Source organism: Hemiscyllium ocellatum, chromosome 25 (genome assembly GCF_020745735.1).
Source record: "Hemiscyllium ocellatum isolate sHemOce1 chromosome 25, sHemOce1.pat.X.cur, whole genome shotgun sequence".
Classification (NCBI taxonomy): Eukaryota; Metazoa; Chordata; class Chondrichthyes; order Orectolobiformes; family Hemiscylliidae; genus Hemiscyllium; species Hemiscyllium ocellatum.
In genome coordinates, this window is record NC_083425.1 from 1,387,814 (window position 1) to 1,531,992 (window position 144,179).

General features: G+C 44.5%; 2 protein-coding genes across 2 annotated transcripts; one reads left to right on the forward strand and one right to left on the reverse strand.

Annotated features, from left to right (window-relative positions):
- Nucleotides 1–31,297: 31,297 nt before the first annotated feature.
- On the reverse strand, nt 31,298–88,899 carry pctp (phosphatidylcholine transfer protein). The gene is made up of 6 exons (XM_060844417.1): nt 88,864–88,899; nt 48,132–48,249; nt 44,469–44,548; nt 40,313–40,478; nt 39,445–39,512; nt 31,298–31,378 (listed from the first exon to the last, which is right to left on the reverse strand). The coding sequence occupies exons 1-6, from the start codon at nt 88,879–88,881 to the stop codon at nt 31,298–31,300; spliced, it is 531 nt and encodes a 176-aa protein (XP_060700400.1). The 5' UTR covers nt 88,882–88,899.
- Nucleotides 87,994–90,223, forward strand: tmem100a (transmembrane protein 100a). Its single transcript, XM_060844418.1, has 2 exons — nt 87,994–88,202; nt 88,889–90,223. The coding sequence occupies exon 2, from the start codon at nt 89,004–89,006 to the stop codon at nt 89,391–89,393; it is 390 nt and encodes a 129-aa protein (XP_060700401.1). The 5' UTR covers nt 87,994–88,202; nt 88,889–89,003; the 3' UTR covers nt 89,394–90,223.
- Nucleotides 90,224–144,179: the final 53,956 nt, after the last annotated feature.

A 144,179-nucleotide genomic window follows, 5' to 3' on the forward strand; every position in this document is an offset into this window, starting at 1 on the left:
GAAGTCTTTATAAGATGGGTACAGGTTCTTTACAGTGACCCTCCCATTGCAGTCATCACCAACGGGGTACGATCAAGTAATTTTAACATTTTGAGGTGCAGCCAGCAGAGCTGTCCCTTCTCGCCACTGTTTTTTATGCTGGGGATTGAACCATTGGTGGAGGGCATTCATGAGGATCCTAATATATCAGCTCCAGAAGTGGGGTCAAAATTACATAAGATTTCATTGTAGCGAACAATGTCCTAATTTTTTTGTCAAATCCAGCAGTTTCAGTGTTTCACCTGGTATAATGCATCTGCACGTTTGGCACCTTTTCAGGGTACATGATTAATCTTGCAAAATCAGAGGCTATGCCTATAGCTGGTCTTATGAAGGTGTTACGTCTTCAGGGTGAATAAACAAGGTGGTTCATGTACTTGGGCATATTCATTACTCCAGTTCTGGATCGGTTGTTCAAGCCAATTTTGTTCAATTATTTGACAAAATCAAACAAGATCTTCAAATGTGCGAGGTGTCTCCGGTCTCGTGGTTGGGTTGGATATCACTAACTAAGATGAATATTGCCCCCTGTTTGCTATAGCTTATAAGGGTACTCCCCTGATTTTCAATGAGTGAACATTCAGGAGACTGAGCGCCTGGTTCAGCTCCTTTATCTGGCATCATAACCGGCCCCCTCATTAAATTAGCTAAACTGCAACTGCCTCACAGACAGGAGGAAGTGGACCTTCCAGACATTAACAGCTACCAACTAAGCTCACTTTTATCCTCTGTGAGTGATTGAGCCTGTGGGGACCCTCTTTCACTATTGAAGCCTCCCAGGCAAGGTGGCCCCTTACCAGTTTGCTGTTTCTGGAAAAAATAAGGACAGTTAGGGAATATTGCCATAACCCAATAGTCATCAATACTGTTAAAGCATGGAGGGCAATTCGGCAGAGGGAAGGCAATATTTGCAAAACATCTTCTTTTACACCTAAAATGAGTTTGCCAGGTTTTCACCCGGGGATGATAGATTCAGGATTCAAACATTGGGCAACTGGGGGTGGGTTTTGCTGGGGGTGGGTTTTGCTGGGCAATTTATTTGAGGGAGACACAATGATGTCCTTCGATCAGTTAGCACGGAAGTATGAGCTATATAACAGGGGAAAAGTTGAAAATGTGTTGCTGGTTAAAGCACAGCAGGTTAGGCAGCATCCAAGGAACAGGAAATTCGACGTTTCGGGCATATTTTGGCTTTCTCAAGTTAGGGATTTTATTCAAAAAAAGACGACATTTTGGATTGATCCTTACAAATCTGACATAGAGACGAGGTTGCTCAGAGCTAAGAGTACACTTTCTGTTAGCACTTTAATCATCAGGTGGGGGGGTGCCCCCTCAGATGAGTTCGATTAACTCCGCAGAGTGTAGGAGAGAGAGCTAGGCATTGAAGTCTCCTCAGAGGCGTGGGAAGATATTTGGGAAACCGCAATAAATATATCAATTTGCAATAGGACCCATGCAGAGATTCTCCACAGGGTCCACTTGGCTCTGGACCATTTGTCAACCTTTACACCAGAAGTATCTTCAGCATGCCCCAAGTGCAAGGTCTGTACGGGTGCCCTTACCCATTGTCTCTTGTCCTGTGGTAGGCTTCAAACATACTGGAGCACTGTGGTGGGTGCAATGAGAGGATTTTGAGTGTAAGGGTGGAGAAGGAACTCTTCTTCTGAGTCTGTCCAGTGTGTTCCCTGCAGACGCGCATAAGAAAAATCTTTTCAATATTCTCACTTTTTGTGCAAGAAAGAATATCTTGCTAGGTTGGGATCCGAAAACCTCCTGGATCTGTCAGGTTTGTGGAAGATTGTTGTGGAGTATATTCCCTCGGATTTTCTCACAAATATGGTACACCACAAAACTGAGAATTGTTATAAGACATGGTAGCCCTTTTTGGAATACCTGGACACAGATTTATCTGCCGCACTAACAAGGGCTTTTTTATAGCCATAACGATGGTGTTTTACGAGTCCAACATCCAGGGAGGAGGAACTATGAACTGCGAGTGTCTTCTTTGGCTGAGTTGAGTTATTATCATTTATTAGTTTGTTATTGGTAATTATTTATTCAGCACCTCAGGGACACCCGGACCAACCAACCCAACCACTCCGTGGCTCAACACTTTAACTCCCCCTCCCATTCCACCAAGGACATGCAGGTCCTTGGACTCCTCCATCACCAGACCATAGCAACACGACGGCTGGAGGAAGAGCGCCTCATCTTCCGCCTGGGAACCCTCCAACCACAAGGGATGAACTCAGATTTCTCCAGTTTCCTCATTTCCCCTCCCCCCACCTTGTCTCAGTCTAATCCCTCAAACTCAGCACTGCCCTCCTAACAGCAATCTTCTTCCCGGCCTCTCCGCCCCCACCCCACTCCGGCCTATCACCCTCACCTTGACCTCCTTCCACCTATCACGTCTCCATCGCCCCTCCCCCAAGTCCCTCTTTCCTGCCTTTTATCTTAGCCTGCTGGACACACTTTCCTCATTGTATAAAAAGTGAGGTCTGCAGATGCTGGAGATCAGAGCTGAAAATGTGTTGCTGGTTAAAGCACAGCAGGTTAGGCAGCATCCAAGGAACTGGAAATTCGACGTTTCGGGCCAGAGCCCTTCATCAGGCACATTCTCCTCATTCCTGATGAAGGGCTCTGGCCCGAAACGTCGAATTTCCTGTTCCTTGGATGCTGCCTGACCTGCTGCACTTTTCCAGCAACACATTTTCAGCTCTGATCTCCAGCATCTGCAGTCCTCACTTTCCCCTCCTATTATTTTATTATATATTTTTCTATATATATATTTATACATTTGTACATGAGGGTGGGTTGAGGTTTTTTTTAAACTGTTTTTTGTGTTTTTTGGTACTGTTTTGTATTTGCTGTAATATTTTAAAAAATATATATTTTTAAAAGAATGCCTGGAGTAGGCGTGTGAATTTGAGACGCTGAGAGACTGTTTGGTAAGAACAAAGAAAGGTTACAGCCCAGGAACAGGCCCTTCGGCCCACCAAGCCTGAGCTGATCCAAATCCACTGTCTAAACCTATCACCCAGTTCCTAAACATCTGTATCCCTCTGCTCCCCACCTAATCATGCATCTGTCCAGACGCATCTTAAATGAATCTACCGTGCCTGCTTCTCCCACCTCTGTGGGCGAAGCGTTCCAGGCACCCACCACCCTCTGTGTGAAGTACTTGCCACATGTATCCCCCTTAAACTTTCCATCTCTCACCTTGAAAGCGTGACCTCTGTTATTGAATCCTTCACCCTGGGAAAAAGCTTATCTCTATCCACCCTGTCTATACCCTTCATGATTCTGTTAGACCTCAATCAGGTCCCCCCTCAATCTCCTTTTTGTCTAATGAAAATAAACCTAACCTACTCAACCTCTCTTCATAGCTAGCACCTTCCATACCAGGCAACATCCTCATAAACCTTCTCTGCACCCTCTCCAAAGCGTCCACATCCTTTTGGTAATGTGGTGACCAGAACAGTACACAGTATTCTAAATGCGGCCGAACCAATGTCTTGTACAATTTTAACATCACCTGCCAGCTCTGATACTCAATACCCCATCCAATGAAGGCAAGTATACCATATGCCTTCTTGACCACACTATCCACCTGTGCAGCAACCTTCAGGGTACAATGGACCTGCACTCCCAGATCTCTCTGATCTTTCCCAAGGCTCTTCCATTTACAGTATAGTTCACTCTAGAATTAGACTTCCCAAAATGCATCACTTCACATTTGCCTGGATTGAACTGCATCTGCCACTTCTCCACCCAACTCTCCAGTCTATCTATATCCTCCTGTATTCTCTGACAGTCCCTTATGCTTTCTGCTACTCCACTAATCTTCGTGTCATCTGCAAACTTGCTGATCAGACCAACAGTGCCCTCTTCCAGATCATTGATGTATATCACAAACAACAGTGGTCCCAGCACTGACCCCTGTGAGACACCACTGGGCGCCTTTCCCCATTTCGAGAAACTCCCTTCAACTACTACCCTCTGTCTCCAGTTGCTCAACCAGTTCTTTATCCTCCTAGCTAGAACACCCTGCACACCATGTGACTTCAGTTTTCCTCGGGAACTGTATCAAAAGCCTGACTAAAATCCATGCATATGACATTTACAGCCCTTCCTTCATCTATCAACTTGGTCACTTCCACAAAGAACTCTACAAAGTTGTTAAGGCATGATCTCCCCCGCACAAAACCACATTGCCTATCACTGAGAAGCCCATTCTTTTCAAATATAAATAGTACCTTCTCCAGCAACTTTCCCGCCACTGACTTCAACTCAGCAGCCTGTAGTTACCTGGAATATCCCTACTACCCTTCTTGTATGTGACATTAATGGCATAGCCATGCAAAAGCACCTACTAGCTGAAGCCCAGTTGGACTTCAAACAAGCACTACAACTAGTTTAGTCATTAGACAATTTGGCAAGTAGAGCACATCAGCTACAGGGTATCCCAATGAAAGTGAACACCCTCGTCAGTCCGACCGTGTTTAGGGAGCACTACTTGAGTGAAGACAATTGCAGAGCCTCATGCAGGGCATATCCTGAGCAGAGTGATTCTCAGTCAGCTCACGGCAAAACCCCAAAAAAGCTGAGCCTTAGCCAAATACTTAAAATGTTTTTCAGGATCTGGGCCAGCAAGTCATGGTAGGTGCGACAGACCTGAGACAGCAATGGAGACCTACAAAGCCTGACTTGAGTAAGAGAACTCATAGGCCGGTACCCAGGAGAGTGTGCACCCTGGAAAGTTTCCCTACGTGCAGGTTGGAGCAGTTATATTGCTTAGCAACATCAAATCAGAACCAATCAAAATTAATGTCTGGTTAAATGGTCACCCACTTCTCAAGAGGTCAATACTGGCACCACTGTATAATGTTTGTAGAATCAGTTATCAACAAGATTGGTTTTGGACTCCAAGCCTTAAATTTGCACAAGATCTCAGCCAGACGGAGGATGTATACTGTTAGAGATTAAGGGTTTGACTTCAGTTCGAGTCTTGTATGAGAAGCAGGTGGTACAGTTACCGCTGACGTAGTAAAAGGCTTGGGCCCCAGCTTGGTGGGGTGGAACTGGGTGAGAAGGATTCACCTTAATTGGCTCAACATTCTTGACTTAGGAAATGGCTGCCTGAGTGAAGTCTTAATGAAATACCCAAAAGTTTTTCAGTCCGGGGACCATCAAAGGAGTCATGGCTGTTGCCCAGGAAGCAATTCCACTATTCTTCAAGCTCGGCCTGCGTCATTTACCTTACATGCAAATGTAGAAGCAAAGGAATCATCGAACCAGTCCAGTTTGTGGAATGGGCAGCACCGGGCTTACCTCCTGTAAAGCCAATGGCTAGGTTCGTCTTTGTGGGAATTTTAAACAAACAGTAAACCTCTTTTCCCACCTGGGTAAATACCCTAACCCTCACACAGAGGATTTGTAGCAAAACTTCTTGGGGTGGGGGGTGTTATTCATGAAGCTGGATATGAGTCATGCTTACCTACAACTGCGACTGGATGAGGGGTCCCAGATATATGCCACAATTAATATCTATAAGGGTTTGAATAAATATACAAGTCTGCCATTTGGGGTATCATTAGACTGCCCCCTTTTACAGTGGAAATTGAAGAACATAGAACATAGAACATAGAAAGATACAGCGCAGTACAGGCCCTTCGGCCCTCGATGTTGCGCCGACCGAATCCTACCTAACCTACACTAGCCCAATAACTTCAAAATGCCTATCCAATGCCCGCTTAAATGACCATAAAGAAGGAGAGTTCACCACTGCTACTGGCAGGGCATTCCATGAACTCACAACCCGCTGTGTAAAGAATCTGCCCCTAACATCTGTCCTATACCTACCACCCCTTAATTTAAAGCTGTGTCCCCTAGTAACACCTGACTCCATTAGCGGTAAAAGGTTCTCAGTGTCGACCCTATCTCAACCCCTTATCATCTTATACACCTCTATCAAATCTCCCCTAAACCTTCTCTTCTCCAATGAGAACAGCCCCAAGTGCCTCAGGTCACCATTTATCTGGATGATGTGCTAATAATTAAGACCAATAAAGAGCACTTAGAGAACTTGGACATAGTCCTTAAACATGTCTCCCAATCAGGCCTATGCCTCAGAAGGGTTCCAGGCACCCCAAGTGACCTATTGAGCTACACCTGTTGGAAAATAAAGTGAGGGTGATTAAAGCTGTTCCGGTTCTAACATCCACACCGGGGCATCGGTCCTTCCTCAAGTTGATGATTTATTATAGAAATTCATACACAATCTTGGCACTGCTACACTTACTGAAAAAAGCTCACACTTGGAAATGGTCTCACAGCCAGAAGTAGCTTTACAAAAAGTTAAAAACCAACTATTGTCACTTAAGGTGCTGGCCCATTACAATCCCAAATGAGAGAGGGGCACTCAGTTACACATTGAATATGTCAGTTGTTTCATAGACTCAATGTTCTAGGTCATTGTAGCTGCCCATTCAAAGTGGTTGGATGTGCATAGAGTTCATGTGGCAAACTCAAAGACGATGACTGAAACGCTGTAAGCAACATTTGTGATGCATGGAATCCCAGAGGTATTGGTCATGAACAATAGGATGTCTTTTACCAGCAGGGATTCCAAGTATTTCCATAAGTCAAATGGCATTCAGCACAGTATCCACTGTCCAATGATCTGATGAAAAGAGAGTTCAAATGTTAAAGAAACAGCCTGCAGCTTCACTCAATACCAAACTATCCCGGTTCCTATTTGATTAGAGGACCACCCCTCACACAACTACAGAAATAGCTCCAGCAAAGTTGTTGATCAGGAGAGGACTCCACACCAGATAAAACCTGATTAGTCCCAGACCTGGGATTGGGGCAGGGACGGCAATAGGAATGCCAATGCCCTCCACATGCTTCCTGGAATTGAGAGAGGCAGCTTACTTTTGGGGGACACAATTTGGTGTCAAAAATACAAAAAATGACGTTGAATGGATACAAATTAAGATTACACAGGGTCAGGTCCTGTGACATACAAAGTTCGGGAAGCTGAAACTGTCCCGAACAAACAAGTAGGTCACAAGGGAGCTGCTACCTCGCAAAGGGGCGGGAGCAAAACATATCTTGCCCCTCAGAACAGCTGGAAAAGTGTCAGAAACTGAGAGTTCTCCCCCTCCATCCAGCATTGAAGAAATCTCAGATTCTGAGATGGATGCAGCCTTGGTACTGCTACCACCTGAAGATGAGGAGGAGACTCTCCCGAGATTCTTCGGGTGCGAGAAATGACCTATGGTCCAGTACATGCCACCCATCTGTGTCAGATTTGGTAAAAACTGGAACTGGGGAATAGACGTCCCAGGAGAAGCTAGAAGAGAAAAAACATTCCTACACCACAGATGTGGTGGGGGAGGGATTTAGTGATTGGATCTCATTGAGGATCTCATTGAGCCCTGGCTGACATATACATATACATATATGTACATATATATATAGGAGTTCTCCAACTCTAGTTTGATTTAATCACTGGCCACTCGGGTGTTTCCTTTCTTCCTGGTGGTGGAAACTGAATAAAGATTCGTGCACCTTGTGTCTCTCACTGTGTCTCACACCTGCACACACACGAGTGCTGGGGAAAAAAGATAAGCACTACTGCAGTTAGACAGTAATGTGGGGGTGAAAGAAAAAAAAAGTACTGGAAAAAAAATAAACAAACAGGAATGTCAGAGATTAAAACAAACAGGAATGTCCGAGGTTCTGTTCACTCTGAGAGCTGGCTCTGAAAGACCTGGATCACTCAGGGATTTTCCACATGTGAATAAAGGGTGATTTGTTGATGGGATATTGGCCTCTGTGGAGATATTTTATATTTTCATGTTTTTCATGCTTTTGTGCAGTGAATAATGCTGTGTAATTCCATTCAAAGCTTATCTATAAAATATTATTTTAGTTATATTAACAATTATAGTTGTTGTCAGAGGTGTGAAATCATTAGTCACGGAGGTAGTGTTTCACAATTTTGATCTCAATGCGTTATGTTGAAAACCAGGCTGTAAGTAACTGATAACATTAGAAAGAAACACAAACCTGGTGATTTGATTTTGATTTTAATTTAGTCCCTGCCCTCCCCTCCACTGTTTGATCACACAGCATTACCCTCTGACGTGAAGGGCACTGCTTGTCACTGGCCACTTGGATGTTTCCTTTCTTCCTGGTGGTGGAAACTGAATGGAGATTTATATACCTGTTGTCTTTCACTGTGTCTCAGACCTACACACACAAAAACGGGTGCTGGGGGGGAAAGGCAATCCTGCAATAACGGTAGTGTGGGGGGGATAAAGCAATCCTGCAATAACGGTAGTGCGGGTGGTTTTTAGAAAATAATCATAAGCAGGAGTTTTGAACAAAATAAAACAAAATAAACTGGAGTTTCCGAGAATCCCATCCCTCTCAGGACTAGCTCTAAGCTAGCTGGTCAGAGCCCATGTGTTGTGCAGATGTAAAAGAAGGGTGGGGGTGGGGTGGGGAGGGGGCTTGCTGACTGGATACTGGTCTCTGTGCAGTTATTTCAGCAGGTCCTTTAATGACGGGATGTGGTTCGGGCTGGCTCACAAAGGCCTGTGTTGAGGCTTCAACTATTCTTCAGATTTATAAATGTTTGAGTAAAAAGCCACATATCCAACGAGAAGCTGAATTGGAACAGACAGTTATATTTGTACATAAGAACATACCAACATACAGTGGAGCAGAGTAGGCCATTTGGTCTGTCAAACCTGCTCCACCATTCAATAAGATCAGAATGACTTGCTTGTATTTCAAATTTCAGGTTCATTATGAACCTAAACCTGTAACCCATTCTAAAGAAAGAATGGCTAAACAGCAATCTAGGCTTAATATATCAATCTTACTCAATATATCATTTCAGTTTCATGACACTGTGATCTTTTGCTATAAATTCTGTGTCTTACAATCCTGCTTCACAACCCCCTGACGGAGGAGCATCATTCCAAAAGCTAGTGCTTCCAAATAAACCTATTGGACTATAACCTGGTGTTGTGTGATTTTTTAACATTAATAAGATCACCATTATTTAAAATTAGAGATGTCCATTCATCAGTTCAGTAACAGCAGGGAAGAAGCTCCTGGGGCATGTGTTCAAGTTTCTGCATCTTCTGCCTGACAGAAGAGGCTGTAGGACAGTGTTACCAGGCTGAGTTGGGTCTTTGATGATGTTGGGTAGCCTTTCCACGACAACAGGATGTGTAAATGGATGGAAAGTTGGCTTCTGGGATGGACTGGGCTGTGCGCACAATCTCCTGTAGTTTTTTTATGGTCCTGGGTAGAGCAGTTGCCCTGATGCACCTGGATAAAATGCTTTCGGTGGTTTGTCTGTAAACGTTGGTGAGCATCCTGAAGGATGTGCTGGATTTCCTGAGCTGCCTGAGGAAGAAGAGGCATTGTTGTGCCTTACTGACCGTCTCATCCATGTGGGAAGTCCAGGACAGGTTGTCGGTTATCGTCACTCCAAGGAACATGATGCTCTTTACCCTCACAACCTCAGGTCCATTGATGTAGCTGGAGGCAAGGTCTCCTCTTTTTTTTCTGAAATCAATGATCAGTTCTTTTGTTTTGCAAACATTGAGAGATTATTCTCATTGCACTATGCCAACATGCCCTCTATCTCCTTTCTGTATTGTGACTCATCGTTGACCTATCCTACCACAGTGGCGTCATCAGCAAACTTGTAAATTGCATTTGTTTGGAATTTGGCTACACAATTGTGGGTGTACAGGGAGTACAGTAGGGGGCTGAGAATGCATCCTTGGGGGGCTCCAGTGTTGCGTGTTACTGTGGAGGAGGTGCAGTTGTCTATCTGCATTGATTGCGGTCTGTGGGTCAGGAAGGTGAGGATCTAGTTGGGGAGCCAAGACCTGGCTCTTGGAATTTTGAGATCATTCTGGAGGGGACAATGAAGTCAGAACTGTAGTCAATGAGCAGGAGTCTGACGTAGGGGTCCTTATTGTCCAGATGTTCCAGGGATGTGCGCAGAGCGAAGGAAACGGCATCCGCTGTGGACGTGTTACGGTGGTAGGCAGGTTCCAGCAGATCAGGTCAGGCTGGGAGATTGGAGTTGAGGTGGGCCATGACCAGCTCTTGAAGCACTTCATGATTGAGGTCAGAGCCACCGGGCAGTAGCCATTAAGGCATTTCGCATGTGCTTTTGTACCAGGATGATGGTGGTCTTCTTGAAGCAGGTGGGACTTTGGCTTGTAGGAGAGAGAGGTTGCCGGTGTTGGGGAATACCTTTGCCAGCTGGTCTGCACAGCATCTCAATGCACAGCAGCAGGACCTCACTGGGCCTGTCACTTTCCTTGGGTTGGCTCTCAGGAAGACCAATCTGACATCTACAGCAGTGACTCCAACTTAAAAAGATTCAATCTGCTTATTGATAGATTATAGGTGGTACGTGTATGGAATGAGCTGCCAGAGGAAGTGGTGGGGGTGAGTACAATTAGATTTAAAAGGCATCTGGATGGGTAGATGAATAGGAAGAGGGATCTGGACCAAATCCTGGCAAATGGGACTAGATTAGTTTAGGATATCTGGTCAGCATGGATGAGTTGGATTGAAGGGTCTGTTTCCATGCTGTACACCTCTATGACTCTGTGTTTACAGGAGAAGCCGAGGCAAGTGAATTTCAACGCAGGAAAATTAGAGGCTGCCCATTTTGAATCAGGAAAGTTTGTAAAGTGGGACTTTCTAAATGGTGGACAACCAGAAACAATGAGCAACAAGATCAGAAATCAAAGTGAATCGATCATTATCTTCTGTTCCCAATTGTGACGTTTTAATCGAAAGTGGTATGTGGCTTCATATCACGAGGACACGAACACAAGACAATCAAGACTCTTGCTGCCCACATCTGGTTGTGAGCACCACCTCAGGAAGGAGGAGACTGATCTTGGAGGGAATGCACCAGAAAGCTACTGGGACTTCATGAGTTTAATTCTGTGTGAGATGAAACAATCTGGGATTGGATCTCTGGAATTTCGAAGGGTAAGGGGTAATTTCATTGAAACTTTCAATGTTTTAAGTGATACAGAAATAGGGGATAAAGAAACTATTTCCGTTACTTGGAGAGTCTAGAATGAGGGGACAGTGTTTAAAAATGGGAGCCAGGTCTCTGAGGAATGAATACTGGAAATATCTTTAGACACAAAGGGTGAGAGATGTTTGAAATTCTCTTCTGCAAACGGTAATTAATTCTGAATAATGTTCATTTAATCTGAAATTGAGAGATTACAGTGAAGCAAGGATAAGGAGGAATATGGAGTAAAGGCAGAAGATATGGGGGTAGGTCACAGATCAGTCACAGTGGATGGACTGGGCTGAAGGGGCTGAATGGTCTCCACCTGTTCCAAAATTCACCTGACCTTTCAATATAAACAAAAATAGTGAAGATTGTTCATGATGTGTAGTCAGTCAGTGAGATAGAATCAGCCCCAAACTTTTTTTTTACAGTGTCTCTGCAAGGATTTGCACCATAACTTTTCAAAGGCTTATTTTGACTTAAAGCAAAGCCAGAAACAGATGTATTGTAAACTAATGACCACAACCCTTTATAAACGATCGGCAAAAGGAAATAAAAACAGCCTTCATTCAGGAAACATCTGTTTGATGCTCTAGTTTTCAAATAGGTCATTAGGTTGATTACAAGTCAATTAGTTAACAAAAAAAAAGTGTGGGAATATTTGGAGGGGGCAGAATGCACAGCCACCAAATGGCAATGAGCTACATCATGCTTTGAGTTCATCTCCTCACATTCCCCAGCTCCCAAGGGAGACACAGCCTGCATTAATTGACCTACATTTCCTTGAGTGGAAATTTAAAGCCATTTTCAACCTTTAAATAAAGAAATTAAAATTTCATTCTGTACGGGAAAAGTCGCTGTATGCTCAGTAGAAGGTTTGAATATTGTGTTTTATTTCAGGGAAGAATGAAGTTTGTAACAGGGTCCACTGTTCTCATAAAAAGTGGAAGATAGGAAAATACTTGTATTTGCCCAAATGCTCTTTGAAAATGAGCCAAGCATATTCCAAGTAACCAGGAGGGGTCAGCCCTATCATTATGCTTCTGCTAGCTTAACTCATTTCAACTAGGGTCACACTTATTTCTACAATTATCCTCTACAATGTCCGAGTAGTGAGGGATTAAAGCAGCCAAGGGTCTGTGCTCTGATACTCTTTCTATCGATAGATACTGTATGACAGTGCAGAGGGTGACAGGTTCGGCCTTGGCTATGATCATCCCACTGTTCCATTTCCTGCCTGTTCTCACTAGTTAGTCTGTCAGATTGAGAATGGCCAGCTGAATATGTTAGCGGAAGGTAAATGGGACCTTCAGCCTGTGGCTAGTGAAAGGTAACTAATTACAAAGAGAAGCAACTGGTTCAAAAAGTATTGACACTCAAGTAGAAATAAGTACCATGCCATGTTGAATTAAATTGGATTTAATTATATCACAAAGAGGAAATGGGTAGGTGTGACTGCTGTTGGTTTTAAAGCTTGTGAAATATTTAGAAGAAAGTATCTGAGGGCTGAGGCAACAATAAATGAAGATTTTTATAAAGTGACTTCAGGTTACAGGAAGTGCATCAGCTCCTCCTTTTGGCTCAGTTTTAAATAAAGTTCTGACCTTCTCTTCCTCATTCTATTTTTTTCCTGTTCCTCCCTCTCTCTCTCTTTCATCTATTTTTAATGCTGATCATCTGCTTGGCTGGAGTTCCAATCTCCAGCTGGGTGTGTGGTGCAGGGACTGAGCAAAGACTTGGGACTTCTCCAGAGAGGAAGCAGCAAAAGAAAAGCCCTGAACGCTTGCACCCATCGTTCCTTCTTATTCCACCATTTCTGGACAGCACAGAACCGTTGTGCTCAACCACTGACAGACCCTCAGGAAAGAAAAAGAAATAACTGACATTTATATGTCAGTAAAACTCTGAAGTGTCTTGAAACCAGGTCTATGCTGAAAAAGAAAAGTCCTGCACTTCTATAGCAACCTTTATGGCCTCAAGACATGTCAAAGTGTTTGATAGTCTATGAAGTACACTTGAAATGTAGTCACTATAGTAATGTATGAACCAAAACGGCATATTTACACAATAAGATTACACAAACAGCACCGTGATCATGACCCCTGATTTTCTGATGTTGATTGACAGCTGGTTCTGTGGGCATGGACACTGGGAAGAACTAACCCGCACTTCTTTGAACAGTACTGGGAAATCTTTAGCCCTGATCCGAAAGGACAAATTTCCTGGTTTCTCAGCCCTGTTGGTGAACTGCTCAAAGTGTGAGTTGGAGTTTTGGTGCAATACTGTTAAATCTCTGTCTCCAAGCCCCCAGCAGGGCCCACTCTGCAGCTTCCTAGTGGGATGAGAATTAGAATTAGATTTTATTGTCTGTGTACTCAAGTAAAGGGATATAGGAGTGTAGTGAAAATGCAGCGCCATCTTGGGTAAAAAGGTATCGAGAACAGAGAACCTAGAACACAGAACATTGCTGCACAGTACAGGCCCTTCAGCCCTCGATGTTGTGCCAGCCACTTTTCCCTACTCTAAGATTAGACTAACCTACATACCCTTCATTGTCCTAACTTGCAGTGTATTTCACACACCCACTATCTGAGTAAAGAACCTACCTCTGACATTTCCCCTAAATGTACCACCAATTATCATAAAATTATGCTCTCTCGTGATAGACATTTCCGCCATGGGAAAAAAGTTTCTGTCTATCCTCTCTATCTATGCTTCTCAACATCTTGATTAGATTAGATTACTTACAGTGTGGAAACAGGCCCTTTGGCCCAACAAGTCCACACCGACCCGCCGAAGTGCAACCCATCCATACCCCTACATATACCCCTTACCTAACACGACGGACAATTTAGCATGGCCAATTCACCTGACCCGCACATCTTTGGACTGTGGGAGGAAACCGGAGCACCCGGAGGAAACCCACGCAGACACGGGGAGAATGTGCAAACTCCACACAGTCAGTGGCCTGAGGCGGGAATTGAACCCAGGTCCCTGGCGCTGTGAGGCAGCAGTGCTAACCACTGTGCCACCGTGCTGCCCTTATACACCTTCTACACCCTTATCAAGTCACCTCTCATCCTAGGGACAAAATCTTAGGTACAAACTAGAAAAATAAGGAAATATGGTTAAAAGTTCAACATTAAAGTCCTTCTTAGTAATAAAGTATAAAAAAGAAAAATAAAGTTCAACATCTTAAGTGCTTATCCGTGTGGGGCTTGTATTTCCCCAAGGGGTTCCATCTCCCCACACCTGGGACCACGGCAGATGCTCGGGGACCTTGGGCTGCCTGCTCTCTTTGCTGCTGCTGTATTAGATGCCAAGGGTTCCCTACTGTCACCGTGCAGGGTTCAATCTCCCCAATGCTGGGTCACTCTGCTGTGTTGAGCTCAGTCTCTTGCTCTCCTCCTGACCCCCGCACTGGCTCAATCTCTCCACCGAAGGTAAGTAGATTAAAAAAAAACAAGCTGTGAAGGAAAAAAAGAGTAAAATCTGATGGAGCAATTGGCTCCAGGCAGGTGCCCGCACGCTGTGCTGTTACTCCATCACCATCTTGAAGATCACAGCAATTAGCAAAATATCCCACTGCAAGTGAAACCTACCTTCCAATGTTATGTACAGTGAAGATGGATTGAGCACCACATCATATCACTGAGAAATATAATGCACAATAATGAGTCAGCTTGAAGTGTAATCAAAAGAGAAAATGCTGAAAAATCTCAGTAAGTCTGGCAGCATCTGTAAGGAGAGAAAAGAGCTGACGTTTCGAGTCTAACTGACCCTTGGTTAAAGCTAAACAAAAGGGGAGAAATAGGGAGGTATTTATACTCGGCTGAGTCAAGGTGAAAATCAACCAGGTAACAGATTCTGGGTCAGTGGTGCTGGAAGAGCACAGCAGGTCCGGCAGCATCCGAGGAGCAGGTAAATCGACGTTTCGGGCAAAAGTCCTTCATCAGGAATAAAGGCAGTGAGCCTGAAGGAGAGTCGTGGCTCCGGAAGCAAACGTAGCAATAAAGAGGTGATAATAAAGGTGCACGGAGAGATTATAGGGAGATTAGGAGCTGTGAATGGCCAAGGCTGAAGCCAGTGCTATGTGACAAAATATGTGGGGGAGGGGTGAAGCAGGGGCAACATGGGAAACAGGGGAGAATGGTAGCGAAGGGGGAAGAGGAGAGGGAAACGGTGATGAGAGAGTGGGGAGCGAGAGAAAGAGTCAAAATCAAGAAATAAGAGGTACAGAAGTGAAAAAAATATATATAAAAAAAAATGAAATAAAATTACGGAGCAGAATGGAAACAGATGGGATAATCATCTGAAGTTGTTGAATTCAGCGTTGAGACCGGCAGGCTGTAACGGGCCTAGTCGGAAGATGAGATGCTGTTCCTCCAGTTTGCGTTGAGCTTCACTGGAACCTTGCAGCAGGACAAGGACAGACATGTGACCATGTGACCATGTGACCAAGGACAGACATGTGACCATGTGACCATGTGACCAAGGACAGACACGTGGCCATGTGACCATGTGGGCATGGGAGCAGGGTTGGGTGGGGAAGTGGCAAGCCACAGGAAGGTCCGGGACCTGATTGCGTACAGACCGAAGGTGCTCAGCAAAGCAATCACCCAGTCGGCGTTTTGTCTCTCCGATATAGAGGAGACCACATTGGGAGCAACGAATGCAATAGACCAAATTGAAAGAGGTACAAGTGAAACGCTGCTTAATCTGAAAGGAGTGTCTGGGGCCTTCTGCGATTGCTTGGGAAGGTGCTGTGCGTGATGGGAAGGTGCTGTGTGTGATGGGAAGGTGCCGTGTGTGACTGGAGAGGTGTTAGGTGTGATGGGAAGGTGTCGTGTGCGATGGGAGAGGTGTTAGATGTGATGGGAAGGTGCCGTGTGCGATGGGAGAGGTGTTAGGTGCGATGGGAAGGTGCCGTGTGTGATGGGAAGGAGCCGTGTGTGATGGGAGAGGTGTTAGGTGTGAGGGGAGAGGTGTTAGGTGTGATGGGAGAGGTGCCATGTGTGATGGGAAGGTGCTGTGTGTGATGGGAGAGGTGTCGTGTGTGATGGGAAGGTGCCGTGTGTGATGGGAAGGTACCGTGTGCGATGGGAGAGGTGTTAGGTGTGATGGGAAGGTGCTGTGTGTGATGGGAAGGTGCCAGGTGTGATGGGAAGGTGCCGGGTGTGATGGGAAGGTGCCGTGTGTGATGGGAAGGTACCGTGTGCGATGGGAGAGGTGTTAGATGTGATGGGAAGGTGCTGTGTGTGATGGGAGAGGTGTTAGGTGTGATGGGAAGGTGCTGTGTGTGATGGGAAGGTACCATGTGCGATGGGAAGGTACCGTGTGTGATGGGAAGGTGCCGTGTGTGATGGGAAGGTACCGTGTGCGATGGGAGAGGTGTTAGGTGTGATGGGAAGGTGCCGTGTGTGATGGGAAGGTACCGTGTGTGATGGGAAGGTGCCGTGTGTGATGGGAAGGTACCGTGTGCGATGGGAGAGGTGTTAGGTGTGATGGGAAGGTGCTGTGTGTGATGGGAAGGTGCCGTGTGTGATGGGAAGGTACCGTGTGCGATGGGAGAGGTGTTAGATGTGATGGGAAGGTGCCGTGTGTGATGGGAGAGGTGTTAGGTGTGATGGGAAGGTGCTGTGTGCGATGGGAAGGTGCCGTGTGCGATGGGAAGGTGCCGTGTGCGATGAAGGTGCCGTGTGTGATGGGAGAGGTGTTAGGTGTGATGGGAAGGTGCTGTGTGCGATGGGAAGGTGCCGTGTGCGATGGGAAGGTGCCGTGTGCGATGAAGGTGCCGTGTGTGATGGGAGAGGTGTTAGGTGTGATGGAGGAGTGGGCTAGGTTGTCCTGGAGGGAACGATCTCTGCGGAATGCAGACAGGGGGAGGGAAGGGAAGATGTGTTTAGTGGTGGCATCGTGTTCGAGTTGGCGAAAATGGCGGAGGATTATTCTTTGCATGTGAAGGCTGGTGGGGTGAAAGGTGAGAACAAGAGGGGCCCTATCCTGGTTCTGGGAGGGGAGCGATGAGGTGAGATGGACCGCACGCTGTCGAGAGCCCTGTCAACAACTGTAGGTGGGAAGCCACGGTTGGAGAAGATGGAGCACATATTAAGAGCCCCACTTTGAAAAGTGGCCTCATTGGAACAAATGTGGCGGAGGCGAAGGAGCTGAGAGAAAGGGATCGAGTCCTTACAGACGTAGGGTGAGAAGAGCTGTAGTCCAGGTAGCTGTGGGAGTTAGAGGGCCTGTAATCGATATTAGTGGATAGACTGTTGCCGGAAATGGAGACAGAATGGTCAAGGAAAGGAAGGCAAGTGTCAGAGATGGACCTGGTGAAGGTGATGGAGGGATGGAAACTGGCAGCGAAGTTTATGAATTTTTCCAGGTCAGGATGAGAGCATGAAGCCGCATCGATGTACCGATAAAGCAGTTGTAGGCCTGGAACAAGAAATGTTCCACATACCCCGTGAAAAGGGATATGGTCTCAGATTCCAGCGATCTGCAGTAACTTGCTTTTATCCAGCTGGAGGTATAGACTGGTTAGATAACCAGCCATTTTCTGCACTGCAAGATTTCACAGATAACAATGTAGTAAATAACCAATTAATATTGTTGAGGAAGGAATAATAAGGGATAGGTAGTAATGAGGAGGCAAGGTGGCTGCAGAAGGATTGTACAGGTGAGGAGAGTGGACAAAGAAGTGACAGATAGAGTACAATGTGGGAATGTGAGAGGTCATGCACTTTGATAAGAGTAGAAACATGAACTATTTTCTAAATGGGGAGAAAATTCAGAAGTCTGAACTACAAAGAAACTTGGGAGTTCTAGTCCAGGATTCTCTCAAGGTAAACTTGCAGGTTGAGTCAGTCGCTAGGAAGGCGAATGCAATGTTGGCATTTATTTTGAAAGAACTTGAATATAAAAGCAGGGATGTTCTTCTGAGGGTCTATAAGACTGGTCAGACCACATGTGGACTATTATGTACAGTTCAGGGCACACTTATCTCAGGAAGGATGTCCTAGCCCAGAAGGGTGTTCAGAGGAGGTTCACAAGAATGGTCTCAGGACTGAAAAGCTTAACTTATGAGGAACATTTGAGCACTCCGAGTCTAGACTTGAAGGATGAAGAGGGATCTAATTGAAACTTACAGAATACTGAATGGCCTGGACAGAGTGGAGGCTGGGAAAATGTTTCCATTGATAGGAGAGACTAGGACCTGAGGGCACAGCCTTAGAGTAAAGAGAAGATGGTTTAGAACAGAGATAAGGAGAAACTTCTTCAGCCAGAGAGTGGGGAATCTATGGGATTCATTACCACAGAAAGCTTGGAGGCCAGGTAACTGTGGAGTATATTTGAGATGGAGATAGATAGGTTCTTGATTGTCAAGAGGATCAAGGGTTACAGGGAGAAAGCAGAGAATGGGGCTAAGAAACCTATCAGCCATGAGTGAATGGCGGAGCAAACTCACCGAACTGAGTAGTCTAATTTCTGCTCCTGTGTCTAATGGTCTTACAAAGGACATCCTTGCTCCACAATTAATAACATCGAAAAATCCTTAATATCAATAAGAACATTAGAGCAGTAATAGTGAGGAACTTTAATTACACAAATATCAATTGGAATAATGTTATGAGTAAATCGTAGGAGGGGGAGGAATTGATAACTTCCCAAAAGAAATTCCTTCATCACAACAGTTTTAATTCAACTCGAAAGGAATCATTGCTGGATGAGGTGATGAGAAATGAGTTGGGCCAAATAAACACGCTGTCTGGGGAAACACTTGGATAAAAATCACCACCATATTTTCTCTACTCCATTACCAATCTAAAGTAGGACTTCCAAATAGAAGATAGTTAACTTCAATGAGATGAGAAGGAATCTAGGAATAATCAGGAAAAGATCATAACAAAGCAAACAGATGATCTTTAATGAGATATTTCAGGCCAACAGACAGAAAGGAAACAAAGGCTCTGTCTCTTGGATGACAAGGGAGATATGGAATCTGATGATTAGGGTAGAGCAGTAATTGCTGGTCCAGTCGCGATGCCCACATCCCCATGAACAAATGTTTAAAAAGACAGTATGATGCATGTCAGGTAGATTCTTCCAATGAGAAGCAGCTCAAATATAATAAACTGAGACAAGAAATGCAGAAAATAAAACTGTAAAAGAAAGAATATGACATTGAAATGGTCATAAACATAAAAGGCATCGACCAGCATGTAAACAGTAAACATGTAGGAAGAGAAAGTGAGGTCTGCAGATGCTGGAGATCAGAGCTGAAAATGTGTTGCTGGAAAAGCGCAGCAGGTCAGGCAGCATCCAAGGAGCAGGAGATTCGACATTTCGGGCATGAGCCCTTCTTCAGAAATCTTTCCTGAAGGGCTCATGCCCGAAACATCGATTCTCCTGTTCCTTGGATGCTGCCTGGCCTGCTGCGCTTTTCCAGCAACACATTTTCAACATGTAGTAAGAGCCAGTATCAGGCCTATCCAGAACAAAGAGGGTGATACATGCTTTGATGCACAGGGCAAAGCCTTGAATATTTAGTTAAGTAATTAGATTTGCTGCTTACTACAAAGTTGTTGACAAAATACTGCTAGAAGCAGAAACAGCAGAGGTAATGGTTGGGATAAATATTTCTGAAAAGTTTTGCTATGTTTAAAGTATTATGAGGTGTTGCCTGGATGTCTGGCATCCCAGATAAGTGATTAGCAAGTGATTAGGGAGATAAATGTTGGCAATTATTGCAATGGAAATAGAATATAAAAGTAGCAAAATTTTGCTGCAGTGTTATTGAGACCCCATTTGGTCCGGTGTACAATTTTTGTCGACTTATTTATAAAAAGAAAGTAACCACAGTGATAGTGTTCCTTCCTTCGAGTCAAAAGGCCTGGCTTCAAATCCCACCTGCACCAGAGGTATGCAGCAATAGGTCTGTGGTCAGCAAGGCTTTGGAAAGAATTCTGAGGAATAGGACTTATGACTATTTGGGAAAAGCATAGCTTTTCCAACATCACTCTAATCTAGCGTGATTAAAGGCAGTCAGCATAGTTTTGGGAGGGACAGGTTATGTCTCACAAATCTTATTGAGTTCCTTGAGGAGGTGACAAGACAGGTCAATGAAGGTCAAGCAGTGGATGCGGTGTTTGTGGACTTTAGCAAGGTTCCCCATGGTAGGCTCATTCATAAAGTCAGGAGGTATGGGATACAGGGAGATTTGACGATCTGGACTCAAAATTGGTTGGCTGACAGAAGGCAGAGAGTGGTTGTAGATGGAAAGTATTCTGCCTGGAGGTCAGTGTTGAGTGGGGTCCCGCAGGGTTCTGTTCTTGGGCCTCTGCTCTTTGTAGTTTTTATAAATGACTTGGATGAGGAGATTGAGGGGTGGGTTAGTAAATTTGCAGATGATACAAAAATTGGAGGTGCCGTCGATAGTATCGAGGGCTACTGCAGGCTGCAGCACGACATAGACAGGATGCAGAACTGGGCTGAGAAATGGCAGATGGAATTCAACCTGGATAAATGCAAAGTGATGCATTTTGGAAGGTCAAACTTGAATGCTGAATATAGGATTAAAGATAGGATTCTTGGCAGTGTGGAGGGACAGAGGGATCTGGGTGTTCAAGTGCATAGATTGCTCAAAGTTGCCACCCAAGTAGGTAGGGTTGTTAGAAAGCATATGGTGTTTTGGCTTTCATTAACAGGGGGATCGAGTTTAAGAGCCGTGAGGTTTTGTTACACCTCTCCAAGTCCCTGGTGAAGCCACACTTGGACTATTGCGTCCAGTTCTGGTCACCCTACTATAGGAAAGATACAGAGGCTTTGGAGAGAGTGCAAAGAAGGTTTACCAGGATGCTGCCTGGACTGGAGGGCTTGCCTTATGAAGAAAGGTTGAATAAGCTCAGACTTTTCTCTCTGGAGAGAAGGAGGAAGAGAGGAGACCTGATCGAGGTATAAAGGTAATGAGAGGCATGGATAGAGTCAATAGCCAGAGACTTTTCCCCAGGGCAGGATTGACTGGTACAAGGGGTCATAGTTTGAAGATATTAGGAGGAAGGTATAGAGGAGACAGCAGAGTTAGGTTCTTTACACAGAGAGTTGTGAATGTATGGAATGTGTTGCCAGCTGAGATGGTGGAAGCGAAGTCATTGGGGACATTTAAGCGACTACTGGACATGCACATGGACAGCAGTGAATTTAGGGGTGCGTAGGTTAGGTTATTTTATTTTAGTTTACTTTAAGATGAATCCTCGGCACAACACTGTGGGTCAAAAGGCCTGTCCTGTGCTGTACTTTTCGATGTTCTATAATAGATTGATTAGAACTTTTTTGATAATTACATTAGAAATAGTTCAGAGAAGGGGGTTTGTCTCATGACGGAAGGTGGACAAGCTAGGCTGTATCCATTGGAATTGATATTGAGAGGTATGGACAAGATGGATGTTAGAGGAGGTTTCCTCTTGTTGCACAGGCTAGAAGTAGGATGCACCTTTTAAAAATACGGGGTTCCAATTTATGATGAGGGGTCATTAATCAGTGAAAATGTGTTCCCAAGAGAGCAGTGAGGCAACATCACTGAATATTTCAAAGGCTCAGTTAGATAGATTTGTTATTGAAACAGGAGTCAAAGTGTCAGGGATAGACAGGAAAGTAGAGTCAAAGCCACAATTAGATTATCCATTATCATCAAATGACAAAGCAGGCTTGAGGGGCTGAATGGCCTCGTCATTCTCCTAATTTGCATGTTTATATGAGTCCGAGGAACCAAGCACATGGGAAAGAGGCAGGTATCAATGTGCACAGACCTTTGAAAACCAAGAGACATATTCAGGAAGTTGTTGATTAAGCAAATAGGATATTGGGTGTCATTAAAAGGGAGTTAGATATTAAAGTAAGGATACTGTGGTAAATATTTTGTTATAACCGAGAAGGCATGAATAGGCTCGCTTTTTATTTGCTCCACATGGTCATGCTGTTTGGGGCATAGGTCCTGGTTACTGTCTGTAAACAATGAGACAATCACAAGGTTTTCTTGAGTGAAACATCAATTTTATTACATAAGCCCTGCCACTATAATGACCTTCAGGCAGTATTTCTGGTGGGAAAATCATGCCTTGACTAATGAGATCAATGAGCTAACAAGGTGGGTACAACAACGAGGCTTGCATACTTGGGGTCTACATGGAACACATTTTCAGCTGTGATCTCCAGCATCTGCAGACCTCATTTTTTACACGTCTACATGGACTTTAGCAGGGACCTTTTACAAGGTTGTACATGGCAGATTGCTCAGAAAATCCAAATGTGACTGAAGCAGGAAGTAAAGGATATGCGCTGACCAGTGACTTTGTAACCCAATCTATCTGAGGAGTTCCACAGGGCTCAATATACGGACCCTTGCTTTTCAAAGGTTTAAACTTTAACCCAGGAGCCATACTCAAAATGTTTGCAGATAAGGAGAAAACTGACCACGTTGTTAGTCATGGAGCCGAAAACAGTAAAACTGCAGGAAGATATCACACACTGGCCAAGGGAGCAGAAAAGTGACAAATGGAATTCAATGCTTTTTGGGAAAAGGCAGCAGGACAAGGGAATCCATAACAAATAGTAGGACACAGATGGGATAGGACTTTAAAAATACATGTCCACAGAATCCTAAAGATTGCAGGCGTCAGGTTCTTACAGAGCAGAAAAATTCATTGAAGACTTTGCCTATCTCCTGCAGTTCCACACATACACGTCTACTTTGGTCCTGGAGGGGTCCTATTCTCTCTCTAGTTACTCTTTTTCCTTTAATATACTTAAAGGATCTCTTTGGATAAACTTTGGCTGAGAAGGTTAGAAGAGGAATGGGGAAATATGTCTGCAGTTGTATAGAACCTTTGAGCGACCATATATGGAATACTACAGAATCATTCCTAAACTGTAGGTTTTATTTTTTGAACAAAGATTTAACAGGTTGGCTGAATGAGGGCTGATCTTATTGAGACATACAAGACCCTGAATGCAATGGAGAGGAATGCTTCGTCTGATGGAGGAGACTAGAATTCGGGACACAGTTGAAGAATAAAGGAATCAAAGGCATTGTAGCTAAACATACCAGTGACAAAAATACAGGAGTAGGCGGTGGAGAGGATGTAACAATATTGCAAATTGATTCTTAGGCATATGCATGAACAAAAGAGACAGATGGAACAACGTCAGAAAGTGTAACATTTTTTATGCTTGTCAAAATGAACAAAGGGCAGTATTAATTAAATGGGTAATAACTGCAGATTTCTGGGATGTAAAGCCATCCAGGTGTTCCAATGCATTAGTTAAAAGTAGTACAACGTATAAAAAGTAATACCAGGATAAGACACACAGCAGAAGTAGAACAATCAGCCCATTGAGTATGCTGCCATTCAACGTGATCATGGCTTATCTAATAATCAAGGCTTTTCCCTCTAATCCTTGATTCCCTAACTGATTTTTTTTAAAAAATCATTCTCTCACAGCCCGAAATATACTTAATGATAAAGCCTCAACTGTCGTCTACGATGAAGAATTTAACAGATTCACTACCCTCAGAATACATTCCTTCATTTTAAATGTGTGACCCCTTATTCTGTGATTATGCAGTCCGGTTCTAGACATTCCCATAGAGGAAACAAGTCCTCTAAGAATCTTGGATGTTTCAATAAGGTCACCTCTCATTCTATACTCTAATAAGTTAGGCCCAATCTACTGACCCTCTCCTCGTAAGACAGTCCCTCCGTACCTGGTATCAGCTTAGTGACCCTTCTCTGGATGGTCTCCAATACCAGTGCCTTAGATCAATGGACTAATCTGTTCAGCTGTAGCTAACTAGAGCCTATATTTATTAGGAGACGTATCGAACAGATTGAAGGAAGCAGTGCTTCAGTTCTACAGGGCCTGGTGCTACCATGTCTCAAATCCTGTGTGCAGTTTGGTCCTTATTTAAGGAAACTGTAACTATGTTGGTGATTGTTCAGGGGATTGGAATAAGCAGGGTAGCTTGGGGAGACTGGGTTTGTTTTCATTAAACAGCAACAGACAGAACTGTGGATGCTGTAAATAATTAAAAAATAACAAATTGCTGGAAAAGCTCATATCTGGCAGAATCTGTGAAGAGAAATCAGAGTTAACATTTCTGGTCGGGTTCTGAGGAAGGTCACTGGACACAAAACATTAACATTAATATCTCTTCACCAATACTGCCAGATCTGTTGAGCAATTCCAGCAACGTCTGACTTTTTATTTTTATTGATGTGTTATCAGACTGAAAATTGACAATTGAAGTGTACAAGGTCCTGAATAATCTTGACAAGGTACACCTGGAAAGGACACTTCCACGTGGAGTGTCCAAACCCAGGAGGCACTGCTTTAAGATTTGGGGGTCATCCTTGTAGGCCACAGGAGAGGAGAATATTTTCGCTGAGTGTTGTGCAATTTCGAAACTCTGCCTCAGAAGGTAGTAAAAACAAATGCACTGACTATTTAAGGGTGAGGGAGGACGAGTCCTGTTCTAAAGGGCTGACTGATATACACCTGCTCCCTAATTTCCCTTCGAGTTATTAGTGGAAAGCCACGTTCTTGAATTGCTACAATGCATGCGGTGTACTGTAGGACATCACCATCGGCTCTTCCAACCTCCAAATCCCTACTAGGTAAAAAGGATAATTACAGAAGATCCATGGGAAATCACCCCCTGCAAGTTCCCGTCCAAGTCAATCATCCGGACTTGGGAATACATCACCATTCCTTCAGTGTCACTACGTCAAACTCCTGAACTAAATCTTCCTCCCTGCAACATCCCAAGGACTATAGTAGTTCAAGAAGGCAACTAGTCACCATCTTCTCCAGGTTAATTTGGAATGAACAACATACAATTAGAGTCAGAGTCCTACAGCACAAAGACAAGGTCCTTTAGCCCAAACTGGTCCATGCTGACCAAAATGTCCACCTGTGCTAACACTATCTCCTTGCATTGGCCCACATCCTTCTAAACCTTTCCTATCCATCCATTTGTCCAAATGCTTTTTAAATGTTAAGGTACCCACCTTAATAACCTCCACGAGCAGCTCATTCCATATACCAGTCAAATGATGTACACCCACAGTACGTTTAGGTAAGTGATTACAGAATGTTGAAATAGCGATTATGAAGCATGTGAAGAAGCAGTGATATAGTTCAAAATCAAGACATTGCGTGACCTGGAAGCTGTGATGCCCCAAGTACATGTTACAGCTGGTACTCTCTGCTGTCAGTGGAGAAAATTAATGCTCAAACTAACAGACAGCAGCCAGTACAGTTAGCACTCTTTTGGACCACAGGGAGTTTATTACCTAAAGCATTCTGTACTATACAGAACTCCAAATTACACCAGGAGCAGAGTTACTCACCATTGAATTTTGAGGTTTATGTAGTTCAGTTGCCTGTCATTTGTTAGAGATAACTGTCTGACACTTGTATGGAGGAAATGTTTCAAGTTACTTATCAGCCAAGGCTGGTCTTGCTGCATGGGGGAAAATGTACTCCACCTGTTTGTGAAGAGTCAGGACGAGAACTGAACATTGCAGTTATCTGCAAACATCCTCACTTTGGACCTTATGACGAAAGGATGCTCACTGATTATGGTTGTAACTGAAGTCCACCTCAGGACATTGAGGAGTACATTTCCCTCTACCCCAACCCCATTTACAATGATTTCTCATTGCCACCCAGTCAAATTCTGTCTTGATGCCAAAGGCAGACCTTCTCACCTCAGTGAATATTCCAAAGACCTCGAGGACAGATACAGGTTTGTATTCTAATTTCTTTACTGAAGGTGCTGAGGTTAGCTGAAGTATAAGCAACTGACCACTTTTCATTTATAGACACATGACCTCTTCAATTACAGAGTTATTGTTGGCAATTCTAATTCCTGCAGAGATTTAAAGAAGGACAATGTTGAAAAGAATGCAGTGATTGAAGTTTTCAGCGATGGGAAAGTGAAATGAGTGGAACCATGCATGGGACAGAATGGGGGAGCAAGGTGGCTATGACTGTCTCAGAAATTCACTGCTCCACTTAAATAGTAAGAGCCAATTTGGAAGTGAGGGGAAAAAATACTAATAGAAAATAATCTTGAGAGATACTGGCCCTGAGCCTGGCCCCGTGACTCAGAAGGGAAAAGGGGGAAGAATAGGAGAGCAAGAGCAAAGTGATAGGAGATTCACTCGAGAGATGGACAGACAGGAGATTCTGTAGTAACTAGTGAGAACCCCAGATGGAGTGTTGCCTTCCTAGTGCCAGGGTCAGGGATGTCTCGGATCAAGTCTACAGGATTCTTAAGGGGGAAGGAGAGCAGTTAAAAGTCGAGGTACAGATCGGTACCAATGACATGGGTATGGAGTGGGAGGAGGACATGACAAGAGAATATTGGGAGTTAGGTTGGAAGCTAGAAGCAGGACAAGCAGGGTAGTAATCTCAGGCTTGGTACTGATGCCCCGTGCTAGTGATTTTAGGAACAGAGAGTGAGTGCAGATGTGGCTGCAGGGCTGGTGTAGGAGGGAGAGCTTCCAATATGTGGATCATTGGGATACCTTCGGGGGAAGGTAGGACCTGTACAAGGAGGACGGGTTGCACCTGAATGGGAGGGACACCAACATCCCGGGGGGAGGTTTGCTAGAGCTCTTCAGGATGGTTTAAACTAGATCAGCAGGGGGTCAGAACCTGAGCTACAGATCAGGTGCTGGAATAGGTCATGAACAGCCAGATACACCGCGCAGAGAGTCTGTGAAGAGGGAGGGGCATGTGATAGGGCAAAGATGCAGTCAGTCAGTGTGATGGCTGGAAGTGCGTTTATTTCAATGCAAGTAGTATCAGGAATAAGGATGACCAACTCGGAACATACCGTAGCGCCTCGACTTACAAACTTAGTCCATTCCAGGACCCGGTTCACGAACCAAAAAGTTCACGAACTGAATCAATTTTTCCCATTGTTGGGATAGTGTAAGAATACTTGGATGACTGCTCACAGCGCATGCGCCAAAGATGGACTGAATGAGATCACGCGGGGGCCAGAGAGTATTTGCGTTCAACAAGCGCGTAGCAAAGCAGAACAATGAAACCATGTGGTCGCACACGGGCTTTTTGCGTTCGTACCTTGAACTTCGTACGTACGTTGAAGCAAAATTTTACATACAATCCTGGTCGTAAACTGATTTGTTCGTGAATGGGGTCGTTCATATGTCGAGGCGCTACTGTGGGTCCTAGTACTGATCTATGATGTTGTGACCATTACAGAGGCTTGGATATCACAGGGGCAGGAACAGCTGTTGGAAGGTCCAGGATTTAGATGTTTCAAAAGGAGTTGGGGAGGGGGGAGGGGGGGAGGGGGAAGGAGATGAGGGAGTGGCATTGCTAATCTTGGATAGTGTCACAGCTGCAGAAAGGGAGGTTGTAGAGGAGGGTTTGGTACAGAGTTGGTATGTGTAGAGATCTGAAACTAGAAAGGAGCAGTCACTTTATTGGGAGTTTTCCACAGGCCCCCTAATAGCAACAGAGACATGGATGGGCATATTGGGAGACAGATTTTGGAAAGGTTCAGAGGTAACAGGGTTGTTGTCATGGGTGACTTTAACTTCCCTGATATTGATTGGAACCTACATAGTTCAAATAGTTTGGGTGGAACAAAGCTGATTAGAGAGAAGGCATGTTGGATCTGGTTCTTGGCAAAGAACTAGGTCAGGTGTCAGATCTCTCAGTAGGAACGCATTTCCGTGACAGTGATCCCAACTCCCTGACCTTTACAACACTCCTGGAAAGGAATAGGAGCAGACTCCATGGGAAAGTATATAACTGAGGGAGGGGGAATTACAATGCTATTCGGCAGGAATCAGGATGCCTAAATTGGGAACAGATGTTCTCATGGAAAAGTGTGACAGAAATGTGGAGGTTATTCAGGAAGCACCTGCTGATTGTGCTGGACAGGTTTGTCCCCCTAAGACAAGGAAGGGATAGTAGGGTGAAGGAACCTTGGGTGACAAGGGATGTGGAACATCTAGTCAAGAGGAAGCAGGAAGATTACTTAAGGCACAGGAGACAAGGATCAGACAGGGTTCTAGAATGTTACAACGTAGCCAGGAAGGAACTGAAGAATGGACTGAGGAGAGCTAGAGGGGGCATGAAAAAACTTTAGCAGGTAGGATTAGGGAAGACCAGAAGGTGTTCCACATGTTTGTGAGGAACAACAGGATGATCAGAGTGAGGATAGGGTCTTTTAGGGAATGGTGGAGGGAACCTGCGCCTGGAGTCGGAGGAAGTAGGGGAGGTCCTTAATGAATACTTTGCTTCAGTATTTGCTACTGAGAGGGATTTTATTTTTGAGAACAGCGTAAAACAGACTGATACGCTAGAGAAGGTTGATTTTGAAAAATATAAGGATAGGTAAGTCCCCTAGGTTAGACAGGATATATCCTTGGTTACTACAGGAAGTGAGGGAAGAGATTGCTGAGCCTTTGACTATGATCTTTACGTCCTTATTGGCCACTGGAGTAGTACTAGATGATTGGAAGGTGGCAAATGTTATTCCTTTGTCCAAGAAAGGGAATAGGGATAATTTTGGGAATTACTGACCAGTCAGTCTTATATCAGTGTCGGACAAAGTATTGGAGAGGATTCTGAGAGAAAAGATTTAGGATTACTCGGAAAACCATAGTTTAATTAAAGATAGTCAGTATGGTTTTTAGGGGCAGGTCATTTCCTCACAAACCTTATTAAATTGAGAATGTGACAAAACACATTGATGAAGGTAGAGCAGTGGTGTACATGAATTTCAGCAAGGCGTTTGGTAAGGTTCCCCATGGTAGACTCATTCAGAAATCAAGGAGGCATGGGATACAGCGAAATCTGGCTGTCTGGATACAGAATTGGCTGGCCCATAGAAGACAGAGGACAGTGGTAGATGGACAGTATTCAGCCTGGAGCTTGGTGATAAAGTGATGTTCCGCAGGGATCAGTTCTGGGACCTATGCTCTTTCATTTTTAGAAATGACTTAGATGAAGAAGTGAAGGGTCGGTTAGTAAGTTTGCTGATGATATGATGGTTGGTGGAATCGTGGATAGTAAGGAGGGCTGTTGTAGGTTGCAACGGGACATTGACAGGATGCAGAACTGGGCTGACAAGTGGCAAATGGAGTTCAACCTCCAATTTTGAAGTTTCAGGACAACAAGTACAATGCATGACTGGGACATCTAAATAAAGGAACAGATGCAGTACAAAACACTATTGCTGTAGAAGAAACATGAGGAAGCCAGAAACTAAAGGAACAAAATGCTGGAACAAAATACTGCCAGTAACAGTGGTGGACTCTCCCTCTTTATGGGCATTTAAACGGGCATTGGATAGGCATATGGAGGATAGTGGGCTAGTGTAGGTTAGGTGGGCTTGGATCGGCACAACATTGAGGACCAAAGGGCCTGTACTGCGCTGTATTTTTCTATGTTCTATGTTCTACATCTCTTGGTTGGGTGATGGAACACATTTAAACAAAGAAAACAGGGTCAGTCAAGGCAAAATTTAAGTGAAAGCAAAATGGAAAGAGTTTGAGTAGCCAGAGTTCAAGGCAACACTTATGAGCAGTCACAGGGAAGAGCAGGAGGCAGTTTTAAATGGGGTCTGATCAGAAGGGTAACAAAAAAAAGTGGAGGAGTGGGTGGGATTACTCAGGCTCAAAGATGTAGCATGAGCTAGGATTGACAGAGCACAGAAAATCCTCTGGGATGTATTTAGCAAACAATCAGTCAGTGTTATGAACTGTAGCCACTGTGGAATGTGAATTGAGACCATCAAGGGAAAATTACAGAAACACTTTCATTCCGAGCCAGGCAGCGAGGGGAAAGACATCAATGGGGTGGTATACAGCTTTCTCACATGACCTGAGATAGTGCAAAAAACAAGGACAACACCTCGGACCACTACAGAGAGAATTAAGTATCTAAATGTCAGCACTGCCTTAAAAAGTCTGTGCTCAGCGTCCAATTTCATGAAAGGCCAGTCAGGGATTTACAGAATACAATACTAAATCTTGCATTCTGATATGATATCAGCCAGAGGATGCCTTATTTAATAATGATGAATAATAAGCAGAGCATTAAAGTGGATAGCTAGGAACATGCCAAGATTTACATTAATAATTCCACTAAATATAATATGCAGTCCATCAAGAAATGGGAAAGACATTGCACCACAGCCCTGTACTCATTCAGAATACGGTGGTATTCTAAACTCACATATCAAGTTTAATTAGACAGCAGCTCATGCTCCAACTTACTGCTCAAGAGCAGTGAATATTTGGATTAAGTTGTTTTCCAGGACAGAGGTAGAACTGACAGATACAGAATGTGAACGTAAGCAGCTGGCATTTTATAATCCCTCACTAAGCAGTTAAAAGTTTCTTCAACAAGTGAGTCATTGAGCTACACTCAACCACATTGTTCACCACATGTGGGCCTCAAGTACAAAATAAGCTCCACTAAATCCCTGAGAAAAAATAAAGAGGGATGGAAGCAAGGTGGAGTAAGAAGAGTAAATAACACACAGAAAATCTTCAGATCTAGATTCAGGAGAGGCTCAGCAATATTTATTAATTTTTTTTCTTGTTCTCTCCATGAAGTTATCCCTACAATGCACAGTCCAATTAAGAGTGAGCAGTGGAGAGCTATCTCCTATACATAGCTAATGGAAAATAAATTCAAATACCAAGAGACATAAAAAATCCCAAATAATTCAAAGTGCAGTGACAATTTTCTCCCTGCTTCACTCAAAAGAAACTTCGACTCCACACCTGCCATTTGTCCCCATTGCTCATTCATTGAAACATTGCATGGCTAAGATTAAGACTGCAGAACCTTTGCCCACTTATGAAAGTGTAGTTTCTGGATGGTCAATATTTCACGTTTGTTAACATCACGTGACAGGATGCCAAGGTCTCATTAGAGAAGAAGAATAGTATAAAAAGGGGAGCTATACAGTGCAGTGAGTGCAGACCGTCTTATTGATGAGCACATGATTTCTGCACTGCTCAAACAGTGTAATCCAATACTATACAGCAAAAAGGTACAGGGTATTTAAATTGGGACAAGTCTTCTCATCCTTTGAGCATCAAATCTGAATCAGCAGTATGGCTATTATTTCCCAGAATTCCTGCAGTACTCAGGGTAGTTGGCACAAGCCTCGTTCATATCTTTCAGAAATGAAGGCACTCCAGTCTGCAGAAATACACGATTGTGTTAATGACCTGAAATAAGTTATCCAAAATTTAAATATGCGTATCAATTATCACAGTTCAGAATAGCAGTCACTCTAAGCTCAATGTATGACCATTGCCTATCCTTTGATCCAGATCCACATATAAATGGGAATAAGGGGTGTTTAATCATTGTTGTGGTTCTGTTCGCCGAGCTGGGAATTTGTGTTGCAAATGTTTCGTCCCCTGTCTAGGTGACATCCTCAGTGCTTGGGAGCCTCCTGTGAAGCGCTTCTGTGATCTTTCCTCCGGCATTTGTAGTGGTTTGTCTCTGCCGCTTCCGGTTGTCAGTTCCAGCTGTCCAAAGGACTAGCCACGTTACCATACATCAGGAGCATTTCCGAACTGACAGCCAGACTACTGCGACCACTAGGACTCATAACAACACACAAACCAACAGTCACTCTCAGACAACAACTCACCAGGACGAAGGACCCGATACCCAGCATGAGCAAAACCAACGTAGTGTACAAAATCCCATGCAAGGACTGCACAAAACACTACATAGGACAAACAGGAAGACAGCTAATGATCCGCATCCATGAACACCAACTAGCCATGAAACGACACGACCAGCTATCCTTAGTAGCCACACACGCAGATGACAAGCAACATGAGTTCGACTGGGACAACACTACTATTATAGGATAAGCCAAATAGAGAACAGCCAGGGAATTCCTAGAGGCATGGCACTCATCCACAGATTCAATTAATAAGCACATCGACCTGGACCCAATATACTGGCCACTGCAGCGGACAGCTGGAACTGACAACCGGAAGCGGCAGAGACAAACCACTATAAATGCCGGAGGAAAGATCACAGAAGCGCTTCACAGGAGGCTCCCAAGCACTGAGGATGTCACCTAGACAGGGGACGAAACGTCTGCAACACAAATTCCCAGCTCGGCGAACAGAACCACAACAACGAGCACCCGAGCTACAAATCTTCTCCCAAACTTTGAAGTGTTTAATCAAACTACAGATTCCCTCTTTCCTCTGCAAGTATGCGCTCAACACCACTGAAAAGCTAAAAATGGTTTAGTAATGGTTTGTGTGCAATTTATAAAGAGACCCAACTCTGGCAAAGATAAAAGGTCACAGAATCATACAACATGGAAACAGACCCTTTGGTCCAACCATAATCCCAAATTAAACTAGTCCCACCTGCCTGCACTTGGCCCATATCCTTCTGAAACATTTCTTATTCATGTATTTATTAAAATGTATTTTAAATGTTATAACAGTACCCACATCTATTATTTCCTCTGGAAATTCATTCCACACCAACCGCTAAAAAAACTGCCCCTCATGACCCCCTTTAACCTTTCTCCTCTCACCTTAAAAATATGCCCCTAGTCTTGAAGGCCCTAACCCTAGGGAAAAGACAATTGCTGTTCACATTATCTACACCCCTAATGATTTTACAAACCTTTACAAAGTCACCCCCAACCTCCTAGCAGCAGTAGAAGAAGTCCAAGCCTATTTTTATAACTCAAACCCTCCATTCCCTCCAACATCCTGGTAAATATCTTCGGAACCTACTCCACCATAATAATATCTTTCCTACAAAAGATCAACCAGAACTGGACACAGTATTCCAGAATAGGTCTCACCTGTACAACCTCCATATCATGTCCCAACTCCAATACTCAAAGGTCTGAGCAACGAAGGCCAAGCGCCTTCTTAACCAGTCTACATGGAATGCAAACTTCAAAACAATATGCACATGACTCCTGAGGTCTCTGTTCTACAACACTTCCCAAAGCCCTATATTTAATTGAATAAGTCCTGTCTTTGTTTATTTTACTAAAATGCAATACCTCACATTCATCCAAATGAAATTCCACCCCCCTCCCCCACCACTCCTCAGCTCTTGACCCAACTGATCAAGGTCTCTTTGTAATCTTAGATATCCTTTTTCACTGTCCACTATATTACCAATTTTGGTGTTATCCAGAAACTTACCTACCAGCCTTCTATATTCTCATCTAAATCATTTATGAAAAAAAATCACGAACAAAAGTGGATCTAGCACCGCTCCCTCTGGAACACCACAGGCCTCTAGTCAGAAAAATAATCCTCCACTCGCAGGGTCACCTGCTGATAAATTAATTTTGTATCCAATTTGAAAGTTCATCCTGAATCCCATGCATCTAACTTTACTGATTGGTCCACCATGTGGAACTTTGTCAAATTTTTCGATAAGTCTAAGTAAATAACATCCATCCCTCTTCCCTCCATCCTCTTGGTTACTTCCTCAAAAAAGTCAATCAAGTTTGAGACACTGTTTCCCTTGTATAAAACCATGCTGACTATCCCTAATTATTCCTTACCTCTCGGAACATATAAATCCTATCTTTCAGAATCATCAACAACTTACCCACCATGGAGGTCAGACACATAGGAGAGTTCCAGGCTTCTCCTTACATTCTTTCTTAAACAAAAGTACAAGATTAGCCAATCTCCAATCATCTGACATCTCATCCATAGTTAGAAATGATAAATAATTCTGCAAGGATTCCTGCAACTTCCTCAACTTCCTATAACGTTCTGAGATATACTTGATAAAAGGTCCTGAAGATTTAACCACTCCCATATTTTCTAAGACCTCCAACACTTCCTCTTCTATAATGTGAACTGCTTTCAAAAACATCAGTATCTATTTCCCTTGCCTCCATTTATTTCTCCACGATAGAAACAGATAAAAAAAAGATTTTTTTTTAAAAAGATTCCCTACAGTGTGGAAACAGACCCTTCAGCCCAACAAGTCCACACAGACCCTCTGAAGAGTAACCCACCCAGACCTATTTCCCTCTGACTAATGCATCTAACACTACAGGCAATTTAGCATAGCCAATCCACCTGACCTGCACATCTTTGGACTGTGGGAGGAAACTGGAGCACCCGGAGGAAACCCACGCAAACGTTACCTGCCAAGGCTATCTCATATCCCCTCTTTGCCTTCCTGATCTTCTTTTTAAGAATTTTATGCTATTGATCCCCTCTTTATACTAGTCAAGAGATTCATTTGAATTCAGGTTGGCCAAATCTATGATTGTTTTAGATTCTTGACTAGAGCCTCATCATCTTTATTCATTCATTGTTCCCTAACTGACTAGCCTTACCTTTCACTCCAACAGGAATATAATGAGCTGAACTCTGGTTCTGAAAGCCTCCCATTTATCTGACACCCCTTTACTTGCAAACAGTCTACTCCAATCAACTTTTAAAAGTTCTTGTCATACTATTAATATTTTCCTTTCTCCAGTTAAAAACTAACTTTTATGGAAGACTTATCCTTTTCCATAGATTTTTAAAAAAAATAGAATTATGATCACTATCCCCAAAGTACTCCCCTACTATCAGTGTCATGCTTGCCTTATTTCCCAAGTGAAGGCCACGTTTTGCTCTCTCGTAGGAACATTGTCTTTATCAATATCCATTTCCTTGAACACACCTAAAATTCTTCACCATCTAAACCTTCAACACTATGATAGCCCTAGTCAATGTTTGGAAATAGGTTTATTAAAATCTTCTTACTCTTACATATGAGATTTCTCCACACAGTTGTTCCCCAATTTACCTTTAAATAGTGGGGGACTATAGTCTAATCCCATCAAGCTAATTCCTGTTATTTCATTTTCAACCCATATATTTTCACTGGACAATATTTTAGAAATATCTTCTCTATTTACAACAATATTTTCCTGAAATAACCCCACCACCCTTTATCCTTCCTGTAACATGTGATACCTGAGGCAATGCACTACCACTCCTGCCCTACCTTTAGTCAAGTTTCTGTAATCCCAATGACATTCCAATTCCATATTCCCCACGTGCCCTGAGTTCACCAGCCCTACCTGTAAGACCCCTTGCATTGAAATAAATCCAGTTTAATCTTACATAGAGTTACTTCCTTCTGACTTGCGCTTGTCTGTCTTTTCTAAGTTAGTGGTTCTTTTCAAATTCCAAAACATGCTCATTTATCTTTCTACTTGCTCTGCTACTTACGGGCTAGGGAGGGGGTGTCCCTCTGAATAGGAGTTGCAAATCTTCCCACTAAGATATTAGTCCCTTTCCAGTTCAAGTGAAACCCATCCTTTTTGAAATGGACCTTTCTGCCCCAGAAGACATCCCACTGATCCAAAATCTGAACCCCTGAACATTACATCACCTCTTCAGCTATTGGTTTACCTTCTTTCTCCTTTTATTCCTTCCCTCATTCAAGCTTGGGACTAGAGCAAAGCAGAGATTACTACTTTTGAGGATTTTTAAAATAAATCTTCTACCGAACCTTTTACATTCACTCTGGAAAGCCTTCATCTTTTCCTTAAGTATGTCATTCCTTCCAAAGTTTACAATAACTTCTGACTTTTCAACTCTCCCCTTTAACAATATGCTTCAAATGTTTTGAAACTTTTTTAATCCTGACACCAGGAAAGCAATATACCATCTTAGATTCATACACTCTGGCACAGAATCTCCCACCTATGCCTCTAACAGGAAAGACCCTATGACAATTATTTTAAATATTATCAAACCCTGTCTTCTCTAAGATTCATTCTCAGTGCCCACGATCTATCTGCTTCTATTTTTTCTGAAACAGTGTCCCTCTCAACACTATCCAAAGTAAAATATCTGCTTGAGAGCAGAATAGACACAGGAGACTTGTGAATACATTCTTACCTTTCCTGACAGTCACCCACCTGTCTGACTGATTCTGTGGTGTAATCACTTCTCCAGATCTGCTAGCCATCTAACTCCGAGTCACCTGTGTGCCCTCAATGACATCAAACCTTGAAGCAACATTTCAACAGCATCTTATTACTGAAAAAAACACCCTTCCTCACCCAAAGGATATTAAGCATGCAAAAATAAAAACAAAAATCTGAAATAAAATGAACCACTTAGCCGATCAAATTAAAATGACTTGAGTCTGGCAGACATCTTTCAATCCTCTGATTAAAAAAATCCCACTCCACAGCTGTAGCCCTCGCCAAAAGCTCCAGAAAACTTAAAAAAAACTCTTTTACAATTAAAAAAAATTATGCAAATAAATTATATGGCTAAAAGCAGTTTAAGAGACAGAAGTCTGAGCTATCCATGTGTATGCCTTGCCAAGCGTGCCATAAAAAACTCCATCTGAGAAAACAGACTTTTTTTTTGCATTTTTGAACACAAAAGAATCAACATAATAATCTTTTGCTACTACTACTGAAATGTAATAACTAAGTGACCTCGAAGTATGCCTGCGATCTCGAGAGCAGCTGCAAGATTATTTTTTAAAAAGGTGCTGAGCATGTCCCCGTAGCTAATGTCTGAGGCTTCTTCTTCTCCTGCAAACCCAAAACAGAAACTTGGAGCTGGATCAATATAATCAGGCTTATTGCTCACCTCAGTACCCTGCTCCTGCTTTCTCTCACACCCTTTGATCCTCTTAGCCAAAGTTCTATATTTAACTGTTTCTTGAAAACTATGCTTTGACCTCAACCTCTTTCTGTGACCGAGAATTCCACAGGCTCACCACCATCTCATTCTAAATGCATCCTTAGACCATGATCCCAGTTCTGGACTCCCCAATCATCACGAGCATTCTATCTGCATTTACCCTTTCTCGCCCTATTAGAATTTTATAGATTTCTACAAGATCTCCTCTCATCCTTCTAAGCTAGCGAATATATTCCTAACTGATCCCATCTCATCATGTCACTCTTGCCAGCCCAGGAATCAGTCTGGTAAATCTTTGTTGCACTCCCTCTGTAGTCAGAATATTCTTCCTCAGGTAAGGAGACTGCACACAATATTCTGAAGGGGGAGTCTCACCGAGGCCCTGTACAACTGTACTCTGATCCTCTTGTCAAAAGCCAATATATTATTTGCCCTCTTCATTCCTGCTGCACCTGCAGGCTTACTGTCAGCAACTGGTGTGCAACACCACCCAGGTACCATTATACCTCCCCTTTACTCATTTGTCATTTAAATAATAAACAACATGCCTTCCTGTTTTTGCTTCCAAAATGGATAATATCTCATCTCTCCACATTATACTTCATCTGTGATCCATTTATACACAGCTTGTCGAAACCACACTGAAGCATCTCAGCATCCTCCCTGCAAATTTGGAGATATTATATTTAGCTCCCTTTATTCCTGTTTCCTGTCTGTGTATGACAGCATACCACCCAATACTACGCACTTTAGTTTTATATGTTCATTTTTTATGTGAAAGTCCAAGTAAACCACCTCTACTGGGTAACCAGTTCACAGAGTCTCCATGGTCTATCTGCAAAAATGACCATGCCTCAGGGTGCCTGCCACGCCAAACATACATGTTGTTCCCCAGCCAACATCTGTGTCTCAGGCTTGTTGCAATGTTCCAACAAAACTCCACTCAAGCTGAAGTCACTTGGGACCCCTGCTGCCTTCTGGATTCAATATAGAGTTCAATCATTTTCAGGCTTGAGGCACTTTCTCCCATGTCCTTCCTGTAAACCCCCCCCCAACAGGGCCTTACCACATGGTTTATTACAACAACCCATTCATTGTCTTCGGCTGTTACTAATCCATTGTTTGTCCAATTGTTCTTCTCTCTCTTCGGGCTCTGTTGCCACCTATAATTTACTCCTTACCCCTCCCCCCCAATCCTATCTTTTGCAAAAGAACAACATTTTCCTAGCTATCAGTTCTGAAGGGCCACCTGACCCAAAACTAACCGATTTCTCTCCACAGATGCAGCCAGACCTGCTGAGCTTTTCCAGAAATTTCAAGTACTGTTTATGATTTGCAACATCCACAGTTCTTTCCTTTTTTTAGTTCACATCCACTGGCTCCCCTTTATTAACCCGACTAGCTACGTGCCTCAAACCTCCATTGGATTTGTCGAGCGTAATTTCTCTTTTGTAAAGCCATGCCAATTCCGCCTAATTCTATCACTGCTTTCCAAGTGCTGTGCTATTAAAATCTTTCACAATGGACTTCCCAAACAAAAACATATGGACCCCCTGGTGACTCTTTAAACAGAAATTGTCCTTCCTAATTTTCTCATGAAAGGTAGAAAATTTCATTGGTTCTGGCCAAGTCATTCATTTTTATCTGTCAGAGCTGAGGGATTGAGTTCCGGAACCAGGAGGTTATGTTGCAGCTGTACAAAACTCTGGTACGGCTGCACTTGGAGTACTGTGTACAGTTCTGGTCACCGCATTATAGGAAGGATGTGGAAGCTTTGGAAAGGGTGCAGAGGAGATTTACCAGGATGTTGCCTGGTATGGAGGGAAGGTCTTACGAGGAAAGGCTGAGGGACTTGAGGCTGTTTTTGTTGGAGAGAAGAGGTTGAGAGGTGACTTAATAGAGACATATAAGATAATCAGAGGGTTAGAGGGGTGGACAGGGAGAGCCTTTTTCCAAGAATAGTGACAGCGAGCACGAGGGGGCATAGCTTTAAATGGAGGGGTGATAGATATAGGACAGATGTCAGAGGTAGTTACTTTACTCAGAGAGTAGTAAGGGTATGGAATGCTTTGCCTGCAACGGTAGAATATTCACCAACTTTAAGTACATTTAAGTCATCATTGGACAAGCATATGGACATACATGGAATAGTGTAGGTTAGATGGGCTTAAGGTTGGTATGACAGGTCGGCACAGTATCAAGGGCCAAAGGGTCTGTACTGCGCCGTAATGTTCTATGTTCTATGAATCCTGATTCCTGGCAAACATTGCATGACCTAGGGCACCACAGCCAGGTCCGGCCTAGATCAACTGTTGTGACAGGATAGCAATTGAGAGACTGGTTTCACCTTCCCTGATCTTCTGTCTCTCACTGAAACGTGTCAACTCCAGCAAAGAGCAGACTGCTATTCCCACATCCATTCAGTTACATCACCTTTCCACAAACAGGAGTTGACTGATGATTCCAAGACATTTAACTTCCTATCACCATCTGTTACAGATTCTTCCAGCACAGTCACAAGCTGGAAAATAATTTCCTATAAACAATTACATGTTTCTTCCCATAAATGAAGCCACCTACCTTTGCTGCCCAGTTAACAAGAAATGTTGGGATCATACCCCCAGGGCTATCGAAGTAATGCATGAACACTGCAAGAACAAAATGTCGGCTGTAGGACAGACCACAAACCAATCTTACCACAGACTACATTTATTAACAAATTTAGAATGATAAATTTACCCAAGTGGGGCTGATAGAATTTAACTTTGAACTTTTCTGAGCTGCGCCAAGGAATTTCTTACCATCATGCACTCCCTTCTCGTCCTATCTTCAACTCTATTTAGAGAAGATGTTGAATACACAACTCAAAACCCTATGGGTCATAGCTATTCCATGGATTCATAGTCAATAAAGGATCAAAGCTGGCATAGCCTGTTGCTGTCTTCCTCAATAAAACATTCAGGGGAACCACGTCAGTGTTTGTACCTGTCCCCACCAGTCCTGCAGCCCAGTATTAAAGAGTGACAGATCTGTCTCCACCACACTGTCCATTGTTACAGTGACAGATCTGATCCCACTATTACAGTACCCCAATGTATACAGTGACAGGTCGGTGCCCACCAGAACCATACCTTGGTGCTACACAGTGACAGACCTGTTCCCCACCAGTACTGCAGCTGAGGATTATGTGGTGACAAGATTGTAAATACCAGCATGGACCGGTTGTGCCACATAATCTGTTTCTGAAAGCAATGTATGGGAGTACTTTGCCCTATCTATCATACCCACTGAATATCATTACATAGCTCAAAATACTTCGTCCAGACAAGCCAACCTGGAAGGCTGGAATCAGAACACACAATCCAGATGAACAGTCTAAAAAGATTCCCATTTTTCACTGAATATTTGAAATGTTAAGGCAATATTGAGAGTTGAAAACCTATGGTACCTTTGGTGCCTTGTTTACCATCACTCTCCCCAGCCACATTTTGATGATAGTCCTCCACTCTGATGACACCAGATTTCACAGATAATCCAGGCACACATTTTGCCACAAACACCCAAATCTTTCGTCCATCAATATCCAAATCATGGTGTTCACGACTGTAAACATACTGAGGGTGAAGTTAGAGAATGAACCGTGATGACTCAAAATAACACAATTTTGTTCACTTGAAAGGTTGCATTTTTAAACTAACTTCAATCTCATATCACAGGATTACAGAAACAAAAAAATGAATTTAAATCTTCTCATTCAGTTATTCCTTCATTACTGCACATTCATAGCAATTTGAAAACTACTACAGGGCTCAACTGACTACTTCAGAGGTCATTTAAGATGCAAACACATCAACATGTGACTGAGGCACATAGAGCAGGCTTCACAAGGGCACACATGGAACAGACGAGTGTTTCGTGATAATGCAACATCAAGATCACTTATGTCGAGGTTAATATTAATTCTCAAAAACAGCCATAGTAGGAATTTGACTTGGTTTATGGATTACAACACCAGTAACATAATGACAACAGGACCTTCTTCAATACTGTTACAATAACGGAGAAACAGTTTATTTTGCAAAGTTACACTGCTACTTTCTTTGGAAGTAATTTGCTCCCTCTTTAAAGATTGAATAATACACTTCCAGAAGCGGCTTTTGTTCTTGGGAATGAGCATTGCTCAGCAGGCCAGTAGTTTTTGCTCATCTCTGATTGTTCTTGAGAAGGTATTGGTTGGCTGCTTTCTTGAACAGCTGCAGTCCTTGTTGTCTCATTAACTGTAAACAGGGAGTGACAGGATTTTGATCCAGTGAAAGTGAACAAACAGTAATATATTTCCAACTCAGGATAATGAATGGTATGGAGGGGGTATCGTGCAGGGGTAGTGTTCTTACATATCTACTGCTCTTGACCTTCTTGATGGTGGAGGTTGCACGTTTGGAAGGTTTCGAAGATGACTTGATCAGTTCCTGCTGTATCTTCCACATGGTACACACTGCTGTTGTGCTTCAGTGGTAAAGGAAGAATGTTTAAAATGGCAGACTGAATGTTGATCAAGCAAGCGACTTTGTCCTGGATGGAGTCATGTTTCAAACCTGACTGAAGCTGTGCTCGTCCAGGCACGTAGAGGAGCATTTCATCACACTCACCACGCTCACCACGCTCACCACGCTCATCACACTCACCACACTCACCACGCTCATCACACTCACCACGCTCACCACGCTCATCACACTCATCACACTCACCACGCTCACCACGCTCACCACGCTCATCACACTCATCACGCTCATCACGCTCATCACGCTCACCACGCTCACCATGCTCATCACACTCATCACACTCACCACGCTCACCACGCTCATCACACTCACCACACTCACCACGCTCATCATGCTCACCACACTCACCACACTCACCACGCTCATCATGCTCACCACGCTCATCACACTCACCACGCTCATCACGCTCATCACACTCACCACGCTCACCACACTCACCACGCTCATCACACTCACCACACTCATCACACTCATCACACTCATCACGCTCACCACGCTCACCACGCTCACCACGCTCATCACACTCACCACGCTCACCACGCTCATCACGCTCACCACGCTCACCACGCTCATCACACTCACCACGCTCACCACACTCACCACGCTCATCACACTCACCACACTCATCACACTCATCACGCTCACCACGCTCACCACGCTCATCACACTCACCACGCTCACCACGCTCACCACACTCACCATGCTCATCACACTCACCACGCTCATCACGCTCATCACACTCACCACGCTCATCACACTCACCACACTCACCACACTCATCACGATCACCACGCTCATCACGCTCACCACGCTCACCACGCTCATCACGCTCACCACGATCACCACGCTCATCACGCTCATCACGCTCACCACGCTCACCACGACTTCATAGAATCCCTACAGTGTCCAAGCAGGCCATTTGGTCTATCGAGTCCGCACTGACCCTCCAACCCTTTACCCTAACCTTGTAACCTGCATTTCCAATGGCTCACTCACCCAGCCTGCACATACCTGGACAACATGGGAAATTTAGCATTGCCGATCCACCTAACCTGCACGTCCTTGGACCGTGGGAGGAAACCAGAACACCTGGAGGAAACCCATGCAGACCCGAGGGCAGAGTGGTGGCTCAGTGGTTAAACATGCTTTCTCTGAGTGCCAGGACCAAGGTTCAATTCAACCCTCGTGCAACTGTCTGTGTGGAGTTTGCATGCTCTCCTCATGTCTGCCAGGTGCTCTGGTTTCCTCCCACAGTCCAAAGATGTGCAAGTTAGGTGGATTGGCCATGCCAAATTACCCACAGTATTCAGGGGTGTATATATTAGGTTACCTATGGGAAATGCAGGGTTATATGGATAATGTAAGGGAACAGGTCTGGATGGGATTCTCCCCAGAGGGTCAGAGTGGACACAATGGGATAAATGGCCTGTTTCCACACTGTAAAGGATTCTATGGAGAATGTGTGTATGGAATTTGCACAGTTGTCCAAGGGTAGAATCAAACTGGGTCCCTGATGTTGTGAGGCAGCAGTGGTAGCCACTGAATCACCATGATGAATCGTGAGAGTTGTAGATGGACAGGCTTTGAGGAGACAGATTACTGGATAGTTACTTGCAAAATTCACAAACTCTGACTGCTCTTGTAGCTAAGTATTTTTTATGGTTGAATAAAAACTGAAAGAATTGTGGATGCTAAAAATCAGAAACAAAAACAGAAGTTGCTGGAAAAGCTCAGCTGGTCTGTCAGCATCTGTGGAGAGAAATCAGAGTTAACATTTCAGACCCAGTGACCCTTCTTCAAAGCAAGTTAACTCTGATTTCTCTCCACAGATGCTGCCAGACCAGCTGAGCTTTTCCAGCAATTTGTTTCTGTATTTTATATGGCTGGTCCACTTCAGTTTCTAGTCAATAGTAAAACCCCTGGGTGCTGAGAGAGGAGGAATTCAGTGATAGCAATGCCACTGAATGTCAAGGGAAAAGGGTTAAACACTCTCCTGTCACAGACAGTCATTTCTTGGTTAGCTGCATGGGGAAAATGTTACCTGCCGCGTCAGCCCAGACCCGGATATTGTCCAGGTCTTGCTGCATTCACACATGGACTGTTTCAGTATCGGCAGAGTTGCTGAACATTGCTGGTGATTGCACAAACATCCTCAGTTCTGAACTTATCATGGAGCAGAGGCCATTGATTAAACAGCTGAAGACTGTTGGGCCAAGGACACTACCCTGAGGAACTCCTGCAGAGATGATCTAGGAAAACACAGGAGGCCTCATAACATCCCAAACATGTTGGAGGATTCAGGGTCTAGCTAGGGGGAGGAACCAAAGGAAAATGGTTATTTTTGCACTTTGCCGAGGATAGCACAGGTTTTAGAACATCCAACTGTGTCCCCTGAGTATCTCTAAATAACTAGATTAAACTGTCAGGCCAAGTATGTGAATTTAGCCCCACGAGGACAGTAGCACCCGGTACACTTTTCGAAAGAAGGAATTATACAATTAGCTCCATTCCCCTAATTCATTTCCACAGTTCTACAACTTCTTGTTTAAGTAATTATCCAGTTTCCTTTTAAGCAATAAATTCCATACTATAACATCAAAAGTGTGCTTTGATTTTTTTTGCAATACACTTAAACTGATCGCTGAGAGATATCAATTACTTTCCTTTTTCTGAAGACTGCAATAGCAAAAACAATTCAGCAGCATGCCACAATGCACTACCAAGATGCAGAGGGATGCAGAGTGGACTCGATGGGCCAAATGGCCTTACTTCCACTCCTATGTCTTATGTCTTATAATGGATCCCAATATTTCACCACATTAATGCATTTATCATTGGATTGTAAAAGGTCACTGAGATCACATTCAAACAGCATTGAATAAAACTTCAACTGGCAACAAACCATTTTCTCAAAACTACTGAGAAAAAATGAATTCTAATGTCAAAGAAATCTGAATTCCCAATGCAGTGTCCCTTCGAAACCCCACCAGGGGCTTCTCTGCATCGCAGTTAGAAAAACAAGCAGGACACCTGAAAGGATACATCACGGTTGGCAAGAAAAAACGGGTACTTGACTTGCCAGTAAATCACTTTCTGCCCGTTACACTCCTGCTCACACAGTTCTGCAGAGTAAAAGAAAGAAACAATTGAATGTTTAATGCTACTTAATGATTCATCAGTTTTCCCAAGCATCAGCATCTAGCCACTCTATTGAGGAGTGCTTTCTTCTGTATAACTAGACATCTATTTTGGACAATGCTCCCAACTTTCTAGCAAGGCCTCTTATTTTAGGGTGTGGGACCACAGACAGTAGTTTCCCTTGCATAGCATAATACAAAGCAGGCTATTTATAACAAACAAGGGCCATTACAGACCAGACCCAGCATTAACCAATTATCTTCCAATATCAATGAGGAACGATAACACTGGCTCCTTTTGCCTCTCCCTGTTTGATTTATAATAAACTAATCCATGCACTCCCATCCTAACCTGGAAATCAGTTACCACACACAGCAGGATGGAATTTGGGAATTTCCTGAGCTGTGGGAGAATAGGCCTTCATTTGGCAGCCAACTCCTTCCATAATTCCACAAAACATGGTTTGTACCAAATGACTCTTAACTGTCTTCTGGACAACTAAGGATGGACAATAAATGCTGGCCCAGCTACTGATACTCACATCCCATGAACAAATACAAAAATCCTTCATTCCACAAATTAGCCCAGTGAACCTTTTTTGGATTGGCGACAATGCCAGTATATCCTTTTTTAAAGATGGGGACAAAACTGCACACACCACACCAGGTGTTAGCAACACACTATTTGGTAGGAACAAGACTTCCCTATTGTTAAACCCCACCCCTGAGTGATGCAGGCCAAAATTCTACCCGCCTTAATTACTTGCTGCACCTGCATGCTAACTGTCTTTCATGTAGAACACTCAGATCCCTCTGTGCTGCAGATAGTTTGGACTCTCCCCAAACAGCCTGCCTTTTAATTCTTAGTACAGTACATAACCTCACACTTTCCGACATTAAACTCCATCTGCCAGGTTTTTTCCCACTGTCAACCCATCTATATCCACTCGTAGATTCCTGATGTCCCCATTGCAACATGCCCTCCCATCTATTTTTGTATCAGCAAATTTGAATACATTGTAAATGCTTCTTTTTCACGGTGGCCATTCATCTCTTGAGCCTGGTCTATCATTGTAACAAGGCACCGTTTATCTGATTGGTTTCAAAGAACATGCTTTGATCCTAAATTTAGAACACAACCCCAGGACACACGCTGCTGCCTTTGGTTACCAACTTAGTGGGATTTTTCAAGCAGATCTGATCTATGGGTCTGTCCCTTTCTGAAAAGGTATCAAAGTTCCAATTGGTTCAGAGAGTTTTAACCAGGAGAAAGTGAGGACTGCAGATGCTGGAGACCAGTGTTAAAAAATGTGATGCTGGAAAAACACAGCAGGCCAGGCAGCATCCGAGGATCAGGAGAATCGATGTTTCAGGTGTAAGCCCTTCAGGATTCCTGGCCTGGCCTGCTGTGTTTTTCCAGCACCACATTTTTCAACTCAGAGTTTTAAGTCAAGCAGTTTAGGCTGGATTCAAACATCAGAAATGAATGTGTTAATTTAACCTTAAAATGTTTTTATTAAATTATGGAGGGCTTTATATAATTGAATTAGAGATGACATTCTCAAATATGGAGTCATCAAAGCTAGTTGTAAATGTATAATAGATATTAATAAGTTCAATAAAGAAAGGCATTATAGACGGGCTTCTTTATACAGAGTGCTGAGAATATGGAACTCTACCACAGGAATGGATTAGATGATTAGCATCAAAGCTTTAAAGAGGTTACCTGATAAAAAAACAAGGGATAAGGAGTAGAAGGATACGTTGGTAGACTGAGAAAAACCAATGGAGGATGTTCATGTGGAGTTGAAATACCAGCATGAATTCAGTGAGGATTGGCTTGTTCTTTATTGTAAATTCTGTGTAAAGACACTGTTTAGGGAGTTTGAATATCACGTGACCCATCAACTGTAGCCAGACAACCACAAAGTTAGACAGTAATGAACAATACCTGAATGTGATCAGAAGGAGCCCACGCTGCAAACAGTCCACACAGAAATATGGAAATCAAACACAGACGCTGTATAGGAAGCATTTTGTATCGAATAAATACTTTGTTTTAATCATTTAATGTGGTTTATTTTTAATCAATCTTTGGTTTTCACATTTTATCATTACCTGTGCTGAGGTAATTTTGTTCTGAAATATGTTTAGATTTGAAACTGCTTTAATATGATGCTCATAACCGCAGAAGCATGTGAGATTGCGCACACACAGGTAATAATGGATTTACAGCTAGTGAGGTCAGTTAGGAATGGGAGATATCTTTGAAATAAGCCAAACCCAGGTCAGGTGGGTGAACACCGAAGATGAAAGCTGATAATGCAACAACTTTACCCCATAAACCATATCACCCGATGTAACTAGCAGTCAGGTTAACAGAAACCAGAACCTTCAAAAACAGTTAACAGGCAGACAATCTCTGTCTGATACAGAATGCACAGGGTGGAACTTCCCTGCAGCTTCCTGGGCTGGTTGTTTTAAAACACAAATAGACTATCATGCAAAAAATACATTTACCACCACCCCCACCCCATCACACACACCACACACCAGAGGAGTCTTTAACATCACTTACAGCAAGTGGAAAGAACATGATTGTTCAAAGACTACCTGACCTATAGTTCAGCAAAGCTCACAGATGTATGGCAGCTGTTTAAACAAAGAACGACATCAAAATATCTCGGTCAGGAATTTCCTCAGAGCTGACCCCAGTTCATCGCAGTTTGTACAAATGGGAGGGAAGTGGTACCAGCTCAGAAAAATGCCCACCTTTAAAGATGCCCACAATATTTAATAATTTACATACTGGATTTTGATGTACAACTTGACCATTTAAGATCAGGGATTTCACACATCTCCACACCATGTGCATTTATACAGTGCAAGTTGTTTGACACCGAGGAGAAAAGAGAAGTTGATGAGCAATGATTTAAAGGAAATTCCAGCATCCTGGGCCTAAACAGCTGAAAGCAGAGTCAGAACGGAGGCATGGGTGAGCTTTTCATCAATGTTTGATTCTGCCTTGCTTTAGCTCAACATAGTCCAGTAAACAGGTGGAACGTGAATTGGTTGGATATGGATGGGACCCTATCTCCAAATGTTGTGCAGGGTAAAGTGGAAAATGGTCAGAAGCTTTAACTTCCTCTTAAACGCTCTTGAACAAGCAGCTGAAAAAAGTTTCCAGGTTGACAAAGTTTCTGTTGAAGAACTCACGCTCAACACTCTCCTCAGATGCTGCCTGACCAGCCGTGCTGTTTCAACACCACACTTTTCGACGATGACTGATGAAGTTCAATTAAAAGCAAAGTACTGAGGATGTTGCAGATCTGAAATGAAACTAAAATACTGAAGAAACAGAGCTGGTCTGACAGCAATTGTGGGGAGACAAACAGAATTAACATTTCAGTTCAATGGGACTCTTCAGAACTTCAGGGGTTCAGTACCGCCCAAGATATCTATTGGTTTCAAAAGGAACAAATAAAATCAGGTCCCTATTCAACATAGGTGCCTTCATTTCAAAGAATTAAGACAAACATCACTAATACTGTAAACAGTGTGAACCAACCTTTCACGTAACTATCCCATTGCTTCCTATATTTCAGGACCTTGTACACATCTACAAACAACTCTGGATCACAATCTGGAAAGGTTCCATAGATTTTGTATTCATAAAGACATGATTCCTGAAAAATACAAAACTTAGCAAGTTATAAAGAGCTGTACAGTTTTCAATGGAGCAAAACCCTACATTGTTGAAATTCCACAACACAAAGTCTGGTCTTATAAAACACAGCAAAAAGGCAAGGTTTTTACATGAACTATCGGGAACACAGCGATGTCACCGATTATCATTAAGGATTGAAAAGCACCCAATAAACCAGCCGTGAGGAGATACGAATGAATTAGGTTTTACAGAATCCCTACATTGCGGAAGCAGGCCATTTGGCCCATCGAGTCCACACCAACCATCTGAAGAGCATCCTACCCAGACCCACCCTCCCCCAACCCTATCCCTGTTACCCTGCATTTCTCATGTCTAATCCACCTAACCTGCACATCCCTTTGCTAAATTGATGGGCAATTTAGCACAGTCTACCCACCTAACCTGCAAATCTTTGGAGTGCCCAAAGGTAACCCACACAGACACAGAGAATGTGCAAACTCCATACAGACAGTGGCACCAAGGCAGATTAGAACCTGGGTCCCGAACGCTGTGAGGCAGCAGTGCTAGCAACTGAGCCATTATGCCACCCCAAATTTCCCGAGTTTAGAAGAACGAGAACAACAATAGGTAGTCATTTAGGACAGAGATGAAAAGAAATTTTGTTTTAAGAGAGGATCTTTGGAATTCTCTAACAAACACAATGGTGGATACTCAATCAATGAAAGTACACAAGGCAATGGTTGATAGATCTGTGGAAGCTAAGGGTTTCATATTTCAAAGTGCCACTTGAAGTGTGTAATTGGGGCCAATCTTTACACTTTTCAAAGCATTTACCGACAGGTTTAGTTTACCAGCATTTATTTATTGGGGATGGGTTTAGCTCTGTCAGCTGAAGGGTTGGTTTACAGAGAAATGTGGTGCCAACAGCATGGGTTCCATTCCCATCACTGATTTGAGGTTACCATGAAGGACTCTCCTTCGCAACCTTGGGCAGCACGGTGGGGCTCAGTGGTTAGCACTGTTGTCTCACAGCACCAGGGTCCCAGGTTTGATTCCAGCTTCAGGCGACTGCCTGTGTAGAGTTTGCACACACACACTTGGGGGTGCTCCGGTTTCCTCCCATAGTCCAAAGATGTGTGGGTCAGGTGAATTGGCCATAGTGTTAGGTGCATTGGTCAGAGAGAAATGGTTCTGGGTGGGTTACTCTTCGGAGAGTCGGTGTGGACTTGTTGGGCCGAAGGGCCTGTTTCCACACGGTAGGGAGTCTAATCTAATCTCATATTTTCAAGTAAATCGGTTCAGATGTGCTATCTCATGACTCTGAAGCAAGTCAGTCAAATGGAAGTCTCCTGGCTCAGAGTTAAGGACACTACCACTGTGCCACAAGAACCATCCAGTCAGAATCCTGAGTTCACATCCACCACCTACATAATTATACACATTTAATATACAATTAACATTGTAGAGGCTGTATAAAAGTGGAGTTGTGGCATTACTAAATTAAAACGTTGCCAGTTTCCTCAAATTTATTCAGTGTCCCAGCATCTGTTGCTCTCTGGGGTAGTGAATTTCACAGATTCATGACACTTTGGGAGAAGCAATCTATCCTCACCCATTTTAAATGTGCACCTCCTTATCCTAAAACTCTTATTTGAGACTGATCTACATGAGGAAATATCCCCTCTATGTCTACTTTGTCAATTTCCTTTAGTATCTTATAAACCTAAATTCCATAGAGTACAGACTTAAATGGCACTCTTTCTTCGTAAGACAAACCCTTACCTCTGAAATCATTTAGTGAAGCTCCTCTGAATGGCCTCCAATGCATCAAGGGAGGGGACCAAAATTGGATACAATTTTCCACGTGCAGGCTCACTAAAGCCTGCACAGTTTCAAGAATCCTGCACTTCCTCACTTTTACAACCCTTTAGCAATAAATGTTTCATTCACAGCTGGCCAAAACCACCTCATTCTGACTAATGGCCATCATTTTTTTTCCCTGTAAAGCATCCTTAGTACTCTACTGTATCTGGCAGGTCCATCCATCTTTTCTAAAGAAGTAGTGACCACTCAGTAACTCAATTTGCTGAGACCTGATTCAAACTTGTCCAACAATTGCATATGGGACTGGCATACAGGACAGGAAATAATCTCAATCCCTATAGCCAGGGGTATACAATATCAATCATTGAGCTTTCTCCCAGCAATTTCAGTAATTCTCTCAGATATTAGCAGGAAGTTATCTTGGAAAACATTTCCTCTCAGCTCCATGTCAGCTTTCCTCTGCGCTGTCTTCCTGGACAGGTACAACACAAATTGGTTGAATCAGTAGCTCAACTGGCAGCACAGTGGCTTAGTGGTTAGCACTGCTGCCTCACAATGCCAGAGACCAATTCCAGCCTTGGGTGACTGTGTGGGGTTTGCACATTCTCCCCGTGTTTGCATCGGCTTCCTTCAGATGCTCTGGTTTCTACCACAATCCAAGTATGCACAGGTTAGGGGGCCATGCTAAATAGTCCATAGTCACCTGTCACACTGTACACCTGTCACATCATGTACCCTTCACACTGTATACCTGTCACATCATGTACCCTTCACCCTGTACACCTGTCACATCATGTACCCTTCACACTGTATACCTGTCACATCATGTACCCTTCACCCTGTACACCTGTCACATCATGTACCCTTCACCTTGTACACCTGTCACATCATGTACCCTTCACACTGTATACCTGTCACATCATGTACCCTTCACCCTGTACACCTGTCACATCATGTACCCTTCACACTGTATACCTGTCACATCATGTACCCTTCACCCTGTACACCTGTCACATCATGTACCCTTCACCTTGTACACCTGTCATATCATGTACCCTTCACCCTGTACACCTGTCACATCATGTACTCTTCACCTTGTACACCTGTCACATCATGTACCCTTCACCCTGTACACCTGTCACATCATGTACCCTTCACACTGTATACCTGTCAATATCATGTACCCTTCACACTGTATACCTGTCACATCATGTACCCTTCACCCTGTACACCTGTCACATCATGTACTCTTCACACTGTACACCTGTCACATCATGTACCCTTCACCCTGTACACCTGTCACATCACGTACCCTTCACCTTGTACACCTGTCACATCATGTACCCTTCACCCTGTACACCTGTCACATCATATACCCTTCACCCTGTACACCTGTCACATCATGTACCCTTCACCTTGTACACCTGTCACATCATGTACTCTTCACACTGTATACCTGTCACATCATGTACCCTTCACCTTGTACACCTGTCACATCATGTACCCTTCACCCTGTATACCTGTCACATCACGTACCCTTCACCTTGTACACCTGTCACATCATGTACCCTTCACCCTGTACACCTGTCACATCATGTACCCTTCACCCTGTATACCTGTCAATATCATGTACCCTTCACCCTGTACACCTGTCACATCATGTACCCTTCACACTGTATACCTGTCACATCATGTACCCTTCACCTTGTACACCTGTCACATCATGTACCCTTCACCCTGTATACCTGTCACATCACGTACCCTTCACCTTGTACACCTGTCACATCATGTACCCTTCACCCTGTACACCTGTCACATCATGTACCCTTCACCCTGTATACCTGTCAATATCATGTACCCTTCACCCTGTACACCTGTCACATCATGTGCCCTTCATCCTGTATACCTGTCACATCACGTACCCTTCACCTTGTACACCTGTCACATCATGTACCCTTCACCCTGTATACCTGTCACATCATGTACCCTTCACCTTGTACACCTGTCACATCATGTACCCTTCACACTGTATACCTGTCACACAGTGCATACTTCACAGCATCCAGGGATGTTCAGGTTGAATGGGTTAGCCATAGTTTAAAAAAATCATACAGGATTATGGGCATGGGTTCGAGGGGGAGGGGGGGCAGAATTATTGGATGGAATGCTCTTCAAAGGGTCAGTGCTGCTTTGATGGGCCAAATAGCCTCTTCCTGCACTGTAGGGACTCTATGATTCCAGGATATGATTTCAATCTGTGAAATATTTCCACTTTCATCTGAATAAAATTGCCAAATTGTAACCGAACCAGTGTCAGCTGTAGTTCAACTTTCATAGCACACTCATTTTAGAGTCACAAGATTCCAAGATCAAGACCCATTGCAGGGCTCATACAAACAAAAAATATCAGTACAGCATGAAGGGGGAAACCACACTGTACTGTATGTTAGTGTCTGTACCATCTTCACACTAGGATGTGTATACAGAAAACTCCCACCTGTCTTCAGCATTATTTTGAACAGGTGAATTATTTCAGCATCCTGACCAATATGCATCCCTTAGTTAACAGCAGAAAACGGATTCAAAATCATTTCCACGTTCCACATTTGTAAACGCTGACAAAATACTCTCCAGCATCTGCAGTCCTCACTTTCTCCACGAATACTGAGGTTAGCCTGTGGCACTGACATAACCAACACTGAAGAATCATCATCATCACCACACTCTACTAAGAGACGAGTGAGGTCAAAAGAATGACTGCAGATGCTGGAAACCAGATCCTGGATCAGTGGTGCTGGAAGAGCACAGCAGTTCAGGCAGCATCCAACGAGCAGCTGCCTTTTTCCTGATGAAGGGCTTTTGCCTGAAATGTGGGTGTCTCTGCTCCTGACCTGCTGTGCTCTTCCATCATCACTGATCCAGAGAGAGATGAGTGAGACGGCCATCGAAATCTCATGTTTGCACCTTTTAGACTGAGATCACTAACTCAACTCAATGAGTCTTGTTTTGGAAAAGTATAAAAAGTTCATAGCTTGCAAAAATATATTCTATGCAGATTAAGGGCAGAATCATGGGACATAGGCATTAATCAAAGACGTAATAAAGGCTAAAGGCTTGTTTCTGTAAAGTCTGAAATATTATTCAAACATCACTTATATCACACCTTAATGACACAATGGCTGCAGCTCGCCCCCTCATTTACTTTCGGATTTCCTGCGGCCTCTCCCCTCTCCCCCCCTCAACCCCTCACCCCTCCCCACCCTCACCTCCTCACCCCTCCCCACCCTCACCCCCTCACCCTCTCCCCCCCTCACCCCCAACCTCCTCCCCCTCCCCCTCCACCCTGCCCCCTCCCGACCCCCTCCCACTCCCCCTCACACCCCTCCCCCACTCCCCCTACCCACCACACCCCCTCCCCCTCCCCCCAGCCCCTCCCACCTCACCCCCTCCCCTTCCCCCTCCCCTCGCCCCCGATGGATCACGTGCCACAGGCACCTGTTGCACAGAAGAGGTGGGTGGAGCCAGGCCGTCCATAGCTGAGATGTACCACATCATTGTACACCTGGTACACCTGTAACTTCACACCTGTACACCTATCATACCTGTACACTTCACACAGTATATACCTGTGATACCTGTCACACCTGTACACCTGTCACACCTCACACAGTATATACCTGTCACACGTGTCACACCTGTCACACCTCACACAGTATATACCTGTCACACCTGTACACTCACACAGTCTGAACCTGTCACACCTGTACACCTGTCACACCTGTACACCTGTCACACCTGTCACACCTGACACAGTATATACCTTTCACACCTGAACACTTCACACAGTATATACCTGTCATACCTGTACAGTTCACACAGTATATACCTGTCACACCTGTACACCTGTCACACCTGTACACTCACACAGTCTACACCTGTCACACCTGTACACCTGTCACACCTGTCACACCTCACACAGTATATACCTTTCACACCTGTACACTTCACACAGTATACACCTGTCACACCTCACACAGTATATACCTGTCACACGTGTCACACCTGTCACACCTCACACAGTATATACCTGTCACACCTGTACACTCACACAGTCTGAACCTGTCACACCTGTACACCTGTCACACCTGTACACCTGTCACACCTGTCACACCTCACACAGTATATACCTTTCACACCTGAACACTTCACACAGTATATACCTGTCATACCTGTACAGTTCACACAGTATATACCTGTCACACCTGTACACCTGTCACACCTGTACACTCACACAGTCTACACCTGTCACACCTGTACACCTGTCACACCTGTCACACCTCACACAGTATATACCTTTCACACCTGTACACTTCACACAGTATACACCTGTCACACCTGCACACCTCACACAGTATATACCTGTCACACATGTACACATCACACAGTCTATACCTGTCACACCTGTACACCTCACACAGTGTACCTGTCACACTCATACACTTCACACAGTATATACCTGTCACACCTGTACACCTGTCACACCTGTACACCTGTCACACCTGTCACACCTCACACAGTATACACCTTTCACACCTGAACACTTCACACAGTATATACCTGTCATACCTGTACAGTTCACACAGTATATACCTGTCACACCTGTACACCTGTCACACCTGTACACTCACACAGTCTGCACCTGTCACACCTGTACACCTGTCACACCTGTCACACCTCACACAGTATATACCTTTCACACCTGTACACTTCACACAGTATACACCTGTCACACCTGCACACCTCACACAGTATATACCTGTCACACATGTACACATCACACAGTCTATACCTGTCACACCTGTACACCTCACACAGTGTACCTGTCACACTCATACACTTCACACAGTATATACCTGTCACACCTGTACACCTCACACAGTGTACCTGTCACACCTGTACACTTCACACAGTATATACCTGTCACACCTGTACACGTCACACAGTATACCTGTCACACTGTTTACTTCACAGGTTATACCTGTCACACTTGTACACTTCACACAATATATACCTGTCACACTGTATACTTCACACAGTACACCTGTCACACCTGTACACTTCACACAGTATATACCTATCACACCTGTACACATCACACAGTGTACCTGTCACACCTGTACACGTCACACAGTATACCTGTCACACTGTTTACTTCACACTTTATACCTGTCACACTGTACACTTCACACAATATATACCTGTCACACTGTATACTTCACACAGTACACCTGTCACACCTGTACACTTCACACAATATATACCTGTCACACTGTATACTTCACACAGTATACCTGTCACACCTGTACACTTCACACAGTATATACCTATCACACCTGTACACATCACACAGTGTACCTGTCACACCTGTACACGTCACACAGTATACCTGTCACACTGTTTACTTCACACGTTATACCTGTCATACCTGTACACTTCACACAATATATACCTGTCACACTGTATACTTCACACAGTACACCTGTCACACTTGTACACTTCACACAGTGTACCTGTCACACCATGTACACCTCACACAGTACACCTGTCACACCTGTACGCTTCACGCAATATATACCTGTCACACTGTATACTTCACACAGTATACCTGTCACACCTGTCCACTTCACACAGTGTACCTGTAACACAATGTACACCTCACACAGTACGCCTGCCACACCTGTACACTTCACACAGTGTAACCGTCACACCATGTACACCTCACACAGTACACCTGTCACACCTGTACACTTCACACGGTGTACCTGTCACACCATGTACACCTCACACATTACACCTGTCATACTGTATACTTCACACAGTATACCTCTCACACCTGTGCAATTCACACAGTATACCTGTCACACCGTGTACACCTCACACAGGTATCCTATCACACCTGTACACTTCACACAGTATACCTGTCACACTACGTACACCTCACACAGTACACCTGTCACACCTGTACACTTCACACAGTATACCTGTCACACTACGTACACCTCATACAGTACACCTGTCACACCTGTACACTTCACACAGTATACCTGTCACAGTGTATATGTCACACAGTATACCTGTCACACCTGTACACTTCACACAGTGTATCCTGTCACAGCTGTACACCTTACACAGTATACCTGTCTCACCTGTACACTTCACACAGTGTACATGTCACACCTGTACACTTCGCAAAGTATACCTGTCACACCTGTACACTTCACACAGTATACCTATCACACTTGTACACTTTATACCGTGTACCTGTCACACCATGTACACCCCACACAGTACACCTGTCACACCTGTACACTTCACGCAGTGTACCTGTCACACCTGTACACTTCACACAGTCTACCTCTCACACCTGTACACTTCACACAGTATACCTGTCACACCATGTACACCTCACACGGTATACCTGTCACACCTGTACACTTCACACAGTATATACCTGTCACACCTGTACAGCTCACACAGTGTACCTGTCACACCTATGGAATTCACACAGTATATTCCTGTCACACCTATACACCTCACACAGTACACCTGTCACACCAGTACACTTCACACAGTATATCTCTGTCACACCTGTACACATCACACAATATACCTGTCACACTGTATACTCTTCACACAGTGTACCTGTCACACCTGTACACTTCATGCAGTACACCTGTCACCTCCTCCCACCCTGCCCCCTGTAAAAACTCCATCCCATATTCCCAATTCCTTCGTCTCCACCGCATCTGCTCCCAGGAGGACCAGTTCCAACACCGCACAGCCCAGATGGCCTCCTTCTTCAAGGACCGCAGATTCCCCCCAAACGTGATTGACGATGCCCTCCACCGCATCTCCTCCACTTCCCGCTCCTCCGCCCTTGAGCCCTGCTCCTCCAACCACCACCAAGACAGAACCCCACTGGTTCTCACCTACCACCCCACCAACCTCCGCATACAATGTATCATCCGCCGTCATTTCCGCCACCTCCAAACGGATCCCACCACCAGGGATATATTTCCCTCCCCTCTCCTAACAGCGTTCCGCAAAGACCACTCCCTTCGTGACTCCCTCGACAGGTCCACACCCCCCACCAACCCAACCTCCACTCCCGGCACCTTCCCCTGCAACCGCAGGAAATGTAAAACTTGTGCCCACACCTCCTCCCTTACCTCTCTCCAAGGCCCCAAGGGATCCTTCCATATCCGCCACAAATTCACCTGTACCTCCACACACATCATCTATTGCATCCGCTGCACCCGATGTGGCCTCCTCTACATTGGGGAGACGGGCCGTTTACTTGCGGAACGCTTCAGAGAACACCTCAGGGACGCCCGGACCAACCAACCCAACCACCCCGTGGCTCAACACTTTAACTCTCCCTCCCACTCCACCGAGGACATGCAGATCCTTGGACTCCTCCATCGCCAGACCATAACAACACGACGGTTGGAGGAAGAGCACCTCATCTTCCGCCTGGGAACCCTCCAACCACAAGGGATGAACTCAGATTTCTCCAGTTTCCTCATTTCCCCTCCCCCCACCTTGTCTTAGTCGGTTCCCTCAACTCAGCACCGCCCTCCCAACCTGCAATCTCCTTACTGACCTCTCCGCCCCCACCCCACTCTGGCCTATCACCCTCACCTTGACCTCCTTCCACCTATCACATCTCCATCGCCCCTCCCCCTAGTCCCTCCTCCCTACCTTTTATCTTAGCCTGCCTGGCACCCTCTCCTCATTCCTGATGAAGGGCTTATGCCCGAAACGTCGAATTTCCTGTTCCTTGGCTGCTGCCTGACCTGCTGTGCTTTAACCAGCAACACATTTTCAACTGTGATCTCCGGCATCTGCAGATCTCACTTTTTACACCTGTCACACCTGTACACTTCACACAGTGTAACTGTCACACCATGTACACCTCACACAGTACCCCTGTCACACCTGTACACTTCACACTGTATACCTGTCACACCATATACACCTCACACAGTATACCTGTCACACTGTATACACTTCACACAGTATACCTGTCACACCTGTTCACTTCACACAGTATATACTTGTCACACTGTATACTTCACACAGTGTACCTATCACACTGTATACACTTCGCAAAGTATACCTCTCACACCTGTCACACCATGTACACCTCACACAGTACACCTGTCACACCTGTAAACTACACACAGTATGTACCTGTCACAGTGTATACTTCACACAGTATACCTGTCACACCTGTACACTTCACACAGTGTACCTGTCACACCATGTACACCTCACACAGGTATCCTATCACACCTGTACACTCTACACAGTATACATGTCACACTGTGTACACCTCACACAGTACACCTGTCACACCTGTACACTTGACATAGTATACCTGTCACACTATGTACACCTCACACCGTATACCTGTCTCACCTGTACACTTCACACAGTGTACCTGTCACACTGTATACTTCACACAGTACACCTGTCACACCTGTACACTTCTCACAGTATATACCTGTCACACTGTACACTTCACACAGTATACCTGTCACACTGTATACACTTCGCAAAGTATACCTGTCACACCTGTACACTTCACACAGTACACCTGTCACACCTGTACACTTCACACAGTATACCTGTCACACTTGTACACTTTATACTGTGTACCTGTCACACCATGTACACCCCACACAGTACACCTGTCACACCTGTACACTTCACGCAGTGTACCTGTCACACCATGTACACCCCATACAGTACACCTGTCACACCTGTACACTTCACACAGGATACCTGTCATGCCATGTATATCTCACACAGTATACCTGTTACACCTGTACACTTCATACAGTATACGTGTCACACCATGTACACCTCACACAGTATACATGTCACACCTGTACACGTCACACAGTATATACCTGTCACACCTGTACAGCTCACACAGTGTACCTGTCACACCTATGCAATTCACACAGTATATTCCTGTCACACCTGTACTCCTCACACAGTACACCTGTCACAGTGTATACTTCACACAGTATATCTCTGTCACACCTGTACACGTCACACAGTATATACCTGTCACACCGGTACACATCACACAGTATACCTGTCACACTGTATACTCTTCACACAGTACACCTGTCACACCTGTACACTTCACACAGTATACCTGTCACACTGTTTACTTCACACAGTATACATTTCACACCTGTACACTTCACACAGTATATACCGGTCACACCTGTACACTTCACACAGTGTACCTTTTGTACTGTATACACTTCACACTATACCTGTCACACCTGTACATTTCACGCTGTATACCTGTCACACCTGTACACTTCACACAATATACCTGTCACACTGTATACACTTCACACAGTGTTCCTGTCACACTTGTACACTTCACACACTACACCTGTCACACCTATATACTTCACACAGTATACACTTCACACCTGTACACTCACACAGTATACCTGTCACACTGTTTACTTCACACAGTATACCAGTCACACCTGTACACTTCACGCAGCATACCTGTCACACCTGTACACTTCACACAGTGTACCTTCCACACTGTATACACTTCACGCAGAATACCTGTCACACCTGTACACTTCACACAGTGTACCTGTCACACCTGTACACTTCACACGGTATATACCTGTCACACCTGTACACCTCACACAGTGTACCTGTCACACCATGTACACCTCACAAGGTACACCTGTCACACCTGTACACTTCACACAGTGTACCTGTCACACCATGCACACCTCACACAGTGTACCTGTCACACCACGTACACCTCACACAGTACACCTGTCACACTGTGTCCACTTCACACAGTGTACCTGTCACACCTGTGCACTTCACACAGTACACCTGTCACAACTGTACATTTCACACAACATATACCTGTCACACTGTATACTTCACACAGTACACCTGTCACACCTGTACACTTCACCCAGTGTACCTGTCACACCATGTACATCTCACACAGTACACCTGTCACACCTGTACACTTCACACAGTATACCTGTCACACTGTATACTTCACACAGTATACCTGTCATACCATGTACACCTCACACTGTACACCTGTCATACCTGTACACTTCACACAATATATACCTGTCACACTGTATACTTCACACAGTACACCTGTCACACCTATACACTTCACACAGTCCACCTGTCACACTGTATACACTTCAAACAGTATACCTGTCACACTTGTACACTTCACACAGTGTAACTGTCACACCATGTACAACTCACACAGTACACCTGTCACACCTATACACTTCACACAGTATATACCTGTCACACTGTAAAAATGAGGTCTGCAGATGCTGGAGATCACAGCTGCAAATGTGTTGCTGGTCAAAGCACAGCAGGCCTGAGATGCTGCCTGGCCTGCTGTGCTTTGACCAGCAACACATTTGCAGCTATACCTGTCACACCTGTACACTTCACACAGGATACCTGTCACACTATGTACACCTCACACAGTACACCTGTCACACCTATACACTTCACACAGTCCACCTGTCACACTGTATACACTTCACACAGTATACCTGTCACACCATGTACAGCTCTCACAGTATACCTGTCACACCTGTACACTTCACACAGTATATACCTGTCACACTGTACACTTCACACAGTATACCGGTCACACTTGTATACACTTCACACAGTGTTCCTGTCACACTTGTACACTTCACACACTACACCTGTCACACCTATATACTTCACACAGTATACACTTCACACCTGTACACTCACACAGTATACCTGTCACACTGTTTACTTCACACAGTATACCAGTCACACCTGTACACTTCACGCAGCATACCTGTCACACCTGTACACTTCACACAGTGTACCTTCCACACTGTATACACTTCACGCAGAATACCTGTCACACCTGTACACTTCACACAGTGTACCTGTCACACCTGTACACTTCACACGGTATATACCTGTCACACCTGTACACCTCACACAGTGTACCTGTCACACCATGTACACCTCACAAGGTACACCTGTCACACCTGTACACTTCACACAGTGTACCTGTCACACCATGCACACCTCACACAGTGTACCTGTCACACCACGTACACCTCACACAGTACACCTGTCACACTGTGTCCACTTCACACAGTGTACCTGTCACACCTGTGCACTTCACACAGTACACCTGTCACAACTGTACATTTCACACAACATATACCTGTCACACTGTATACTTCACACAGTACACCTGTCACACCTGTACACTTCACCCAGTGTACCTGTCACACCACGTACATCTCACACAGTACACCTGTCACACTTGTACACTTCACACAGTGTAACTGTCACACCATGTACAACTCACACAGTACACCCGTCACACCTGTACACTTCACACAGGATACCTGTCACACTATGTACACCTCACACAGTACACCTGTCACACCTGTACATTTCACACTGTATCTGTCACACCATGTACGCCTCACACTGTGTACACTTCACACACAATGTACCTGTCACACAATGTATGCCTCACACTACATACACTTTACACAGTATACCTGTCACACCATGTACGCCTCACACTGTACACACTTCACACAGTATACCTGTAACACCTGTACACTTCACACAGTGTACCTGTCACACCATGTACGCCTCACAGTATACACTTTGCACAGTATACCTGTCACACTTGATAGGGTTCCCCATGGTAGTCTCATTCATAAAGTCAGGAGGTACGGGATACAGGGAGATTTGGCTATCTGGATTCAGAATTGGCTGGCTGACAGAAGGCAGAGAGTGGTTGGAGATGGAAAGTATTCTGCCTGGAGGTCAATGTTGACTGGGGTCCCACGGGGCTCTGCTCTTGGGCCTCTGTTCTTTGTAGTTTTTATAAATGACTTGGATAAGGAGGTTGAGGGGTGGGTTAGTAAATTTGCAGATGACACAAAAGTTGGAGGTGCCATTGATAGTATCGAGGGCTACTGCAGGCTGCAGCGCGACATAGACAGGATGCAGAGCTGGGCTGAGAAATGGCAGATGGAGTTCAACCTGGATAAATGTGAAGTGATGCATTTTGGAAGGTCGAACTCGAATGGTGAATATAGGATTAAAGACAGGATTCTTGGCAGTGTGGAGGAACAGAGGGATCTGGGTGTGCAAGTACATAGATCCCTTAAAGTTGCCGCCCAAGAGAATAGGGTTGTTAAGCATATGGTATTTTGGTTTTCATCAACAGAGTATAAGAGCCGCGAGGCTTTGCCGCAGCTCTACAAGGCCCTGGTGAGATCACGCTTGGAATATTGTGTCCAGTTCTGGTCGCCCTACTATAGGAAAGATACAGAGGCTTTGGAGAAGGTGCAAAGAAGGTTTACCAGGATGCTGCCTGGACTGGAGGGCTTGCCTTATGAAGAAAGGTTGAATAAGCTCTGACTTTTCTCTCTGGTGAGAAGGAGGAAGAGAGGAGACCTGATCAAGGTATAGAAGATAATGAGAGGCATGAATAGAGTCAATAGCCAGAGACTTTTCCCCAGGGCAGGACTGATTGGTACAAGGGGTCATAGTTTGAAGATATTAGGAGGAAGGTATAAAGGAGACATTAGAGTTAGGTTCTTTATACAGAGAGTAGTGAATGTATGGAATGTGTTGCCAGTGGGGGTGGTGGAAGCAGAGTCATTGGGGACATTTAAGCGACTGCTGGACATGCACATGGAGAGCAGTGAGTTGAGGGGTGCGTAGGTTAAGTTATTATATTTTACATTAGGATTAAACCTCGGCACAACATTGTGGGCCAAAGGGCCTGTTCTGTGGTGTACTTTTTATATGTTCTACGTTCCATGTCACACAGTATACCTGTCACACCATGTACCCTTCACACAGTAAACCTGTCTCACTATGTACCTGTCACGCTGTATACCTGTCACACCGTGTACCCTTCATGCTGTATAACTGTCTCTCTGTGTGCCTGTCACGCTGTATACCTGTCACACCACATACCCTTCGCGCTGTATACCTGTTATACCCTTACACCTCACACTGTATATGGGACACACAATGTACGCTTCACACAGTATACCTGTTACACTGTGTTCCCTTCGCACAATTTTCCTGTGGCATTGTATAGCCTGCACACTATATACCTATCACAACATATATCCTTCCCAGATTGTTCCTGTGACATTGTATATCCTTTACACTATATACCTGTCACACCACATACACTTCACACAGTATGCCTGTGAAACTGCATACCCTTCACACAGTATATCTGTCACAGTGTATGCCCTTCACACTGTTTACCTGTCACACCATGTATCCTTAACACGGTATAATTGTCACACTGTATAATGGTCACACCATGTACACCTCACACTGTATAACTGCCACACTGTGTAAGCCTCACACTATATGCCTGTCATATTGTGTACACTTCACACTGTATACCTTTCATATCCTGTACCATTCACATTGTATGCCTGTCACACTGTATACCCTTCACACTGTATACCTTTTACATCCTGTACTCTTTACACTGAATACCTGTCACACTGTGTACCCTTCACACTGTATGCCTTTCACATCCTGTACCCTTCACACTGTACACCTGTCACACCGTGTACCCTTTACATGGTATACCTGTCTCACCACGCACCCTTCACACTGTTACTGCCACACTGTGTATGCCTCACACTGTATACCTGTCACATTGTGTACACTTCACACTGTATACCTGTCACACCATGTACCCTTCACACTGTATAACTGCCACACTGTGTACGCCTCACACTGTATACTTGTCATATTGTGTACCCTTCACACTGTACACCTGTCACACTGTGCACCTGTCGCACTGTATACCTGTCACATTGTATATCTGTCACTCAGTGTGCCCTAAACACAATATAACGGTCACACGATGTACATTTCATACTGTACACCTGTCATACTGTGTACCCTTCACACTGTATACCTGTTACACGGTGTAACCCTCACATTGTATACCTGTCACACTGTGTAACCTTCACACTGTATACCTGTCACACCGTGTAAACTTTACATTGTATACCTGTCACACAGTGTAACCTTCACATTGTATACCTGTCACACAGTGTACTCATCAACATTTTATGCCTGTCATCCCACGTACCTATCAGACAATATGCCTGTCACATTGTGTACACTTCACACTGTATACCTTTCATATCCTGTACCTTTCACACTGAATACCTGTCACACTGTGTACCCTTCACACTGTACACTTGTCAAACTGTGTACCCTTTGCATGGTATACCTGTCACACCGCGTACCCTTCACATTGTATACCTGTCACATGACATCGCCTTCCCACAATATACCTGTTACACCGTTACACCCTTCCCTCAATGTTCATGTGACATTGTATACCCCTCATACTACATAGCCATCACACCATATTCCATTCACACAAAATACCTGTCACACTGTACCCTTCACATTGTGTACCATATAATTGTACATCCTTCTTACTGTATACTTGTCACACCAAATACCCTTCCGACAACATTCATTTAAATTGAATTGAGTTTATTGTCACATGTACCGAGGCACAGTGAAAAGCTTTGCCTTGTGAGCAATACAGGCAGATCACAGAGTTAAATAGCATAGTTAAGTAAATAATAGGTAAACAGCAGCAAAAACAACAACACAGGTACAGGCGAATGCTAAAAGTTTGTGAGTCCATTCAGTAATCTAAAAACAGTAGGATAGAAACTGTTTCGAAACCGGCTGGTGTGTGTGTTCAGGCTTCTGTACCTTCTCCCCGATGGTAGAGGTTGTAGAAAAACATTGCCAGGGTGGGATGGATCTTTGAGAATGCTGGCGGCCTTTCCTTGACAGTGGGCCTGGGAGATGGATTCTATCGATGAGAGGTTGGCCTTTGTGATTGTCCGGGCTGAGTTCACCACTCTCTGTAACTGTCTCCGATCTTGAATGGTACAGTTACCATACCAGGTAGTGATCCATCCAGACAGAATGCTCTCGATGGCGCACCTATAAACGTTGCCAAGGGTATTTACCGTCACGGCAAATTTCCTCAGCTGCCCGAGGATGAAGAGATGTTGTTGGGCCTTTGTAACCAGTGCATCCACTTGAAGAGTCCAAGAAAGCTTGTTGTGGATGACCACTCCCAGGAGCTTGACATTCTCCACTCGTTCCACCTCTGTGCTGTTAATGTGAAGAGGAGCATGAGTAACATCCCGCAGAAAGTCAATAATGAGTTCCTTGGTTTTGCCGACATTGAGAGCTAGGTTGCTCTCAGTGCATCATTCTTCCAGGTCTTCCACCTCCCATCTGTAATCTGTTTCGTCAGCATCTGAGATTCGACCGACTATGGTGATGTCATCAGTGAACTTGTAAATGGCATTAGTTTGGTATTTGGCAATGCAGTCATGTGTATACAGTGAGTACAATAGGGGGCTGACTACGCACCCCTTGGGGGGCTCCAGTGTTGAATGTTAGTGAGGATGAAATATTGACATTGTATACCCCTCACACTATATAACTGTCACACCATTTACTGTTTACACAAAATACCTGTCACACTGTACCCTTCACATTGTATACTATATCATTGTATACCCTTCACACTGTATTCCTGATATGCTGTGTACCATGTCATTGTATACCCTTCAAACTGTATACCTGTCACACTATGTATCCTATGACACTGTATACCCTTCATACAATATATCTGTCACACTGTACACCCTTCACATTATATACTGTCACACTATATACCTTCACATTGTACCATATCATGGTGTACCCTTCAAACAATAAACCTGTCACACCATATACCCTTCACACTGTGTACCATATCATGGTGTACCGTTCACATCGTTATCCCATCACACTGTGTTCCCTTCACACTGTGTACTCTTCACACTATATACCCTTCACACTGAGCCATAGAGTCAAAGTTATAGAGTTGGATGGCACTGAAACTAACTCTTCAATCCAATGCATTCATATCCTACATTAATCTAGCCCCATTTGCCTATACTTAGCCTATATTCCTCTAAACCCTTTCTAATCATGTACCCATCCAAATGCCTTTTAAATGTTGTAAATGTACCATACTCCACCACTTATTCTGGCTGCTCATTCTTTACATGCACCATCCTCTGCGTGAAAACGTTGCCACTTTTGTCCCTTTTATGCCTTCCTCTTCTCACCTTCAATCTATGCCTTCTCGGTTTGGATTCCCCTATCCTTTGTCTATCTACCCTATCCATTGCCCCTCATGATTTTATAAACCTGTGTAAGGTCACTGTTAGCCTCCAACACTATATCCAGCCTCTCCCAATAGCTCAAACTCTCCAATCCAAGCAACATCTTTGTAAATCTTTTCTGCACTCTTTCAAGTTTATCAACAGCTTTCCTGTAGCAGGGAGACCAGAATTGAATACATTATACCAAACATGGCCTAATTAATGCATCATGACATCCCAACTCCTATACTCAATGCATTGACCAACTCCCATACTCAATGCCTTCTTCACTACACTGTCCACCTGGGACTCTACCTTCAAAGAACTATGAACCTGCACCCCAAAGTCACTTTTTTCTGCAACTCTCCCCAGGACATTACCATTAAGTGTATAAGTCCTGCCCTGATTTGCCTTATTAAAATGCAGCACCTCACATTTATCTAAATTAAACTCCTTCTGTCACTCCTTGGTCCATTGGCCCATCTGATCAAGGTCCCTTTGCAGTCTGAGATAATCTTCTTCACTATTTACTATATCTCCAATTTTAGTTTCATCTGCAAACTTACTAACCATTCCTCTGCTATTCACATCCAAATAATTTATATAAATAACAAAAAGCAGGGGACTCAACATTGACACTGCTGGTCACAGGCCTCCTATCTGAGAAACAACTGTGCCCTTCACTCAATATACCTGTCACACTGTTTACCTTTCACACTGTGTACCTATCACTCTGTGTACCCACCACAGTGTACCATCCATACTGAATATTTGTCATACTATGTATCATATCATTGTGTACCCTTCGCACTGTATACCTATCACACCATATACTCTTCACACAATATATCTGTCACACCATCTACCCTTCATACTGTATACCCATTGCACCGTGTACCATGTCATTGCGTACCCTTCACACTATATTCCTGTCATACTGTACCTTTCACATCATATAGCAGTCACACCATATACCATATCATTGTGTACCATTCACACCATGTACTCATTACGATCTGTACCCATATACCCATCACACTGTGTGCATCACACTGGCACATATTATCCATTACAGGAGCAGGGATGTCCTGCTGAGGCTACATAAGGCTCTGGTGAGACCACATTTGGAATACTGTGAGCTGGTTTGGGCAGCATATCTAAGGAAGGATGTGCTGGCATTGGAGAGGGTCAATAGGTGATTTACGAGAATGATTCTGGGGATGAAGGGTTTGTCATATGAGGAGTGGTTGAGGATTCTGGCTCTGTACTCAGTGGAGTTCACAAGGGTGAAGCGGGAATCTGATTGAAACTTACAGAATACTGAGAGGCCTGGGTAGAGTGGACATGGACAAGATGGTTCCAATAATAGGAGAAACTAGGACCACAGCTTACAGCCCCACAGTGATGGGACAACCTTGGAAAGTGGACGGGAAGGAATTTGATCAGCCAGAGGGTGGTGAACCTGAGGAACTCATTGCCACAGAGGTCTGTGTAGGACAAGTCAATGAAGATGTTTGAGATAGAGACAGATTGGTTCTTGATTGATAAGGCATCAAGGATTCCGGGAAGGAGGCAACAGGATGAGGTTGAGAAACACCATGATTAAATGAAGGAGAAAACTTGATGGGCTGAAAGGCCTAATATTGCGCTGAGATGTTATTCTGAACAAGTCACATTGTATCCCAGTTACACTGTGTACCCAGTTATACAGCCCCCACACCATATAAGACATTGCCTGTGCATCACACTACTTAATAGTCACACTATGAATCCATCACACCATATACCCATCACATCCCCACAGTATACCCATCACATCCCCACAAAATATCCATCACATCCCCACTGTATACCCATCACATCCCCACAGTATATCCATCACATCCCCACTGTATATCCATCACATCCCCACAGTATACCCATCACATCCCCACAATATATCCATCACATCCCCACTGTATACCCATCACATCCCCACAGTATACCCATCACATCCCCACAATATATCCATCACATCCCCACTGTATATCCATCACATCCCCACTGTATATCCATCACATCCCCACAGTATACCCATCACATCCCCACAATATATCCATCACATCCCCACTGTATACCCATCACATCCCCACAGTATATCCATCACATCCCCACTGTATATCCATCACATCCCCACCGTATACCCATCACATCCCCACAGTATACCCATCACATCCCCACAGTATACCCATCACATCCCCACTGTATACCCATCACATCCCCACCGTATACCCATCACATCCCCACTGTATATCCATCACATCCCCGCTGTATACCCATCACATCCCCACAGTATACCCATCACATCCCCACTGTATACCCATCACATCCCCACCGTATACCCATCACATCCCCACAGTATACCCATCACATCCCCACCGTATACCCATCACATCCCCACTGTATACCCATGACAAGCCCCACAGTGTACCCACTACACACTCATTGTATACCTATCACAGCTCCACTGTATAACCAACACAACCCCACCGTATACCTACCACAGCCTCACTGTACACTCACCACAGCCCCACTGTATACCCACCACAGATCCACTGTATACTCCTCACCGGCCCACTATATACCCATCACAGCCCCATAATATACACATCACAGGCTCATTGTATACCCATCACATCGCCATTGTACACCCATCACAGGCCCACTACATACCCATTACATCCTCATTGTATACATATTACAGCCCCACTGGATACTCATCACAGCCCCACTGGATACCCATCATAGGCCCACTGTATACCATCACAGCCCCACTGTATACTCATCACAGCTTCATTGGATACCCATCACAGCCCACTGTATACCCCTCACAGGCTCACTGTATACCCATCACGGACCCACTATATACCCATCACAGCCCACTGTATACCCCTCACAGGCTCACTGTATATCCATCACATCCCCACCGTATACCCATCACATCCCCACCGTATACCCATCACATCCCCACTGTATACCCATGACAAGTCCCACAGTGTACCCACTACACACTCATTGTATACCCATCACAGCTCCACTGTATAACCAACACAACTCCACCGTATACCTACCACAGCCTCACTGTATACTCACCACAGCCCCACTGTATACCCACCACAGCCAAACTGTATTCCCATCACATCCCACTGTATACCCACCACAGCACCACTGTATACCCATCACAGGCGCACTGTATACCCATCACAGCCCCACTGTATACTCACCACAGCCCCACTGTGTACTCACCACAGCCAACTGTATACCCATCACATCCCACTGTATACCCATCACAGCACCACTGTATACCCATCACAGGCACACTGTATAACCAACACAACCCCACCGTATACCTACCACAGCCTCACTGTATACTCACCACAGCCCCACTGTATACCCACCACAGCACCACTGTATACCCATCGCAGGCACACTGTATATCCATCACATCCCCACCATATACCCATCACAAGCCCCACTGTATACCCATCACAAGCCACACTGTATACCCATCACATCCCCACTGTATACTCACCACAGCCCCACTGTGTACTCACCACAGCCAAACTGTATACCCATCACATCCCACTGTATACCCATCACAGCACCACTGTATACCCATCACAGGCACACTGTATACCATCACAAGCCCCACTGTATACCCATCACAGCCCCACTGTATACCTATCACAGCACCACTGTATACCCATCAAAGGTCCCTGTATACCCATCACAGATGCACTGTATACCCATCACAGACCCACCATTTACCCATCACAGGTCCACTTTATACCCACCACAAGCCCCACTGTATACCCATCACAGCCCCATTGTATACCATCACAGCACCACTGTATACCCATCACTGACCCACTATATACGCATTACATCCCCACTGTATACCCATCACACGCCCACTGTATACCCACCACAGATCCACTGTATACTCCTCACCGGCCCACTATATACCCATCACAGCCCCATTATATACACATCACAGGCTCATTGTATACCCATCACATCGCCATTGTACACCCATCACAGGCCCACCACATACGCATTACATCCTCATTGTATACATATTACAGCCCCACTGGATACCCATCATAGGCCCACTGTATACCATCACAGCCCCACTGTATACTCATCACAGCTTCATTGGATACCCATCACAGCCCACTGTATACCCCTCACAGGCTCACTGTATACCCATCACGGACCCACTATATACCCATCACAGCCCACTGTATACCCCTCACAGGCTCACTGTATACCCATCACATCCCCACTGTATACCCCTCACAGGCCTATTGTATACCCATCACAGGTCCACTATATACCCGTCACATCCCCACTATATGCCCATCACAGCCCCACTGTATACCCATCACAGACCCACTGTATACCATCACAGCCCCACTGTATACCATCACAGCCCCACTGTATACCCATCACAGACCCACTGGATACCCATCACAGCCGCACTGTATACCCATCACAGGCCCTCTGTATACACATCACAGACCACTGTATACCCATCACATCCCCACTGTATACCCCTCACAGGCCTATTGTATACCCATCACAGGTCCACTATATACCCCTCACATCCCCACTATATGCCCATCACAGCCCCACTGTATACCCATCACAGACCCACTGTATACCATCACAGCCCCACAGTATACCATCACAGCCCCACTGTATACCCATCACAGACCCACTGTATACCCATCACAGACCCACTGGATACCCATCACAGCCGCACTGTATACCCATCACAGGCCCTCTGTATACACATCACAGCACCAATGTATACCCATCACAGACCCACTGTATACCCACCACAGACCCACAGTATATTCATCACAGCACCATTGTATACCCATCAACGGCCCACTGTATACCCATCACAGGCTCACTGCATACCCACCACAATCCCACTGTATATCCACCACAGTCTCACTATATACCCATCACATCGCCACGGTATACCCATCACAGCACCACCGTATACCCATCACAGCACCACTGTATACCCATCACTGCCCCACTGTATACCCCTCACAGGCCCACGAAATACCCATCACAGGCCGACTGTATACACATCACAGGCTGACTGTATACCCATCACGTGCTCACTGTATACCCATCACAGACCCTCTGTGTACCTATCTCAGCCCCATTGTATACCCATCACAGGCCCATCGTATACCTATCACATCCCCACTGTATACCCATCACAGGCCCACTATATACCCATTACAGCCCCACTGCATACCCATCACAGCCCCACTGTATACCCATCACGGATCCACTGTATACCCATCACATGCTCACTGTATACCCATTACAGCCCCACTGCATACCCATCACAGCCCCACTGTATACCCATCACGGATCCACTGTATACCCATCATAGGCCCATTGTATACCCATCACAGGCCCATCATATACCCATCACAACCCCACTGTATACCCATCACAGGCCCAATCTATACCCATCACATCCCCACTGTATACTCAGCACAAGCCTACTGTATCCCCATCACAAACCCCCTTTATACCCATCAAAGGTTCACAGTATACCCATCACAAACACTCAGTATACCCATCACAGACCCACTATTTACCTGTCACATTATATACACATCACAGGAATAGTGCATACCCACAACAGATCCACAGTATACCCATCACAGACCCATGGTATACCCATCACAGCCCCAATACCATCATAGGCCCACTGTATACCCATCATAGCCCCACTGTATAGGCATCACAGGCCCACTGTACACCCATCATAGCCCCACTGTATACCCCTCACAGGCCCACTATATATCCATCACAGCCCCACTGTATACCCATCACAGGCCCACTGTATACCCATCACAGCTCCACTGTATACTGGTCACAGCCCCGCAGTATATCTATCACAGCCCCACAGTAAGCCCATCACAGGCCCACTGTATACCTATTACTCTATATACCCATCACAGGCCTATTGTATACCAATCACAGGCCCACTAATTACCTATCACATCCCCACTGTATACCAATCACAGACCCACTGTATACCCATGACAGCACCACGGTATATCCATCACAGGCCCTCTGTATACCCCTCACAGGCCCAGTGTACACCCATCACAGCCCCACTGTGTAGCCCTCACAGGCCCACTCTATACCCATCACAGACTCACTGTATACCCATCAGAGCCCCACTGTACACCCATCACAGACCCACTAAATACCCACCACAGACCCACTAAATACCCACCACAGGCCCACTAAATACCCATCACAGGCTGACTGTATACCCATCACAGACTGACTGTATACCCATCACGGATCCACTGTATACCATCCCAGCCCCACTAAATACCAATCACAGTCCCACTAAATACCCATCACAGGCCCACTGTATATCCATCAACGTCCTATTGTATACCCATCACAGCCCCAGAGTATACCCATCACAGGTCCACTGTATACCCATCACAACCCCACAGTATACCCATCATAGCCCCACTCTGTACCCATCACAGGTCCACTACATACTATTACTCTATATACCCATCACAGACCCATTGTATACCCATCACAACCCCACTGTATACCCATCACAACCCCACTGTATACCCATCACAGCCTCACTAAATACCCATCACAGGCCCACTCTATACCCATTATAGGCTCCATTGTATACCCATCACAGGCCCACTGCATACCCATCACACCCCACAGTATACCCATCATAGCCCCACAGTATACCCATCACAGGCCCACTGTATACCCATCAGAGGCTCACAGTATACTCATCACAGCTCCACAGTATATCTATCACACAAAAACCCATCACAGACCCACTATTTGCCTGTCATACTGTATACCCATCACAGGCCCACTGTATACCCATAACAGATCCAAAGTATACCCATCACAACCCCACTATATATCCATCACAACCCCACTATATACCCATCACAGTCCCACTATATACCATCACTGGCCCACTGTATACCCATCACACCCCACTGTCTACCCATGACAAACCCACTGTATACCCATCACATCCCCACTGTATACCCATCACAGGTCTACTATAACCCTATCACTGGTCATTTTTAAACATATTACATGTCCTTAATGTACCTATCACATGTACATTTCATCCTCATAATTACGTCATTGCATACCTGGCATGTAGTCAGTGTACGCACAACTCACATCCTTTCATCACCTTTTATTGATATCCATCACATGTATACAGTATACTCAGCATATACTCATTTCATACGCTGCACATTTCTATTTTATGCCGATTGCATACTTTCATTTTATTTGCCACATACCCAGTACACAAATGTACATACAAAATGGCCACATATTTATGAAATCTAATTACTCTGATTGTATACACAGAAATGCAAACAGCTCTCATCATCAAAAACAAACAGGGTTAATCTCACACCAACACAAACAGTTCTAACTGGTTGCAAATACATAAACAGAAAGAGACTGAATACAAATGGATCTAATCAAAATGCAAAACTTGCGCCCACACCACCTCCCTTACTTCTCTCCAAGGTCCCAAGGGATCCTTCCATATCCGCACAAATTCACCTGCTCCTCCACACACATCATCTATTGTATCCGCTGCACCCGATGTGGCCTCCTCTATATTGGGGAGATGGGCCGCCTACTTACGGAACGCTTCAGGGAACACCTCTGGGACGCCCGGACCAACCAACCCAACCACCCCGTGGCTCAACACTTTAACTCTCCCATTCCACCAAGGACATGCAGGTCCTTGGACTCCTCCATCGCCAGAACACAACTACACGACGGCTGGAGGAGGAGCGCCTCATCTTCCGCCTGGGAACCCTCCAACCACAAGGGATGAATTCAGATTTCTCCAGTTTCCTCATTTCCCCTCCCCCCACCTTGTCTCAGTCGATTCCCTCAACTCAGCACCGCCCTCCTAACCTGCAATCCTCTTCCTGACCTCTCCGCCCCCACCCCACTCCGGCCTATCACCCTCACCTTGACCTCCTTCCACCTATCACATCTCCATCGCCCCTCCCCCAAGTCCCTCCTCCCTACCTTTTATCTTAGCCTGTCTGGCACCCTCTCCTCATTCCTGATGAAGGGCTCTGGCCCGAAACGTCGAATTTCCTGTTCCTTGGATGCTGCCTGACCTGTGCTTTAACCAGCAACACATTTTCAGCTCTGATCTCCAGCATCTGCAGACCTCACTTTTTACTCTAATCAAACACATGTAAACATAAGTGAGTCTAATTGCACATAAATAAACAAACAGATCTGAGTCTAGATAATCAAATGCAAAATGGGTGAGATCTTACAGATCCAACTGTGGAAACATCTAAACAAAAACTGGATGTAATTGCTTATGCAGAAAATAAATTTATTGTACAAAACACACATAATAAATTCAAGACAGAGCTCTGCATGAATTAAAATATGATTTTATTTCAACAATGACAGTGTAGATGCGAGAAGACTATTTAGACTGAGAAGTCTAAAAGTAGGGAGCACAGAAAGTGGTGCTCTAGAAAGATCATCATTTATTGCTCATCACTTGGCTGTTTTAGGGGGAAGCTGAGAGTCATAGAACATAGAACAATACAGCACAGAACAGGCCCTTCGGCCCACGATGTTGTGCTGAACATTTGTCCTAGCTTAAGCACCTATCCATGTACCTAGCCAATTGCCGCTTAAAGGCCACCAATGATTCTGACTCTGCCACTCCCACAGGCAGCACATTCCATGCCCCCACCACTCTCTGGGTAAAGAACCTACCCCTGACGTCCCCCCTATATCTTCCACCCTTCACCTTAAAGTTATGTCCCCTTATAACACTCTGTTGTACCCGGGGAAAAAGTCTCTGTCTACTCTATCTATTCCCCTGATCATCTTATAAACCTCTATCAAGTCACCCCTCATCCTTCGCCGTTCCAATGAGAAAAGGCCTAGCACTCTCAACCTATCCTCGTACGACCTATTCTCCATTCCAGGCAACATCCTGGTAAATCTCCTCTGCACCCTCTCCAAAGCTTCCACATCTTTCCTAAAGTGAGGCGATCAGAACTGCACACAGTACTCCAAATGTGGCCTTACCAAGGTCCTGTCCAGCTGCAACATCACCTCATGACTCTTGAATTCAATCCCTCTGCTACCACATTGCTGTGTATCTGGAGTCTCATGTTGGCCAGATATGGAAGGCAGATTTATCTTCCAAAGCACATTAGTGAAACTGATCGATTATTACAACAATCCAGTAGTTTTGTGATCACAAAACTGAAACTGCTTTTCATTCTGAATTTATTTAATTAATTGAATTTTGCTATTTTGAATATTTCCACATCAATCTTTCAAGCCACTGATTGAGTGATTCAGCAATATCGTGCGTTATCATTTTCTCAGTAATACAGGAAAGTGGAATTCAGATGGAAGATCATATGCCATGATCATTTAATCACAAAGGAAGCTTCAAAGGGTATACTCCTGTTCCTATTTCTCATAGAGGAACATCAGAACAAAGATCAAGAGAAGGCCACTTGGCTCTCTGAGCCTGTACCACCATCTAACCACTGATGGCTGATCTGATTTTAACCTCAAGTCCACACTCCTGATAATCCCTTATTCACTTGGTCATCAAGAATCTATCCACTTCTGCATTAAGGAAAGTTCTTCATCCTTTTGTCAATGGCAACCCCTTACTGGTAAAGTATGACCCTTAGTTCTAGACTCTCCCACAGTAGGAAACACCTTTTGACATCAATCCGTTCAAGTTTCCTCATGATCATATATGTTTCAATAAAGTCACCTCTGACACTTCTAAACTACAAAGTTTATGGTTTAGCCTTTCCACAGAAGGCAAACTGCTCATTCCAGGTATTAGATTTTGCTAATCACACTAAATTATTTGTTTATGCTAATATCTGCCCAATTCTACTTTAAGAATGCAACTTGGGTCAGATTTCACACAAAAAAATATAAATTAGTGCAATCATACCTCCCATTACTCAACTTATCAGAGAGTATTATTTAAGGTGAACATGTGCAAAATGTAAATTACACACACATTTTATTTCCTTTATGATAGAATTCAGTCTTTAGATGTTTCATGATGTAAAGTAATACACAGTTATGGCCTTTATATGTACTAAAATAGAGGGAATGATCAGAGCCTGGATGTGACCATGAATTGAGCTGTGAATTAGTAGTGAATATCATCGTTATGTCAACATATACCATCACATCTCTGACTGCCGTTGAGCAGTCGGTGTCCCCTAATTAAATGAAGGCAGGTCAAGCAGCATCTGAGGAGCAGGAAAACCAACATTTCGGGCAAAAGCTGTTCATCAGGAATGAGTCTGGGAGCCTCGGGGGTGGAGAGATAAATGGGAGGGGGGTGGGACTGGGGGAAAGTAACTGAGAGTGCAATAGGTGGATGGAGGTGGGGGTAAAGGTGATAGGTCGGAGGGGAGGGTGGTGTAGATAGGTGGGAAGGAAGATGGACAGGTGGGACAGGTCATGAGGATGGTGTTGAGCTGGAAGGTTGGAACTGGGGTAAGATGGGGGGGAATGACAAAGCTGGTGAAATCCACATTGATGCCATGGGGTTGGAGGGTCCCGAGGCAGAAGATGAGGCGTTCTTCCTCCAGGCATCTTGTGGTAAGAGATTGGTGATGGAGGACAATAGACAATAGACAATAGATGCAGGAGGAGGCCATTCTGCCCTTTGAGCCTGCACCACCATTCAATATGATCATGGCTGATCATCCTTAATCAGGATCCTGTTCCTGCTTTATCTCCATAACCCTTGATTCCACTATCCTTGAGAGCTCTATCCAACTCTTTCTTAAATGAATCCAGAGACTGCGCCTCCACTGCCCCCTGTCCTAAATGGTCTACCCCGTATCTTTAAGCTGTGTCCTCTGGTTCGGCACTCACCCATCAGCGGAAACATGTTTCCTGCCTCCAGAGTGTCCAATCCTTCAATAATCTTATATGTCTCAATCAGATCCCCTCTCAGTCTTCTAAACTCAAGGGTATACAAGCCCAGTCGCTCCAGTCTTTCAGTGTAAGGTAATCCCGCCATTCCAGGAATTGACCTTGTGAACCTACGCTGCACTCCCTCAATAGCCAGAATGTCTTTCCTCAAATTTGGAGACCAGAACTGCACACAGTACTCCAGGTGTGGTCTCACCAGGGCCCTGCACAGCTGCAAAAGGACCTCTTTGCTTCTATACTCAATCCCTCTTGTTATGAAGGCCAGCATGCTATTAGCCTTCTTCACTACCTGCTGTACCTGCATGCTTACCTTCATTGACTGGTGTACAAGAACACCCAGATCTCTGTACTGCCCCCTTACCTAAATTGATTCCATTGAGGTAGTAATCTGTCTTCCTGTTCTTGCCACCAAAGTGGATAACCATACATTTATCCACATTCAACTGCATCTGCCATGCATCTGCCCACTCACCTAACCTGTCCAGGTCACCCTGTAATCTCCTAACATCCTCATCACATTTCACCCTAACACCCAGCTTAATATCATCAGCAAATTTGCTAATGTTATTGCTGATACCAACTTCTATGTCATTAACATATATTGTAAAAAGCTGCGGTCCCAGTACTGATCCCTGCAGTACCCCGCTGGTCACTACCTGCCATTCTGAAATGGAGCCACTTATCACTACCTTTTGTTTCCTATCAGCCAACCAACTTTCAATCCAAGTTAGTACTTTGCCCCCAATACCATGCGCCCTAATTTTGCTCACTAACCTCCTATGTGAGACTTTATAAAAAGCTTTCTGAAAGTCCAGGTACACTACATCTACTGGATCCCCCTCGTCCATCCTCAAAAAATTCCAGAAGATTAGTCAAGCATGATTTCCTCTTCATAAATCCATGCTGACTCTGACCTATCCTGTTACTCCTATCCAGATGTGTCGTAATTTCATCCTTTATAATAGACTCCAGCATCTTTCCCACCACTGAGGTCAGACTAACTGGTCTATAATTTCCTGTTTTCTCTCTCCCACCTTTCTTAAAAAGTGGTATAACATTAGCCACTCTCCAATCCGCAGGAACTGATCCCGAATCTATCGAACTCTGGAAAATAATCACCAACGCACCCACGATTTCCCGAGCCACCTCCTTCAGTACCCTGGGATGTAGACCATCAGGCCCCGGGGACTTATCAACCTTCAGACCTAACAGTCTCTCCAACACCAATTCCTGGCAAATACCTGCATGTCCTTGGCGGAGTGGGAGGGAGAATTGAAGAATTTCACCACGGGGCAATGGGGTTGGTTGGTGTGGGTGTCCTGGAGATGTTTCTGAAGAACTCTGCGAGTAGGCATCCTGTCTCCCCAATGTAAAGGAGACCACATCAGACTCAACGGATTTAGTAAATGACATGTGGAAGTGCAAGTGAAACGTTGATGGATGTGGAAGGCTCCTTTGGGGCTTTGAACAGTGGTGAGGGGGGGAGGTGTGGTTTTGCAATTCCTGCAGTGGGAGGGGAAGGTGCCAGGAGGGGGGGGGGGGGGGGGTTGTTGGGGGGGCAAGGACTTGAGGGAACGGTCTTTACAGAAAGCAGAAAGGAGTGAGGAGGGAAATATATCTAAGGTGTCCATTTGTTGGTGGTGGAAATGGCGGAGGATGATGTGTGTATATAGAGGTTCGTGGGGTGGAAGGTGGGGATCAGATGGGTTCTGCCCTTGTTGTGGTTGGAGAGGTGGGGTTCGAAGGCGGAGGTGCAGGAAGTGGATGAGATGCACTGGAGGACATCATCAACCAAGTGGGAGGGGAAATTGCGGTCTTTACAAAAGGAGGCCATCTGGTATGTTCTATGGTGGAGTAGAATGCAGCGGAGGCGAACGAATTGGGAATAAGGGATAACATTTTTGCAGGATGCAGGGTGGGAGGAGGTGTAATCCAGGTAGCTGTGGGAGTTGGTGCATTTGTAGAAAATGTCAGTGTTGCGTTGATGGAGATGGAGAGGTCCAGGAAGGGGAGGGAGGTGTCAGAGATGGTCCATGTGAATTTAAGGTCGGGGTGGAATGTGTTGGTGAAGTTGATGAACTCTTCAACCTCCTCGTGGGAGCACGAGGTGGCGCCAATGCAGTCGTCAATGTAACGGAGGAAAAACTGGAGAGTGGTGCCGGTGTAACTCCGAAAGATAAAGTGTTCCACGTAACTGACGAAGAGACAGGCATAGCTGGGGCCCATGCGGGTGCCCATGGCTACCCCTTTGGTCTGGAGGAAGTGGGAGGATTCAAAGGAGAAATTGTTAAGGGTGAGGACCAGTTCAGCCAAATGAACGAGAGTGTCGGTGGAAGGGTGCTGTTGGGGACGTCAGGAGAGGAAGAAATGGAGGGCTTGGTGGCCCTGGTCCTGGGGGATGGAGGTGTAGAGGGATTGGATGTCCATGGTGAAGATGAGGCGTTGGGAGCCAGGAAAACTGACATCTTGGAGGAGGTGGAGGGCGTGGGTGGTGTCCCGACTGTATCTTGGGAGTTCCTGGACTAGGGGGAATAGGACAGTATTGAGGTATGTGGAGACAAATTTGGTGGGGCAGGAGCAGGCTAAGACATTGGGTCAACAGGGTTAGTCAGGCTTGTGGATCTTGGATAGGAGATAGGATCGGGCGGTGCGGCATTTCTGGACTATGAGATTGGAAGCTGTGGGTGGGAGATCCCCTGAGGTGATGAGGTTGTGGATGGTCTGGGAGATTATGGTTTGGTGATGGTGGGGTGGGGGGGGTGAGGTCATGGTCAAGGGTGCGGTGGGAGGAGGTGTCTTCAAGTTGGTGCCTGGCTTCAGTGGTGTAGAGGTCGGTGCACCAAACTACCATAGCACCCCCTTAGTCCTCTGGTTTGATGGTGAGGCTGAGTTGGAGCAGAGGGAGTGGAGGAGGGGGAGAGGGTTGGACAGGTTGAGGTGGTCAATGTCCCGGCGGCAGTTGAAAATAAAGAGGCCGAGGGTAATAGGAGTAACTCTGAGCCTGGAAAGGAGTTGTGCTGCTATAATAGTAAGTCTATAAATAAGGTGTGACTTGAGAGATTGGCCAAGAAAAGCCCTTTGGATCCAGGAAAATTTGGCTATTGGATCCAAAACTGCCTTGGTAGCAGGAACGAGAGGGTCCTGGTTCAGGTTTGTTTTAATGACAAGAAGCCTGTATCTAGTGGCATACCACAGGGTTTGGTGCTGGGTGCCTGGTGTTTGTAGTGTACATTAATGAATTAGACATGAATATAATTTCCATTCGTAAGTTGGAGACGACACAAATATTGTTGTGGGGTAAATAGTAAGGAGGAAAGCATTAGATTACAGGACAGTGTAGACCTGCTGGTCAGGTGGGCAGATGACTACGTGTCCATAAGATATAAGCAATTTAGGCAATTCAGCGCATCATGTTTGATATATTTCTCAATCCCATTCTCCTGCCTTCTCTCCACAACCTTTAATCCCCTCTCTAATCAAGAACGTATCTGTCTCAGTTTTAAAGACACTCAGTGATTTGGTCTCCACAGTATTTTGTGGAAATGAGTTCCCCACCCTCTGGCTGAAGAAACTCCTCCTCATCTCAGTTCTAACGGGTTGTCCCTCCGCCCAGAGGCTGTGCCCTCTCCTACTAGAACAAAACAAACCTGCTGCCCTTATTCTGTCTGTATCCTTCTGTCCCCTCCCTATTTGTGTAACGATCCAGATGCCTCTGAAATGTCCCTAATGTGCCTGCTCCTACCGTCTCCTCTGGCAGTGCGTTCCAGGTTCCTACTCTGCTTTACATGAAAAACTTCCCTCACACATCTCCTTCAAACTTTCCCCTCTCCCCTTGAACGTGTGCCCCCTTGTAATTGAAACATCAACCCTGGGAAAAAGCCTCCGACTATCCACCTTATCTACGCCTCTCATAATTATGTAGACCTCTATCATGTCTCCTCTCAGTCACCGTCTTTCCAGTGAAAATGATCCTAGTCTTTTTAACCTTTCCCCAGAGCCAATGTCCTTGAGATTAGGCAACATCTTGGTGAACCTTCTTTGCACTCTCTCTCCAAAGCTTCCACATCCTTCTGGTAATGTGGTAACCAATACTCCAAATGCGGCCTAACAAGAGATTTATATGGCTGCAATCTGATTGGCCAACTCTTGTCCTCCAGGCCCCAGCTGATGAGGACATGCACACCATGTGCCTTCTTAATCACCATGGCCACCTGAGTTGCCATTTTTAGGGAGCTGTGGGTCTGCACACCCAGACCCAGCTGCATGTTAATGTTCCAAAGGGTTCTGATATTTACAGTATAATTCATATCTAAATTTGATCCTCCAAAACGCATCACCTTGCATTTGTCTGGATTAAACACCATCTGCCATTTCTGTGCCCAAGTCGTCAAACTATCCATATCTTGTATCCTTTCACAACTATCAGTATTATCAGCAGCTCCAGCAATCTTCATGTCATCTGCAAACCTACTAATCAGACCACCCACATTTTCCTCCAGATCATTTATAAATATTACAAACAACAGAGGACCAAAGACAGATCCCTGTGGAACACCACTAGTTACCGGTCTCCATTAGTGGTTTCCACTACGAGTGGAAACATCTTCTCCATGTCCACTTTTTCCAAGCCTCTCAGTACTCTGTACTTTTCAATGAGATCCCCCCTTATCCTTCCAAACTTCATTGAGTACAGACCCAGAGTCATAAGAGTCATGCAGCATGGAAACAGACCCTTTGGTATAAGACATCCACAGCTGCATGTTCCCAAACTAAACTAGTCCCACTTGTCATATCCTTCCAAATCTTTCCAATTCATGTACTTATCCAAATGTATTTTAAGTGTTGTAACTATACTTGCACCCACCACATCCACTGGCAGTTTGTTCCACACACAAACCACTCTCTGTTGAAAGAAATTGCCCCTCATGTCATAGAATCCTAGAAACCACATTAGATTTGGTACTGGGTAGTGAGCCGGGCCAGGTGTTCGACTTGGAAGTAGGTGAGCACTTTGGTGATAGCGATCACAATTCTGTTATGTGTACTTTAGTAATAGAAAGGGATAGGTGTATACCACTGGGCAAGAGTTACAGCTGGGGGAAAGGCAATTACAATGCAATTAGCAAGATTTAGGAAGCATAGGATGCAGAAGGAAAATGCAGGGTATAGGCACATTAGAAATGTGGAGCTTATTCAAGGAAAAGCTCCTGTGTGTCCTAGCTAAGTATGTACCTGTCAGGCAGGGAGGAAGCTGTAGAGCGCGGGAGCCGTGGTTTACAAAGGAAATGGAATCTCCAGTCAAGAGGAAGAAGAAGGCTGATCTTAGGATGAGATGTGAAGGCTCAGTTAGGGCGCTTGAGGTTACAAGGTAGCCAGGAAAGACCTAAAGAGAGAGCTCAGAAGAGCTAGGAGGAGACATGAGAAGTTGTTGGCGGATAGTTTGCAGTTACTAGCGGTGTACCACAAGGATCTGTTTTGGGACCATTGCTTTTTGTTATCTTTATAAATGATCTAGAGGAAGGACTTGAAAGCTGGGTAAGCAAGTTTGCGGATGACACAAAAGTCGGTGGAGTTGTGGATAGTGAGGAAGGAAGTGGTAGGTTACAGCGGGATATAGATAAGTTGCAGAGCTGGGCGGAAATGTGGCAAATGGAATTCAATGTAGCTAAGTGGGAAGTCGTTCACTTTGGTAGGAATAACAAGATGATGGATTACTGGGCTAATGGTAGGCTACTTGGTAGTGTGGATGAGCAGAGGGATCTTGGTGTCCATGTACACAGATCTCTGAAAGTTGCCACCCAGGTAAATAGTGCTGTGAGGAAGGCATATGGTGTACTGGGCTTTATTGGCAGAGGAATTGAGTTCCGGAGTCCTGAGGTCATGTTGCAGTTGTATAAGACTCTGGTGCGGCCTCATCTGGAGTATTGTGTGCAGTTTTGGTCGCCATACTATAGGAAGGATGTGGAAGCTTTAGAACGAGTGCAGAGGAGGTTTACCAGGATGTTGCCTGGAATGGTAGGAAAATCTTATGAGGAAAGGCTGAGGCACTTGGGGCTGTTCTCATTGGAGAAGAGAAGGTTTAGGGGAGATCTGATAGAAGTGTATAAGATGATTAGGGGTTTAGATAGGGTAGATACTAAGAACCTTTTACCGCTAATGGAGTCAGGTGTTACTAGGGGACATAGCTTTAAATTAAGGGGTGGTAGGTATAGGACAGATGTTAGGGGTAGATTCTTCACACAGCGGGTTGTGAGTTCATGGAATGCCCTGCCAGTAGCAGTGGTGAACTCTCCTTCTTTATGGTCATTTAAGCGGGCATTGGATAGGCATTTGGAAGTTATTGGGCTAGTATAGGTTAGGTAGGATTCGGTCGGCGCAACATCGAGGGCCGAAGGGCCTGTACTGCGCTGTATCCTTCTATGTTCTATGTTCTATGTTCTATGTTCTATAGGATCAGAGTAAACCCTAAGGCTTTCTATAGGTATTTAAGGAATAAAAGAATGACGAGAGTAAGATTAGGGCCAATCAAGGATAGTAGTGGGAAGTTGTGTGTGGAGTCAGAGGAGATAGGGGAAGCACTAAATGAATATTTTTCGACAGTCTTCACTCTAGAAAATGACAATGTTGTCAAGGAGAATACTGAGATACAGGTTACTAGACTCGGTGGGATTGAGGTTCACGGGGAAGAGGTATTAGAAATCCTGCAGAGTGTGAAAATAGATAACCAAAAGAGAAAATGCTGGAAAATCTCAGCAGGTCTGGCAGCATCTGTAAGGAGAGGAAAGAGCTCACATTTTGAGTCTAACTTTGTCAAAGCCTCACAGATGCTGCCAGACCTGCTGAGATTTTCCAGCATTTTCTCTTTTGGTTTCAGATTCCAGCCTCGCAGTAATTTGTTTTTATCCAGTGAAAATAGATAAGTCCCCTGGGCTGGATGGGATTTATCCTAGCATCATCTGGGAAGCCAGGGAGGAGATTGCCAAGCCTTTGGCATTGATCTTTAAGTCGTCATTGTCTACAGGAATAGTGCCAGAAGACTGGAGAATAGCAAATGTGGTTCTCCTGTTCAAGAAGGGGAGGAGAGATAATCCTGGTAATTATAGACCAGTGAGCCTTACTTCAGTTGTTGGTAAAGTGTTGGAAAAGGTTAGAAGAGATAGGATTTCTAATCATCTAGAAAAGAATAATTTGATTAGGGATAGTCAGCACAGTTCTGTGAAGGGTAGGTCATACCTCACAAACCATATTGAGTTATTTGAGAAGGTGGCCAAACAGGTAGATGATAGTAAACTTGTTGCTATGGTATATATGGATTTGCCTGGTATGGAGGGAAGGTCTTACAAGAAAAGGCTGAGGGACTTTTCATTAGAGAGAAGAAGGCTGAGAGGTGACTTAATAGAAACATATAAGATAATCAGAGGGTGAGATAGGGTGGACAGTCAGAGCCTTTTTCCAAGAATGGTGATGGCCAGCACACGGGGGCATAGCTTTAAATTGAGGGTGATAGATATAGGACAGATGTCAGAGGTAGTTTCTTTACTCAGAGAGTAGTAAAGGTATGGAACGCTTTGCCTGCAATGGTAATAGATTCGCCAACTTTAAGTACATTTAAGTTGTCATTGGACAGGCATATGGACGTACATGGAATAGTGTAGGTGAGATCGGCTTCAGATTGGTATGACAGGTCGGCACAACATCGAGGGCCGAAGGGCCTGTACTGTGCTGTAATGTTCTATGTTCTATGTACAGCATGGAAACAAACGCTTTGGTCCAACTTGTCCATGCCGTACAGATATCCCAACCCAATCTAGTCCCACCTGCCAACACCCAGCCCATATCCTTCCAAACCCTTCCTATTCATATACCCATCCAAATGCCTCTTAAATGTTGCAATTATACCAGCCTCCACCACTTCCTCCGGCAGCTCATTCCAAACACGTACCACCCTCTATGTGAAAAAGTTGCCCCTTAGGTCTCTTTTATATCTTTCCTATCTCACCCTAAACCTATGCCCTCTAGTTCTGGACTCCCCCACCCAGGGAAAAGACTTCGTCTATTTATCCTAGCCATGCCCCTCATAATTTTGTAAACCTCTATAAGGTCACCCCTCAGCCTCCGATGCTCCAGGGAAAACAGCCCCAGCCTGTTCAGCCTCTCCCGATAGCTCAGATCCTCCAAACCTGGCAACATCCTTGTAAATCTTTTTTTTTAACTTTCTCCTCTCACATTATAAATATGCTCCCTGGCTCTGAGTACCCCCATCCTAGGGAAAAGACCTGTGTTAGTCACTATATCTATGCCCTTCATGATTTTATTAACTTTGATAAGGTCACCCCTCAATCTCCTACACTCCAGTGAAAGAAGTCCCAACATATCTAGCCTATTTATATAAATCAAGCCCTCCATTCCCGGCAACATCCTGATAAATCTTTTCAGAACCCTCTCTAATTTAATAGTATCCTTCCTACAGCAAGACAACCAGTCTGCACACAGTACCTCATGTCCAACCTCAACATTATGTCCCAACTCCTGTCGAGCAATGAAAGCAAGCATGCTAAATGTCTTCTTAATCACCCTGTCTACCTGTGATACAATTTCAAAGAATTATGTACCTAGATCCCTGGGTCTCTCTGTTCTACAACACTACTCATGGCCCTACCATTAATTCCTGTGTAAGTCCTGTCCTTGTTTGTTTCACCAAAATGCAATATCTCACATCTATCCAAATTAAACTCCATCTGCCATGCCTCAGCCCATTGACCCGACTGGTCCAAGCCTCTTTATCATGTTAGATAACCTTCTTCACTGTCCACTACACTCATTGCTCGTGATATGACAAGCTTTTCATTCCCGGGATCATCCTCGTAACCGGCCTCCAGATCCCCTCCAAAGCCAGCACATCCTTCCTTGGATTTGGGGCCAGACGCTGCTCACGATATTCCAAGTGGAGTCTGACCACACAGTCTCATTAGAGGTACAGACTATTTTCGAAATGGAGAAAGGCTTTAGAAATCTGAAGGGCAGAGCAGTCCTTGCTCATGTTTTCCAGCCCTCTTGAAATGATTGCTAACCTTATAAAAATCCTGAACTAGGACTATTATGTCCTTTTGTACTTCAGATTTCTAAAGCCTTTCTCCATTTAGAAAATAGTCTGTACCTCTAATTTTCCTACCAAAGTGCATTACTTCTCACCTTTCTACACTGTATTCCATTTGCCACTTCTTTATCCATCCTCCTAGTGTGTCCAAGGCCTTCTGCAGTTTCCCTATTCTTCAACACTACCCACTCCTCCAATCTATCTTTGTGTCATTAGCAGCAATGCCCTCGGTTCCTTCATCCAGCTTGTTAATGTATAACATTAAGGGCAGCCCTTACAGATACGGTCCCAACACTGACCCCATCGGGAACTCTATTATTGACTGGCTGCCATCCTGAAAAAGACCCCTTTATCCCCATTCATTGCTTTCTGCCACTCTGCCAATCCTGTCTCCTCATACCATGCTCCGTGCCTCTGTTGTGGCACCCTGTTAAAAGCTTACTGGAAATCCAAATAGACAACATCCACCAGCTCTCCTTTGTCTAGTTTAGATATTACTTCCTAAAATATTCTAACACATCTGTCAGGCCTGACGTCGCGTTGCTGACGCGGTGCTGAGTCAACCCTATATTACCCTGCATTTCCAAGTACTCTGCAATCTCACCCTCAGTAATGGTCTCTAAAATCTTCCCAACAACTGAGGCCAGGCTGACTGGCCTAGGAATTATGACTGAGTGAGACTGAGTGCTGGGTGGAAATGAAATAAAAGCAGAAATTTATGGAAATAACCTACTGGTCAGACAGCAACTGTAGTCAGAAATAAAGTTAACATTACAGTTTTTGAGTTCACAAATGGAAAAACGTTCGAAATGTAGCCGGTTCGGAGTGAGTACAGGGACAGGGTAAGGAGGGGAGGAAAGAAAAATTGAAACGATTTGTGATTGGCTGGAAGCTAAATAAAAATGACAAAAAGGATTATGGTGCAAGGCAAAAAGAGAACGTGATGGGGCAAATAAAAATTCATTATCTAGGGGAGGTGTAAATGAGAAACAACTAAAATGTTAGTGAAATGTATTAACGCCCCCCCCCCCCAGCCCAGCCTATATCTCTCAGATACAGATTCTCTCCTCCCAGCTCCAGTCTGTCTAAGGACAGATTTCGTGGAAAGAAATTAGGTGAAAAGAATATTTGAAGGCAACTCTTTCACAGGCAATAACAGAAACCCTTTCAACAGGAGATGTGTTGCAGATACATTATTGCTACATTACAATCTAATAGATTATTCACATCACACACATACCTGTTGGGATGTTTCTTTTTGAACGTTGCTGGGATATTTTTGTATCTATAATATATCATATTTTCATTAAGTAACACTAACGATGAGATAAGGACAGGCGAATGTGTGCCAAGACGTGATCGCCAGGACGGAGATCAGTGCAGGCACACACACACACACACAGGGACAGAGGGGAGGGGGGAGAATCCGATCTGTCGGCCAGCTCCTCCGGGAAGCATTGCTTCCCTGTCACTCTGCTGTGATCAAACACAAGAACAGGCTGAGGCACAGGGCACCAGAGCCACACAGAGAGCGGCACCACCATAGCGCCTGCTCTGCTCTCCTCCGTCCTTGCACTGAGGATCCTAGCCGCTGTGTGGGAGCAGGGACCCTGAGCTCACTTCTGCCAGGTATTCTGACTTGCAAAAAGAATTTTTATTTGACGAGAAACATTTAACGAGCAGAGAAACCGAACTCCTTGGGTAACAGTTTAAAAGCCGGTCCCGGTACATTTGCCGAATTACTTCCCGCTCCAGTGTTTCCTTCTCCCAAAGTGTTTTCAAACTAATTGTGAAAACTTTCATGTTACAGTCACGGTGTTTAAACGCTCAACATTGGAGCTATTTGCGCCGTTGCCGAGTGTTCCCACTACCTTTCCATGTTATGCTGTATCCCAGGTGTTATTGTGCGCGTTTCCCCCAGCATTTCATTCAGTACTGACTGTTTATTTACTCTGTGTGTGTGTCTGTCTGTGTGTGTGTGTCTGTGTGTGTGTCTCTGTGTGTATCTGTGTGTGTCTGTGTGTGTGTCTGTGTGTGTGTCTGTGTGTGTGTCTCTGTGAGTGTGTGTCTGTGTGTGTGTCTGTGAGTGTGTGTCAGTGTGTGTGTGTGTCTGTGTGTCTGTGTGTGTGTCTGTGAGTGTGTGTCAGTGTGTGTGTGTGTGTCTGTGTGTGTGTGTCAGTGTGTGTCTGTGTGTGTGTGTGTGTCTGTGTGTGTGTGTCTGTGTGTGTGTCTGTGTGTGTGTGTGTGTCTGTGTCTGTGTGTGTGTGTCTGTGTGTGATCAGATACTCACTGCTCTCTCCTCGCCCATCCATCAGATTGTTCTGCCATCCCGGGATGCAGAGGCTGGATGTGATGGAGGAGTGAAAGGGAAGAGATTTCTCCGGGAAGGACAAAGCCGAAGGGGCGAGCGAGGTTGTTGGGGAGTGCGGGATGACAGAGGAGCCGCTGAAGGAGATGCCAGCACTGGCCCCTGTCCCAGAGAAGGGCTCCGGGGATTGCCCGCTCCCAGCAGCCGCTCAGTCCCTGAGCAGCCAGGGTCAGCTGGCGGCAGCTACCGGCGGAGCGGAGCTCTCCTGCTCCCGGTGTACGGTGCCCTTTGGCCTGGTCACTCTGATCGCTGGGATGGTGGTCACTGCTGTCGCCTACAGCTTCAACTCGCACGGCTCCATTATCTCCGGCTTCGGGCTGGTGCTGCTGACTATGGGGGTGCTCCTGGTGATCTCCAGTGCGGTGTGTTGGAAGGTGAGACAGTGCCGAAAGCGGGCTCATAGGAGAGAGAGTCAGACTGCACTGATGGCGAACACAGGAGTGTTGGTCTAACAGACAGACTAGACCACACCATGGAGACCAAACCAGTTAGCCTGGGACCTCAAACCTGTGCACCCAAACCTTGGAGATTGATAACGACAATATCTGCGTGGATTTGTTCTGCAGCTTTGATTGGAGCTGATTTACTCTATCACTTCAAACCTCAGCAATTCATCGACAGCAAACCTTCAAGAACAGGAGAGCAATCATCTTTCTGACTTTCTCTGGAGCCTTTGGTTTGACCTGTTCAAGTCAACTTGTAGCAGGACAGGTGATTGAAAGACAGAAACACCTAAATGTGGGGATTGAAATGGGTGATTCTCAGCATGTCCACGATAACAAACTGAAGACTGCACTAACTGTGGTATTAAAAATGATTTTATTGCTAATTTATTGCCAGCTCTAAGCCAAACCCTGTCAACAGCTTTTCGGGTTGTTCCGAGTCAAGAAAAGTTTAAACAAGGAAAAGCTTCTTTTCTCCCCAGGATGCTGCCTGTCCCGCTGTGATCTCCAGCAGGTGTTGTCCTCATCTACCTTTAGCTTGCATGCTGCCTGCTACTTTTCCAGTTGTCCTTCCCAGCTGGGTTCATTCCTTCTACTAGTAATGTTCTTTCTTATTCTCCTTTTACAGTCTGGCTATTGTCCCATTCTGGTCCGTCTCATTCTAAACACCCACTGAATGAATTTCTGTTGGTAATGTTTGTACCACAATTTAATTTATAAACTATAACTGATTTTAGGAATGAGGAAAAATGTAACATCTTCATATTCTCACGCAAAGCCTCTTCATCTAATCTGAAGCATATTGGTATTTGACAATTTTATTTCAATGTTTGGAACAATGATGGCAATGAGAATGGTTTTTATGATGACACAGGAAAAAAATCCATTAAAATTATTCACTCCAAAGTAATCAAGGAAACATTGGGAATATGAAAGCTTTTAACTTGTCAATTTAACTGATTTCCTGCACTTTTCCACCTCTTCCTTGCTCATCCTCTGCCTTCCCAACTTTTGCTCTGATCCCTATTCTTCAGCCTTTCTGTCCCCTCACCTCCTTCTCCATCAACCACCTCCCCTTCTCTCCTTCTATCCCCTTCTCCAACCTTCTCACTGTCTAGCTACTTGACTTGATTTTGAGGATATCATGACCAGATTTTAGATGGCACATATAAACTTAACATAAATGTGAATCCATGTCTTTCTGACATTCACAGTGTGTCTAGCTTGGCACTTTGATGTTTCCCTATGGCTTTCGTTTGAACGGTACATGATCTCATTAAACAAAATGCCTGTTTCACTGCCATCAGGACTGGCCTCTGAATTGATTTCCAAGATAAATAATTCTGTTTGTTTTGGGATAATGATAAAGGAATTGAGCCGAGCATTCCAAATCAAATTAATACACAGCAGATGAGATAGAGAACAGATATGTGGGAATACTAAATAACTGAAGGAAAGTAAAAGACATATCCAAGAAAAAACTGGACCGATAGATGAGAATTCAGGTCAGTTTTAGGAGAAGAAAAGGCCGAACATGTAGAATACATGAAACTCCAGGCAGATACTGAAAGGTACAACAGAGAAGGAAGATTACATGACGGTATTGTCCTCGGTATGAAAACAAAACATTGATACGTTTTTTGTATTCCCCAATCCCATTCCCTTACCTCCCCCCAATCTCCACACCCACTCCTCTACCTCCCCCCCAACCTCCACACCCACTCCTCTACCTCCCCCCAATCTCCACACCCACTCCTCTACCTCCCCCCCAATCTCCACACCCACTCCTCTACCTCCCCCCAATCTCCACACCCACTCCTCTACCTCCCCCCAATCTCCACACCCACTCCTCTACCTCCCCCCCAATCTCCACACCCACTCCTCTACCTCCCCCCAATCTCCACACCCACTCCTCTACCTCCCCCCCAATCTCCACACCCACTCCTCTACCTCCCCCAATCTCCACACCCACTCCTCTACCTCCCCCCAATCTCCACACCCACTCCTCTACCTCCCCCCAATCTCCACACCCACTCCTCTACCTCCCCCCAATCTCCACACCCACTCCTCTACCTCCCCCCCAATCTCCACACCCACTCCTCTACCTCCCCCCCAATCTCCACACCCACTCCTCTACCTCCCCCCAATCTCCACACCCACTCCTCTACCTCCCCCCCAATCTCCACACCCACTCCTCTACCTCCCCCCAACCTCCACACCCACTCCTCTACCTCCCCCCAATCTCCACACCCACTCCTCTACCTCCCCCCCAATCTCCACACCCACTCCTCTACCTCCCCCCCAATCTCCACACCCACTCCTCTACCTCCCCCAACCTCCACACCCACTCCTCTACCTCCCCCACCTCCACACCCACTCCTCTACCTCCCCCCAACCTCCACACCCACTCCTCTACCTCCCCCAACCTCCACACCCACTCCTCAACCTCCCCCCACCTCCACACCCACTCCTCTACCTCCCCCAACCTCCACACCCACTCCTCTACCTCCCCGCAATCTCCACACCCACTCCTCAACCTCCCCCCAATCTCCACACCCACTCCTCAACCTCCCCCCAACCTCCACACCCACTCCTCAACCTCCCCCCAATCTCCACACCCACTCCTCTACCTCCCCCACCTCCACACCCACTCCTCTACCTCCCCCAACCTCCACACCCACTCCTCAACCTCCCCCAACCTCCACACCCACTCCTCAACCTCCCCACAATCTCCACACCCACTCCTCTACCTCCCCCACCTCCACACCCACTCCTCTACCTCCCCCCAATCTCCACACCCACTCCTTAACCTCCCCCCAAACTTCATTCACACTCCTTAACCTCCCCCAATCTCCACACCCATTCCTCCACCTCCCCCCAATTTCCACACCCACTCTGCTACCTCCCCCCAAACTCCACACACACTCTACTACTCCCCAATTTCCACAACCACTCCGCTACCTCTCCCAATCTCCACATGCACTCCTCTACTTCTCCCCAAGCTCCACACCCACTCCGCTACCTCCCCCCAAACTTCAAACACCCTCCTCTACCTCTCCCAATCTCCACACCCACTCCTCTACCTCCCCAATATCCAAACCCACTCCTCCACCCCTCTCCAACCATTAAACTAACTCATCTACCTCTCACAATCTCCACATCCACTCCTCCACTGCTTCCAATCCTCAAACCCACTCCCCAATCTCTACACCCACTCCTCTACCTCTCTCCAATATCCAAACCCACTCCTCTATGTCTACCCAATCTCTAAACCCACTCCTGTAACCCTGTCTATCTCTAAACCTACTCCACTACCTCAACCCAATCTCTGAACCTATTCCTGAAACTTTATTTCCAACACATTCCTTTGCCTCCCCCAATCTCCAGTCTCACTTCCATACTTCCCCTCAATCCCCAAATCTACTCGTCTGCCTCTCCCCAATCCCCGTACCAAATCCTCTCTCTCCCGATCTCTAACCTCACTCCTATAACTCTGTCTGTAAACCTGCTCCTCTGCCTCGCTCTAATCTCCAAATCCATTCATATAACTTTCTCTCTTTGTGTAAATGTGTTCCTCTATCTCTCCCCAAGTTAAAAAATACACTCCTCTACCTCTTACCCACTCTCTGAACCAACTCCTCTACCTCTCTCCAGCCTCCAAACCCATTCCTCGATCTCCATTCCAACTCCAAACCCTCTCCTCTATCCCTTTCCCAATCTCTAAACCTATTCTGCCAACTCTGCGTATTTCCAAATGTAGGAGAAAGTGAGGACTGCAGGTGCTGGAGATCAGAGCTGAAAATGTGGTGCTGGAAAAGCGCAGCAGGTCAGGCAGGTCCTGAAGAAGGACTCATGCCTGAAACGTTGATTCTCCTGCACCCTGGATGCTGCCTGACCTGCTGCGCTTTTCCAGCAACACATTTTCAGCTGTGTATTTCCAAATACACTCTTCCTCTCTCCCAATCTTCAATCCTGTTTCTCAACCTAAACCCTCTACCTCTCCCTCTTTCCAATCTCTAAATTCTACTTCTTTTAGCAATGTCCAAACCCACTCCCTCCCTCCCTCTCAATCTCCAAATCCACCCCTCTAACTCTCTCCCAATTTCTATCCCTATCTCCAAACCCAGTCTATTAGGTTTCTCCCATTTTGCAGTTTGGCTTAAAATATTCGTTTGCTTGTGCCTTCATGAGTAAACATTTTAGTCTCTGCTGTGAAGATGGCATCAGTTAGTGGCTTGGAGTGAGTGCAGCGGAGATTCACCAGGATATTACCTGTGATGGAGAAATGTAGCTTTGAAGACAGGCTGGTTAAGCTTCGGTTATCGTGTTTGTTTAGTTTAGAGGAGAGAAGGCTGAGGGGGAACCTGATTGGGGTGTATAAGATTATGACGGACATGAGCAGGGTGATAGGAAGCAGCTCTTCCCTTTAGTTGGAAAGTCAAAAACGGTTTGCATGGAATTCGATGGAAGATTTTTCACCCAGGAAGTGGCAGGAATCTGGAATGCACAATCTGGAGGGTTATTGAGGCAGGAAAACTCACTATCTTTATTAAGTATGTGAATAAACATTTGAAATGTTATAACATTCAATCTTATGGGCAATGCCTTGGAAAATGGGATTAGTTGGTACAGATTTCAAAGGGACAAATGGCCTCTTCTGTTTTGTATGGCTCTATGAATCAACATTGGATAACTCCTGTGAAATTTCTGAAAGATCGTTTTCTGGCAAGTAATTGCTTTGATGGAAACAGAATGTTACTTAGTAGGGTCAGACCCGTGTTGGTTACTTATATTCACTGTTTTCTAAGATACATGTTGCAAAACAGCCTTGGGTTAGACCATTTCAATTTCTTGTGGAGAGTCACAGCCCTTTATTCCAACTGTAAACAGGGAAGGTATGGTTTAGTCGGCACGATAATTTATATTAGAATCTCCACAACAAAATAATTCATCAATGTCATACATTGAATGAATTTTTCACTCTTTGAATGTCCAAGCCCTATAATGGTTTTGTTGTGATCACCTGGGATATTATTGTAAGAGGAGAAAGTGAGGTCTGCAGATGCCGGAGATCAGAGCTGAAAATGTGTTGCTGGAAAAGCGCAGCAGGTCAGGCAGCATCCAAGGAGCAGGAGATTCGACGTTTCGGGCATAAGCCCTTATTCCTGAAGAAGGGCTTATGCCCCAAACGTCGAATCTCCTGTTCCTTGGATGCTGCCTGACCTGCTGCGCTTTTCCAGCAACACATTTTCAGATATTATTGCAAGACTATGGGTAGCCTGTTGCTGCTGTAAGACTTTGGTAATTGGTTGCAATCTGACTAGATCAGATTCTGGGTGGTCTATGGTTGATTGTGGTGTGCTCTGGATTGTGGTGTATCTATTTGGATTGAAAGGATTTCAAAAGCAAGAAAGTTCTTGTCTGTTAGTCTCTGCCTTCAGTGAAGGGTAACTGTTCATCACTCAGATAGCTGACATGACCAATATTACATAGCTGAAGATCACATTTGATTTTAGAAAACATTAATTTAGATTAGATTACTTACTGTGTGGAAACAGGCCCTTCAGCCCAACAAGTCCACACCGACCCGCCGAAGCGCAACCCACCCATTCCTCTACATTTACCCCTTACCTAACACTATGGGCAATTTAGCATGGCCAATTCACCTGACCTGCACATCTTTGGACTGTGGGAGGAAACCGGAGCACCCGGAGGAAACCCACGCAGACACGGGGAGAACGTGCAAACTCCACACAGTCTGTCGCCTTAGTCAGGAATTGAACCCGGGTCTCTGGCGCTGTGAGGCAGCAGTGCTAACCACTGTGCCACCGTGCCGCCCTGACAGATTAAAATTAAAACTCATTCAATTCAATCTGTCCTTTTTTTTTGTTGTGCAACAAATAAATTCATTTCAGAATACACAATTAAATTAGAAACATGAATCAATCACAAAGGAATATATCTGTTCAATGGCTCAGAATTCTCACTGGAGCTTGCAAATTAATTCAAACAGATCAGCATTTTTTGTCATAAATGGATGGAGAGGAATTTTAAAAACATGTATTGAATCATTGTAAAATAACATTTGTACAAGTCATTTCTACCCTCATGATTTTATAGACAGTGTCAGTTTGGCAAAACATAAAGAATGATGTCCACTGAAATAATGAGTAAAGGAGGGTCAAGAAAAATATAGATAATTTTTAAAGGAGTAGGGCTTGCAAAGATATAGTAGGAAGATGAGATTGAGGGATATGGACAGGCTGTGTAGGTGCGTTTAAAGGTTATTGTGAGAAGGAAGAGTTGAGAGATAAGGCAAGTATTTAAAGTTAAGAGATATACAAGAATATGTGAGATGGAGTGAGGGATGTGGTATTAAATAGAAATATATTAACAGAATGCCGTTGAGGTAAATGATCAGTCCTGATCTGAAATGGCAGAGCAGGCTTGAGAGTCAAAAATGGCCTCCACTCATTCTTAAGCTCTTATAGTGAGAGGGGGGCTCGCTGTGATATTATGATAAAGGCAGAATGGTGATGAAAACACCTTTATCCTTCTTTAACTTTTCTCAGGATGATTGTATGCTTACTTTAGTAGATTGAATGGCAAATCATTAGTGTCCAACAGTAAACTGTCTCATTAATACTGGGAGATATTGAACTGGGCAATTCAGAGACTTTCTACAAATGAACACAAACTCCAACAACTAGAATAAAACAAGGAACTGTTCAAGAAAACAACAAATGCTGGAGATCCCAATGCGTCAGGCAGTATCCGGGGAGAGAAGCAAGTTAATGTTTCGGGCCTAGATGACTTTTTGTCTGAACAGTAGATGCTGATGAAGGCTCACTGGACTCAAAACGTTAATTCTGATTTTCACCTCACAAATGCTGCCAGATCTGCTGAGATTCTCCAGCACTTTCTATTTCTGTTCTGGAGAAATGGTGGCATGGTGATAATGTCACTGAATGAATAATCCAGAGATCCAGATGACATGAGCAGATGAAGAAGGAGAATCAGCTTTCTTCTTTTTAACCTCACCTTGGTCAGCAACAACAAGTATTTTTATTTAATTTTAACAGACAATTATCACACTTCAGTTAAAATATAGTTCACTATAAAACTAAGGAGCCAAATACCAAGATTTTATTGAATGAAAGAAATATGAATTTTCTTACCTACAATGTCTTAGAGGAAAAAAAATGAAAATGTGATATCAAAACAAGTTCATAGTTCCTTGAAAGTGGAGTCGCAGGTAGACAGGGTACTGAATGAGGTGTTTGGTGTGCCTGCCTTTATTGGTCAGTGCATTGAGTAGGGAGATCATACTGTTGCTGTACAGGACATCGGTTAGGCCATTTTTGGAATACTACATGCAATTCTTGTCTACCTGCAATCGCAAGGATGCTGTGAAACTTGAAAGGGTTCAGAAAAGATTTACAAGGCTGTTACCAGGGTTGGAGGGTTTGAGCTATAGGGAGAGGCTATTTTTCCTGGAGCATCAGAGGCTCAGCAGTGGCCTTATAGAGGTTTATAAAATCATGAGGGACATGGATAGGGTCAATGTCTTTACCTCAAGGTTGGGGAGTCCAAAACTGAAGGGCATAAGTTTAAGGTGAGAGGGGAAAGGTTTAAAAGGGACCTAAAGGGCAACATTTTCACACAGAGGGTGGTGTATTTATGGAATGAGCTGCCAGAGGAAGTGGTGGAGGCTGACAGAATTACAACATATAAAAGATATCTGGATGGGGAAGTGAATAGGAAGGGTTTAGAGGGATATGGGCCAAATGCTGGTAAATGGGACTAGATACATTTAGGATATCAGGCTGGCATGGATGAGTTGGACCAAAGGGTCTGTTTCCACGCTGTACAGTTCTATGACTCTGTAAATACATAGGCATACACAAACACAGGTAATAGGTTTTCAAAGCTTTCATTTGGTGCAGACAGGAAAAATAAAGATGAAGCAGTTAAAATATGTCTTTAACTTTTGAAGTCCAGATTCTTAACTCAAGACCACAGTTGTGGAATTTATGAATATCTTTGAGCTTTTGCCGAGTGATTATTTTCCTTAATTGCTTTTTCTGAAATGATTAGAAACATAGAGAGGGTCAGAGAGAGAGAGAGAGCGCGGGTTCCAGCTCTTGTTGCCACAATTCATTTTTACATCTCTCTGTTCTGCCGTATAAAAGCAGGTATTGCAATATAGTTCAATTAATATTTTTGAGTTTAGCTCCACTCTCTTTCCAAACTGGCTAACTTGCAGGTAAACCAGTATGTGAAATGTGAAAATATGTCTGATAATTAAGGAGGTTTAAAATTAAATTAAGGTGATTTTAAAAAGGAAATGTAAGTTTCTTGATGTTTACTCAATTGTCTACTTTTGACATAATTAGACAAAACTTTTGTCTATTCCACATGAGTGGCTTACCTTAGTGTGCAGTCAGGTAACCACAACAGTCATTTCAGGCCCATGTTTCGTTTTAAACACCATTTTGGTCCATGAAAGATATAATAATCAGAATGTGGAACTTAAATTTGATAATCCATATTTATCACCATAAAAACCCAGGTTATATGGAGAGAGAGAGAGAGAGAGAGAGAGAAACCTTTATACAACTGATACAGTAAAAATGAGACAGCGTTCCTCCAGGACTGAGGGTGCTACATGGACAGCACAAACTCCACACCCGTACATGGCATAAAGTGCATAAGAAGTGCAAAACACACAGGTCACAGTATAATAGAAGAATGATAAATAAATGACATTTCTCTAGCAGCAATTCAAAGTCATGCAAGGAATTTCAGATGGGAAAGAGTCCGAACATACTGTGCTAAGGAGCCTGATGGTTTGGGGAAGAAACTGTTGCATAGTCTGGCCGTGAGAGACCGAACCTTTGGTCTCTTCTGCCAGTTGGCAGGATGGAGAAGAATTTGAGGGAGGGGTGAGTGGTGTCTCCCACAATGCTCTTAGTCTTTTGGATGCAGCTTGTGGTGTACTGTCTGTAATGCAGGGAAAACAGACCCCAGTGGTGGTGTCCTCAACATCTCAAATCCAAGATGGAGCAATTCCTGAACCAGGCAGTGATGCAGCAGCTCAGGGTCCTCTCAATGGGGTCAAGTTGGGGTGTGGGGGGTGAGCTTTCCTCAGCCTGTGCAGAAAGTAGAGATGTTGCAGGGCTTTTTTGGCTATGGAGCTAGTGTTGAGGGTCCAGGTGCGATTCTCCACCAGGTGGATGTCAAGAAATTTGATGCTGTTCACGATATTCACGGGGGAGCCATTGATGTCCAATGGAGAGTGGTCGCTCCGTGCCATCCTGAAGTCAACAACTATCTCTTTTGTCTTGTCCATGCTCAGGGACAGGTTGTTGGCTCTGCGCCAGTCCGTTAGCTGCTGCACCTCCTCTCTATATACTGACTCATCGTTCCTGCTAATGAGACACACTACAGTTGTATCATCAGCGAACCTGATGATGTGATTTGAGCTGTGCATCGCTGCACAGTCGTGTGTCAGCAGGGTGAACAGCAGTGGACTGAGCACACAGCCCTGGGGATGGATAGACTGGGGTGTTTTCCTTGTAGCAGAGGAGATGGGGGGGGGGCGGGTACATGACAGAGAGGTATAAAATAATGAGTTGCATAAATAGGGTAGACAAGAATGAACATTTCATCTTGGTGGAGGGATCAATGACCTGCAACATAGAAAACATAGAAAAAACATAGAAAAATATAGCGCAGTACAGGCCCTTTGGCCCTCGATGTTGCGCCGATCCAAGCCCACCTAACCTACACTAGCCCACTATCCTCCATATGCCTATCCAATGCCCGTTTAAATGACCATAAAGAGGGAGAGTCCACCACTGTTACTGGCAGAGTATTCCATGAACTCACGACTCACTGAGTAAAGAATCTACCCCTAACATCTGTCCTATACCTACCACCCCTTAATTTAAAGCTATGCCCCCTCGTAATAGCTGACTCCATACGTGGAAAAAGGTTCTCATGGTCAACCCTATCTAAACCCCTAATCATCTTGTACATAGATTTAAGGTCAGGGACAGGCAGTTTATAGGGGATGTGAGGGAAAACCTTTTCATCCATGGGGATATAGGGAACCTGGAACACACAGCACGTAAGGGTCATAGAGCCAGAAACTCTCATTACATTGAAGAACTATTTCGATTTGCACCAGCAATGACAAGGCATACAAGGATGAGAGTCTGAAACCTGAATACAGGATGAGTTAGAACATGGAGACTCGTGACCAATGCCAATGTGACTATTGCAGCTAGAGACAAAATGGTTCCTGTGCCTACATGGCTAGCTGCAGCTAGTCTCAAAGGCTACATAAATAACTAACCACTAGAATGCAGAAGTAGGCCGATAAAATGAGGAAATGCGAACCACACTCTGCACAGCCGCAGACCTTTGTATTATAAAATAAAAACAAGATAGGAGAGTGGACAAAAAAGTGGAAGATGGAATACAGTGTGGGAAAGTGTGAAGTTATGCACTTTGTTAGGAAGAATAAAGGTGTAGGACTATTTTATAATTGTGGTAAGGCCTCATAATTCTGAAACACAAAGGAACTTGGGAGTCTGAGTTCAGGATTCTCTTAAGGTTAACATCTAGGTTCAGTCGACTGTTAAGAAGGCATATGCAATGTTAGCATTCACTTCACAAAGGCTAGAATACAAGAGCAGGGATATACTGCTGAGGCTGTATAAAGCTCTGGTCAGACCACACCTGGAATATCGTGAGCAGTTTCGGGCCCCTTATCTAAGAAAGGATGTGCTGGCAATGGAGGATGTCCAGAGGAGGCTGACAAGAATGATCCTGAGGATGAAGAGCTTATCATATGAGGAATATTTGAGGATTCCCAGTCTGGAGTTTAGAACGATGAGGGGGGATATCCTTGAAACTTACAGAATATTGAGACGCCTGGATAGAATGGAAGTAGAGAAAATGTTTCCATTAGTAGGAGAGACTAGGACCTGAGGGCATAGCTCAGAGTGAAGGAATGACCCTTTGGAACTGAGATGAGGAGGAACTTCTTTCAATAGAGGGTGGTGATCCGGTGGAACTCATTGCCATTGAAGGCTGTGGAGGCCAAGTCATTGAATATCTTTAAGATAGAGATAGATAAGTTCTTGATTGGAAAGGGGATCAAAGTTTTACAGAGAAGGCAGGAGAAAGGAATTGAGAAATATATCAACCCCGACCAAATGATGGGGCAGACCTAATTCTGCTCCTTTATCTTATCGTCTTCCAATCGCATCTCCCTCCCAGCTGGGTTACAAATGATCACAACCTGGGTATTCCACCACTTTTAAATCTGCCAGAACATCTAGTATCTCCTTAATCCCAATGTCAAATTGCTCAAAACCTCATAGTCCCTCTTCCTGAATTCTGTGCCTAAAGATATTTTTAAACAACCTGTCCAGAATGTTGGGACACACTTTTGGAGCAGATGAGATCTGAATCTAGGCCCTTGGCTCATAGTTGTGGACCCGACCACTAGAGCACAAGAGCCCCAATTCTATATCCCTTTCCTCCTTCTTTAATGTAAAGACAGATCTCAAGTGATTATTTAACACCCTGCCTATGTTCTCCAGCTCCAAGCACGGATCATAGCCTTGGTCCCTAATGGGACACACTCTCTCCCTGGTTATCTTTTTCCCCTTTGTGTACTCATAGAATATCTTGGGATTCACCCTAATCTCATCCGTCAGTGTTTTTCATGTCCCACCTTTGCTGTTCAAATCACTTCCTTGAGATCACCGAGGTATCCAGGGTTCTCTGGGGATGCTGCTTCTACCTTTTTACCCAAAGGGATTAGGTTTGGCCTATACTCTCCCCAATTTGATTTTGAGAGCACCTGCCCCCCACACGATTGCTATACAGTCTACTCTGGCTAGATCCTCCATTACGTTAATAACGTCAGACATTACCCAATCCAAAACCCTTTTATTTGCATAGATCATCATTTTCCTTTCCCACAACAAACAAATTGTACAGTGCTGAAGTCACTACCACTAAAATGCTCTCCCATTGTTACCTCAAATATCTGTTCAACTTTGTTCCCCAGAACGATGTTGAAAAGTGTGGCACTATAAAAGCACAGCAGGTCAGGCAGTATGCAAGGACCAGAACCGTCAACGTTTCCAGCATAATCCCTCCGTCAGGACTGAAGTCGTCACTTTCCCCAGAATTATGCCTAGCATGGCATTGTTCCTTGTTGGCCATCTACATATTGATGTTAAAAGCTCTACTGAATAACCTTCAAGAAATCTGTTCCCTCTAAATCTTTCACACGATGACCCCAATTAATGCTGAGGGAGTTGAAATCCCTAATATAATTACCCTATTACTGCTTTTACACATCTCAATTAATTTTATACATATTACTGCTCTATTCCTCTATTTGGAGGTCTATAATATATTCCCAATAGTGTGACTGCCACCTTTTTATTCCTTCACTGTACCCACAAAGCCTCATTTGACGTTTTCCAAGATACTGTCCATCCTCATGACAGTAATTGACTCCTTAATTAATATGGCGAAAGTGAGGACTGCAGATACTGGAAATTAGAGTCAAGATTAGAGTAGTGCTGGTAAAGCACAGCAGGTCAGGCAGCATCCGAGGAGCAGGAAAATCATTGTTTCAGGCAAAAGTCCTTCATCAGGAGTGAACCTTAACTAATATTGCAACAGCCCCTCCTCTCTTACACCGCCCCTGTACTGCCAAAGTTACTATACCCAGAATATTGAGTTGTTAGTCTGCCCCTCTCTCAACCATGTCTCTGTGACAGCAACATCACAATTCCATATGTCAATCCACACCCTTAACTCATTTATCTCACCGATAAGACTCTTAGCATTAAAGTAGAGGCCATTCGGCCTTGCCTAACTGCCTTGAAATTCAACATTGCTGAACTGCCTCTGCCTTGGTTCCTTTCCTAAAGTATGCTGTGTCCTTATTGTACTAATACTCTTTGACCCCTAAATGTTTCTAGTCTTTATTACATCCTCTTCACAACATACTCTCCTACCTATCTCTATGTCATCTCCAAATTTAACTATCAAGTCATCACTCCCCCATCCGATTCCCCTTGTCACATCCTGACAATCAGAAAAAGATCAATTTATGCAATCTTTCTGTTTTCTCTAATATTCTATCCATGTTAACATTTTAACCCCTACACCATGAATTCCCATTATGATTAAGAACAATATGCAATGCATTGACAAATGCCTTCTAAAAATTGAAGGACACTAAATCCACAGATTTCCCTTTTATCTACTTTGCTTGTTCCTGCTCTAAAGAACTCCAATAAATTCATTTCAGAAAATTATGCTGATTCTTCTCGATTGCCTTGAGTTTTTCTAAGTGACTAACTATTACCTCTTTAATGATCAATTATAACATCTTTTCCCAACATTGATTGGAACCTCCTTCGAGCAGAAGATTTGAATGGAGCTGTTTTTGTAAGGTGAGTTCAGGAGGGTTTCCTAACTCAGTACGTTGACAGGCCGACAAGGGGAGAGGATATTCTAGACTTGGTGCTTGGAAATGAGCCTGGGCAGGTATCGGATCATGTGGTGGGAGAGCATTTTGGTGATAGTGACCACAACTGCCTCACATTCTAAATAGCTATGGAGAAGGAGAGGATTAGGCAAAATGGGATGATATTTAATTGGGGAAGAGGAAACTATGACATGATTGGACATGAGTAGACTGTTTAAGGAACAGTTGTTGCAAGTGATGAATAAATATGTCCCTCTGAGACAGGCAAGAAGGGGTAAAATAAAGGAACCTTGGATGACGAGAGCAGTGGAGCTTCTCGTCAAAAGGAAGAACGTAGCTTACATAAGGTGGAGGAAGCTAAGGTCAAGCTCAGCTCTACAAGATTACAGGCAGGCGAGGAAGGAGCTCAAAAATGGTCTGAGGAGAGCCAGGAGGGAGCACGAGAAAGGCTTGGCAGAACGGATTAGGGAGAACACAAAGGCATTTTACACTTAAGTGAGGGATAAGAGAATGGTCAAAGAAAGAGTAGGGCCGATCAGGGATAGCATAGGGAATTTGTGTGTGGGGTCTGAGGAGGTAGGGGAAGCCCTAAATGAGTTTTTTGCTTCTGTCTTTACAAAAGAAACAAACTTTGTAGTGAATGAAACCTTTGAAGAGCAGGTGTGCATGCTGGAATGGATAGAGATAGAGGAAGCTGATGTGCTGAAAATTTTGTCAAACGTTAAGATTGACATGTCGCCAGGCCCGGATCAGATTTGTCCTCGGCTGCTTTGGGAACCGAGAAATGTAATTGCTTCGCCACTTGCAAAGATCTTTGCATCCTCGCTCTCCACTGGAATCGTACCTGAGGACTGGAGAGAGGCAAATGTAATTCCTCTCTTCAAGAAAGGAAATAGGGAAATCCCCAGTAATTACAGACCAGTAATCTCATGTCTGTCGTCTGCAAGGTGTTCGAAAGGATTCTGAGGGAGAGGATTTATGACCATCTGGAAGAGCATGGCTAGATTAAATGCAGTCAGCATGGCTTTGTGAGGGGCAGGTCATGCCTCACAAACCTTATCGAGTTCTTTGAGGATGTGACTAGAAACGATGAGGTTCGAGTTGCGGATGTGGTATATATGGACTTCAGCAAGGCATTTGATAAGGTTCCCCATGGTAGGCTCATTCAGAAGGTCAGGAGGAATGGGATTCAGGGGAACATAGCTATCTGGATACAGAATTGGCTGGCCAACAGAAGACAGCGAGTGGTAGTAGAAGGAAAATATTCTGCCTGGAAGTCAGTGGTGAGTGGTGTTCCACAGGGCTCTGTCCTTGGGCCTCTACTATTTATAATTTTTATTAATGACTTGGATGAGAGGATTGAAGGATGGGTCAGCAAGTTTGCAGATGACTCAAAGGTTGGAGGTGTTGTTGACAGTATAGAGGGCTGTTGTAGGCTGCAGCGGGACATTGACAGGATGCAGAGATGGGCTGAGAGGTGGCAGATGGAGTTCAACCTGGGTAAATGCGAGGTGATGCATTTTGGAAGGTCGAATTTGAAAACCGAGTACAGGATTAAGAATAGGATTCTTGGCAGTGTGGAGGAACAGAGGGATCTTGGTGTGCAGGTACATAGATCCCTTAAAATGGCCACCCAAGTGGACAGGGTTGTTAAGAAAGCATATGGTGGTTTGGCTTTCATTAACAGGGGGATTGAGTTGAAGAGTCGTGAGATCTTGTTGCAGCTCTATAAAACTTTGGTTAGACCGCACTTGGAATACTATGTCCAGTTCTGGTCGCTCTATTATAGGAAAGATGTGGATGCTTTGGAGAGGGTTCAGAGGAGGTTTATCAGGATGCTGCCTGGACTGGAGGGCTTATCTTATGAAGAGAGGTTGACTGAGCTAGGACTTTTTTCATTGGAGAAAAGGAGGACGATAGGGGACCTAATTGAGGTATACAAGATAATGAGAGGCATAGATAGAGTCGATAACCAGAGACTATTTCCCAGGGCAGAAATGACTAACATGAGGGGTCATAGTTTTAAGCTGGTTGGAGGAAAGTAGAGGGGATGTCAGAGGCGGGTTCTTTACACAGAGAGTTGTGAGAGTATGGAACGTGTTGCCAGCAGCAGTTGTCGAATACGGTCATTGGGGACATTTAAGAGACTCCTGGACATGTATATGGTCACAGAAATTTGAGGGTGCATACATGAGGATCAGTGGTTGGCACAACATCGTGGGCTGAAGGGCCTGTGCTGTGCTGGACTGTTCTATGGTCTATCTTTCCCCGATTGATACCAAGCTAAGGGGCCTTCCTGTTTTCCGTCCCTTTCTATCCTTGAATGGAGGGATTATATTGCTACGTTCCATGATGGAACCCACTAGTATCAAACAATTTCGAAAATTAGCACTAATACATCGAATACCTCATTAGCACATCCTTTAAGACACCAGGATGACGTCCTCCAGAACCAGGGACTTGTCAGCCTGCCGATCAGTCAGTTTGTTCAGTGTATCATCACACTGACAGTCCATAACCTTGAAAACCTGGCATTTATCTATTGTTTCTCTTTAGCTCAGGGATGCTTCACAGGCGATGAAGCAAGTTTTGAAATATTGTACATCAACAGGAAAAGCAGCTACTACCTTTGGTCAACTTGTAAATCGCACACGTGATAGCACCAAACTGAGCCCATAGGACCAAACTGATCATTTATAAGACCTGTGCTCTTAGCACCTGGCTGTAGGGCTGTGAAACATATACGATTTACAAACACTAAGATAAGAAGCTCTTTGTGACCGTGGCACTTTATGGGTATATCCTGTGAGGAGAAAACTACGAATGCAGCAATGCTGACAAAGGCAGAACTCCCAGGTTTGTTGACACTAACTTAAAAGAGACAGCTTCTATATTTCAGGCATGCGCACAGGATGGAAGATGATTGAATAGTCAAAGCCAGATGATCAAGGGGACACCCGCCAGTCCACTGCAAGAATGCTTGCAAACATGATATCAAGGTCTTAAAAACCAATTAAAGTTCCTGCAAGTCACCAACTGGCACGAGGGAAATGGCAACACCCCCTGCGGACTGGTTGTCTCTTTCATGACGACCAGTGGTTGCATCGCTGCCAATGCTATAAACAACTCACAATGATACACAGCAACTTCAGGTGTGACATGAACCTGTCTCTCAAGGATTGTCCTTCAGCCATCAACACAGGTGCAGCAAATGAAAATCCCTCGCCTACATGGATTTTTTGTCTAGGCCCATTATCTCTCATAAATGGAAGGATACTGACAACAGATGTCACTGTTGTAATGTAGAGAATGACAGCAGCCAATTTACACACCAGCAGGTCCCCCAAACAGCAGTAATAAGTTATCACATAAACAAATTAGTTGAGGGATAAATATTGGTGAGGACTCAGGATGAACACTCCTCTTATTCAAATAGCAATGTCTGTGGGATACTTTATGTCCATTGAAGAGGGAAGAAGGGCCCTGTTTAATATTTCACTTGACAATGTAGCAGTCTTTTACTACTGTAATCATCAGCTTAGATTTTGTGTTCAAGTCTCTTGAAGGGAACGAAAACCCATTACCCTCTAACTCTGACATTCAAGTTTAATTAAATAATGTGGATGATATTAATCACCATTCAGAGAGACACAGCTTTGGAGCGGGCATGCCTATCTAATTCTATTGGACATAATCCTATGAGAATGTGGTTACATTGCATATATAAAGTTTCAGATGACAGTGGACAAGACGCTACATAAGAGAACTAATAGTAAAGCTTAGTGTCAGAAAAGGGTGTATCTGATGGTGGAACAACATTGCGGGATAGAAAAGTGTCTGGTAACAAAGGAGGTGTTGTTAGGTGGAGGAACTCTAGCAGGGTGGGGTTTGTAGTGAGAGAGGAGCCATGGGCAAAGTTTCCTCTAAGCTGCACTATGGCGCATATACACAGCTGCTCCAGGGTCTGCATATTCATAGCACTTACATTCAGTTCCAGAAGTAACTGCTAGACATGAACCTCAGAGATCTTGAATCACAAATCTGGGTATCTTTTAATACGAATCACAGGAAGTTAGTGTGCAGCTAGAGCAAGTGATTAGCAAGGAAATTTATTGCAAGGAGAATGGAATATAAATGCAGAAACATTTCACTGTAGCTGTACAGGGACTAAATGAAATCCAAACTAGATAACTGTGTACAGTTTTAGTCACCTTATTTGAAAAAAGGTATACTGTCTTACTCCTAAGTATCTCAGTTATCATCCACTTAGGTCAAAGAGGAGTCATAGGCAAAGTTTCTCTAATCTGCATGGCTTTGCATGCACGGACCTGCTCTGTGCTGAAGTGGGGATCCTTGGCCTGCTCCTATTTTTCAAGTAGATACTATCTTTTAGTGATATCATCTGAAAGCAGAGCATCGTTTTCACATGAATGCTGGTGGCACCCATCATTACAACTCCATCACCTACTGTCAAATCTCCACTTTTATTGCTGCTTAATTGTTAATTCTTACTGAATAAGCAGAAATTTCTGTCAAATAAATTATGAGAAGATGGAAGCCATTGTATTCAGTTCCTGATCCAATCTCTGTTCTCTAGCTCCTAGTCAACAACACCCAAATCCCACGAATGAATAAAAATAGCTAAGTAATGTCTTGATTTAAGGTTTGTCAGAGATCACACTTTTTTTCTTGCATTATGGACTTAAAATGAAAAATATTGATACTGCTGCTAAAGAGAAGAATGTTCAAGAAGATGTTTGCAACTGGAAACACAAGTGAAGCTAACCGATGCATAAGAGATAAAGAGCTGAATCTTGCTGTAGTGATTGGAACAAGGTCATCCAGGTGGATGTCACAGAATATGAGTTCCATGATTGGGGCTGTTAATCTGGTCCAATCAGGGAGTCCTGGCTGACAGCTATAAACAGGATCGTCAGAGGTTCTGTTCACTCTGGGAGCTGGCTTTGAGGGGGCTGGATCAGTGTCAAGGACTCTCCGCGTGTAAATAAAGAGGGACTTGGTGATGGGATACTGGCCTCTGTAGAGTTATTTCAGGTTTCGCTGACAAGTGTAACACCACCCTTTTCTAAAATCCAGACATTTTCCAGCACAAATCACTAAACAGTGCTATTTGTGGGTTTGAAAAGGATGACATGGCAGTCTCCATAACAACAGTGACTGTACTTCATATAATTTATTGCATGAGGTATTTGAGCTATTTCTAACAACTGAAATAAAATCCTGTTGTAATTGAAGTTATGATTTGGAGATGCTGGTGTTGGACTGGGGTATACAAAGTTAAAAACCTAGTATTGTGTGATTTTTTTAACCATGCAATTGAAATTGTAATATGTCATTTTCATAATGACAAGCCTGGAATAAAGCCACTGAAAGCTGTTCAAGAATATGGTGGGACCTCAGTTAGATTTATACAGTCAAATCTAGGTATTAAGCTATTTACAGGCTGTTTGTGCAAAATTCCAAAAGAAAGTTTGCACTCTTTGTATTTTCACTATCTTTTAAACTTCTCACAGGTCTACTCTCAGTAGGAATATCTTTGGGATTGTTTTAGTGATAATATTGCCCAATATTAGCAACAACCTGCTCATTAGTGCTCAGTGCCCCTGGGCTTCTGTTACAGCCTTTGTTTAAGCACAGACAAAACCCTCAAACTCCAGAGGTAAGTTTAGAGCGGCTGCTCTTGACACATTTTACCATCACATTGACAAGGTTTCTTGAGTCAAAAGCCACTGCCAATATGATATGGTCTGAGTGCTGACCTGTATATTACAGCTCAGGCAACACATATGACAAAGATTTGAGTTTTTGTTTGAGTTTTTGTCGAAAGACAAATGTCATGAAGTTTATGAACAACACTACTTCCATTGCCAAAATATAAGGCTTCACATCACCTGAGCCCTGTGATTACTGTTGCACATTACATACAAATGCCTAACTCCCTCAAAACACTACACTGACTCCATTGCACTCAGAGAGTAACTGAAGGTGAGGTAGTATCTTTATATCAAAATGTCACAGGTTGTGGTATCATGTAACTCTTAAACGTACATGCTTGCCTGGTCTGGAACCTATGCAAGTATGTAATATTCTTCTTGTTCCTTTTAAAGTATAAGGAAACATATAAATCAATTGTCTTGATATTTTTACTTAATACTTTGGCAGATGTACACATGGCACACTCATGGAGTCATGAAGTAGAGAGTCATAGAGTCCTACAGTATGGAGACAGGCCTTTCGGCCCAAACTGGTCCATGCTGACCAAACTGTCCATCCACGCTAACCCCATTTCCCTGCACTTGGTGCATACCATTCTAAACCTTTCCTGTCTATGTATTTGTCTAAACGCCTTTTAAGTGTTGTTAATGTACCCACTTTAATCACTTCCGCTGGCAGCTCATTCCATATGCGTACCACCCTCTGTGTAAAAAAAGTTGCCCCATCGGGTTCTCTTTTCTTCTTTCCCCTCTTAACTTAAACTGATGCCCTCTCGTCCTTGATTCCCCGACCCTGGGAGAAAGGCTGAGTGCGTTCACCCTATCCATGCCTCACATGGACTTTACACAGTTCTACAAGATCTCTCCTCAGTCTCCTACGCTCGAAAGGAAAAAGTCCGACCTCTCCCTATAACTCAGACCATTGAGTCCTGGCAACATCCTTGTAAATTTCCTCTGCACTCTTTCCAGTTTAATAACATCCTTCCCATAGCAAGGTGACCAAAATTGAAGGTAAAAAATGAGGTCTGCAGATGCTGGAGATCAGAGCTGAAAATGTGTTGCTGGTTAAAGCGCAGCAGGTCAGGCAGCATCCAAGGAGCAGGAAATTCGACGTTTCGGGCCAGAGCCCTTCATCAGGAATGAGGAGAGTGTGTGCCAGGCAGGCTAAGATAAAAGGTAGGGAGGAGGGACTTGGGGGAGGGGCGATGGAGATGTGATAGGTGGAAGGAGATCAAGGTGAGGGTGATAGGCCGGAGTGGGGTGGGGGCGGAGAGGTCAGGAAGAGGATTGCAGGTTAGGAGGGCGGTGCTGAGTTGAGGGAACCGACTGAGACAAGGTAGGGGGAGGGGAAATGAGGAAAGTGGAGAAATCTGAGTTCCTGGTTGGGTCCAAATTTTGTTGATTGGAATGTAGTTCGGAGTCCGTGTGGGATCAGTCGATTCCGTAGGCAGGTGCTGTCAGTCGGTTCCGTATACTGCCTAACCTGCTGTGCTTTAACCAGCAACACATTTTCAGACCAAAACTGAACACAATACTTCAAGTGTGGCCTCACCAACTTCCTGTACAACTGCAACATAACTTCCCACCTTCTATACTCCGTGCCCTGACTGACGAAGGCCAGTGTGCCAAAAGCCTTCTTCTTTTCTCTGTCTACCTGGGACTCCACTTTGAGAGAACCGTGCACCTGAACTCCAAGGTCCCTCTGTTCTACTATACTCCTAAGGCTCTACCATTCACCATGAAATTCCTATCTTGATTTGACATTACAAAATGCAAGACCTGACACTTTTCTATATTAAACTCTATTTTCCGTTTCGTGGCCTACCTCCCTAGCTGTTAAGATCCTGCTGCAATTTCTGATAGTCTTCCTCACTGCCTATGGTACCGCCTATTTTAATATTACCGGCAAACTGACTAATTGTGCCTTTCTACATTCTCATCGAAATCATTGATATTGATAACAAACAGCACTGGGCCCAGCACCGACTCCTGAGGCTCTCCACTAGTCACAGGCCTCCAGTCCAACAAACATCCTTCCTCTGCCTCCTACCATCATGGCACGGTGGCTCAGTGGCTCATGGACCCCAGTTCGATTCCCGCCTCAGGCGACTGTCTGTGTGGAGTTTGCACATTCTCCCCGTGTCTGCATGGGTTTTCTCCGGGTGCTCCAGTTTCCTCCCACAGTCCAAAGATGTATAGGATAGGTGAATTGACCATGCTAAATTGGCCATGGTGTTCAGGCTTGTATAGGTTAGGTGCATTAGTCAGGGGAAATGTAGGGTAAAATGGTTTGGGTGGGATACTCTTTGGAGGGGCGGTGTGGATTTGTTGGGCCGAAGGGCCTGTTTCCACACTGTAGGAATTCTAATTCTAATCAAGTCAATTGTATGTCCAATTTGCCAGCTGTCCCTGGATTCTAATCTTCCAGACCAACCTACCATGTGGAACCTTATCAAAGGCCTTACTGAAATCCATATAGACTACATCTACCACCCTGCCCTCATCAACCTTTCTGGTCACTTCATCAAACATCTCTAACAAACTTGTGAGGCATGATCTCCCACGCAGAAAGCCATGCTGACTACTTCTAATCAAACTCTGTCCTTCCAATTGCATGTATAGCTTATCCCTCAGAATCTTCTCAAGTAACTTACCTCGCCAAGATATTAGGCTTAATGGTCAATAGTTCCCAGGTTTTTTTTTGCAGCCCTTCTTGGTTAAGGCACAACATTCATTAGCCTCCAGTCTTCTGGGACTTCACCCGTGGCCCCCATAATTTCTTCTCTAGCCTCTTGCAGAGTTCTCGGGCGTATCTGGTCAGGACCAGGAAATTTATTCACCTTCATTCATTCTAATACGTCTAACACCTCCCCTACCGTGATATAAACTGTTCATAAGATATCACCACTAACTTCCCCAAGGCTTCATGTCTTTCTCCATGGTAGACACAGAGGAGAAATATTCATTGAGGACCTTGCCTATCTCTGCGGTTCAAGGCATACCTGTCCATTTTGGTCCTTACGGCGTCCTGGTCTCACTCTGGTTATTAATTTTCCTTCAATGTACCTCATGAATTTCTTTGGATTCACCCTAATCTTCTCAGCCAAAGCTACCTGGAGCCCCATGTTTGCCCTCCTGATTTCCTTCTTCAGTAAACTCCTGTATCCCCAATATATCTCCCAGGATTCCCTTGATCCCAGCTGCCTGTACCTAAGTCATGCCTTTTTTCTGGTCAAAGCCTCAATATCTCTTGTCACCCAAGGTTCCTTATTCCTGCCAACCTCGTCCTTCACCCTCACAGGAACATATAGACCTTGAACTCTACTTATCTCATTTTTAAAGGCCTCCTACTTGCTGGAGGTCCCTTTACCTGCAAACAAACTGCTCCAATCAACCCCTGCAAGCTCCTCTCTAATTCCATTCAAATTCACCTTGTTCCCAATTTAGAACTTGAACCTGTTAACCAGTTTTGTCCCTCTCCATAACTATTTTAAAATTTATACCACTATGATCACTGGTCCCAAAGTGCTCCCCCACTGTCACCTCAGTCATCTATCCTGCCCTATTTCCCAAGAGTAGGTCAAGTTTTGCCTCTTCCTGAGTAGTACCTTCTATAAACTGCTACAGGAAACTTTCCTGAACACACTTAACAAATTCCCATCTAAGCTCTTATACTCTAGCAGTCCCAGTCCATGTTAGGAAATTTAAAACCTCTTACTCCGACAACCCCATTGCTCCATGCTCCAAGTCCCCCCAGTCTCCCTGTAGACTTGTTCTTCTAATTCCCATTGACTACTTGTGGGCCTACAGTACAACCCCAATAATGTCATCCCTCCCCCCCCTTCTTATTTCTTAGGTGTACCCACAATGCCTCACTGGATGATCTCTCAGTTATTTCATCTCTGACTACTGCTGTGATACTCATCTTCATCAAAAATGCAACTTCCTCTCCCCTCTTTCCACCAAGTCTGCCCTACCTAAAGCACCGTATCCCGAATCATTAAGCTGCCAGTCCTGTCCCTTCCTTAGCCATGTTTCTATAATGGCTGTACTATACCAGTCCAACGTACCTGTCCACGCCCTGAGTTCATCGACCTTACCTGTCAGATCTCTTACATTAACATGGATGCAGTTTAATCCAATAGGCATTCCTTGCTCCCTGTCCAGTACCAGCCTGATCTGTCTCTTCAATTTACTATTTCTGGTTACTGTATCCCCTTCCAGCCTCTCACTTGCCTCCCTGCTATAGAGGATTCCACCCCCTTGCCATCTAATTCTGAAATAGTTATGGTATGTCTATGTAGCTTCACTGCATGGCGGCTATTTGTTACCATTGTGTATCTTTTGCCATTTCTATTGGTTGTTATCTGGCATAATATTTTCAGCTCCTGAGTTGCCATCCTGTATGATAGAAGGTTGGTTATGTATAGGTATGTATAGGTTAGGTATAGGCTATGTATAGGTTACCTATTGCAGGACTTGGCCATTGGAGCAGTAAAATCGACGTTTCGGGCAAAAGCCCTTCATCAGGAATACAGGCAGTGAGCCTGAAGGATGGAGAGATAAATGAGAGGAGGGTGGGGGTGGGGAGAAAGTAGCATAGAGTACAGTAGGTGAGTGGGGGTGGAGATGGAGGCGATTGGTCAAGGAGGAGAGTGGGGGAAGGTAGCAAAGAGTACAATGGGTGGAGAGAGAGGAGGAAAACTTCTTCAAGGCAGGCCAACTGCGAATTCTCTTGCAAGGATGCCTGCCTTGAAGAAGATTTCCTCCTCTCTGTCCACCCATTGTACTCTTTGCTACCTTCCCCCACCCTCCTCCCTGACCCATCACCTCCATCTCCACCCCCAACTCACCTATTGTACTCTATGCTACTTTCTCCCCACCCCCACCCTCCTCTCGCTTATCTCTCCACCCTTCAGGCTCTCTGCCTTTATTCCTGATGAAGGGCTTTTGCCCGAAACGTCGATTTTCCTGCTCCTCGGATGCTGCCTGAACTGCTGTGCTTTTCCAGCATCACTAATCCAGAATCTGGTTTCCAGCATCTGCAGTCCTTGTTTTTACCTCGGACTTGGCCATTGCTCATTACAATGTCATATGACCTGGGCAGGAAACAGCAGCATTGCCTTAAGCCCGTGTATATGTGAAAATCTTGACTTCATAGGTTTTGTCCTGATTCAAGTTTGGATAACCCGTGAATGAATAACAAAAGGGTCTGCTTATTCCTTGATCAGGCTCTCCCTTCTTTCCAACAACACAGCTTGCACTTGTAGTTGGGTGGGGAGAACGTGGGAAGAACTGTGATGCACAGTGGTGATATGTTGGCACTCTCTCGTATTCATGTAGTCACATAGATATACAGCATGGAAATAGACCCTTTGGTCCAACGTGTCCATACCAACCAGATATAAATCTAGTCCCATTTGCCAGCATTTGGCCCATATCCCTCTAAATCATTCCTATTCATATACCATCCATATTCCTTTTAAATGCTGGAATTGTATCAGCTTTCCTTTATTGGTCAGAGTATTGAGTACAGGAGTTGGGAGGTCATGTTGCGGCTGTACAGGACATTGGTTAGGCCGCTGTTGGAATATTGCAATTCTGGTCTCCTTCCTATCAGAAGGATGTTGTGAAACTTGAAAGGATTCAGAAAAGATTTACAAGGATGTAGCCAGGGTTGGAGGATTTGAGCTATAGGGAGAGGCTGAACAGGCTGGGGCTGTTTTCCCTGGAGCGTCGGAGGCTGAGAGATGACGTTATAGAGTTTTCTAAAATCATGAGGGGCATGGATAGGATAAATAGACAAGGTCTGTTCCCTGGGTGAGAGAGTCCAGAACGAGAGGGCATAGGTTTAGGGTGAGAGGGGAAAGATTTAAAAGGGACCTAAGGGGCAACTTTGTCACACAGAGGGTGGTGTGTGAATGGAATGAGCTGCCAGAGGAAGTGGTGGAGGCTGGTACAATTACAGCATTTAAAAGGCTTATGGATAGGTATATGAATAGGAAGGGTTTAGAGGGATGTGGGCCAAGTGCTGGCAGGTGGGACTGGATTAGGTTGGGATATTGGTCACTATGGATGAGTTGGACCGTGTTGTACATCTCTATGACTCTACGGCCTCCTCTGGCAGCTTATTCTTTAATTGCAACACCCTCTGCATGAAGAAGTTGCTCCTTAAGTCCCTTTTAAATCTTTCTCCTCTCACCCTAAATCTATGACGTACCCTGGGGAAAAGACCTTGTTTGTATACCCTATCCATGCCCCTCATGATTATATAACCTCTATAAGGTCACCCCTCAGCCTCCAGGGAAAATAGACTCAGACTATTCAGCCTCACTGTCTAGCTCAGATCCTCTAAACCTGTCAACAGTGTCGTAAGTCTTTTCTGAACCTTTTCAAGTTTAACGACATCTTAGCCAGAGCAGTGAGACCAAACTTGAAGACAGCATTCCAAAAGTGACCTCATCAATGTCCTGTACAACCACAACATGACCTCTCAACCCCTATACTAAATGGACTGGTCAATATAGTGTACCAAATGCCTTCTTCACTAACCTGTCTACCTGGGACTCCAATTTCAAGGAACTATAAACCTGCTCCCAAGGTCACTTGCTCAGCAACATGCTCAGCAACACTCCAGGGCGGTGTGGACTCGATGGGCCGAATGGCCTTACTTCCACTCCAATGTCTTATGTTTATAGTCTTATGGCCCTACTATTAAGTGTAAACGCCCTCATCTTAACCTTCAGGGTCTATTGACCTAACCTTTGGGAACATATGTTGTTGATGACCAAAGGCTATGACAATGGATGAATGGGCACCACACAACAATCAACAGACAGGAGGGTTCCCTCTCAGTTGGGGAACACTTCAGTGGTCCAGGACATTCAGCCTTGGACCTTCGGGTGACCATCCTCCAAGGTGGACTTCAGGACAGGCAGCAGAGGAAAGTGGCCAAGCAGAGGCTGATAGCTAAGTTCGGTACCCATAGGGAGGGCCTCAACTGGGACCTTGGATTCGTGTCACATTACAGGTGACCACCATTGCACTACACACACACAGATATTCCTACACACACACACACTCTCACATACACATGGATACAGGTACACACAGATGCGCACACAGACACCCACATACACCCTTATAGACACACACACTCCCAAACTCATACATGCACCCCCTCACAGACTTAAGACACTCTGGACTCCATACACACACACACACACACACACACACACACACACACACTTTCTCACACTCACAACCCACACCCCAGACGGACACACACTCACACAGACAAAGACCACATGCACACATATATTTTGTGTGGTGAATTTGTACTTGCAGAGTTACATTGTACTTTGCTCAAAAACTGCATACATTCATGTAGAACTCTGAGCTCAAAAACTGCGTGAATTTATGTAAAACTCTGTTATCTCACTTTTTAGATTAGAATCAATCTAAACATCGTGGCAGAGACAGAGAACACGGCGGGGGGGGGGGGGGGGGGGGGGGGGGGGGGCAACACCTTCAACATACTGTCTAGCTATCACCATTGTTAACAGCTAACCCGAGAATGCAACTTTAAAAAAAAGGTTTTGTGATTTACACATGAAAGAAGTGAAACTATCACTGTATTCTAACAGATGAAAGGCTTGACAGATAATCAATTTTTCAATGTATAATTTCAGTTACATCACACTGCAAATTTTTGCTATAAATTCTGTGTTAGGATTGAGCCCTCCACAATCACCTGATGAAGGAGCGTCGCTCCAAAAGCTAGTGTGCTTCCAATTAAACCTGTTGGACTATAACCTGGTGTTGTGTGATTTTTAACTTTGTACACCCCAGTCCAACACTGGCATCTCCAAATCATAAATATATCATAAATATATCATGGTCTTCTCTCTGATTTACACACCAATATTGTTCTTCTCAATAGTGAAAATGACACAAAGTATTTCTCTGGGCTAGAAATTCAATACATCTTTCTGGGAGTTGATGTTCACTCGAGGTGCACTCAAAATGTGGCCAAACAAATTGATTATTGTCCTGTAAATCTTTCAAATACTGATGACAGTTTGTAAGAGCAAGAGTGTTTCCCAGTCAGCTGACCTGGAGAAAACAATGGCCAACAGCTGCAGTATTTTGCCAAGCGTAATCATGGCCAAAGATAAGACATAGGAGTGGAAGTAAGGCCTTTCGGCCCATCGAGATGCCAAGGCCTGCTTAGAGCACGACAGTTGAAGAGAGAAAGAGTTATAAAAGCTGACATCCCATTTGTGGCTTTGACTTGTTTATTGGTCCTGACTACTGGGATTTAGATGGATCCCTGTTAGCAATGCCACTGTTGTGAGCTTTGTAACATTTTAAAACTGCTCAGATTTAACCTTGTTTCTAGAACCAGCAGGGACATTATCCAGTGGATACATTTAGATAGGGTAGCTGTGAGAAGGTAGTTAATTTAACCAGTGATTACAGGCTGAATTAAGATTAATATGTGTATTTCCTTCTAACAGAAGTGGTGATTACTTTTTGTAACAGTGCTGCATGGGTCATGGATGAGTCTTTATGTAATAAGACATAAACAGATCCCAAACAAAATCACTCCTATAATAAGGACAAACATCAGTTTCCTTTGAACTTCTGATTGTTAACAAAGTCACTGGTGGTAGACATTTCAGCTCCTAAAACTGCATTTTCCAGTGAGCTTGTCAGTGGTTGTTAATTACAGACAAAACACAGAAAAGCTCCTGACATCATATGGCCAAGAGTAACATCGGAGCAACTACATCACAGTCAATTGACCTTAATTATTAATATGGGGAAAGAGATTCAGTGTCAAACCCACTGAATCAGTATGACCCACAGCCCCAGATCAGAGTTTGACCCACTTTCCCAGAAAATGGGAAAAAAAGCACCATATTACCTACTGTCTAGAGCGTGGGAGGAGAGAGCCTGACTTATTGTCTGAGAGTGTGACAGTGTGTCATCCATTATCCCAGGGTGAGAAAGGACAGGGAGTCCAGGAAGGAGTCAGTGATGGGGGAGTCCATCAATGGAAAAGGACATCTTGGCAGGAAAGAGGGAGAGAGGAGAGTCCCCTATGTGTATAGGCCAGCCACTTCAAACTAATCATGTAATGATGTGCCCCACTTTCTACATGTCATTTCAATAAAATAATTCAAAGAATAAGCATCTGATTCTGCTTACAAGCATATACCAACTTGTTATGACATAGTCAACATATTATCCAGCTAAATTAGCTTGTTAAGACCAACCCACTTACTGTTTTGTGGTGATCATGTTAAGGCGTGGCAAAAAACAGACTGAAATAACTCCACAAAGCCCAGTGTCCATTCACCAAGTCACCCTTTATTTACACATGGAGAGCCCTTGACACTGATCCATCTTCCTCAAAGCCAGCTCTCAGAGTGATCAGAATCTCTGATACTCCTGCCTATATTCATCAACCAGTGCTCCCTGATTGGACCAGATTATCAGCCCCAATGAAGGAACTCATATTCTGAGTTCATCTGGCTGACCTCGAACCAATCACGACATTCCTTCTCCTCTGAGTCTGAGGACATGGGCCAGCTCATTTGTTTGTAGCTCCTCCTGGTGCACTTCAGTGTCGGAGATGGATGGTGTGTAACACTCAGTAGCTCACCCCTTATGCCTGAAGCAACTTGGAAGAAATTCATTCTTCTGTACAGGTGGCAAAGATATCAAGGAGGTGACATCCACTGTGTCCATCTCAGATTCTGAGGTCTCACTAACATTTGATAGAGACGGATAGCCCATGTGTTCTGGCAGTCGGAAAGGAGGAGCTGGGCACCTTTTGCTCCTGCATCATTTGCAAGTTTTCATATGGTCCACGTGCTTGTTCAGGACCATCACACCTACCCAAACTTTATCTGTTACTGGACCTGACCTTGCATCAACCATGCCTCTCACCCATGCACAGCCATTCCCATGGCTCCTACACCAAACTTTGTCGCCTGAAGTAAACGGTCTCTCTCACTTGGTGGACTCTTGTGTCTGGCATTAGCATTCTTGTTTCATTCACCCCCCGGTCCGGAAATATCAGATGTAACCCAATGCAGATTCTTCTCCCCGTTAGCAACTCTGTTGGAGCTATCCCTGCAGCTGCATGAGCAGTCCTTTAATCAAATAGGAACCAGGGTAGTTTGGTGTCTAAAGAAGCTATAGATTGCTTCTTTACACCTGACTTCAAAGTTTGGACTGTCTTCGTCTGCCGGACTATTGGATGATGGATGGTATAGAGCTGTCCTTATATGGTGAATACCATTCAACTTTTGTAAATACTCAAATTCCCTGCAGGTAAACCATGGCCTGTTATCTGTGACCAACCCTTCCAGGAGACAATGTATTGCAAAAGATGAATGCAGTTTTTTGATCATCGTCCCCATGTTGAACCAATTAACTCTATGCACATGCAGCCATATTGAGTGGGCATCCGCAATGACTCAGGACATTGAGTCCATGGAAGGACCTGAATAGTTGATGTGTAACTGCTTCTAGAGTTATCCCATCTTTTCCCATGAATGTGAGGGAGCTGCTGCGGGTCATTTTTGACCTTGCTGGCACTCTGAGCACTGTCCCATCAAGAATGCTAATGCACCCAATCCTGGTCAGCAAACATAACCTCTCACTGACATCTTCATTTCGGAAACCCCTGGATAGCTCTGGTGGGGTTCAGCCAATATCTGGTGGCGACCTTAGCTCAGGACAATCACTCTCGATCCCCATAATAATATGCAATCCTTAGCTGTGATTTTGTCTCTCTCGATCCAAAAACCTTTCAATTCTGGTTGTGATGGCCCTTTGGTTTCCCACATCACCACCAACTGTTACAGTTTTGGAGGAAGTGAGGACTGGAGATGCTGGAGATCAGTGTGACACACTCAGATGACAAGCAACATGAGTTCGACTGGGACAACACTACTATTATAGGACAAGCCAAACAGAGAACAGCCAGGGAATTCCTAGAGGCATGGCACTCATCCACAGATTCAATCAATAAGCACATCGACCTGGACCCAATATACCGGCCACTGCAACGGACAGCTGGAACTGACAACCGGAAGCGGCAGATTCAAACCACTACAAATGCCGGAGGAAAGATCACAGAAGCGCTTCATAGGAGGCTCCCAAGCACTGAGGATGTCACCTAGACAGGGTTCGAAACGTCTGCAACACAAATTCCCAGCTCGGCAAACAGAACCACAACAACGAGCACCCGAGCTACAAATCTTCTCACAAACGTTGAAGTAGGAGGAGGTGTTTATGAGTTGGTGCCTGGCTTCAGCAATATAGAGGTCAGTGTGCCAAAATGTCACAGTGCTGGCCCCTTGTCTCTGGTTTGATGGTGAGGCTGGGGTTGCAGCAGAGGGAACAGAGGACTGCGTATTGCGAGGTTGAAGTGGGTGACTGGGGTGGACAGATTGAGGCAGCCAATGTCCCATCAGCAGTTGGAAATTAAGAGATCAAGGGCAGGTAACAGACCAGCACGGGGTGTTCAGGTGGATGGGGTGTGTTGGAGGTGGGAGAAAGGGTCCTCAGAGTGTGGGTGGGAGTCCTGATGGACAAAATAAGCATGGAGGCAGAGACAGTGGGAGAAATGTTCAACATCGCAACGCGTGCTGAATTCATCGATCCAGGAGCATAGGGAAATGAAGGTGAGGCCTTTCCTGAGGACTAATCGTTCATCCTCAGTGAGGGGGATGTCTGTAGAGATGTTAAAACACAGCTTCTGGGAGATATTAAAACTCGGGGCTGGAAACTGGGACTTGGTGTGGAGTTGGAGCTGGGAGTGGGGGTGGTGACTATCTCTGGAGTGGGTGTGGTTATAGGATTGCGGGTGATGTCACTAATGGAAGTGACACTCACTCTGGGGGCAGGGGGTTGGGAGCGGTGCCTTTGGTAGCCTCCATGGGGTTGGAGACTGTTGTTGGGAGATCCACTGAGATGATGAGGTTGTGGATGGACTGGGAGATGGTGATGGGAGGTGAATCATGGTCAATGGGGGAGTAGGAGGTGTCACAAGTTAGCGCCTGGTTTCAGTAAGTAGACGTCAGTGCACCAAACTACCAGAGCACTCACCCCTTCTCTGCTGGTTTGATGGTGAGGTTGAGGTTGGTGCAGAGAGGGTGGAGGGCTGCGGCTTGCAAGGGTAAGAGGTTGGAGTGGGTGAGGGGGGTGGACAGGTTGAAGCGGTCAATGTCACAGCAGCAATTGGAAATGAAGATATCCAGGACGGGTAACAGACCAGCACGGGGTGTCCAGGGGGATGGGCTTATGCTCGAAACATCAACTCTCCTGCTTTTCGGATGCTGCTTTCCAGCATCACACTCTTCAGCAGTTTCAGTTTTGCCAGGACTGGATCTTTCTGTATCTAAAGTCTGATATTGTCACCTGTGACTGTAAGTGTGTCCAGAAAATTTAAAACCATTACCGACTCTTCCGGTGACGGTATTAGCTGTGGTGTATCTGCCAGAGTGAAGCAGCTCAGTGTATCTGTATTTGCTACTTGATCTCCTGAATGGTGTTCCAACTTGTAATTATACGTACTTAGTATTAGAGCCCACCGCCCAGTCTGAAGCTATAGCGGCACTGTCTTGTCCTTTTGAAATAGACTTAGCAGGGGTTTGTGGTCTATTATTATTAAACATTTACATCCTTAAAGGAATTGATGGAACTTTGTGACTCCAAATATGAAGGCCAAACTTTCCTTTTCTATCAGGACACACACACTCTGCACTAGCCAAAGTCCCTGGCTGCCAATGCTTGGGGTGTTACCCTCCATTGGGCCACCTATCAGCTAATGCTCCCTTGATGACATATGGGAGGGCATCGCATGTCAATACCAGACCTCGCTTGGGATCACAGTGTGCCAACAACTTAAAGGATGATAGCTGTTTCTTCACTTTTCTGAAAGCTATGGCTTGGCTACGTGACCATTTCCCCGGCCAACCATTTTTTTTAAATAACTAATGCAAAAATGCCAGGACTGAGGCCAGATATATATGTATGAACTTTCCATAACAGTTCACCAGCCCAATGAAAGACTTAAGCTTTGGTACTAATATGGGAGCTGGGGCACCTTTGATTGTCCTCACTTTATCTTCCAATGTCTTTAACCCAGTCTTATCAACTCTATTGCCCGCGGAGGTCACTTGGAGTGCCTGGACCATATATTTTTCCCTTCTAAGGCATATGCCCACCTGGGAGAAATATCTAAGGACTATATCCAAGTTCTCTAAGTGATCCTTATTGGTCTTTTTAAAAACTTTATACATTTGTGGGATGTGGGCATCGCTGGCTGGCGAGCATTTATTACCCATCCCCACTTGCCCTTGAGAAGGTGGGGGGGAGCTGCCTTCTTGAACCAGTGCGGTCCACCTGCTGTGGGTTGACCCACGATGCCACTAAGGATGCAATTCCAGGATTTTGACCAGTGATACTGAAGGAACAGCAACATATTCCAAGTCAGGATGGTGAGTGGCTTGAAGGTAGTGATGTCACCCTATATCTGCTACCCATGTCCTTCTAGACAGAAGTGGCCATGGGTTTGGAAGGTGCTGTCTGAGGACTTTTGGTGAATTTCTGCAGTGCCTCTGTTAGATAGTACACCCTGCTGCTACTGAGCACTGGTGGTGAAGGGAGCGGATATTTGTGGATGTGGTACCAATCCAGTGGGTTGCTTTGTCTTGGATGGTGTCGTTCGGGCTACACTCACCCAGGCAAGTGGGGAGTATTTCATCACACTGCTGACCTGTGCCTTGCAGATGGTGGGCAGGCTTTGAGGAGTCAGGAGGTGAATTACTTGCTGCAGTATTCCTCGCATTTAACTTACTCTTGTAGCCACTGTGTTTATGTAGGGTGTCCAGTTGACTTTCTGATCAATAATAACCCCTCGGATGTTAATATGGAGGATTCAATGATGGTAGCACAGTTGAGTGTCAAGAGATGGTGGTTAGATTGTCTCTTTTTGGTGATAGTCATAGCCTGGCATTTGTGTGGTGCGAATGTTACTTGCCATTTGTCAGCCCAAGGCTGGATTTTGTCCAGATCTTGTTGCATTTGAACATGGACTGCTTCAGTATCTGAGGAGTTGCAAATGGCGCTGAACATTGTGCAGGCATTAGTGAATATATCTGACCTTATGATGGAAGGAAGGTCATTGATGAAGCAGCTAAAGATGGTTGGGCCTAGGCACTACTCTGAGTAATTCCTGCAGAGATATCCTGGAGCTGAGATGATTGACCTCCAACAACCACGATCATTGTCCTATGACTCCAACAACCAGAGAGTTTGCCCCCGATTCTCATTGATTCCTGTTTTGCTCGGGCTCTTCAATGTCACACTTGGTCAAATGTTGTCTTGACGTCAAGGGCTGCCACTGTCCCCTCACCTCCAGAATTCAGTTCTTTTGTCCAAGTTTGAACCAAGATGTGATGAGGTCAGGAGCTGAGTGGGCCTGGGGGAACTTAAACTGGGCATCACTGAGCAGGTTATTGCTGAGCAGGTGCTGTTTGATAGCATTTTTAATAACACCTTCCATCACTTTACCAATGATCGAGAGAAAACTGATGGGACGATAATTGGTTAAGTTGGCTTTGTCTTGCTTTTCATGTCCAAGACATACCTAGTCAATTTTCCATATTGTCGGTTCGATACCAGTGCTGTAACTGTACTGGAACAGATTGGCTAGGGACAAGCATGTTCTGGAGGCTTCTGTATTGTTGCTGGAATGTTGTTAGGGCCCATAGCCTTTGCAGTATCCCTGTTATTAACATGCCATCTAGATAAATAGAGGCATGGGGTAGACCTTGTAAAATGTTCTCCATCCTCAGCTGAAATATTGATGTAACCCCAAATGGCAGTCTTGTATATTGATACAAACTCTTTTGGGTATTAATTGTTGCAAACTTCTGGGAATTTTCATCCATCCACCAACTGTAAGTAAGCATAGCTCATGTCAAGCTTTGTGAAGGATAGCCAGCTTTGTGTATAAATCCTCTGTGTGAGGGATTAGGTATTTATCCATCTGCAAAAAGTGGTTTACCGTTTGTTTAAAATCCCCACAAAGCCAAATAGACCCATCGTGCCTCACAATCGGTATGATCGGTGCTGCCCAACCCACAAACTGTGCTGGTTTGATCATTCCTTCACTTTCCAGCCTCCTAATTTCTGCCTCAAATGGCAAACGACCCAGGAAGGGCCTAGAATCGCAGCATTGTTTTTCTGGTCAACATGGTCTTGGCTCCTTTGATAATCCCTAGACCTTCCCGAAAAATGTCCAGGAGTTTAATTAGGACTTCACTCAGGCAGCCATTTTCTCATTGAAAAATGTTGAGCCAATCAGGTGAACCTTACTCAACCATCAAGCTTAGGCCCGAGTCTTTCACTACAATCAGTGGGAACTGAACCAGCAGCTTCTCATCAGAGCAGAAAATGTGTTGCTGGAAAAGTGCAGCAGGTCAGGCAGCATCAAAGGAACAGAAGAACCGACGTTTCGGGCATGAGCCCTTCTTCAGGAATGAAGAGAGTGTGCCAAGCAGGCTAAGATAAAAGGTAGGGAGGAGGGACTTGGGGGAGGGGCGTTGGAAATGGAATAGGTGGAAGGAGGTTAAGGTGAGGGTGATAGGCCGGAGTGGGGTGGGGGTGGAGAGGTCAGGAAGAAGATTGCAGGTTAGGAGGGCGGTGCTGAGTTCGAGGGTTGGGACTGAGACAAGGTGGGGGGAGGGGAAATGAGGAAACTGGAGAAATCTGAGTTCATCCCTTGTGGTTGGAGGGTTCCAAGGCGGAAGATGAGGCGCTCTTCCTCCAGCCATCGTGTTGCTATGGTCTGGCGATGGAGGAGTCCAAGTACCTGCTTGTCCTTGGTGGAGTGGGAGGGGGAGTTAAAGTGTTGAGCCACGGGGTGGTTGGGTTGGTTGGTCCGGATATCCCAGAGGTGTTCTCTGAAACGTTCCGCAAGTAGGCGGCCTGTCTCCCCAATATAGAGGAGGCCACATCGGGTGCAGCAGATGCAATAGATGATGTGTGTGGAGGTACAGGTGAATTTGTGGCAGATATGGAAGGATCCCTTGGGGCCTTGGAGGGAAGTAAGGGGGGAGGTGTGGGTGCAAGTTTTGCATTTCTTGCGGTTGCAGGAGAAGGTGCCGGGAGTGGAGGTTGGGTTGGTGGGGGGTATGGACCTGACGAGGGAGTCACGGAGGGAGTGGTCTTTTCGGAACGCTGATAGGGGAGGGGAGGGAAATATATCCCTGGTGGTGGCATCGTTTGGAGGTGGCGGAAATGATGACGGATGATACGCTGTATGTGGAGGTTGGTGGGGTGGTAGGTGAGGACCAGTGGGGTTCTGTCCTGATGGCGATTGGAGGAGCGGGGTTCAAGGGCGGAGGAGCGGGATGTGGAGGAGATGCGGTTTCCTCATTTCCCCTCCCCCCACCTTGTCTCAGTCCCAACCCTCGAACTCAGCACCGCCCTCCTAACCTGCAATCTTCTTCCTGACCTCTCCGCCCCCACCCCACTCCGGCCTATCACCCTCACCTTAACCTCCTTCCACCTATCGCATTTCCAACGCCCCTCGCCCAAGTCCTTCCTCCCTACCTTTTATCTTAGCCTGCTTGGCACACCCTCCTCATTCCTGAAGAAGGGCTCATACCCGAAATGTTGATTCTCCAGCGCCTTGGATGCTGCCTGACCTGCTGCACTTTTCCAGCAACACATTTTCAGCTCTGATCTCCAGCATCTGCAGTCCTCACTTTCTCCTGCTTCTCATCAGAGACTAGAACCAAAGTTGTACCCTTAACCTGTAAAGGTTCCCGGTATAGGTTCTCTGTCTAGCTGAGGTCTGGTGAAAATCTAAGGGTTGGAGTCCAGAGCGAATTTTGTTGAAGACTGGTTTGCCCTCCATTAGAACAGGGTGATCAGTTAACCAGACATTTATTTTGATTGGTTCTGATTTTAATGTTGCTAAGCAATTTTACTGTTCCAAATCAGATGTAGGTAAACTTTCCAGGGATTGCACTCTCCTGGCTACTGGCCTATGAGATCTCTTCCTTAATTTAGGTTGAGTGGGATTCTTTTGCTATCTCAAGTCTGCATATCGGAAGTCACTATAAAAGCTTGCCAACCTAGATCCTGGAGTACATTTTAATTGCTTGACCAAGGCATGGCTTGGTTTGACTGTGGGTTGACCTGTTCAGGATATGCCCTGAGTGAGACTATGCAATTGACTTCACTCAAGTGGTGTTCCCCAAGCTCTGTCAGACTGACAAGGATGTCAGCTTCCATCGGAATACCCTCCCAGTCATACGTTCCACTTGTCGCCTTTTTAAATGATAAAGCCAGTTGTAGAACCTGTTTGAAGTTCAGTTGGGCTTCAGCTAATATGTGCTTTTGCATGGTTAAATCATTAATCCCACATACCAAACTGTTTTTCAGCATCTCATTAAGGGTTTAACCAAAGGCACATGCCTCTGCCAGTCATCTTAACCGAGTCAAAAATCCTAATACAGCTTCCCCGATTTTCAAATTGCTGAGTCAAACCGATAGTGTCTCAATGTCATTTGTGCAGAAAACATAATACATGATTTACACATATTGGCCCAGTCTTCAACTGGGATTGAACAGCTCAAGCTTCCCAAATAATGGCTTGATGTCAGAAATGCTTACCCCAACTTTAAAGATGACTATTGTGAGCACAATTCTTCAGGAGCATGCATTTCTCTTGTCACCACTGAAATAACTCAGGCCATTATTCTGTCACTGAGATACTTTCTATTTACATGTGGACAGTCCTTGACACTGATCCAGCTTCATCAGAGCTAGCTCTCAGAGTGAACAGGATGTCTAACATGCCTGTTTATATGTCAGCAAGGGCTCCCTGTTCGGAACAGGTTAACAGCCCCAAAAAGGGAACTCATATTTTATGAGGCCCATCTAGCTGACCTCTTTACAATCTTTACACAGACCTCTCACCATCCCACTGAAAATCAGCTCTTGTTTCACTTATTGTCCTACTCAATTTCAAGAACATGAAAAGTAATGTCTGATCCACTGTGGTAAGTGAGCAGTGAGGAATGAATATTGATATGGGAATGCCCCACATTTCTCGCAGTAGTGCTGCAAATCCTTAATTAGAACAAGGAATCTCGGTTTGGGTTTATCATCCTCTTTTTAGGCAACATTTTCTTATTATCACATTGCCTTTCAAGTCTGGATTATATGTTAAATCTACAGAGATTCATAAACATAGATTTCTCAGACAATGCTTTGTTGCTCTAATCTAGCTCTCTTTAGAAGTATTGTATGCCCTAACATCTGAATGCCTGTCAAATAACTGGATTGTGGATTCAATGGGCCCCACCAACAGACTAATTTTACTGCCTGAGGCCTTGTCAGGGCTTGGCAACTCACAGTTCTCACGGATTTTCAATCTATCACAAGGGAACAGGCATGGCCAAAAGTGACACTTAAATCCTCCATGTTCTCTCAACCTGCTGTTTGACGTAATATTTGAAATTAAATCCAATTACTATTACAAAGGAGAGAAGGAAATTGAAAGGTGTTGGGCTTTTCCGAGACGTGACTGTGTATGAGAAAGTCACTAATTAGATTCATTACTTTGACTCTGATACATAGCTTCAGTCTCCCTGACTTGGTCACTTTTGGGCTTGGACCCTTCCAGGTATTCAAATGTTTGCCGTAGTTTCCCTTGCAGCTCAAGCGAGAGGCCCACAGAACACAAGTTTCTGGACAATTCAATCCCTGAGGAGATTTACTGGAGGCTTAATGACTTTCTGACTGTCAGTGCAGCTGATCCCACCCCCTCATAACACTGCTTCATTTACTAATCCATTCAGCAGATGTACTCAATCCACAACACCTCTGCTGAATTTTCACATGCATTTCCCCACTTTGTACCAACATCTAAAAACCATTATTTTCCTAAATTAAATACAAATCCAAACCAAAACTTGGTATATATCTGACAACAGGACTGTCTGAAGTAATTTACCATACTCTGTATAAATGGGTAACTTCTCCCTGCTAGATATCTTTTTTGCTTCCTCTCAGCCTAGATAGGAAATCACTTTACTTCCACTTGACTCTCTCAACTCATTTATGCCAAAAATATGGCAAAGATTGACCTAACTGCCAATGGAATCATGGATACAAATCATTATCCAAGTATTTCAGGTTGTGGCTGATGGAAAATGACACCTATCATCTATCTTCAGCCTATGTCTTCCATTCAATGCAATGTTAAGGTATCTTGATATGCAGCACGGGTCAGGTATTGATAACCATGTGTTTTTGCAATGTTTGATAGATGAAGAGACAGCCCAGAGGGAGTTTTACTCTGTATCTAATTCCACACTGTACCTATCCAGGGAGAGTTTGATGGGGACAGTGTAGTGCAAGCTTTACTCCGTATTTAAACCTGCTTTGCCCCTGTCCTGACAGTGTTTGATGAGGACAGTGTAGAGGGAGCTTTACTCTGTATCTGACCCCAAGCTATACCTGCACGGATAAGGGAAATACAATTATTGCGGAGGAATGTGCATAGGCGGGAGGAAGAGATACATAAGTTATTCAGAGTTCCCAGTCAAAAATCACCTTGCAACTGAGTGTCCTGAAAGGATACATGGGCAGAGATCAGGTGAAACATCATTGGACCTGACTCTGATTCACTCTGTGAATGGTCTGTTAACATTCACTCACTAAACTCATGTATGAAGTTGACTATTTCTGTGAGATATAACATGTGGGATGCAAGCACAATTGAACTCATTCCCAACCAATAATCGTTATCAGTGAAAGAGCAAGAGAAATGATAGGCAGAGTAGAGTCTGATGCCTGGAGTGGACCCAGGCAGTAATATTATTGGTGCTGAGAAGCAGGCTGTACGTGAACTGTCACTGTGATAAACAGCAGCACAGGAAAAGAATTGTTGTGTGCTGATCAAAAAAGGCATCATGCCTTTGCAAGAGCTGCAAGGAAGGCAGCTGTTGTCTGTTAAAACTGGGATGGGCCTTCATGAAAGTTGTAGCAAATTTTATTGTTTCATCTTCTCTGTCTCACCCTTCCTGAAAAATCTGGCATTGTCTACTTTTCCAGCCCATTCTGGGAATGAGCTGTCGTGGGAATGAAAGCTCAGCTGCTTGTATGTATTACTGCTTTATGTATATAAATTCAGTCAGAGCCCAAATAGAAAAAGGATAATTGCATTACTCTTTTTTCTATTGTATTGACTGCTGCTCTTCCAAAATTCTTTATTTTTTGCCTCTTTTAAGATGCAAATCTGCCATTTTAGTCACTCTTCATCCTAGTATTGCTAACCCTTCAGGGTTGCCCTGGAGTATCTCCAGGACACTGCTGCAAGCAAAATTAACCTAAGAAAAATATGTGGCATTCAGGCAACAATTTTAAAATTATTTTCTTAAAACACTCCCATGCATGATTGGAAAATGTCTCTTTGACTCATAGTTGAGATTTATCCAATCAATTAACAAAGATTTGTTCATTTTTCAATTAGCTGTGTGAAAACAGTTTGCTTGGAGGACAGCATAGGGGTTTAAGATGGCATGGGACATTTCAAATCTCCAGGAGTATACCCATCCAAATTCTTCTTCCTTGTGTTCTTGGTGCTAAAATCAAGAGTCATCCACCCTCTGCTAACTTAATTGATCCTGCAGATATCTAGATCTCTCTCAGCTTTCTTTTCCTCCGATCTGCAGGCTTTTAAAATCCCAGATAGCTTTAGCTAATTGCTACTTGTGGCTCACCTGCATTCTTCCTCATCCCAAAATCATCAGTGCTTTATTTTTTATGATCCTTAGCCTTTCTCCTTGGTTTCGGAATTTAAAAAGAATATTTGAATAACACATAAAATCTAAAATCTGCAGATACTGAAAATCTGAAACAAACATGTGAATGCTGGAGAAACTGAGCAGGTTGGGCAGCATTTGAGAAGAGAGAAACAGTACATCTAACTGGGAGTTCTGAAGAAAAAAAATCAACGTTAACCAGATTGAAAGTTCGGTTTCTGGCTCCACAGATGCTGTCAGACCTCCAGCATTCCACATGTTCGTTATCTCAGTAAGACATTCTTCCCTTGCAGAAAATGCAGAACTTTTAATTCAACTTAGGAGGAGACATGAATGAGCTGGGAAGGCTCCCTTCAAGTAATGTGATGATGTGATCAGTGAGATTTATGTCATTAAGTAAAGAAATACTAACCACCACATCAAGCGCAGCTTTTTAATCACTCACCTCACCTTCTTTAACCTTCAATCTTTCTCAAAATCCAAAACACACCACCACTGTCCATTCCTGTTTCTGCAGGCTCCTATTTCATTGCACCAGGTCCACAAAGAGTTCGTCTTTAAGTTTACATGTCATTCCTTGTCCTCCATACTCTTCATAACTCAGCTCCACCACATCAGCTCCAGGAGTCAGTTTACATCCACTCAATCCAATTTTGTCAAATCATTCTGCATAACAGAAATGTGGAGGTGATTTATGGAGCATTTGCTGTGAGTATTGGATAACTTTGTCCCACTGAGACAGGTAAAGAAAGGTATGGTGAAGGAGTCCTGGATGACAAGAACAGAGGAGTTTCTCGTCAAAAGGAAGAAGGAAGCTTGCTTAAAGTTGAGGAGGCAAGGATCTGGCACAGCTTTACAGGATTACAGAGTAGCTAGGAAAGAACTCAAAAATGAACTGAGGAGAACTAGGGAGGGGCATGAAAAAGCCTTGGCATGAAGGATCAGGGAAAACCCAAAGGCATTGTACACATACGTTAGGAATAAGAGAATGATCAGACAGAGGTTATGGCTGATCAGGGATGGTGGAGGGAACTTCTGCATGGAATCTGAAGAGGTAGGGGAGGGGCTAAATCTGTTTTTTGCTTCAGTATTCACTAGAGAGAGAGACCTTGTTGATAGTGAGAACACCTTGGACCGTTGAACAGATTGATATTAAGAAAATGGATGTGCTGGAAATTCTGGGAAGCATCAAGATGGATAAGTCCCCAGGGTCTGTACCAGATTACTACGGGAAGTGAAGAGTGAAATTGCTGCGTCTTTGGTGATGATTTTTGCATCCTCACTCTCCATGGGAGTAGTAGCGGATAATTGGGAGGAGACGAATGTTGTTCCTCTGTTCAAGAAAGGGAATAGGAAAATCCCTGGAAATTACAGATTAGTCAGTCTTACGTCTGTGGGTAAACAAGGAACTGGAAAGGATTCTGAGAGATAGGATTTATGACTATTTGGAAAAACATAGTTTGATTAAAGATAGTCAGCATGGCTTTGTGAGGGGCAGGTCATTCCTCACAAGCCTTACTGAGTTCTTTGAGGAGGTGACGAGACAAGTTGACAAAGGTCGGGTGTGGTGTAAATGGATTTCAATAAGGCACTTGATAAGGTTGCCCCCAGTAGCTCATTCAGAAAGTTAGAATGTATGGGATACAGGGAAATCTGGCTGTCTCAATACAGAATTGGCTGGCTGAAAGAAAACAGCGAGTGATAGTGGATGGAAAGTATTCCACCTGGAGGTCAGTGACCAGTGGTGTCCCACTGGGATCTGTTCTTGAACCTCTGCTCTTTGTAGTTTTTATAAATGACTTGGATGAAGAGGTGGAAGGGTGGATTAGTAAGTTTGCCGAAGACACAAAGGTCAGTGGTGTAAATAGTGTTGAAGGCGGTTGCAGTCTATAACAAGACATTGACAGGATGTAGAGCTGGGCTGAGAAGTGGCAGATGGCGTTCAACCTGGATAAATGCGAAGTGATTCCTTTTGGAAGATCAAATTTGAATGCTGAGTTAAAGACAGGATTCTTTGCAGTGTGGAGAAACAGCGGGATCTTGGGGTCCACATACATAGATCCCTCAAAGTTGCCACCCAATTCGATAAGGTTGTTAAGAAGGCATATGGTGTGTTAGTTTTCATTAACATGGGAACTGAGTTTAAGAGCCATGAGGTTTTGCTGCAGCTCTATAAAATCCTGGTTAGACCACACTTGGAAAATTGCATCCAATTCTGGTCACGTCATTATAGGAAGAATGTAAATGCGTTAGAGAGGGTTCAAAGGAGATTTACCGGAATGCTGCATGGATTGAAGGGCTTGTCCTATCAAGACAGGTTGAGTGATCTAGGGCTTTTCACATTGGAGGGAAGAAGGAAGAGAGGTGACTTGATAGAGGTATACAAGGTAATGAGAAGCATAGATAAATAGCCAGAGACCTTTCCCCAGGGCAGAAATGGCTGTCACGAGGGGTCATAATTTTAAGGTGATTGGAGGAAGGTATGGGGGGATGTCAGAGATTGCTTCTTTCCACAGAGAATGGTGGGTGTGTGGAATGCACTGTCAGCAGCAGTAGTAGTAGAGTCAGAGACATTAGGGACATTTAAGCAACTGCTGGACAAGCACATGGATGGCAGTAAATTGTGGGGAACGTAGTTTAGGTTGATCATAGATTAAGATAAATGCTTGGCACAATATCGTGGGCCGAAGGGCCTGTCCTGTGCTGTACTGCTCTATGTTCTATGTTCATTCCACCATTGCCACCCTTCCTCTTTTCTTCAAAAAAGCTTTAAAATCCACCTCCTTAAACATGTTCAGTTTGTTCCCTTCCTCCTTCCCTTTTCCCACTTGGCCAAGGTGTTTAGAAAAGGTAAAAGGTGTGCTGACAACGATGTCCTTTAAGGAGGCAATGTCAGCAAAGGGAGGAGCTGCCCATAGGACTCGGAAACCCTTCCGATATACCACAAGGGCTACTGCACAGGAAGTTACTGCAAAGACTGTCCAAATACAATCTTATTTCAACAAGTTTCCATTCTTTAAAAATTACTTCCCACTGATTCATGAAATGAGGTAATTGCATTCCTAGTTATATTGTCTCATTCCCCAAGTGCTTATTCTTTGAGTTAAATTGTCTCATCACAGCACTTGCTTTAAAAAGACACTTCTGCTTATTATAAACTACCCACATTCTGTATTCACAAGCATGATGCCATCATCTGATCCTTCCCAATACTTTGAGCACAAACTTGGCTGGAAATAGCTCAGCAACAGTGACTGAGCATGAAATCCATTCACCTGCTGGATTGCAACTTGGGCAACAGCCAGATCTCAGAGCAAACAATAGGCCTGGAGCACACACTGGGGTGAATCAAGAGCTCTGACCCTCCCACTACTAAGCACAAGCTGTTCTGAGCCTTGCTGCTGGCAATTGTCTATTTAGATAGATGTCGAAGGTGATATCTTTAAGTATTGAACAAGAATGTTGCCTGACCTTGAGAATTGAAGACTGTGGGCGGCATGGTGGCACAGTGGTTAGCACTGCTGCCTCACAGCGCCAGAGACCCGGGTTCAATTCCCGCCTCAGGCGAATGTCTGTGTGGAATTTGTACATTCTCCCCGTGTCTGCGGGGCTTTCCTCCGGGTGCTCCGGCTTCCTCCCACAGTCCAAAGATGTGCGGGTCAGGTGAATTGGCCATGCTAAATTGCCCATAGTGTTAGGTGAAGGGGTAAAAGGTAGGGGTATGGGTGGGTTGCGCTCCAGCGGGTCGGTGTGCACTTGTTGGGCCGAAGAGCCTGTTTCCACACTGTAAGTAATCTAATAAGGACAGATTGGATAGACTTATCCTTAGAGCAGAGGAGGCTGAGGGGAGACTCAATTGAGGTGTACAAAATAATGAGCTTCTTAGAGAACAGTTGACATAGAAAATCTCTTATTCCTAGCAGCAAGATTAATTATCGAAGACACACATTTAAGCTGCTCAGTAAGAAGCAACATGAGAAAAATTGTTTTCCCCCAGAGGGTGGTGGGTATCTGGAATTCACTGCCCAATTTGGCATTTGAGGCAGAAACCCTCAACTTATTTAAGTGGAACCTGGATTTGCAGCTGCAGTGCTGTCATCAGCATGGGTGTGGGAAGATAGGATTACAACGGATGGTTAGTTTCCTCAACTGGGCAGACGTAAGGGGCTGAATGGCCTCTTTCTGTACTGCAGCGCTTCCATGGATCTATAGTATAATGCAGGAGATTCTTTGTTCTGTCTTTAATTACCTTAGTTCTGCCCATATAGAAGAAATTGCAAACAAGTTCTCGCCAATACACCAGGGAAACAAAGGGAAGGATGGATTGAAGGATTAGTATTAGTAAAAAGAAAGTGCTAGAGAAATTAATGGCACTGAAACCTGATAACTCCCCAGACTCTGATAATCTACATTCCAGAAGAAAGATGAACACGGAAACAGAACATACATTGATTGCCAACTTTCAAAATCTGTAGATTCTGGAGTAATTAGAGGATGACCAATAGAACCTCACTGTTTAAAAACAGAAGAGGGAGAAAGCAGGAAATCACCAACTGGTTAGACTAACATCAGCTGTAGGGAACATACTGATGTCCATTCTAAATCATGTCATAACTGGACACTTAAAACAAACCAACAGTATCACACAAAGGCAATATGGATTTATGAAAGGCTTATCATGTTTGGCAAACCTACTGGAATTTTTTAGGTCGTAACTAGTAGAATAGATGAGATAGAACCAGTGAATGTGATTTATTTAGATTTTTAGGAAGATTTTGATGAAGTCCATGTCAAGCTTATTGTGCAAACTCAAAGTACATGTGAGTTATGGTGATAGGCTGGTATGGATTGAGAATTGGTTAGCAGACGGAAAATAAAGAGAAGGAATAAATGGGTCACTGGTAGAGTGGAAAATCTCTCCCTCTGAAAATATTGAATGGAATTCTCAAGGGTATTAGGTAAAGGTACCAAGGGACAGGCAGCAAATGAATCGAAAGAGTTGAGACATTGATCAGGTAGCATCTAATAACTGTGTAGAGACCATTCTTTTTACTGTTCCACACCTTGATTGTGGAGTCGAACAAGAAAAGGACTGTTTTAAAAAAACAAGGATTGTTGAAGGATTGTGAAACTTTTTAAAAGCAAGTTACCCGACACTCATTGTAAGTGCTGTCTGCACAGCCGTTAGTTCAAGCAGTGAGGCAAAATCTAGTTACAGGCAAGTTGGAGCCTCCTACCTACTAGCAACTACAAGAGTGGCTCCCAGGTAACTGAACAGCTTGTGGGTGTGAACATTCGTGTCAGAAACCATTGGACCTCTGGAAGGGAAGGAGCTGTTTTTGCTCTGCAGTATAAAGCCATCCCGAGCCTGAAGAGAGCAAATTTATCTTCCCCCAGTTGTTGCTGTAAGCTGGGATTTTTAAACCAGTAATAAGATACTTCATAATAGTGAACCATCTGCTTTATGCTTCCTGAAATCAAGTGAAAGAAAGAAAATCAAGCAGCAGCATATTCTGACAAGCCAAAAGAATCACCTCAGCTAACTGTGGAAAGGGACGACTGAACTACCTTCCCAGTCTCTCCTTCCATTGATTCTGTCGATGCCTTTCTGTATGAGTGTGTCGGTGAGTTTATAAGGGAGTTATAGTTTTAAGTCATTAAATTTTATGTCAATGGTTCATAATTGTTTATCTGTAGTTAGAACCTAGTTAGTTGTAGTAAGTATTCATTCTTGTTCAGTGTAGAAAGCTGATCTGTGTTTTCTGTCAGTCTGAATCTAAAAGGCAGATAAATTAGGGAATTCTGCATACTTTTTAAAATCTATAACTTTTGCAACGACTCTGGGAAGTTGGGGCTTAATTTAGTTTGGGTGCAGGTCCGGGATTTATTTGAAACAGAGATGACTAAGGTTTGAATGTGGTATTAGTAAACTACACAGGTGAATGTAATGCGTTTAAGCCATGCCAGTAGAAGCAGCAAAGGATTTCCCGCAGAAGGCAAAGTTACCCTGGCAGTTTTATGGGAACTTTCAAAATCTAGGTTGATTGACTTGGTGAGTAACTGAAGGTAATGTTGCCTGGCAGAGCTATGAGTGAATGATGGCTGACCATGGGTTGCATCCTTGTCCTGGCTGATTATAGGTTCACCCTCGTTATTCTAGTTTTCTGTTTCCCTGAAGCAACGTCCGTTGTGACTGAAGAGACCAACGCTGAAATGACAGTCGCAGCCGCAGAGGTCACGTCTGTATGCAGTCATTGATCTGCAAGAACTGCTCCAATCCTTCCTTGGTGCCTACCGATCTGCTGCAGCACTCATCAGCTTCTTTTCCCTTGTTTTGAGATGGTGGTTGTTCAGAGTGTTTCTCCATCTTATGCGGTCAACTGCAAGCCTTTCCCAAAACTCAGTAACAATATCAAGCTCTTTCATGTCCCTCATGTAGACATCCTCGTAGCACAGCTGAGGACGCCCAGTGGGTCCCTTCCCAGATGCAGGCTCTCCAGAGAGGATATCCTTTGGGATGTGGCTATCCTCCATGCAGTGGACATGACTCAGCCAGTGCAGTCTCCACTGCCTGAGCAGAGTGTACACACAGAGAAGGCCAGCGCGAGGTAGGACCGCTGCACTGGACACTCTGTCTCGTCACGATACGGCGGATGCTCCTGAAGTGGAAGTTATTCAGTCTTCTCTCCTGTCTGGCTGGTGTAGTCCATGTTTCTCTGCCGTACGGCAGTGTGCTAATGATGCAGGTGTTGTAGACTGACATTTTTGACTTCACTGTCAGATTGGGATTTGTCCATACTGGAGTCGTGAGGTGAGCAAAAGTTGAGGCTGCTTTCCCAATTCTTTTGTCGATCTCTGTGTCCAAGGAGATGTTGTCAGTGATAGTAGATAAGGTACCATGGACGAAACTGAGTTCATAGTCGTCAATGGTGATGACTGGCTGTGCCTCTGTGTCTTGTCCCAGGACGCTCATCTTCTTCAGAGTGATTGTCAGCCCGAAATTGTTGCAAGCGTAGGAGGGGCTGTCTGTCAGCAAATGGAGCTCCTGCTGGGTGTGTGTTGCAACTGCGGCATCATCGCCAAATAGCATGTCACTTATGAGTGCTGCAGATACTTTTGTCCTGGCTCTGAGCTGGGTCAGGTTGAAGAGCCTGCTGTCTGATCTAGTGTGGAGGTAAATCCCCTTCACTGTGGTGCCAAAGGCATGTTTCAGGAGCACAGCAAAAAAAAATCCCAAAGAGGGTGGCAGCGAGGGCGCAGCCTTGTTTGACGCTGCTGCGGATGTCGAAGGACTCAGAAGAGCGGCCATCGAACTGCACTGTCCCCTCCACGTTCCTGTGGAAGGATGCTGTCATGCTCAGTAGTTTCGGTGGGCAGCCAATCTTCAGGAGAACCTTGAAAAGGCCATTTCTGCTGATCAGGTCGAACACCCTGGTGAGGTCGATGAAGGTGACGTACAGCAGCTTTTTTCTGTTCTCTGCACTTCTTCTGCCTTGGTGAAGGGAGAAGATCATGTTTACTGTTGACCTTTTAGCTCGGTTACCGCACTGTGATTCCGGGGGTACACGTTCTGCCAGTTTCTGCAGTAAGTCAAAATGACCCAAGCGAAGGCTTTGCCAACAGTGTTGAAGAAACAGATGCCTCTGGAGTTGATGCAAACACTTCTCTCGCCTTTGTTCTTGTAGCGGGCAATGATCTTGGCATCCCTCATGGCCTATGGTATAGATCCTTCTTGCCAGCACTAGCAGAGGACTTCATGCAATGGGAGCAGGAAGCTAGTCTTGCAGCATTCAATCAGGTCAGGAGGAATCCCACCGCTACTGGGGGCCTTACCTGAGGCCAGGCTGTCAATGGCCTTGCTGAGCTCTTCTACTGATGGCTCTGTGTCTAGCCCCTCCGTGACCGGCAACCACATGATGGCATCACGTGCTGAAGCAGACATGGTGTACTCTGGACATCAGAGGAGTGTTCAACCCACCTCTCCATCTGCTGGCCTTGGTCTGTGATTACTTCCCCCATAGAGGATTTGAGGGGGGCTGTCATGCTCTGAGTTGGTCTTAGTGCCTTCTTGATGCCCTTGTACAATCTCCTAATGGGCGGCACGGTGGCACAGTGGTTAGCACTGCTGCCTCACAGCGCCAGGGACCTGGGTTCAATTCCCGCCTCAGGCGACTGACTGTGTGGAGTTTGCACGTTCTCCCCGTGTCTGCGTGGGTTTCCTCCGGGTGCTCCGGTTTCCTCCCACAGTCCAAAGATGTGCGGGTCAGGTCAATTGGCCATGCTAAATTGCCCCTAGTGTTAGGTAAGGGGTATATGTAGGGGTATGGGTGGGTTGCGCTTCGGCGGGTCGGTGTGGACTTGTTGGGCCGAAGGGCCTGTTTCCACACTGTAAGTAATCTAATCTAATGTTCCGTGTTATAGCAGCCACCTGAATTTCCTCAATTAGCTGTGTCCAGTACTCGTTAGGCAATGCCTGGCAGTCTGCTGAACCTTGAACCTGGCAGCCCTGAGAATCTACAGGCTCTTCCCAATAGGTGACCACTTGTACTCAGCTGGGACAACATGCTGGATTCAACAAGGAGGGAGGGTGGGGGGGTCATCTTGGTTGCCTTAGCCTGAAACCAGTCGTGTGACTTGGTGAGTAACTGAAGGTAATATTGCCTGGCAGAGCTAATCAGGCAGAGATAATTGAGGTACTAGTATGACACTTGAGTTTAGAGGAAATTTAAGAGAGATCATGTACTTTGTTACAAGAAATATCAGAATCAAATGAAATTCAGTTATGGCCATGAAGAGAAAATGAGGAAACTGGAGATGGAATTCCAAAGGGAAGAAAAAAACACAAAAAGAGCAGAGAGAGTTCAGGAAAGTGAAATGGAATTGAAAATACTGGAGATGAGAAAACTAGAATTAGAATTGCAAGAGAGAGAAAAAAAGTGAGAGAATATGAAAATCATCTTTAAAGTGGAAACAGGAGTTGATGCAGGCCTTTAAAAGGAGAATCTGAGGTATCCATTCCTGGTGAAGAGCTTATGCGCAAAACGTCAACTCTCCTGCTCCTCAGATGCTGCCTGACCAGCTGTGCTTTTCCAGCACCACTCTTTGAAGGAGAATCTGACTCAGGATTTAAAGTTGTGACCAAATGTTTACGTTTGCACAGGCCCTGCCGAAATTTCAGGAAAAAGATATAGAGGCATTCTTTATGTAATCACAAAGATGACTAGGCAGGTGATTGGACAAAAGAGGATTGGACCCATTGCTCATACAGAGTAAGTTGAAGAGTAAGGCAGAGGAAAAGAGAAAAGTGTTGCCAAGGACAACAAAAGTGATGACTATAATAGAATTCTTTTTTCCTAAAAGTAAATGTGAAATTCTGAGATATTTAGGAATGTGGGTTTTGCTGGAAATTTGGTCTTAATATTGTTATAAAGCGGAGGTTGACCCCACTCTGAGAACTAAAACCAAAACATCCAAAGAGGAGCACGTCGTCCCATAATCTGTAAAAGGAATGCGAAAAGTGGTGTAACCTGCTTTACAACAACTTCTAGTGGTTAAATCAAATAAATCCCTGACACTCACTTTAAAATCAATAAGTAACAATTTATTTATCTAACAGTGAGCAAAGTAACTAAACTATTAACAAACTGACTGATTATTCTCTAATAACGCAAGATTGTAATGGTATGCTGTTTCAATAAATACAAGTCCCAGTCATATTAGTCTCTCGAAATTACAGCTAGGTTACATGTCTTCCAGAATGTTCTGTGTCTTGTCTGTCAATTCTTCTGTCAGGAATATTAACTAGTTGTGTCATTGATACTGTTGTTACTTAGATGGTGTTTTCTCTAATAGAATCACTGGCTGTGGGAGCCAGTGATTCTGTCTTGAGAGCTCTAGTGGATGGCAACTAGCTCTGAGATCTTTGTCCAACTGGCTCCTTTGTTTTATATCCATGATAACATATCAATATTTCTTACAATAGGACTGGTCCTATGTTGTCAAATACATCAGACTTAAATTTAATAGTATTGGTATTTTGGCATCTAAATACCAGTTCAAATTGATTGACTAAATTCAAAATCTGTTCTCTTGATAGAAACTATGCTTGGCCTGCTAACCATATGGCTTTCGATATAAATGTTTCAATTCAGGTGCTCTCTGAGTACTTGCTAACTTTCAAGCAGCTGCTCACAGACATCTATTTTAAATCTCTCAGCACAGAAAAAAGCACAGGACCTTTTAAAGGGACCATGTAATGCTTTCCCCTCAGCAATTTACAATTTTATAATTATACAAACACCAATTTCTGAATTAGGTTAAGACAAGATGAGCTGAGCCATCAAGGTTGTATTTGCTTGTTCTGGATTCTCCACAAAAGGAAACCTTTCCCTGTGTACATACGATCAATTTAAAAGAAAAAAAATTATCATTTTAAATATCTGATTCGATATCAATCTGCAACACTTCGTCACACAAGCAAAATTTATGCAACTTAGGCTCCACGGTCAAATGTCCTGTCAGCTTTCAGTCTAGATTCATACAAAATAAGAGAATCCCTCATGAGCATCTATGTGAAAACTGGAAATACTAAGAAGGTTCAAAAATAGCATCAAAATGCTTCTAAATCATTACTATTGACTTCAAGTTCACAGACCTCAACAGCACCAGTCCTAAATGGGAGTTGGCTAGGTCAGTTGGTTGGTGGGGGTGGGGGGGGAGGGGGTGGGGGTGGGGGGGGGGGGGCGGGGTAGAGATGGTGGTGCTGATTTGTGATGCAGAGTAATGCCAATAGCATGGGGTCAATTCCCACACCATCTGTGGTCAGCATAAATGTCATGCCTTTTCAACTGTACTCCTCAACTGAGGCATGGTGACCTGCGTTAAAGTCACCACCAGTTTAGTCTCTCTCTCTCTCTCTCTCTATCTCTCTCTCTAATGAAAGTCTCTCACAGGCGTATACCCCATCACACACATACACACCCTCTTTCACATACACTCACATGCACACTCACATGCTCACATGGAAATTGTATGGGATTGTCGTAACCAATCCCTGCCAATTCTCTTATATTTTATCTGCTATATAAAATTTACTCAGGGCCAACCAACTTTAAAAGTGCTCTCCAATTTTAAGGCAAGAAGGTGAGTGTCTGAAATAACACGGGTGTTGGCAATCCAAGGAGTAACATCATTTAACACCTGGACAGCATTTCAGCTGCATTTCTTGGAGGATGGCCGAGATACTAATCAAATATTTTGCATCAGTGTTTACTGTGCAGAAGGACATGGAAGACATAGAATGTGGGGAAATAGTTGGGAATATCTTGAAAATGTCCATACTACAGAGGAGGAGGTGCTGGATGTCTTGAAACATACAAGTGGATCCCCGAGACCTGATCAGGTGTACCCTAGAATTCTGTGGGAAGCTAGAGAGGTGATTGCTGGGCCCCTTGCTGAGATACTCGTATCATCGATAGTCACAGGTGAGATGCCAGAAGACTGGAGGTTGGCTAACGCTGTCCCATTATTTAAGAAAGATGGTAAGGAAAAGTCAGGGAATTATAGACTTGTAAGTCTGACGTCAGTGGTGGGTAAGTTGTTAGAGGGAATCCTGATGGACAGGATTTACATATATTTGGAAAGGCAAGGACTGATTAGGAACTGTCAGCATGGCTTTGTGCCTGGGAAACTGGTCTCCGAATTCAATTGAGTTTTTTTTGAAGAAATAACAAAGAGGATTGATGAGGGCAGAGTGGTAAATGTAATCTACATGAACTTCAGTAAGGCTTTCCACATGGAAGACTGGTTAACAAGGTTAGATCTCATGGAATATAGGGAGGACAAGCAATTTGGATACAGAACTAGCTTGAAGGTAGAAGACAGAGGGTGATGGTGGAGGGTTGCTTATCAGGCTGGAGGCCTGTGACCAGTGGGATCGGTGCTGGGTCCATTGCTTTTCATCACTTATATAAATGATTTGGATGTGGTAAGATGGTAAGTTTGCAAATGACACCAAAGTCGAAGGTATAGTGGACAGTGAAGAAAGTTACCTCAGAGCACAACAGGGTCTTGACCAGATGGGCCAATGGGCTGAGGAGTGGCAGATGGAGTTTAATTTAGATAAATGTGAGGTGCTGCATTTTGGGAAAGCAAATCAGAGCAGGACTTATATACTTGATGGTAAGGTCCTCGGGAGTGTTGCTGAACAAAGAGACCTTTGCAGGTTCAGAGTTCCTTGAAAGTAGAGTCGCAGGTAAATAGGATAGTGAAGAAGGCATTTGGTATGCTTTCATTTATTGGTCAGAGCATTGAGTACAGGAGTTGGGAGGTCATGTTGCGGATGTACAGGACATTGGTTAGGCCAGTTTTTGAATCTGGTCTCCTTCCTATCGGAAAGATGTTGTGAAACTTGAAAGAGTTGAGAAAAGATTTACAAGGATGTTGCCAAGGTTGAAGGATTTGAGCTATAGGGAGAGGCTGAACAGGCTGGGGCTGTTTTATCCTGGAGTATTGGAGGCTGAGGGGTGATCTTATTGAAGTTTTCACTCATGAGTGGCATTGATATGATAAATGGACAAGGTCATTTTCCTGGGGGGGGGGGGGAGTCCAGAACTAGAGGGAATAGATTTAGGGTGGGGGAAAAGACATAAAAAGGATCTAAGGAGCAACGTTTTCACAAAGAGGGTGGTGCATGCATGGAATGAGCTGGCAGAGGAAGTGGTGGAGTTGAAAGGTGTGGTGCTAGAAAAGCACAGCCGGTCAGGCCATATCCGAGGAGCAGGAGAATCAATGTTTCAAACATAAGCCCTTCATCAGGAATACCTTCATCAGGAAGATCTCTCACATCTGCAGTCCTCACTTTCTCCGAGAGGAAGTGGTGGAGGATGGCACAATTACAACATTTAAAAGGCATCTGGATAGGTATATGAAGGAAGGGTTTGGAGGGATATAGGCCAAGTCTGGCAAATAGGACTAGATTAGGTTGGGATATCTGGTCGGCATGGACAAGTTGGACCGAAGGGTCTATTTCCGTGCTGTACATCTCTATGACTCTAAATAGGTAATATTTAAATCAACCTTTTAACAGGTGAATGTCAAAATAAATATTGGGCTAATTTTGCCAAACATTGTTTCAGAGAAAACGATAACCAAGTTAAAAATCTGAAAGACATGGAGCTGAGATTACTCCCTGAGAAGGCCAGATATTCATGGAATCCACTTCCTCAGATATCAAGCCAGCTCCTGTAAATTAGAGTGATGATGATATCTCATACATAACTTACACATAACTTCCTCTTCCTAAGATGTGTTTAGGGATGAGGGGGATGGGATGTGATATAAAACAAGGCAGATCAAATGCACCCAGTACTATCTTAAGGTGAGGCACTCCAAACTGTTTGAATCAGACTGCAAAGTGTATCCAGCACAGCTGCAAGAGGTCACAGGCACTCCTTGGAGTCATGGGAAGATGCTTCTTTTTAATATTATCTTCTCTTTGATCTAACTGGCCGTGCTGTTAATTTAGGAAAGATGCCATAGGCGAGCTCTTTGCAAATTTTTCCATGTCATGTTATAAACTGTCTTGCTATCAGGCTGGAAAAATAAAGGTCGCAGCAGATAAAGGAAAGCTGTATGTAACTGCTTCTGATCTAATTTACCAGAAACTGTCAAAACTCCAACTACTAAAATACCACTCTTCGGTTCAGGAAACACAATTGCTTGCCAGGTTTCTCTTTTCTAACTGCTTGCTTGTTCCACAACATAAAGTCCAGCACAAGTGCCAACAGGAACACTTTCTCATTGTAGACGACACAAACCTGGTCCTCACCAACACAGACATTTTCCATTAGAGGTAATTTGTGTGTGATCAGGATTAAAAAGCCTGGCCAATATTTCTTCTCTCTAACTCAAGTACTCTGTGAACAATGATGGCAATCCCTCTGATATTTTTCCAGGTGCAATTAACTCAGTACAGACAATAATTTTATCAAACATTTACTACCCTACCCCTAATGCCCTGCCCCTAATTGCTCTGGAGAAGATCTACCTCCTTCTTCTGTTTATTACGTTCTTACGTAAGGGTATCTCTCTGTGTAGCTGAAAATGTGTTGCTGGTTAAAGCGCAGCAGGTCAGGCAGCATCCAAGGAACAGGAAATTTGACGTTTCGGGCTACTGTGCAGTGTTTTGGTCCCACCTGATGTTGTTAGTGGACATACCAGATCCCAGTCTGAAATCTTGCTTGATAGATTATATTTTGTCTTAGTTTATAATTTTAATGAGTTGGATAAACCAAAGTATTTGTATAAAACACACATTTAACTATTTCAAAACACAGTAAAACTACAATCTATTAATCCCAACAACATCCCACTATACACTCAAACATCCAAATTACCGTATATACACATGTAATAGTTTAATTTTTTGACTACTTTTTAAGGTTAAATTTATGGGATCAACTATTAGTGGGCGGCACGGTGGCACAGTGGTGGGCGGCACGGTGGCACAGTGGTTAGCACTGCTGCCTCACAGCGCCTGAAGACCCGGGTTCAATTCCCGACTCAGGCGACTGACTGTGTGGAGTTTGCACGTTCTCCCCGTGTCAGCGTGGGTTTCCTCCGGGTGCTCCGGTTTCCTCCCACAGTCCAAAGATGTGCGGGTCAG

Excerpts from the sequence above, each read along its gene's own strand:
- tmem100a (XM_060844418.1), top strand. The coding sequence starts at position 89,004 with ATGACAGAGGAGCCGCTGAAGGAGATGCCAGCACTGGCCCCTGTCCCA.
- pctp (XM_060844417.1), bottom strand. Across the intron at positions 44,549-48,131 it reads ATGGGATAGTTACGTGAAAG|AACTGTGTGAGCAGGAGTGT; the intron begins GTTGGTTCACAC and ends TTTACTCTGCAG. Across the intron at positions 39,513-40,312 it reads TGGTAAACAAGGCACCAAAG|TGTTCATGCATTACTTCGAT; the intron begins GTACCATAGGTT and ends TTGTTCTTGCAG.